We start from the raw sequence: 144,179 nt of genomic DNA, 5'->3' as shown, positions 1-144,179 counted from the left end.
TAAATTTGCTTTTTGTTAGTCAATTAACAAAATAGTTGAATTGCTCTGTTACCTTCTCATCGTGTTCCTGTATATTTCAGGATCTCACTAAGAAGCAGGTGATTGGTGGCGGCCATGAAAAGGTGGGCTTGTATTACTTCACTCTTCCACCATTGGCTGCCCTATCATCCACTACATCCAAGGCCCAACTTTGGCACAACCGGCTTGGTCATCCGTCTATGTCTTCACTTCATTCTTTGCTTTTGTCTTTATAAGTACTTTCTACTTTCAGTTGTGAGGTTTTTCAATTAAGTAAACACATTAGGAGTACATATTCTCCTCGTCTTACAACTACAAGTGTTGCTCCTTTTGAGTTAATACATTATGATGTATGGGGACCTTTAAGTGTCTCAAATATTTCTCAAGTTAAATATTTTGTCACTTTTGTTCATGATTTTGCCCGAGTGACTTGGTTATATTTATTTAAAGAACATTCTAAAATTCTTCATTTGTTTAAAAATTTTCATACTATGGTATTGACACAATTTGGGAAAAAAATTCAAATCCTTAGGTCTAATAATGCTAAGGAATATTTGTCTAATGAATGCAAATCATTTTGTGAGGGTAATGGGCTTATCCATCAAACATCATGTGCCTATACCCCTCAACAAAATGGTGCTGCTAAAATGAAGAATCATCACCTTCTTGAAGTTGCTCGAGGCCTCCTCTACTCCATGAATGTACCCTATTTTTATTGGCCTCATGCTATACTTACGACATGCTTTCTTATTAATAGGTTACCTTCATCGACTCTTCATAATAAAACTCCTTACTCTGTTTTATTTCATGGTGAAGATCTATTTTCTCTTCCTCTTAAAGTGTTTGGATGTACATGTTTTGTTCATGTTACTTTCCCACAAAAAATTAAACTTGATCCTCGGTCTATGAGGTATATTTTTTTGGGGTACTCTCGCACCCAGAAAGGTTATGTCTGTTACAATCCTACCCTTTAGGGGATGCTTGTTTCTTGAGATGTGACTTTCTTTGAGGACACCTTCTTCTACTCATCCCATGATGCTCCTCTAGGATGGATATTTCCTTCTAACACTCTGTGTCTACTTGTGCCTTTCAATGTTGATATTAATCCACCCCCTGACACACCGGCCGTACCTTCACTTGTGGAATTGTCGGATCCATTAGAGGTAAGTCCTTCTCCTCCTATGTAAATTTGATACTAGGTCTATTGCTTTAAGAAAGAAACTTCGTTTCCATATTACTTCATATTCTATCTCAAATTTTATGTCTCACCATCACTTGTCTTCCGAGTGTTTTCATTTCCTTGCTTTTCTTTCTTCTACTTCCATTCTATAGTCCTATCAGGAGGCCCTGAAGCATCTAAGATGGATGGTGGCTATGGATGAAGAAATGCATGCCTTATATGAAAATCAAACTTGGTCCTTAGCATCACTCCCGAAAGGTAAAAGACCGATTGGTTGTAGATGGGTGTTTTCGGTGAAACATAACCCGGATGGATCGGTTGATCATCTTAAAGCTTGACTCATTGATAAAGGTTATACTCAGTGCTATGGTATAGATTATGAGGAGAGGTCTTCTCTCCTGTTGCCAAATTGAATTCGGTACCTATCATCTTATCTATTGTTGCTAGCGCATCATGGCCCGTATATCAAATGGATGTAAAAAATGCCTTTTTAAATAGTGCTATATGTGAGAAAATTTATATGGTTCAACCACCTGGTTATGTGGTTGATGGAGAGTCGGTATGCTGGTTAAAAAAATCTTTATATGCGCTTAAACAGCCCCCTCAGGCTTGGTTTGATAAATTTAGTCAAACACTTCTACGGTTTGGTTTTCATCGGTGCTCGGTCAATCATTCAGTATACTTTAAAGATACTGTCAAAGGAAAAATATTATTAGTTGTATATGTTGATGATATTATCTTAACCAGTGATGATGCTTAGAGCATACAAGAAGTGAAGAATATGATATATCAGGAATTCAAGACTAAAGATCAGGGTATGCTTAAATATTTTTTGGGCATAGAAGTTCTTCAATCCAAGCATGGGATAATACTGTCTTAGCGGAAATATATCTTGGATATCCTTGAAGAAACAAGAATGAAGGGTTGTCAACCAGTTGACACACCTATGGATAAAAATATAAAATTGTGTGGCACGACTGGAGAAGATATTGATATTGGCAAATATCAAAGACTCGTGGGAAAACCGATCTATCTCACGAAAATTAGGCCAGACATATCATATGTTATCAGTGTGGTGAGTCAGTTCATGTACAAACCATAAATTACCCATTGGCAGGCCTTAGAGAGAATATTATGATACCTAAAAGGAGCTTCGGAAAGAGGATTTTTGTATAAAAAACATGGGCACTTCAACATAGAAGGCTTCTCATATGCAGATTGGGCTGGATCACCTGATGATAGGAAATCTACATCAGGATATTGTACTCTTATTGGAGGGAACTTGGTTATATGGAAAAGTAAGACGCAAAATGTGGTTGCAAGATCTAGCGCTGAAGCAAAATACAGAGCTATGGCACATACAATTAGTGAACTCTTCTAGATTAGGACCCTTCTTACTGAATTAGGATTTTATAAAGGAGGTTCCATGGGTCTACATTATGATAACCAAACAGTCATTCATATTACTTCAAATCCAGTCTTCCATGAAAGAACTAAACATATTGAGGTGGATTGTCACTTTATACGGGAGAAGTTTCAAGCAGGAATAATCTCCCTCAAACATGTTTCATCTCAAGAGCAAGTAGCTGATATTCTCACTAAACCAATTACATCTAAAATCCTATCTTTTGTATGTGGTAAGCTGGGTATTTATGATGTCGTTTCTCCTCTAACTTGAGGGGGAGTGTTGGAAGATGGGCTCAAGCCCACAAGCTCAAGAAAAGAAGCCCACACGTCAAAGGAGTGGCATATGTGCAAAATATGAAACTTTCCATAAAGATGGCATAGAGGTGTAAATATGTGTTCCTTTTATGTCTTTTTTTTTATCAAGCTGTAGCCCTAAGGGCATTGTAAAATTATAAATAAAGGTATTGGCTAAGAGGTAGAGTATTGGAGCCCTCTCCTCTTCTTCCCCAAATTCGTCTAGCCTTCCTCTTTCTTATTTGATGCAAACCCTTATTCCCTTAATCCAAACTCTCTCCTTCTACGTTCTTCTTCTTCTCTTCTCCTGTCTCTCTTCTTATTCTTCTTCCTTGTTGATCTAAAGTTCTTCTGATGGGATCCTAAATTCTGCACCGCTCATTGATATCCTTTTTGTTCCTACATTCCCTTTCGATCTTTTATTAGTTAGCCAACTCACCACACATTTTAATTGCTCTATCACCTTCTCACCCACTTCATATGTGTTTCAAGATCTCATAACGAAGCAGGTGATTGGTGGAGGCTATGAACAAGGGGGGCTCTACTACCTGGATGTGCCAAAAATAAATATTATTTCCACCAGTAAAAATGAGACAAGGTTATGGCACAACCGGTTGGGACGTCCATCGGCACAATCTCTTCATCATATTTTTCCTACTCTTAAAGCAAGGTTGGAGTTTCGGTATGAAGTCAATCAAATGAGTAAACATCAGAGGTCTACATACTCGCCTCGTCCCGAAGTTAAAAGTATTTATCCTTTTTCATTGATTCATACTGACGTATGGGCACCCTTGAGCATCTCATATATTTCTCAAGTCAAATATTTTATCACATTTATTGATGACTTAACTCCAACCACTTGGTTATTTATGTTTAAAGAGCATTCTGAAATACCATTGATTTTTAAATACTTTCATGCTATGATACTCACTCGGTTAGGTAAAAAAATTAAAATACTCCGGTCTGATAATGCCAAATAATACATCTCCAAAGACCTTGACTCTTTTTGTCAAAAAAAATGGCATTATTCATCAAACATCATGTGCCTACACCCCTCAACAAAATGGTGTAGCCGAATGGAAGAACCGTCATATTCTTGAGGTAGCTTGCGGTTTACTTTATGCCATAAAAGTTTCATACTTTTATTGGCCGCATGCAATCTTTACCACATGTTTTCTTATAAACCAGTTACCATCTTCCATTCTTGGTAATAAATTCCTTCACTTTCTATTATTACCAAATGATGATTCTTTTTCACTACGCTTAAAAGTCTTTGGGTGTCAATGTTTTGTCCATATTTTCTCCCCAAAACATAGTAAACTTGATCCCAAATCTATCAAGTGTATCTTTTTATGATACTCGCGCACACAAAAGGGTTATGTTGGCTATAATCCCACTCCTCATGTTTACTTGTATCTAGGGATGTCACATTTTTTAAGACTCTCCATACTATTTTGACAATGCTCCTCCATGTTTATCTTCAGTACCAGGTTCTCCTCGACCGGTTGTGCCCCGTGCTACAGAAACTACTCAGCCCCTAGAAACACTAGCTGACACCACACCTGCTAAGTTTACAGATCCTATCGAGGTAAGGCCATCTTCTCTAGTTTTTTTTCGCCCACAGTATGATACTCGTCCAACTATCATAAGAAAAGAACCCAGATCATGCACCTTCCCCTCTACTTCTCATCCCATATCAAATTTTGTGTCTCATCATCGTTTGTCCCCTATATGTTATCAATTTCTCTCTGCTATTTCCTCCATATATGTACCACAGTCCTAGCAGGAGGCTCTCAAACATCCAAGGTGGAAGGCAGCAATGGATGAAGAAATACAGGTACTTTATGAAAATTAGACATGGGCTCTAGTCTCACGCCCATCAGATAAGAAACCCGTCAGTTGCAAATGGGTGTTTACTATGAAACACAATCCGGATGGGTCAGTGGCTCAGTTGAAGGCTTACTTCATTGCTAAAGGCTATACACAATGCTATGGAATTGATTATGAGGAAACCTTCTCTCCAGTGGCAAAAATGAACTCTGTACGTGTGTTATTATGTTTAGCAGCTAATTCTTCTTGGTAGGTATATCAACTTGATGTAAAAAATGCCTTTCTGAATGGGGATATCAAAGAAGAAATTTATATGCAGCAACCACTTGAGTATGTGGTTGAGGGGGAGTCCGTATGTCGACTAAAAAAATCTCTTTATGGTCTGAAATAGTCTCCTCGTGCATGGTTTGAAAATTTTAGCCAAGCACTCATACGGGCTGGATTTCATAGAAGCTCTAGAGATCACTCTGTCTATATTAAAAACACACCTATGGGCAAGGTGATTCTGGCGATATATATTGATGATATTATTATAACCGGTAGTGATCTCGAGGGCATTCAGAAAACAAAAGAAAAGTTATGTGCTGAATTCAAGACAAAGGATCTTGGACTACTCAAATATTTTCTGGGTATTGAAGTATTACAATCCAGACAAGGAATTGTACTATCTTAAAGGAAGTACGTCCTTGACCTACTGGAGGTGACATGAATGATGGCATGAAAACCAACAGAAACTCCTATGGACTCAAATACAAAATTATGTGTAGGTATTGGAAAAGAGGTAGATGTCGGGAAATATCAAAGATTAGTGGGAAAACTTATTTACCTTTGCGTAACAAGGCCATATATTTCATACGCAGTCAGTGTGGTAAGTCAATATATGCACAACCTACAACTCAGTCATTGGCAAGCGCAAGAAAGGATATTGCGATATTTGAAAAGAGCTCCTAGAAGATGGCTTCTCTGTAAAAATCATGGGCGCTTCAACATCGAAGGATTCTCAGATGCGAACTGGGCCGGATCCTCAGTTGACAGAAAGTTTACTTCAGGATATTGTATAATGTTTGGAGGGAACTTGGTTACATGGAGAAGCAAGAAACAAAAAGTAGTTGCACGGTCTAGTGCAAAAGCAGAATACAGAGTCATGACACACACAATCAGTGAACTCCTATGGATCAGATCTCTTCTTACTGAACTGGGATTCTACAAGGAAGCTCCTATGGATCTATATTGCAATAATCAAGTAGCCATACATAACACATCAAATTCAGTCTTTCATGAGAGGACAAAACACATTGAAGTAGAATGCCACTTCATATGAGAAAAATTCCAAACCGGCATATTATCTCTCAAGTATATATTTACACAGAGCCAAGTTGTAGACATTCTCAACAAACCAGTCACTCATAAAGTCTTGTCCACCATCTGCAACAAGCTAGACATTTACGATGTTTTCTCACCCCCAGCTTGAGGGGGAATGTTACAATGTGGGAGCCACCATGGTTGCACAAGTTGGTGGGACCCACCATGAGGACGTGAGAAGCCAAGATGAGTCATCAAACAAGCTGGCAAGGGTTGGATGACGAGCTTGAATGAATTGGAAGAATTGAAGATCTAGTGGGACCCACAAAGATACCTCGAGCTGGTATCTTTGTCACATGAGCTGGAAGATCTAATGGGATCCATAAGAATATAGAACGAGCTGGCATCCTCAGCTTAGCCACACGTGAAGGATTAGAATTTGGGTAAGTCAGAATTTAAGTAAGTTAGAATTTGAGTAAGTTATAAATTGAGTTGAATTGTCTTTGGTAAAGTGTACATAAATTCTATCACTCCACTATAAATAGAGGAGCTTGTATTCATAATAAAATCATCAAAGCAAAGAGTTTTCTCCTCTCTCTCTCTCTCCTTCTTGGTTTTTTTCTTCCCTCTCTCACCTTGCTCTTAGGATCCCCACGTCAAAGGAATGCTCTAAGAAGATATGATCAAAGTCACTCATAGAAGGCTCCTTCTGAAGCAAGATTGAAGCTCATGAGCCAAGTTTTTTGTTTCTGATATTATTGATTTATGACACTGTTTTCGGATATTAGAAGATGATTTAGAGATGTGTTTATGAATGTCTTCATATTATAAGATTAAGGAAAAATATGCATCTTGAATTAGAAGAAGTTACTAAAGTAGTTTTGTCTGTTTGGAAATTTTTTTGACCGAGACCAATTTATATTGAGATTTTTTTTTATAATTCTGCGGGAACAAGATTCCCTGATAAAGAAGATTGGTATTGAGCCTATCATGAGTGATTACTCATTGAAATTTTAAGAATATGATTTCTTAACCTTTGTGCTATGCCTCTCCATTAACCGAGTTGGTTAAAAGACCTCTACTTGGTTTCTTTTTTATTAGTAGTTGACTGGAGAATTTTTAAGTGAATTGCTTATTATTGCTGAAGAAACCATGAGTCACAAGAATGATCTACTCAGAATTACTACAGTACCCTTGCGAGGGGTATCTAATTTCATGAGTTGCTCCAGATCGGTTCGTCGGTTTCTTCTATCAAAAGACCTTCTTGGTCACCTCACCAACCATGGACCACCTATTGATGAAGAAAATATTTTTTTTATAATAAGTGGCTCGAAAATGATACTTTGGTGATTAGTTGGTTAATTAATATCATGGATGAACTTGTCTCCAACAATGTTATTCACCTTGATACTGCTAAGCATATTTGGGAGACATGTGCTAAGCTATATTCTAGTCCTAATAATCTACATAGGCCATATGATCTTCTCCAAAAGATGTTGAATACTAAACAAGGAGAGAATATCTATGAATACTTGGCCCACTTTAGAGGCCTTCTTCAAGAGTAGAAATTAGTTATGCCAGTACCACAGATGTCTCGGTACAAGACAAGCAGAAAGAAGCACTAGTCACTACTATTTGTCTTGCAAATATTAAACCATAACTCAAAATTTCTAAGAGTCAACTTCTTAGCTCTTCTGCAGTTGCCACCTTTGATGATGTATGCGCCACACTTCTCCGTCTTCTTCCTCTAATACTTGGCTTGGGTTCATCTTCCAACAAATAAGAACTCCTTGGTTGCTTGCCTTGGATTCATTATTTGTTGACTGTTATCGACATGGGTTCATAAGTTGGAGATTTGATTTAGTGAGGAAAATAAAGCACATGATGACCCCAACTTCTACATTTTATCTTCCTCATTATATTTTTATCAGTTATAAATAGAGCTTAAGGGAGAGGGTATGGACACAAGTCCATAACCTTATTCTTCCTTCTTTTTTTCTTCCAACGTGTGTTCTTCTTCTTTTTCCATGATGTAATCTATGGAGTTTTGAAAATCAATACATGCCAAAATCTAAGCATCTCACCAAGGTTTGATTTGAAGATAGCATTTGTATCAGATGCCCCCCATGTATTCAAGATAACAAGAGTGTGTTAGGGTTACCTAGCGACCTCCATAAAGATGATTCCCTTGGACAAGTTTGGATGGGTTCACAAATTAATGCCTCAATTCAATCAATTTACTGGACCACCGATAAAAAAAATGACAACATGATTCCCGGAAGGTTGGTTAAGGATAGAAATTTATTACCCCTGACTCATGGGGAGGGTAGAATTAAGTGTAAACAAATTATAGTACGTGTTGTACTAGATCTAATATTTATTAATTCTTCTAAATCGAGGACCTTGGGCATTTTTGTATGCAGGAAAGTAATGGGAAAATCCACTTTTTTCCTAGAAAAAGTGGCTTTAAAACATTAGTCAACTTGGAAAGTTGGTGATGGGGAGGAGCTCACGAAGAATGTGAATCATCTTGTTTTTTAACAAAACAATAGAATGTGAAATTCCACCATTGGTTAGCTTCATGGGTTTGCATTGTGCTCCTTCATCATCCTTCAAATTCTCCTACTTCCTTCTTCTTCCATACTATTATTCCTCCTACCATTTTTTTTATTATTTAAAATTTTTAAATAGGTTGATTAAAATTTTTATGACTATTATAATCATACTAAATAATTGTGATTTTAATTCAAAAAAAATAAATTCATGCTATTTAATTCAAAATTTGTTTTTATCAAAATAAAATTAATCTAAGTATTATAAAAACTATTATATATCTAATTTTTATATTATTTTTATTTGAAAATTACACTTTTATTATTTTAAATTTTTTATAAATTACTTGAATCATATTTATATACTTGAAAATAATATTCTATATTTTATTAATTTAATTCATAATAAAAATTAAAAATTTTGTTTAAGAACCATATTATCGCTTTAAATAATTTGAAGTCATCGATTAATTAATTATTTTTATTAAATTTAATTAATTTAATTATATAGCATAAATGTGAATTCAATTCTAAACTATCCTTAAGATTCAAATTTATGTTATCAAATTAAAAAAAAAAATCTTATAACTAGATTAAGTCAATACCAGACTTATTTCAACTAATTAAAATATTTAAAATTTATAATGACTTATAATAGCATGAATACCCTCTCTTCTTAATTATTTGATAAAAAAAAATCTATTTTATTAATGAATTCATCTACACTTGTAATACTATTACACTTACATAAAAATCTACATTCTATTGTACTTTCTATAGGCCACACTAACATAAAAAAAAAAAAAATTCTGTAGGGAAAATAGATCACCCAAGAATTCACTTTCATTTTCTCTTCCTTGATTAATCTACTTTCTAAGCGCACTAATACACCCTTCCCCCCTAAAATCTAATACACCCAATCATGATGGTGGCTTTAGTTAATGATATGAACATAACTTGTTGTTGAAGGAGGGAAGATGGAAATATTGTATGGATCACTTAAAGAGTAGAAGAAAATGAAATTCATTGTAAAGTGATAAAAATGGTTTTTTATTTTTTGTGTTTATAATAAGTTTATCAGAAATTGATAATGAAAAAACTTTTTATTTCTAACTCTTTAAGGTTGAAATGGAGGATGATATCAGTGTCACCTCATCTCACTTAAACATTCTCTAGTGTAGATAGAGTTTTACTCTCATTTTATATATAAACAAAAGATTCACTCTCTTGAGAATACAACCCAAAATTTCCATGTTCATCAATGTGTTTACACAAAAAAAAAAATACTCTATAGGAACTTTCTCTCTCTCTCAACATTCTGTGCAGAAACAGGGCTTACCTGGAACCAAGATACTTAACTAGGCTGACCACTCGTGAAATCATTCAAAATTGTTACAAGATCGACAGCAACCTAAGAAGCACAGAATTTTCAGACAACATGGTAGATGGAACTGCCAGTGAACATCCATTACCAGTGAGTCTAAGTCCTGAAAATAGAATTAGACGGCCAAATGAATGAAAACAATTGGTAATCTACAATGGCCAGTCCCTACACTTCTTTTTCTACTCACTAACAAGACAGCATAGATAGCAATAAGGTTTGAACAGTCACAGATCAACCCCGATCAAAGTTTAGTAATGATCCAAATAAATTGGAGACACAAAAGAAGATATTCTAATGACATAAATTACATGGAATATCCAAAAAAACCACATACAGGATTAAGTGTCCACATGTCACCGACACACTGAAACGGATACTTACATCTCTACTACACGACCTTTTTCCTACCTTACCTTCTAAAAACATGTCACTATCCGCCTATTAAAAACCTGAAACAAGCAGGAAAACAGCAAAAGAAATGAGAATTCACAGATGGGAAAATGGAATTAGCATAAAAATTAAAATGAATGCTTAGTGAAGAAGGATAGAAAACACATAGATCATAAACATAAGCAGAGAAGAACATGTACCTATATGTACAGATCGGTCACAGAGGGCTAATGTTCTGGTTTATTTAGTTGTTATATATACTTAATTACTTTTTGCCCTTACTTTTAAGTGATTGATGGGCTTCTCAGTCTTTTTTTTCTTTTTTAACAATGTAATAAACTTGTTAGGGATCGAGCAGAAATTTACAACTCTAGATTGTCCTTTCTGTTTCTCTCACATTCTCTCTTTTTTCTTATTCTTTCTTTCTTCTTGTAATCTCTGTCTTTTATGAGTTTCCAAACCCCCCTCAAACTTACTTTTTGTTATCATTGCTTATGAAGCATAAAGATTAGGTCTTTCGTTTTGCCACTCCTCTAAGAATGATCAATCAATCATTGTCTCAATGATTGATCGTACATTTTAAAATCACTTCATTGTGTTCTGTCTGATCAATCGTTGTCACCATGATCAATCATAAATTTTAACATTAAACGGAGGTAGTAAATGAACACATGAACAAAAGAGATAAGATATGCAATAGTTAATGAATGATCAAGTTAAATGAGCACAAGGATCAATTTTGGGCCATATGCTATTCACAATGCTTGTTATGTTACAAACAAGATGCCACCTAGTGTCTTTGACCATGAAACACCTTTCCTAGTTCTATTTCTCATAAGAATCTGTTAAATTGGGTCTAAGGCCTTATCCCAAAATGACTACCCACTTAGGAAACTTTTTTTCCAACTAATAAACGCAAGATCTTTATACTCACTAATGTATTTGGGACTATCCTTAAGAGACCCCCCCCCCCCCCCCCCCCCCCCATGTAGGCACGTGGATAAGTTGGGTGGAGGCCCTCACGTGGTGGCACGTAGATAATTTGGGTGGATGCCCACTTATGAAAACCTTGCTCTGATACCATGTTAAATTGGGTCAAAGGCCCTATCCTAAAATGAATGGTCATCTTAAGAAACATCTTCTACCAACTAATAAACTCAAGATCATTAATCTCACTAATCCATGTAGGACTATTCCTTAACAGAATCCATTCTAGTTGCCTCTACATTTATTTGGATATGCCTCTTTTGTTCATTGTTCGTCTCTCAGAGGTAAAAAACTTGATCCCAGGCACTTAAAGGTATTCTCTTTGTGACACACCACGAATTTAAAAAGTTACATCCGCTACAATTCCAAACACAAAAAGTCATGTACTTCAGTTCATATAAAAAAAAAAAATTGTTTTGAAGATACTCCATTCAATAATTCCAATGAATCTCATTCACTTTCCAGATCATCTAAAATCTTGCCTAAGCCTATGGTGACTGTTAATCAAATGATTATGTCTCCTGCATTGGTGTATGTTCAGCGACACAAGCATCAAAATCAGCAATTGCCTACTCTAGAAACAAAGACACCAATGCTCAACCAACTGTCCCCCCCCACCATGAGTGACTTCTGATGACCCTGAAGAGGTGAGTCCATTCACATCCTTGAATCCTATTGTTTATGATACAATTATATGTCAATTGCTTTATAAACAATCCATCCATGATACAAAACAAAAAGCTAGCATTTCACACCGTATGTCCAATTTTGAGTCTACTCGCTATCCATCACAAGTTTATAACTTTTTCCTGTTTGTGAAGTCTTTGGTATCTATTTCACCGACAAACCAAGAGGCTCCACATCATTCAATCGGGAGAGAGCAACCATGTAAAAATAGATGAAAGTTACATATCAAAACCTTTTTTTTTTGCTGGTGGCAAATCTCAATTCAGCCAAGGTCCTTATCACTATTGTGTCAATTATGAGTGGTTCTTCCATCAATTGGATATTAAGAATGTAATTAGAGTTTTTTTTTTTTTTTTTGCGTGCGCATGTTCCATGGAGAATTTGGCTCAAGCGAAACAATCGGAGATTCAACTCCAAAGCTAGCACCCTGGACAACACGGCTTCTCGTGCCGTTGGCCTCATCTCGAGCTGGCTTCATACAAGGAAGGATTTCGCTACTCTATCAAGGGTTTCCCTTCGGGAAAATTGGAATTTGATCGCTCATATGTCGGGCCCCTGCAGAACTTCGAGTATGGCCATCTGGGATCCTCCCCCTTGCGACTGCATTAAGCTGAATTTTGATGGTAGTGCTATTGGATGTCCTGGGCCGGCTGGAGCAGGCGGTGTGTTCAGAGGTCACAATGGAGACCCTATTCTTTCTATACTAGTCCGGTGGGCATAACCGATTCTAATACTACTGAAGTTAGTGTTCTGCTGTTCGGCCTCCAAATCTTCAGGGACCGTCTCCATGACAAGTTAATCATTGAAGGCGACTTGAAGACTATTATTAGTTGGTGTTCCAAAGACAACTCCCTCCCTTAGCGCCACTGGCCCATCACAGATAGTATTGCTGACATTGTATCTTCTACTCATTGTAATTGGAACCTCATTCCTAGATCAGCCAACTCTTTGGCTGATAAATTGGCAAAATTCGGAACTTCCTAGCAATCTCTCATTGTTTGGGAAGGCTTCCCTCCTTTGTAAATTGCTCTTTTGAGTTTTTGTCTTAATAAAAATCAGTATCATTTAAAAAAAAAGAACGTAATTAGAGCTTTCAAGAAAATATAGAGTAGAAGAGACCAAGAGGCTTTTAGAACAGAAACAGTAGGTCGAGCTCAATTCTAATAAAACCTTAATTACTCACTTATATAATCACAGAGTTACCTCTCAGCTTCCTAGTTTGATGAATCTCTAATACAATAATAAATTATACTCCTGCAAGGAGTCTTATTCTCTGTTATACCTAAACACGACAAAGAGATACTCTTTGTTAAAGTTCGGTCAAACTCCATTCCAAAATGACTAGCAGAAGTTAGAAGGTCATTTCCTAACTACCATATGACTTTTCTTAATATTTACCTAAGTAGGACTATGCTCACTAACACTCTCCTTTACATCTAAACTTACACAAATAGATAACAGGCTTGATATGTAGACAACACAAACGGGTACAAACTAAATAGGGGCAGATCTAGCTTGAATACCATGTTAAAGTTAGGTCAAAGGACTATCCCAAATGACTAGTCAAATTTAACTGGTTTCCGAAGTAATAACCATATGTGTTTTCTTAACACTTACTTATGTGGGACTCTTCCCACTAACAATTTTATTCCCCCCTAAAGTTTCACGTGCAGATCATAGATACCAGCTTGCAACTGTCAAATGCCCAACTTGTTGTAGACAAATGATAACTGATACAGAAGTTTAGGCAAATAAACTTTCAAGCAGACACTAAAGAGACATGTTGTATACATATATTTGGCTTCTATAGTACACCTTGTTTGACAAAAAAAAAAAAAAATTCTTCACAAAGATTCTTATTGTGTATGGCTACTTGAGCTTTACAATTGCTACATAAATTCTTGGACCAAACTTTATCAACACCAGCACCTTTATACTGTAACTCCCCCCTCAATCTGGGAAACACATGACATGGAGTTCCAACTTGAACCAATAAATATAAGGGAACCATAATACAGAGCCTCAAATTGTTGTTAAAAAAACAAAACACAAGTTTCATTTCCCAAGAAATGAAAAGGCCCTCTTTTCATCCTTTAATTTTGTTCTTTTCGTTAGATGGAATTGCAGGATGATGGTAATCTATGGGACCTCACAAATTGACTGGAGTTGCTCTTCCTACTTTGAATGAAATTCTTACAGAGAAACAAATTGGACTCTTACAAGGAGTCTTCTTCCTTGATATCCTCAGCACTATAATGAGATGCTCCTTTTATTTTATGAGTATAGTCGAGCAAAAGTCTTTCTTAACGAAGGTTTAGAAGAAGAGGTGTATTAAAAACAACCACCTAGATTAGTAGTTGAGGGCAAGAAAGTACGTTACATAAACTCAACATGGTGATGATTCTTTTTTGGTTCAAAAGGAGTGTTGTGGATCACTCAGCATTTATGAAAAAGAACAATGATTCAGTACTAACAACTAATGGATATATATCTGTGGATGAGATTTATTCACTCTAGAAATAGTAGTTGGGTTACATCAATATTTCCAAACAAAGTATATGGGAGCTTTCTAAAAATTTTTTGGGAACTGAAGCGATGCAATATCAATTTGGTATACTTTTATTCCAATATAAGTATGTGTTACAAAGTCCACAATGACCACGTGAGGTGGCATGATGAGTCATCACACAAGCTAGAATCCTTATCACATGAATTGGAAGATTTGGCAATCTTTCTTGATTAATGTAATTGATTTATTTTCCCTTGATTGATGTAGATTTGAATAATCATGATTGATGTAATTAGGGATATTAAGGATCCTAACGTATCTCTTAAGTTTCCCCAAATATGTAATCGAAATAGTATAAATAGGGGTCTTGGTTCAAGGGTTCAATCAAGCTCTCCACTTCTTAACTCGTGGAAGAATCTCTCTCTAGCCTAAACTCTTTCTCTCTCTTTTCTCTTCTTTCCTCCCTACCCGAGCTCTCCCTCTCTCTTTGCTCTTTTTCTTCTCCCTCTCTCATCTTGCTCGAGGTTTCAATCAAGGGGTCCTAAATTCAACATGGTATTAAAGCTTCAAATTTAGGACTCCATGTTAAATTTAGGATCCCCAGGTCGAAAGAATGCTCTAAGAAGTTATGATCAAAGCTACTCATAGAAGGCTCTTTGTGAAGCAAGATTGCAGTTTGTGATATAAGTTTTTCATTCATGTTATTATTAATTCATGCTCTTGGTTTTCTGATTTTTAGAAGATGGTTCAGAGTTGATTTTATTATTGTCTTCATCTTATGAAATTATTGAGATTTATGCATCTCGGAATAGAAGAAGTTTACCAAGGCAGTTTTGTCGGTTTGCAAGTTATTGGCTGAAAAATCGTTTTATGTTGAGATTTTCTACATAAAAAGTTATAATTTTGTGGGAACAAGATTTCCTTGATGAAGAAAAATATTCTTGAGCCTATTATGAGTGGTTTTTTATCCATTGGATTTCAAAAATCTAATTACTTAGCTTCTATGCTAAGTTTCTCCATTAACCGAATTGTTTGAAGAACTCTACTCGGTTTTGTGATTTTTTGGAGAATTTTTTTAGAGCCACGAGTTGGCTGATTGTTCTTGGAAAATCAAGAATATAATATTGTGCTTTACATAAAAGGAATCAAGCACAAAATAAGTAAGCAAGTGGTCCTTGTAAAGTCTAGTTGACGCCAATCCATTTGAAGAAAGAATGTTGTTTTTGAAGATCTCGCAATATCTTCTTGATTAGGCCTGATTTGTTTGATTTTCAATCTGTTAAGGAATAGTCCCACATGGATTAGTGAGAACAAATATGTTAAGTTTATTAGTTGGGAAAAAGGTTTCCTAAGGTGACTAGTCATTTTGGGATCAGCTTTGGACCCAATTTAACATTGTATCAGAGCAAGTACTCGTATGTGGGCCTCTACCCAAATTATCCACGTGCCTACACGTGAGGGGGAGTGTTAAGGAATAGTCTCACATGGATTAGTGAGATCAAAGATCTTGAGTTTATTCGTTGGAAAAGAGGTTTCTTAAGTTGGTTAGTCATTTTGGGATGGGCCTTGGACCCAACTTCACACAATCAATCATATATTGCCTGATTTATGAGGAATTGAATCTAGACTGGTTTATCCCAAGCTGGAGTCAAATATATTTTTGGAATGATCTTGGAAAGATCTAATTCGAAATTTCTACCTTACTTGATCTCATGATTATTATTGATTTTTGCTATTCTCTACAAGGAAGACTAGAGAACTAATTATAGAAACTTTTGGCCAGCAAGTTAACTGGCCTAAGAGGGTTCCCTCCTTGCCTAAAGACTTGATAAGCTCGGGTTCTCCTCCCATCTACCCAAGCTAGCCTTGGCTGCACATGAATCTCCAAGCCACATACTTAGGCTACTTCAAATTTGAGTACATTATTACCCTTGAATTGCCTCTTATGGCTGAAGAATACATGGGTAGCAAGAATGATATTCTCAAGATTACTACCATACCCTTGCGAGGGATATCAAATTTCTTGAGTTGGTCCACATCGGTTTGACGGTTCCTTGTAACAAGGGACCTACTTAGCTCTCGGGTGTGCGGGGCCAGCTGGTTTTGGCGGAGTAATTCACGATGATCAAGCGAATCTTCTCTTCACTTATGCGGGTCCAATTGGAGTATCTGACTCTACTTGTGCGGAATTGCATGGTTTGTTCAACGGACTGAAGCTCTTCAAACAAAAAAAGGAGGGTGCTCTCTTGGTTGAAGGGGATTCTCAAGTCATTATAAACTGGTGCTCCAAGCCATCAAAACCTCCTTGGCGTCATTGGGAGATTTTTGATGAAATTTGTAATTTAACTTCTGGTTTACAATGCTTTTGGAAACATGTTCCAAGATCTGCTAATCACTTAGCCGATGCTCAAGCGAAAAAAGGCGTTACCCTCCAACATCTTGTTGTGGAGGAAATGTCTTTTTAGCTTCTACGTATGTAATTTTTCTTTTTAAATACATTCACACATCCTCTCAAAAAAAAGGGACCTACTTAGCCACCTCACCAAACTTGGGCCACCCATTGATGAAGAAAATGTTGCTTATGCTAAGCGGTTAAAAAATGACACTTTGGTAATTAGTTGGTTCATCAGCAACATGGAAGAAGATGTCTCCAACAATGTTATTCATCTCGACTCCACCAAACAAATTTGGGAGACATGTGCTATGTTGTACTCTAGCTCCGACAACTTACACAAACCATATGATATTCTCCAAAGAATGTTCAACACTAAACAAGGAGAAAATATTCATGAATATTTGGCTCGGTTTAGAGGCCTTCTTCAAGAATGGAAGCTAGTTCAGCCTACCTCTGCCGATGTCTCTGTCCAAGACAAGCAGAAGGAAGCCTTAGCCACTGCCATTTGCCTAGCAAACCTTAAGCCATATCTCAAAGTTGCTAAAAGTCAACTCCTTAGCGCCTCTGCTATTCCCACCTTTGATGATGTATGTGCCACATTACTCTGCATTCTAGACTCTTCTTTTCCTTCTCCTACTGAAGTGTCATCTGCTATGTACTCTAGGCATAGGGGAACATCAACCGATCGCGGCCAAGGCTGTGGAAGAAATTATAGAGGAGGACAAGGAAGAGGTGGAAGGAATGGTGTTTTGTCAGAACATACGACAGGGAATGCACCCATTGTGGAACATATGGCCACACTATAGATCAATGTTTTCAAATCCATGGCATACCGGACTGGGTTAAGGCTAATCAAGCCTCAGGAACTGATACAAAGGAGGACCAGTCTACCCCACCAACAAAAAAGAAAATTGTTACCATTGCTGAGTATGACTTATTTTAGAAAATGAAAACTCAGATGGTCTCTCCACCAAGTTCCTCCTCAACTGCTGCTGCCACCATTGCTTCAGGTATGCTCTCTGCCACTTCCTCTTCTTCATCCTGGATAATTGACTCAGGGGTCTCCGAGCATCTCACAGGTAACAAAAATCTACTCCACTCAATTTCTCCTCGTCTCTCGAATAAATTTGTTACCATAGTTGACGGCTCCCACACTAAAGTTCTCCAGAAATGATCCACTTTTGTTACACCATCACTTCCACTCACATATATTCTTTTTGTTCCTACCTTTCCCTTGAATCTTTTATCTGTTAGTCAACTAACACAATATTTCAATTGCTCAATTACCTTCCCACCCACTTCATGTGTGTTTGAAGATCTTACAATGAAGCAGGTGATTGGTGGAGTCCGTGAATAAGGGGGTCTCTACTACCTGGACGTGCCTCAAATAAATGTCATCTCAACCAAGGAAACTGAGACAAGTATATGGCACAATCGGTTGGAAAATCCATCCGCACAATTTCTTCATCTTCTTTTTCCTACCTTTAAGGATATGTCACATTTAAATTGTGAACTGTGTCAACTAAGCAAACATCAGAGGACCACATACTCACCTTGTCCAGAACTTAAAAAGTGTTGCTCCTTTTTCGTAGATCCACACAGATGTATGGGGACCCTTGAACATCTCAAACATTTCCCGAGTCAAGTACTTATTACATTTATTGATGATTTTACTCGTACCACATGGCTATTTCTTTTTAATGAGCAATCTGCAATACCATCCATATTTAAATCCTTTCAAGCTATGGTTGTCACTCAATTTGGTCAGAAAATCAAAGTACTTAGGTTTGATAATGCCAAAGAATATACTTCCAGAGATCTTGACTATTTTTGTCAAGAGAATGGCATTATCCATCAAACATCTTGTGCTTACACCCCCCAACAGAATGGAGCAGCAAAACGGAAGAACCATCACCTTCTTGAGGTAGCTCGCAGCTTATTTTATACCATGAAAGTCCTATACTTTTATTGGCCGCATGTCATCTTTTTTGCATGTTTTCTTATAAATAGGCTACCCTCTTCTATTCTCGGTCATAAATCCCCATATTCCTTATTGTTTCCACATGATGATCCTTTTTCGCTTCTCTTGAAAGTCTTCGGTTGTACATGCTTTGTTCATATTACCTCCCCACAATATAGTAAACTTGATTCAAAATCTGTCAAGTGTATCTTCTTAGGATACTCTCGCACACAGAAGGGTTATATTTGCTACAATCCCACTCTCCAAAGGTTACTTGTGTCCAGGGATGTAGCTTTTTTTTAAGACTCTTCATACTACTCTGATAATGCTCCTCTAGGTCTCTCTTTTGTACCAACCTCTCCTCGACCAGTTGTGCCCCCATGCTACGGGAATTGTTCAATACCCTGAAGCGTTGGCTGACACCAGACCTGGAGTTTGCGGATCCCATCGAGGTAGTCCATCTTCTTCTGTTCCTTTTGGACCACAATATGATACTTGACCCATTGCCTTAAGAAAAGAACCCAAAACTTGCACTAGGCCTTCTACTTCTCACCCCATATCCAATTTTGTGTCTCACCATCGTTTATCCTCTTCATGTTCTTAATTTCTTATGTCTATATCCTCCATCTCAGTCCCACAGTCCTATCAAGAGGCTCTGAAACATCCAGGATGGAAGGCAACAATGGACAAAGAAATGCAAGCACTCTATGAGAATCAGACATGTGCTCTAGTTCCTCTTCCATCAGAAAAAAACAAAAACATGTCAGTTGTAAGTAGATCTTTACAGTTAAACACAATCAAGATGGGTCAATTGCTCGCTTTAGGCGCGCCTCATTGTCAAAGGCTATACGCAATGTTATGGGATCGAGTATGAGGAAACATTCTCTCCGATGGCCAAAATGAACTCGGTATATATTTTATAATCTCTTGCTACTAATTTCTCTTGGCCAGTCTATCAGCTTGATGTGAAGAATATTTTCTCAATGGGGATATAAAGGAAGAAATTTATATGCAACAAACATCGGGATTTGTGGTTGAGGGGGAGTCAGTATGTCGATTAAAGAAATACCTTTATGGTCTGAAACAGTCTCCTCGTGCATGGTTTGATAAATTTAGCCCAAGTACTCATATGGGCCGGATTTCACAGATGTTTTGTAGATCAATCCGTGTTTCTTAAAGACACCTAAAGGCAAAGTAATTTTGGCTGTCTATGTTGATGATATTGTCTTAACTGATAGTGATCCTGAGGGCATTCAGGAACCAAGGAAAAGATATGTGAAGAATTCAAGACAAAAGATCTTAGACTACTTAAATACTTTCTGGGTATTGAAATACTACAGTCCAAACATGGGATTATACTATCTCAAAGGAAGTATGTCCTTAATCTACTGGAGAAGACAAGAATGATGGGGTGTAGACCAGTAGAAATCCCTATGGATTCCAATACAAAATTATCTGTAGGCACTGGAGAAGATGTGGATATCAGAAAATATCAAAGATTTGTGGGGAAACTCATTTATCTTTGTGTAACAAGGCCGGATATATCATATGTAGTAAGTGCAGTGAGTCAATACATGCACAAACCACAACTTTTTGGCAAACACTAGAATAATATTGCGATATTTGAAAGGAGCTCCAGGAAGAGGACTTCTCTATAAGAACCATGATACTTCAACATAGAAGGCTTCTCAGATGCAGACTGGGCCGGATCCCCGGATGATAGAAAATCTACTTCGGGATATTGTACAATGGTTGGAGGGAACTTAGTTACATAGAGAAGCAAGAAGCAGAATGTAGTTTCAAGGTCTAATGCAGAAGCAGAATACAGGGCCATGACACACAGTTAGTGAGCTTCTATGGATCAGATCCCTTCTCACTGAACTGGGATTCTATAAAAAAAAAAACTATGGATCTACATTGCAATAATTAGGCGGCAATACATATCACCTCAAATCAAGTCTTCCATGAGAGAACAAAGCACATTGAGAGAGACTGCCATTTCATATGAGAGAAATTTCAAGCCGGCATATTATCTCTCAAACATATCTTCTCACAAGGGTAAGTTGCAGACATTCTCACGAAACCAGTCACTCATAAGATCTTGTCCACCATCTGCAACAAGTTGGGCATTTACGATATTTTCTCACCCCCAACTTGAGGGGGAGTGTTACAAGGTGGGACACACCATGTCCACACAAGGTGGCATGATGAGTAACTACGTGAGGTGGCATGATGAGTCATCACATGAACTGGAATCCTTATCTCATGAGTTGGAAGATTTGGCAATCTTCCTTGATTAATGTAATTGATTTATCTTCCCTTGATTGATGTAGATTTGGATAATCATGATTGATGTAATTAAGGATATTAGGGATCCTAACTTATCTCTTAAGTTTCCCCAAATATGTAATCGAAATAGTATAAATAGGGATCTTGTTTGAAGGATTCAATAAAACTCTCCACTTCTCAACTCGTGGAAGAATCTCTCTCTAGCCTAAACTTTTTCTCTCTCTTTTCGCTTCTCTCCTCTCTACCCGAGCTCTCTCTCTCTCTCTTTGCTCTTTTTCTTCTCCCTCTCTCATCTTGCTCGAGGTTTCAATCATGGGGTCCTAAATTCAACAGTAAGTATTTGACTATTGCAAGAAACAGCAGCGTTGGTACGTCACCTAGCCAATACACCTATTTTTTATCGAGAGTTTCTCCCATCAATATTTTGATGAAAAAAAAAAACTTAATCGAGCTAATAATTTTAAATTTAGCATTCCAGAGGTTTTTCCTTCAAAAGACAAAAATCAAAGGCTTTGCAAAAGACTCGGCATACACATCTCAAGACCCCAAGATCCATCAATGTGTCAAGTCATCTTGAAGAAACACCCACAAGTGAAGAAATGAAGAATAAAAGTTTAGAGTCCAAAGTGTCTAGAAAATCTCAAGAATTCTATCCATGTAAGAGAGCAGCACCAAATCATCAAAATTGAGGTACAAATGAACTTTTTGAAGCTATAGGGCATATTACATTCAAAGCATTTTTACCGATGCATATCCAACTTTTAAACATGTTACAATCACTTAGGATAAATTTTTATCATGCTTTGAAGCTTAGATTAGAAATCTGACTTTAGTGCACTGGCTGCAAACATAAAGCATGATCCATCGATCAGGATGATTGATCGAGATATTCAATAGATCATTTCGGATATCGTCCAATAGAGAAGAAATCAGATATTCAAATTTTAGGCAGTTTACATATCTTTTGTATTCCAGATTTCTAGATACTTAAAAATGGATAGGATTTGGATGGTGCTATATCCAGTCCAAATGTGGTCCATTTACACTACTAGTTTTACCCTTATAGACAAAAATAAAAAATAAAATAAGGATTATCAAGATTATAAGCCCCAATCAATGGTTTTCATTGAATCAAGGGCATAGGACTGTCATGAAAGATAAGCTGGACACTTAAATCATAACTCTTAACCATGTGGGACCATGTTAGATGGTGGATCCTACTATTTGAAATGGAAGACACATGGACATATATGCAAAGGTAATGCGTCACATTATAAAGGAAAAAACGCATGACTTAACATGTGGAAGCATATTAACCACACAAGTCTAATCAATCAATGGCTTGTCACGTGGCACATTATCCATGGATTAGAAATAGTAAAAGATGAGACAAATCAACTGGAGGAGAAATAAGAATTTGGTTTAACCACCCAACCTTGGCCTATAAATAGAGGTCATTCTCCAGGAAAGGTGGGAAGGAGACAAGCTTTGCAAAAGTCGTTGGAACTCCGAATCGCCAAAAAACACCAAAAACTCTACCAAAATTCTCTCAAAGCTTGCAACAAGCAAAGATTTTTGTTGCAACTCTGTCAAAGTTCCATTACGAAACATGCAATCAGCAACCATAATGTTGCTACTCTACCATAGCTCCTTGGATCATCAAACATTTACGAGAACATAAGTTCCCTCATCACATGTCACGTGGGGCTAGCAACAAGTTCTAACTACTTGCCAATCAAGGAGACTCAAATCCAGCCATTCATTCTGTTAAGGAATAGTTCCACATAGATTAGTGAGTACAAAGATCTTGAGTCTATTAGTTGGAAAAAAGATTTCTGAAGGTGGCTAGTCATTTTGGGATAGGCCTTGACCCAATTTAACATGGTATCACAGCAGGTACTCATATGTGGGCCTACACCTAAATTATCCACTTGTAAAGCCACAAAAGAGCGCCTACACATGAGGGAAAGTGTTAGGGAATAATCCCACATAGATTAATGAGTACAAAGATCTTGAGTTTATTAGTTGGAAAAAAGGTTTCCTAAGGTGGCTAGTCATTTTGGGATGGGCCTTGACCAAACTTAACACATTCAATTGCAGAACTAGCAAAGAAAATTCACAAAGATCGAATCAGATGACCAAATTCAGACATAGAACCCTACACACTTCATATTAGTAAATTCTTTATTGTTACGATCACACCCCTTTTCGTGGACCGGTTTACACATCCACAACCCTCATTTAAGTTATCAAGTGAGGGCCTTTTAGTCATTTTTGTAACGTTAACATATTATAAAGACTAAGGATTGCACAGCTAACTGTACGCTCGTAATAGCTCTGTTCTATCTCAGAGTTATTTCCTTCTTTCCTTTTCTCTCATCTGTTGCTCCCTTTTAGTTCAACGATTCCATCTAAACACATTCTGTGCATTAGGGAAATGGGACCGAAGAATTCTAATAACTAAATTGTTAGCACAGCTGCTGGGCATGGTCTAAAATTTAAATTGCCTGAAGCTCTCAAACCAAGTTGGCATGTTTCTACATAAATCATGCATTTGATAAATATACACAGAGAGTAAAGCAACGGAAGGCTACGTGACACAGGAATGGGCAATGATGGATTACGTAAAATTCATTTAGCAGAAAAAACAGGCCCAATGGTGTGATTCCCTTTCATCTGAACTATTTTCTTTAGTTTCTCAAATTCTTATAAGAATTAAAAAAGACTTACAATATCCAAGTTGGAGAAATGAAAACATATATTTAAAAATAGAGAAACCGCAGGCAGGGACCTGGCAGTGTTCTTAAAGCATATTATGTACGCAGAGCAGGAAGGAAATCTACAACAAGGACGGTTTTTAGGGGAAAACAAGAAGGGCACAGGGAAGTGATGGATCAAGGTCTAATTTCATGGGAACCTAACCCCAGTGTCAGGTAGCAGAAGCACAAAAAAAGCCAGTATGGATAAATTGCTCTCCAAGCTTGTTAGTCATTCCCAATAACAGGCTCAATCAGATATATTTGTGCCAAACTTGGCAGTTAGTATATCTCTTGAATTTTTCCTTTTCTTTAATGAAATATTTTGATTGGTCCAAACAGCACTTGACAAGAACTTGTTTGTAAAGCAGCTTTAATTACAAAATTTTCAAATATGTAGCAATTTAAAATCTCAATCAATGCAAACAGTATTTATAGTCCACTCACTGAAGAGTGAGTGAGACAATCTAATGTCCTTGCAATGGGTCAAGAACCTCGTAGCACCCTTCCATGAAGGACTACACCTACCCAGAAGCTAATTTACTGAAATGAATATCAAATTACACATTTTTCTTCCCTAGAAACCCTTTGTACAGCAGATATTTCAGTCTAAGGTCTTGGACACAATTAAATGTAATTTAAATAGAGCACATTCATGATCAACAACTTGGTTATGGTAAATACATAAACAGTTTAATTATCAGGTAATTCTAAACCACAAACCCACAAGCATCAAAGCACAAGGATCTAAAATAACATAAATCCTGTACAGAGACATCCACAGGGCATTTAAACTAACAGATGGCACAAGAAGATCAACTAGAAATCAGAATTGTAAAGAAACTAACCTCAAGAAATGATGCATTTTGCAGCATTTGAAGTGATAAAAGTCCTCACGCATGCCTTTGCCAAAATAAGCAGTTGACATGTTGTCCATCCAACTGCCTTTTCAAAATGAGGCAAGACAAAATTATGTAACATAAACCATTGCAGAAGAAAATCCTTTTCATCTTAAATTATCTTCTGCAATAGACTAGCCATTATAACAGATGCAACACCACAAATGAGAGACAGAAGAAAAGCAATAGATTTGAAAAGTGAAGTTTTGGAACAGATGCCACAAATTGTACAGTTCCAGAATAGTTCCTCTCATCCCCAGTACCCACTGGAGGAGGTCTATTGAGGTCACCCATGCTTTTACAAGTTCCTGCTGGCGCCCCTGCCTGCATCAATCATGAGTTACAACAGAAGTTGAGTTAGAAACTATGCAGTCAAAGAGACAAATATCCACACAATGTCGACCCACCTGGCATGCAGTGACAGTGTTACATCCACACAATGTTTGGCCATTCATTCTGTCTATAGCCCCAAAGGCACCCACACCTTCACTCCTCTGCAAAACATCAAACAGTCAAGGAATTTGATTTGTTTTTTATGTCACTGCAGCAAGAGAGAATAGTTTAATACCATGTAAAAGTTCACAGCCAGAAAGTTAGGCATTCTATTTCCAGCTGTTTTGAAACAGGTCTCTACCATTGCAGCTAAGCTAGCAGAATTTTCTTTGCAAGCTTCACTTTCAGTTGGCAACGTGGGGAAGTAATTTTGTAAAAACAAAGCCGAATTTTTTGATTGGAGTGATTGAGATTCTTTTCTGTTAGGGCATGATCCTTGAACAACTCCAGGGTCTCCCGCTGCCAAAAACATTTAAGAGTAACCAACAATCAGTTCCTGTTATTTATTACATGTAAAAACTATTCAACATAACCTATAGTCGAAGCACTCCATGGCTACAATGAACTTACGTTCATTTTCAACCATATATCTCCACTGGTATGCAATTCCTTCGTCGGCTTCTTTTGATGCAACTGAAGTGAAAACCAGAAGTCGCTGATTTTTTTCTATCATATCTGTGACAGTGGGCCAGTCTCTGCCATTTGTTGGCATTTGAGAGACTGGAAACCAGTATGTCATGAGGCCGGCATTCGTGAACAGATTAGTTAAGCCTTTGGTAGTGTGGACATAGTCTTCAATGATTATAGTTATGATTTCTGATGGGTTTTCTGTCAAAAATACCTCAATTTCCTTTAAAGTATTAATGGCAGGTTCCTATCAACAGATGCAACAACTCACAGTAAGCATTTCGGATCTCATCATGAACAGTGCGCTCACAAATGGAAATGGGAATCAAAGAATAGGAGATAAATGCAGTAATTTCGTGTTGCGGGAATCTTAATTAGTCATCACTTAAATGTAATGCTCATGGTGAAATCGCCACTCACAAAAGCTGTTATGTTATAACACTGCCCCTTAAACGAATGACACAACCAGATGTCGTCTTCGAAGTCATACATATCCAGCATCAACCCCCTCACACCGTTCTAAGAAAACCATTAAAACGATCAGGAACAGAAAAGGAACGGAGGGATAAAAACGCAATTTAGTTCAACTACAAATTTAACAACGCACCCTCAACTGATTTGTAACAGAATCTTCCTGATTGTAAAACGTGATCCTGGGGACCCCTGTAAGAGATGGCGCATCCACAATTGAGAACGAATTGTGCGTCACCAGCCATGAGTATTTGTTAAAGGGGAGTCCGTTTACCTGCACACAATATGCCCACACTGAATTCTACAGCATAAGAAAAAAAAAATCAAAAGTAAAAGATTTCCTAAAATAAAGATCTTAAACTGAGGACTTAAAGAAGATGGAACATACTAATGATGTGGGTTGAATCGCCTGGCCTCGAATGCAAGTGGGTTGACTCTTCCCGGCTGAGGGGCAGTTCCCGCAGTACAGACCCGCGCTACAGTCGATAGCAGACGAGCAGGTCTCCAGAAACAACAAAATATATCTTTTAAGTTTTTTTCTTTTTTTTCCCTCACATGCTAAACATATGATGAACTCCAAGTAACAACGTCAAATTGAAAGAGAATAGAAGAAGTCACCTGGCAATTCCCACTGGAGAGTAAGGCCGAAATTAGAGAAAGTAAAAGACACCCATGTGTAGGAATGATCCATTGTCTCTGTTTTACACAGAGACGCAGCCTAGACATGGGTAAGAATTGTGTTCTCAACGAGATAAGGGAGAAAGAGCGAACTAGAGAGGACGAAGCAGGTTCTGTTGGTCAGAGTGGAACAAATGCGGTTAGTCAGCAGGCAAGTGAGCGAAGCCTAGACATGGGTAAGAATTGTGTTCTCAACAAGATAAGGGAGAAAGAACGAACTAGAGAGAACGAAGCAGGTTCTGTTGGTCAGAGTGGAACAAATGCGGTTAGTCAGCAGGCAGGTGAGGAGAGCTGAACTGCAACTTTACTTTTGCTTTTTGCTCTTTCCTTCGATTTTTTTTCCCCTTCTTTTTTTTCTCTCCAACCTCCACTGTCCCGTTTCCAGAAGACTGCCAATCCTGGGATTAGATTCAAATTCTAGACACAGACAAGCATTATGCATTTCTTAAACAGGTGGCTCAAGCATATCCGTAGTCTCTGCCATGAGATTACCCAATTGATGTTATTCCAGCTTATCGCTAAAAAGAGTCCTAGGCAGAAGCACAAAATCAGAATGGTCACGCCATTCGCAGCTGGGATGATGAGATTGGGACTAATTTTAACATTCTTTTGAGCTTCTCAATTTTCTGAAACTTTGCTTTGTCCCCATTTGTTTTTGCAAATTCATTCGTGTTTATTAAAATTCAATTCCGCCAGGGGACTCTTTTAGGGAAGCGGTTCCTCCGTGGTGATGGTGATGGTGATGGTGATGGTCAAGAAGATAGTTTGGCACCATTAGGCTACCCTTTACAGAAAGCCTTTTTGCTCCATATTTATTTTAATTTGAAAAGTTGTTGGGAGTTACTAGGTCACCAAACGAAGAGATATCTTTCGGTGAAATATGAACGTTCTTTCCGGTTTAGATCAGTTGAAATGACATGAAATAAGCCTATTGTCATGTAAGAAAAAGTATGCTAGCAAATTACACTATAGAACATGAAAAAACACTATACAAATGAATTCAACATTGCTAAACATGAGAGAACATCTACTCAGTGGATCTGATTCTAGTGGAGCCAAGATTCTATTTGGCGAAGCTAAATGGATTGGCATAGCTAAATTGAATCAAGTAGAGCAAACTTACCATTTAAAACTTGGGTATTTTTATTAAAACGAGTATTTTTAATTAAAACTTGGGTATGCTGAAAAACTTATCATCGCTAAAAATGAATATAGTGGAGCCTAAGTTTCTATTTGCAAAGGCCAATGGTATCTAGAGGAGTTAAATTGAATCAAGTAGAGCTAAAATGAGTCTAGTGGATACCCAAGTTTTGAAAAGAAAAAAAGCTCAGGTTCTATCAAGATTTGGATATCATTCTGAACTTGGGTAGTTTTATTAACAAGTTGGGTATCCATTAGGAACTTGGTATTTTTATTAAGAACTTGGGTACCCTTTTAGAAGTTGGGTATTTTTAATTTATACTAATTTTTCTTGTTTTAATGTTAAAAAAAGTATAAATATAAAATAAATTTATAATTTATAATAAATTAATCAACTTCGATGAAATTTGAATTTTGCCAACAATAACATGTAATTCTCGACAAAATTTGAATTACATTGCTATAATTACCATACAATTCATAAAAAGTATTTTATTTGAATGTTATTATGTTTGGAAAAAATTAATTTTGCCATCTGTAACCTATAATTCTCGATGAAATTTGAATTTGTTTGAAGATTGACCACGAAGGTCAATCTACGACCAACTCAACATAAGGCGTTAATTAGGCTCTACAACTTAATACAAGATATTGGCTTAACTACTCCCTCTTAATCTTTACCTCTCTCTAATGTTTTATTTTTTCGTCGATTTTCATTAAGCCTTCTGTCTGTTATTTAAATTACCAAAGAGACTTGATTATTTTGTAACATTTATTTCTACTTATTGGTGGTGGTTTAAGGCTCTATTATCTAGTGAATGAGGTAATTTCAACAGTTACGTTTTTAGATGAGCAAGAAATTGAATGGTACAACACCCTAGGTCATTCACCCTTGTCAATGTTATAGACTCTCATTACTTCTTTACATTTTGTCACACATTTTTCTTGTGACTTTTGAGAATTAAGTTAACATTATAGAAGTGTGTTTCCTTCTCATTGTGATAAGGCATGTTTTGTCATTTTTTTTAATTCATTTCAATTTATGGGAACCAATATAAATTTCTAATATTACTAAGTCTCATTACTTCATTATAGTTATGGATGATTATAGTAGGGTTACTTGGTTGTTGTTACTGAAAGACCATTTTGAGGTACTTGATATTTTCATATCATTTTAAGCCATGGTTTTAACTCAATTTCATAAAAAGTGTTGGAAGACACCTCGAAGTGGCATCAATGTAAATATTTTCTCCTTTTCTAAGCTTGTAGCCCTAAGAGCATTGTCGTCATTGTAAACTACCTTCTACAACTAAAAATAAAGACTGAAGGCATGGGGTAGATCATTAAGTCTCCCCTCTCCTCTCTCAAATTCATCCTTAGAATTGTTTCCTCTCCCAAGTTCTCTGTCGTTCCATCTCTCTAGCCAAGTTCCCTCTTATTTCTCTCTTCTCCTTTCTTTTCTTGCTTTTCTCCCTCTCCTCTTTCACTACCTTGGTCAAGGACTTTGCCATGGGATCCTAAATTCAACATGGTATCAGACCAATGGATTTAGGATACCCATGTCAAGATGAAAATCCGAAAGGCTTTATTGATCAAGCTTCACGTAGAGTTCTTCTTATTGATGAAGCAATTTGTTATGATCCTGGATTAAGTGTTTGGCTTTCCGCTACCTACCAGGTCAGTCTTTTGGGTAGTATTGGCTAGGTGCTTAACATTTAGTATCAGAGCCACTACTTACGTTGTGAGTTCGAATCTAGGAGGGGGCAACCTAGTGGTGTCGCTAGAATGGGCCACCGTGGACATCAACACATAACGAAGGAGCTTGTTGAGCATTGACTCGTAAGATCTTGAGGGCAAGAAGCTCATTCTCGAAGGGGTGAGTGATGTTATGATTCTGGGTTAAGTGTTTGGCTTTCCACTACCTACCAGGCCAGTCTTTTGGATAGTATTGTGTTATGAACTCCATAGCATCACGAGTTATCCACAGGCATAGGAATTAAATTATGTCAATTTACTTTTAATGTAATTTCATTTGGTTTGGTTTACTTTGGTTTGGTTTAGATGTAATGTGGCGTGAACCACTTGACCTATGGGTCACTTTTTTAATTCCGTCCTCAACCATATTTAGGGGGACGTCAAGGGAAGGAGAAAGCAAGTTTTGAGAAAATTAGAGTAAACAAGTCACATTCTCCCTCAAAGGTCTAGGTCGGATTCTCCCTCTGAGGTCCAGGTCAAGCTTCCTTCAAAGCTCCATCATTCTATTTGATTTCCATCATTCCACGTTCCAGAAACAAGAATCCTCTTCTAGCGTGAGAACAACTATGGAGGGAAGAGGGGAAAGAAGGGTGACTCGATCCATGGCTCGGGAAGAACCTAACATCTTGGGATCAGACAGGTCTACCCTTGGGGATTCCTCTTCCCATGAGGATTTGAGGCAATTAGTTGAAGATAATCAGCAGAGGACAAACCTTCAGGCTCAATCCTTGGAAGAAGTGCATCAGACAACCTCTGACCTACGTGAGGCCATAAAATCCATGGATGATGCCATCCAAGCTCTCCTCCGGCGACAAGACGACAATGGTACACGAGCACAACCACCGGCAGCCTACTCTCCACCGGCCAACCACCATCAATTCCGTCCACCACCTCCCCCACAACCACCAATGTGTCATCACAATCCCCATCTGGGGCCTGTCGCTCAGGGACCAAATACCGTTCCCAGGTATTTAAAACTTGACTTTCCTACGTATGATGGGTCTAAGGACCCCTTGATTTGGTTAGCCAAGTGTGATCAGTTCTTTTATCATAAAAAAACACCTGCGGATGAGAAATTTTATTTGGCCGCCTATCACATGCTCGATGAAGTGCTTCTATGGTACCACCAATTCCGAAATGACCAATTGGTTCAGGATTGGCAACCTTTAGGCAGTCTTGCATGATGAGATTTGGTCCTCCAGCTAGTAGCAATCCATTGGGCGAATTAATCAATTACAAACAAACTGGATCACTAGAGGTATACCAAAAGACCATCCAGGAAAGGTTAGCCCGAGCAAACCAGTTTGTCAGTCACACCCAGTATGTTCATATTTTTACTGCGGGTTTGACAAAAGCTTTGAGACTGGAAGTTGAATTACATGGTCCTACAGATTTGGACCACGCGATGAATTTAGCCAGGTCAATTGAGCACAAGAAGAGTGTTCTAAAGGAGTCACTGGTCAGAAAACCATCTTGGCCAGGAAGGCCCAATGCCACTACGCCAACCCCTTATTATGGACCTCCACGTTCTGGAGCCAGTGCAGCCCCACGACCAAACAACTCTAACTCTAACTTGGCTCCACCTGCTCCTTACTTCAAAAACCTGAACAGACAAGAAATGGATCAGAGAAAGGCCAAGGGCCTTAGTTTTAACTTTGATGAACAATATGTATGTGGGAGGATGGTGATGACATACTACCAGAGGAGGAGTTTGTGGAGATAGACCAAGAGGGTCCAGAGATTTCCCTTCATGTCATGACTGGTCTACGTAGTTCTAGTACCATGCAGATTAAAGCCCAGTTACATCATCTATAGTTACTGGCTTTAGTTGACTCGGGTAGTACACATAATTTCATCAGTCAGCGGCAGAACAACTTGGGTTAGTAGTCGAGCAACAGACTGGCCTTTCTGTATCAGTAGCCAATGGGGATAAAATTACTAGTGTGGGCATATCTCCAACCACACACTTTGATATTGAGGGACACACATTTATTGCAGATTTTCTGGTGATTCCACTTTCAGGATTCGATTTGGTACTGGGAATTAAATGGCTACAACTGTTGGGGCCAATACTATGAGATTTTCAAGCTCTGACCATGTACTTTACAGAGAACCACCGTCAGATTATATTGCTTGGCACCCAAGCACCAATGCCCTCACACTACAGGTTGTTCAGGTCCATACCACAACCAACTGTAAGTTATCTCAATTACTTATAAACTTTGAGGATATCTTTCAGGACCCTACTGCTTTACCGCCAATTAGGCATTGTGATCACCGTATCCGTTTGAAAACGGGCACTGAGCCTGCAGTGGTGCGTCCTTATCGTTACCCCCACTTACAGAAGGATGAGATTGAAAGGCAGTGCCAGAAGATGCTAGCCCAGGGTATTATCCAGCCCAGCAGGTCTCCTTTTTTCTCACTGGTATTACTGGTCCGCAAGCATGATAAGTCATGGAGGTTTTGTGTGGATTACAGGCAACTCAATGCGCATACCATTAAAGATAAAGCTCCCATCCCAGTGGTGGATGAGTTGCTAGATGAGCTACATGGAGCTACTATTTTTACCAAACTCGATTTGAAATCTGGCTATCATCAAATCTGAGTTCACCCATTAGATGTGGAGAAAACAACGTTTTGTACGCATCACAGCCATTTTGAGTTCCTTGTAATGCCATTTGGTCTCTCAAATGCACCTTCCACCTTCCAGGCCCTCATGAATGAGGTATTTTCCTCTCTCTTGAGGAAATACGTTTTGGTATTTTTTGACAATATTTTGGTCTATAGCAACAGTTGGGAAGAGCATCTTTAGCTCCTTCACCAGGTATTTTCTCTTATCCGTCACATCATTTGGTTTTAAATCAGTCCAAATGATCTATGGGAACTTCAGAAGTGGCATACTTGGGCCACGTTATTTCAGTAGTTGGGTTGAAAGTAGACCAGAGTAAGATACAAGTCGTCACAGATTGACCTCCTCCTACATCCATTATAGCCTTAAAGGGATTTTTGGTCCTAGCTGGGTATTACAGAAAATTTATTCGCAGCTATGGCCAAATTGCAGCTCCGCTCAACAACCTACTGAAGAAAAATGCCTTTACTTGGTCAGAGACAGCGGCTCATTCCTTTCAGCAGTTGAAAGAGGCCTTATCATCCGCCCCAGTTTTGCAGCTACCCGAATTTGATGAGTCATTTATTGTGGAATGTGAAGCTTTGGGGGGTGGTATTGGTGCAGTGTTACACCAACAGGGACACCCGATTACTTATTTTAGCCGCCAACTTGGCCAACACCACCAATGTTGGTAGCTTATGAGAGGGAATTGATCGGATTAGCAAAAGCTATACAGCATTGGCGGCCTTATCTCTGGGAACGCCCATTTCTGATTTGTACTGATCATTACAGCCTCAAGTATTTGTTTGAGCAGCGCCTCACTACCTCACTGCAACAACATTGGTTAAGTAAACTTATGGGGTTTGACTTTACTGTAGAATATAAACCTGGGAGTTTGAATGTAGGGATTGATGCTTTATCTCGTCGGGACATTTTAGAGCCGCAATTACATGCCATAAATCAGCCCAGAGCTCTCTTGTTGGATTCTATACGGGAAGAGGCACAACAATACCCAAAAATTATAGCTTTATATCATGAGATCCAGCAGGGGACAGCAACAACCCATTGGAAGGTTAAGGACAATCTGGTCCTCTACAAAAATAGAATCTTTCTACACCATACGTCCCCACTGATTCATAGCATTTTAGCCTCCTTCCATGACAGTACACATGAGGGCCGAAAAAAAACATATTTCTGGATTAGTCGGGAATTTTATTGGAGGGGCATGAAGCGCAGTATAGCCGATTATGTGGCGGCTTGTCAGATTTGTCAACGGAATAAAGCTGAATCATTAAGTCCAACTGGGTTGCTCCAACCACTTCAGCTGCCGTCAGAGGTCTAGTATGATATTTCTATGGACTTCATAGATGGACTTCCCTCTTCGTCAGGCAAATCCGTTATCTTTGTAGTGGTTGATCGTTTCCCTCTGGTGCATCCTTACACTGCAGCTCAGGTCTCTCATCTCTTTATGGATAATATTGTCCGCTTACATGGGATGCCTAATTCCATTACCAGTGACAGGGATGCCATCTTTACCAATACATTCTGGAAAGAACTATTCAAGCTGTAGGACACAACGTTAGCATTCTCTTCAGCCTACCATCCGTAGACTGATGGTCAGACAGAGGTCGTCAACAAAACAATTGAAATGTATCTTCGTTGTTTCATGGGGGACTCACCTAAAAGGTGGGTTAAGTGGCTCGCCTGGGCTGAATTCTGTTACAACACCTCCTACCATAGCGCACTTGGCACAACCTAATTCAAGGTAGTATATGGTAGAGACCCGCCCAACCTTTTATCATATGAATCGGGTGCCTCTAAGGTCACCACTTTGGACCAAGCATTAGCCAAAAGAGACACATTCATCACTGAGGTACGCACTCATCTCTAGGAGGCTCAGCATTCTATGAAAATATATTACGACAAGAAGCACCGAAAAGTCTTCTTTTCTCTAGGAGATTATGTATGGCTGCGTCTCCAACACTATAGGCAGCTATCGCTGACAGCCTCCAAACGCCACAAGCTCTCTCCGAAGTATTATGGTCCCTTTCAGGTTATGGACCACATTGGTACAGTTGCCTACTGCTTGCAGCTTCTGCCAGAGGCTAGGATTCACAATGTGTTTCATGTCTCCCAACTGAAGGCCTTCCAAGGTGATTCTCCCTTGTTGTACACACCTCTGTCCCTACTACATGAGGGACGTGTCCTTTCTACTCCAGCACAAGTATTACAGGCTCCCCGCATTCAGGGTGATTGGGAGATCCTAGTGCAATGGATTGATGTTGATCCCAGTGACACGACATGGGAGCCATTAGCTGCGTTCTGCACCCTCTACCCCTACTTCGAGCTTGAGTACAAGCTCTTTCTCTAGGAGGGGGTGATGTTATGGACTCCATTGCATCACGAGTTATCCACAGGCATAGGAATTAAATTATGTCAATTTACGTTTAATGTAATTTCATTTGGTTTGGTTTAGTTGTAACGTGGCGTGACCCACTTGACCTATGGGTCACTTGTATAATTCCGTCCTCAACCCTAATTAGGGGGACGTCAAGGAAAGGAGAAATCAAGTAATGAGAAAATTAGAGTAAACAGGTCAGATTCTCCCTCAGAGGTCTAGGTCGGATTCTCCCTCTGAGGTCTAGGTCGAGCTTCCTTCAAAGCTCCATCATTCTACTTGATTTCCATCATTCCACATTCCAGAAACAAGAATCCTCTTCCAGCGTCAAGAACAACCATGGAGGGAAGAGAGAAAAGAAGGGTGACTCGATCCATGGCTCGGGAAGAACCTAACATATTGACTAGGTGTTTAACACAGTTTTCTCTTGAAGCTACTCTAAGAGAGTTTTTTCTTATGAGATTATTGTTGATAGTTCTTTATCTCTATAAGATAGTTTATGGATGATTTTCTTGTCTAATCTGAATGAGAAGGTAGTGATTATATTCTTGGTTTTTAAAGTGGCTTGTCCATGGTGATTATGCTCGATTTTTATTCCCCATGCAAAATCGATTGTGTTATTACTCTCTTGCATATTCTGCTGATGTTTGTGGCTGGAATTTTTATATGAATCAAGGTTCACTATATATGTTATTGGTATCAAAGTCTATTATGAGTTAAGCTTGCTGTTCTACCATTTTTAAGTTATTATATCGGTTAATTTGCTGCTCCTCTTGACTCTTCCCAAAGAACTTGCCAAAAGATTGTTTGAGAGGGTGCCGAGAAGGATTTTTTTATAAGGTTGCTGGTCTTTGAAATGGTTTTTTGGTATTTCATTGGGTGTCTTATCCTCTTTGGTATCATACCTAAAAGGCTTGAGGGAAAAATAAAAAAAAGGGGGGCAAAGAAGGCATGCGCATAATTAGAGAAGGGAAGTTTACTTCTTTTGGTATCATACCTAAAAGGTTTGAGGGAAAAAGAAAAAAAAGGGGGGCAAAAAAGGCATGATTCTATCATCCAAACCTTGCGCATAATTAGAGAAGGGAAGTTTACTTCTTAAAGCCATCCAAAAATTGTTTGTTTTAAGAAAAGAAAGTGTCACTATTTTGGTTGATTTGGAGCTTTTGTTTATTAAAATATTCAATGGTATTTGTTCCTTAATCAATTTAAGGAAAGAAGAAGAAGAAATTGTGCTATTTTGTAAGGTGGCGCATTTGATAAAGAAGGCAAGTTTCCCTCTTTGAAAGATTTGATTTGATTTCAAATTTGGATTCTGATTTGATTCAAGTTTAATTCCAGATTTTATTTTATTTGAAATAATCTCCTAATTGATGAAGATTTAATCCTTTTAATCGGTGTGATCAACATGTGATTAGTCTCTCATTCTTGTTTTAGTGCTTGTTTAAAACAGGATAGTAACTTACCTATTCTCTCTCGGTTGAAGACCCTTCTCCAATCCGATTTTGAGTTCATGTATGATAAAAGTATGAGATCTATCATCTATGATACATCACTTGGACAAGTTGAGATATTTGATGCATACTATTTGAGTTCAAGTTGCTCCTCTCTTGTCAAATTGATTCATATATTTGCATCAGTTTGCTTCGCAACCTACTTGTTGGATTTCAATATTGCACATAAGAAGTTGTTTACTTATTGATTATAATGGCTGAAGACTATATGAGAAGAATAGTGATCTTTTTAAAATTACCACCATTCCCATGAGAGAGTTACCTAATTATCTGAGTTGGGCCTAATCAGTTAAGAAGTTTCTCATTACTCGAGACCTCTTAGGTCAATTAACCATACCAACTCCACCCATTGATGAAGAAGACAGTTCTCATGTGAAATGGCTCAAGAATGACACCTTAGTCATTAGTTGGCTTATTAATAGCATGGAGGAGTATGTGGCCAACAATGTTGTTCACCTTGAAACTGCAAAATAAATTTGAGACACTTGTGTTAAGTTGTACTCTAGTAAAAAAAACTTACAGAAGTTGTATGATGTGTTCCAAATCATGCTCAATAAAAAGCAAGGGGACAACATGACTCCATTTAGAGGAATGATTCAAGAGTGGAAGATTGATTAGCTCTACTCTACTGACATCTTTATTCAAGAAAAGCAATGGGAAGCCTTAGCAGCTGATATTTTCTGTCAGACATCAAGCCATATCTTGAAGTGGTTAAAACTCAAACTTCTCAACTTCTCTGCACTTCCATCATTTGATGACATCAGTGCAACATTACTTCGTATGCTAGATCCTTCCTCCACCTCTCATACTGAAGTATCATCTTCTATGTACTCAGGAATAGGGCCACATCTTCTACCATTCGAGGATGCAATGCAAATTATAGAGAAGGTTGAGCAAGAGCTAATCAAATTGCCTCTGGTTCTTCACAGTTAGAAAACTAGGTCTGGACTCATTGTGGTGAATTGAACCATCTCGTAGATACCTATTGCAAGCTTCATGCAAACCAAAGTGGGTCACTACCAATCCAACCTCTTTTAAAATGAGAAAAATGCAAATTGATCAGAGTCACAAAGAGGCAAGAAGACTATCACCGATGATGATTATGAACACTTCCAGAAGATGAAAACTCCGATGACATGCCCTCCATCTTTTCCTATATCTTAAACTATTTTTGTGACCACCACAGTCTCATATATGATTTCTGCCACTTCCTCCTCTTTATCCTGGATCATCGACTTAGGGGCCTCCGAGCATCTTACAGGTAAAAGAGTCTTTTACATTCCATATCTCCATGTCTACCAAACAAGTTTGTTACCATAGCTGATGGATCCCACACCAAAGTTCTTAGAAAAGGATCCACCTTAATCACACCATTACTTCCGCTTACTGATGTCTTATTTGTCCTCAATTTCCCTTAAATTTATTATCTATTAGCCAGTTAACAAAACAGTTTAAATTGTTCCATCACCTTTTCACCTTTTTTTAGTGTTTTTCAAGATCTAACAACAAAGTAGGTGATTTTTGGAGGTTTTAAACAAGAAGGCCTATATTACTTAAACTTGCTTCCAGTCACTGCAGTTTCCACTTCTTAGCCAAAGGCAAGATTATGGCACAACCAGTTTGGTCATCCATCAACAACATCACTTCAAAACTTATTTCCATCTTTGAAAACTTTATCAAATTTAAATTATGAAGTATGTCAATTAAGCAAACACCAAAAGACAACATATTCTCCTTGAACTAAACTTAAAGGTGTTGCTCCCATTTCATTAATTCATTTAGATGTATGGGGACCCTTAAGTGTCTCAAACATATCTCAAGTTAATTACTTTGTCACTTTTGTTAATGACTTCACTTGAGTCACATGACTATTTCTGTTCAAAGAATGGTTTGAATTTTTTTCCATATTTAAGTCTTTTCTTGCCATGGTGTCTACTCAGTTTGGAAAAAAAATATAAGTGTTTCGGCCAGATAATGCGCAAGAGTACCTATCTCATGAATTTTAATCCTTTTGTCGGGATAATGGCATTATGCATCAAACATAATGTGCCTACACCCCTTAACAAAATGGCTTAGCCGAATGGAAAAATCAACATCTCCTCGAGGTAGCCCGAGGCAGCCCGAGGCCTAGTCTACTCTATGAAGGTGCCCTACTTTTATTGGCCTCATGCCATTCTTACATCATGCTTCCTTATTAATAGGCTGCCATCTTCAGTACTTAGCCATAAATTCCCATACTCATTGTTATTTCCAGCTGAAGACCCGTTCTTCCTTCCTTTGAAGGTATTTGGTTGCATAAGTTTTGTTCATGTTTCATCCCCTCAAATGCGTAAGCTTGAGTCTAAGTCTCGTAAGTGTATTTTTTTGCGTTATACTCATACCCAACAAGGTTGTGTTTGTTATAATCCATCTCTTCGGAAGTTAATTATTTCTAGGGATCTCACCTTTTTAAGAACACATCTTTTTATTCTTCAAAAGATGCTCCTTAGGGTCTTTCATCGGTTCAGATTGCTCTAAAGCCTATTGTTCCACTTGATGCGGATCTACTATCGACCCCTAAAGCCTCAACCGACACGACACATGTGGAGTTTGAGAATCCCTTTGAGGTAAGCTCATCTTCCCCTATTGTATTTGGCCCACAATTTGATACTCGACCCATAGCTCTACAGAATGAGCCTCTGACTTGCACTAGGCCCTCCACTTCTCATCCTATATCTAATTTTGTTTCTTACCATTGGTTATCCTCTTCATGTTGTCAGTTTCTTGCATCTATTTCTTCCATCTCTATTCCACAGTCATATCAAGAGGCTCTACAACATCCCGGATGGAAGACAACCATGGAAGAAGAAATGCATGCCTTATATGATAATTAGACTTGGGCCCTTAGTTCCTCTTCCTTCTGACAAGAAACACGTGGGCTATAATGGGTTTTCACTATCAAGCACAATCTTGATGGTTCTGTTGCTCACTTCAATGCCCGATTCATTGCCAAAGGGTACACTCAGGGTTATGGAGTAAATTATGAGTAAACATTCTTCCCAGTGGCTAAATTAAATTCGATACACATCTTATTATCTCTAGCCACTAATTCCTCTTGGCCGGTATATCAATTGGATGTAAAATATTTCTTCTTGAATGGGGACATTAAAGAAGAGATATATATGCATCAACCACCTAGTTTTGTTGTTGATGGCGAGTCAGTTTGCAAATTGAGGAAGTCTTTATATGGGCTTAAATAGTCTCCTTGGACATGGTTTGAAAAATTTAGCCAAGCAATGTTACGGTTTGGATTAAGAAGGTTCTCAATAGATCATTTTGTCTTTGCCAAGAATACCTTAAATGGAAAAGTATTACTAGTAGTTTATGTGGATGATATTGTCATAACTGGCAGTGATGCAGACAACATAAAAGAAGTCAAAGAGAAGATATGCAAAGAATTTAAAATGAATGATCTTGAACTTCTAAAATATTTTTTGGGTATTGAGGCAATCCAGTCAAAACATGGAATTATATTATCTCAAAGAAAGTGTGTTTTAGATCTACTAGTGGACACAAGGATGACGGGGTGTCGACCAGCAGACATCCCTATGGATGACAACACCTTATGTGTAAGGTCTGGAGAAGATGTTGATATAGGTAAATATCAGAGGCTTGTGGAAAAGCCCGTTTACCTCACAATGACTAGACTAGATATATCATATGCAGTAAGTGTGGTGACTCAGTATATGCACAAAACACTTACCCATTGGAAAACCTTTGAGAATACTAAGATATTTATGTCGAATTTATAGAAAGAGAAATACTTCATTGACTTCATTAACTTATTATAATCAGAGTACATGAACCTTTATTTATAATAGAGGAAGGTAGTAGAGTCCAATTACAATAAAACTACCTTTGTCCCAATTACACCCAAACTCTAACACTTAAAGATAAGTCCTAGCATAATTAAATAACTAAATATAGATAAAAGACAAACATAACTCAAGCTAGAACTCTTCTAGGAGTGACCATAAGATAAAGATGCCTTTGTGACTTATTCTAGATCTTCCAACTTATGTGATAAGGATTCTAGCTTATGGTAATCATGGTGGGTCCTACTTCTTATGTACTTGGGCTCATCTTATAATACTCTTAGATATGTGAGCCCTCCTTGGTCGTGTGGAGGGGTGGATTCGAACCGAGCGGCTCGAGTTCGGCTCGATTTGATTTGGTATCTCTTGAGCTCGAGATCCAAAATTGGCTCATTTGAGTTAACGAGCCGAGCTTGACTGAATCAAAGTTCCGCTCGAAAGCACGCGAGCCGACTCATTCATGGGCGATTCGCGGGATCGTGGGGGGAGGGACGTCCGCTACTCTGGCCACCTCTGTCGTCGTCGGCCGCTACATCCCCTTCGATTTCTTCGCCTCCTCTGTTTCCATTACCGCCACCTCCATCATTGCCGACGACAAGTGCTCGCCGGCGCCACGCCTTCGCTCCCAGTCATCTTGGCAAAAAACAGAGAATAGTTAGAGTTTCCTAAATTGGGAGAAATATTTCTCCCTCCGAAGTCGATTTCACACGTGCGAAATAATAAACAAAGAAAAAAAAACTCTTTGTCCCTTCCTTATAGCTCTTGAAGAAATTGAAAAGATATTTGAGTAGAAATACGTTTCTAGAGACTATTAGTGGTTTTTTCAATAAATGTTGAAAAGACATTTTTAGTAGAAATATAGGGACCATTACTGCCTCATATTTTTTTATAATATTTTTCTAATTATAAATTCTTGTTAAAAAATCATATAATGTTCTAAGTAAGATTTTCTTGCCAAGATGGGCTAGAAATTCGTATAGAAAAATTTTGAATAAGTATTTGACAGTTGATGATATAATACTTTTAGCATGAGGCAATTTTCATAGAAATTTTGTGTTCGGCATTTTATTTGATTACATTTTTTTCGATAAGTATAGTAATATATTAGATTAATTATTAATTTTTATTTATTTCCTTAGAAGAGGCAATAATAAGAGGTCCATTTAACTTTCCTAACAAAAATTAAATTTTTTTTTTATTTTCTAGTAAGTCTCTAATAGTAATAGGACTTTATTTAAAGGATTTATAATTTTTATTTGGGTGATTGTAAATTGATAGTGATATTTCATTTAATTTTGTTGTGTTTGATTATTGTATGGGGTTTATTCATAATGTTATGCAGTGTATAGAGTGTTTAGACTATTTTATGGAGTGTATGGAGTGTATAAACAATTTCCTGGAGTGTTTATGGAATGTATAGACAATTTATGGAGTGTTTATGCAGGTATTATCTATATAGATTATGCCTAATTTTAAGTAGAGGTCAAGCCGAATTTTACATAGGTATTATATACTTAGATTATGCTCAATTTTAAGTAGAGGTCATGTCCAATCTTATACAAGTATTATATATATAGGTTATGCCCAATTTTATGTAGAGGTCATGCCCAATATTATGTAAAATGTATGCATAACTTTATATACAATTTATTTTATATATATTTTTGAAAAGTTTTAAATGTATGTTGAAGCTCGAGATCAGCTCGAAGCTCGACTCGAACTCGGTTAAAAATTTTGGGCTCGAGCTCGATAACAATTTTAGGCTTGAGACGAGGTTCGGCTCGAAGCTCGGCTCGAAATATTTAAATCAAGATCGGCTCGAACATAGGCAGGTTCGGGCTCGGCTCAACTCGATGCCACCCCTAGTCGTGTGGGCTTGGGCCTATCTTCCAACACTCCCCCTCATGCTGAAGGTAAGAGAATAACATGAACTCCCAGCTTGCAGCAAATGATGTATAAAATCTTTTTGTATAAAATGGCACATCTTCCAATATGCCTTCATCTTCCAACACTCCCCTTCACGTTGTTGCGTTCTTTCATGGGGCCCTACTGGCATAATATAAGTGAGATTAAAAATCAATCCTAGCCGATAAGACATTGCTCCCTACTCCAGTCCTAATGATGTAGGGCACACTTCGTCTTCTGTAGGTGTGTATCTATCAGCATTGCTCTTAAGTGTCCACCACCATGTCCCTCCACAGGATAACAAATCTCAAGTGGAAGGAGTAATAAAATTCATTATAGGGGGGGGGGGGGGGAGGGTATTTATGATGGTGTCCCAATTCGAACACCAACTCTCATGGTATCTCAACCATGATATTTTTTAGAGTTAAATGTATCATGGTGTCCCAATCCGGGCACCGACTCTCATGGTATCTCAATCGTGATATTTTTTAGAGTCAAATAAATTATGGTATGAGAAAAGGTACTGAGGCCACATTTTCTTTAATAATAATGTCTCATCCAAAGAAACATAATAGTAACAACTATAATGTAACACGACCAACTTCCAACACATATAACACAAACCAAAATAATAAACCTTGTAGAAGGACCTATGAAATAACCATAATCCGATATAAATATTTTTTTTAGAGGCATAAGTTTCATCTTTTGTGCTCCCCATTTCTTGAATATTTAGGCCACATAAACTTATCCACAACATATGAAATAAAATATTTTTTTTTCTTGTACTTCTTCTACTTCTACCCTTCTTGTTGGGAGGTAATGGCAGTGATCCAAGCTTGAACCAAATATCATGAAGGGGGGGGGAGTTATTTATAATGGTGTCCAAATTTGGACACCGACTCTCATGGTATCCCAACCGTGATATTATTGAGAGTTAAATGTATCATGGTGTCCCAATCCAGGCACCGACTCTCATGGTATCCCAATCGTGATATTTTTGAGAGTCAAATAAATTATGGAATGAGCAAAGGTGTTGAGGCCACATTTTCTTCAATAATAATGTCTCATCCAAAGAAACATAATAGCAACAACTATAATCTAATACGACCATCTTCCAACACATATAACACAAACCAAAATAATAAACCTTGTAGAAGGACCCATGAAATAACCATAATCCGATATAAATACTTTTTTTAGAGGCATAAGCTTCATCTTTTGTGCTCCCCATTTCTTGAATATTTAGGCCACATAAACTTATCCACAACATATGAAATAAAATATTTTTTTCTTGTACTTCTTCTACTTCTACCCCTCATGCTGGGAGGTAATGGCAGTGATCCCAGCTTGAACCAAATATCATAGATGCAGAAATAAGCCCAAATAACATAGATGTATTAATAAGTCCATAAACCAGGGGGAAGTGAGATATTTTCCTGATATAGCAACTCAAATAGTGACACAAAATAAAGGGCATAAATTCAGATTTTTCAATATAACAGAATATCAGCATGACCTTTAATTCTTCCAATGCGAATATATCTTTAAATATAGATCAGATTTACATGAAATTTTCTCCTTCTAAAACTAGACTTAAATACCTTTCATCCAAGTATAACTTCCCTTCAAAAAATATAATTATCAGAATATAAATAATATGTTATATTTTAGTCTTTGTCATTTGACCGAACTAAGTATTGTTTCTCCTTTTTTTTCAGCATGACCATTGAATATTCCAAGATCAATATCTCCTTATAAAAATTCATACCGAGAATTGGTTGGATAGGTAATAAAATATACATACATATCTTTATTTTGATCAATATTTCTCCTTAAAAAGTCACTTTCTTGATAGCATAAATTACCTTGGAAGCTTAAGCTTTCTACTGCTGCTCGAACCTCTTCTTCAATCTGACCTTCTCTCATTCAAATATTGATATCTCTCTGTATATAACTCCAATTTGAAAAAAATAGTTTTTCCTTGGAAAGTAGACTCAAATATCTTTCCATCCATATATAATTTGAAATATCAAAATCTCATTATAGAGGTGAAAAACGGAAAGCAAACTACGGTGTAGGGACTTAAAAAAAATAACTACGAACCTAAATTTAGGGTTTAAGGTTTAGAGAAAAGGATCTCATTATCTCTGTGGGTTGACCAAGTCAACTCATAGAACCTGTTCTGATACCATGTTGAATTTATGGAAAGAGAAATACTTCATTGACATCAATAACTTATTGTAAACAAAATACATGAACCTCTATTTATAATAGAGGAAGGTAGTAGAGTCCAATTACAATAAAACTACCTTTGTCCCAATTACACTCAAACTCTAACACTTAAAGATAAGTCCTATCATAATTAAATAACTAAATATAGATAAAATACAGAACATAACTCAAACTAGAACTCTTCTTGGACATGACCATAAGATAAATATGCCTTTGTGAGTTCTTCTTGATCTTCCAACTTATGTGATAAGGATGTCAGCTTGTGGTAATCATGGTGGGTCCTACTTCTTATGTGTTTGGGCCTATCTTCCAACAATTTAAAAGGAGCTCCTGGGAAAGGGCTTATCTATATGAATCACGGCCACTTAACGTAGGAATTTTTTAGATGCAGATTGGGCTGGATCACCTTATGACAGGAAGTCCACTTCATGGTACTATACCTTAGTTGGAGGTTACATAGAGAAGCAAAAGACAGAATGTTGTTGTGAGGTCTAGTGTAGAAGCAGAGTACAAAGCTATGGCCAACACACTTAGTGAGTTTCTGTGAATTATATCCCTTCTTACTCTATTGGGATTCTATAAAGAAGCTTCTATGGAATTATATTGCAACAACCAGGTGGTTATTCATATCACCTCAAATCATGTCTTCAACAAGAGGACAAAACACATAGAGGTAGACTTCCACTTTATACGCGAGAAATTTTTGGTTGGTATCTTATCTCTCAAACATGTTCCATCACAAGGGCATGCATTAGACATTCTTATGAAACCAATCACATCCAAGATTTTAACATCCATATGAGGCAAGCTAAATATCTATAATCTTTTATCTCCCCCAGGTTGAGGAGGAGTGTTAGAAGACACCTCAAAGTGGCATCAATGTAAATACCTTTCCCTCGTCAAGGAAGTGGCAAAGGAGGTAATTTAAAGGTCTTCTCATAAGGATAAGAAGATGTATGTCTACTTATTATTGAGATATTTATATCGAGCTAGTCCTTGTATAAGATCTGTGCGGTTGCTTTCCTAATAGGTTCAAGCCTTTTAGCGCATTGATTTCAACATGGTATCAGAACAAGGTTCTCATTTGTGAGCATCCACCCACATTATCCATGTGCCACCACGTGAGGGCCTCTACCCAAATTATCCATGTGCCTACACGTGAGGAGAAGTGTTAAAAGGATAGTCCCACATATATTAGTGAGTATAAAGATCTTGCATTTATTAGCTGGGAGAAAAGGTTTCCTAAGTGGCTAGTCATTTTAGGATAAGGCCTTCGACCCAAATTTAACATGGTATCAGAGCAGGTTGGTCCCGAGTTCGAATCCGGCTCCCACCGCATTTCCATGGTTTTCCCCGTGCGCTTTCTACTGGCCCCGAATTTCCACGGGTTTCCCCGTGCGGGGGAGTGTTGAGATATTTATATCGGGTCAATCCTTGTATAAAATCCGTGTGGTTTCAACACTTATGTATTTTCCTTTTCAAAGCTTGTAGCCCTAAAGGTATTGTAATCATTATAAACTACCTTCCACAACTATAAATAGATGCTAAAGGCATGGGGTACATAATTAAGTCTTCCCTCTCCTCTCTCAAATTCGTCCTAAGAATTGTCTCCTCTCCCAAGTTCTCTCTCTCCATCTCTCTATCCAAGTTATGCCTTCTTTCTTTGTTCTCCTTTATTCTCTTCGTTTTCTTCCTCTGCTCAATCACTACCTTGGTTGAGGACCTTGACATGGGATCCTAAATTCAACAAAAATATTCAAATATTTTGGTTAGATAATGCAAAAGAATATTTTTCTCACTCATTTCAATCATTTTGTAGAATGGATGACATTATCCACCACATTTCATGTGCTTATACACCTTAGAAAAATAGTGTAGCCAAACATAAAAATTGACACTTACTAGAAGTTGCATGAGCTCTCATACTATCATTGCATGTTCCTCAATATTATTGGTCTCCTGTAGTACTCAAGACATGTTTTCTCATTAATCAAATGCCTATCTTGTTTTACATAATGCATCTCCTTTTTCCAAAAAAAAAAAAATCTGACCTAAATCCTTTCCCTCTCCCTCCTAAAGTATTTGGGTGTGTCAGTTTTGTTTATGACTTCAGCTTAAGTAGAAATAAAATTGATCCTAAAGCAGCAAATGTAAGTTCCTTGTTTAATTAAAATGCCAAAACTAGGTATATAATGCCTTTCGATGTTGAACCTTTATCTCTAGAGATGTTACACTCTTTGTGGACAAACCATTCAATTCTAGAGATGGTTCTTCTCCAAAGGGTTTACTCCTATTGAATGGTTGCCTTGACCTCTTATGCCATTGGACCCGTATTTTCTACAACCTCATGTAGACTCTCTAGAGCTTTCCTTTCCATTAGTTGATAGTCACCTAAGCCATCTTGTTGAAGAGTGGATATGAAAGTCTTATACAACTCTCACAACAAGAAGTCTTAGAATCTTACAGGAATCTCATTGGAGGAAGTCTCATTGAAGAGTCTTAATTAAAGTGATTTAGTTATGTTTAATTCTAAGGCCAACACATAAACCCAAGATATATCAAAGGAAGGAGAGAAGCGAGGAGCTTTAGCTCTTGCGAGAGAGGAAAGAACAAACCACAAGAGAGAAAGAAGAGGAAAAGAGAGAGAGAGGTGTAAGGACGAATTTGAGCCAAGAGGAAGAAACTTGAATGCTATACCCCATGCCTTGAGGTTGTTATTATAGTTGTGGGTTTATAATATCTAAAATGTCCTTAGGGCTACATGCTTCAAAAGTAAAATGACATAAGAGGACATACACCAACTTGCATATTTACAATTTTATTCCATCTCTATGGAACTTCTCCTTATTTACTAGCCATGCCACCTCTACACACGTGAGTGTCTTTTAACACTCCCCCTTAAGCTGGTGTTTGTAAGTTTGATTGATTTGTTTTGATTCATCTTCTTATTGTTCACATCTTTCTAGTAGTCTTCAACTTGTCTCCCCCTTAGATATTCTAGTTACTTAAAACTTGATTACCACAACATGTAAGAATTCTTCATTGTTGGTGGCCTCTTTCTTTTACTTCTTCTTCTACTTCTCTCCCTTAAACTGGGGATCTCTTTGTTCTTTACTAAAAGACCTAGCAAGGACAAAATAATGGTGAGATAAGAAAAATTACTCTTAGCTGTATAAAAAAGCTCCATACATCAGCCAAAACGTTCTATCTTAAACACACTTGGCTCAATTTTAAAGGCGGAAAAACAGCCCAACTTTAGGGCACAACAAAGATATTACTCATATTTTAAGGGTAGCTTCAAACACAAATCTTCTCTTAGGTGAAGAATAAAAGAATTGTCTCAAGCAGGATGTTGGGCACACATGCATAAATTACTTTGATTAATTAAGGGTGCGAATAAAAAGATAGTAACTCTCATACTTCTAAATGAAGTAGGCGTACAATGCAGCTCTTCATACTTCCAAGTTAAAGGGAGACACTTTTAGATCAATAGTTGGATAAAAAGTGACAAGGCTTTACTCAAGAGGGAGGCTAAAAATTAATTCCTCTATGAACATTATGATTAAGGAAACTTAAAAAAAAAACACCAAGAAAGTTTCGAGATGGAATTTAATAATGAGAAACATTCTAAAAATAGACTTCTCATATAAAGCAATTACTTGCAAAGAAAATGTTCAAGATATAATTTTTGGAATAAGGGATATTTTAGACACTCATATTTTGAATTTAGAATGAGGAAACAGGACTTTCTAATTCAAAAAATTTAGACTTTGTAAAAAAAGGAAATTGAACTCATATGGGGGAAGACTTCTCATAAGGAAATTAAAGTGATGTGAGATAAAAGAAAGAAAACTTTTAACGAAGGAAAGATACTCAAGTTGATAAATTCTTGAATAAATTTTAAAAACAAATATAAAACTTAACCAACATTAGAACCTCAAAATGTGAACCAAAAAAATATGCTTATTCAGATTTTTGCATCCAATTGGATACCAACATGAATTTTGATTCTTCTAATGTGGATAAGTAAGATTAGATTCTGAAATGGTTTATTAGAATATAAAGTAGACTCACATAGTTTATTTTGAGAAATAATTTTTAATATAAATTCTCAATCGTGTTGGTACAAGCCATTCAGAAAAGCTAGGGTCTTCTGCTCCTACATGAAACTTTTTTGTGGCTTGACCTTTGCTACTTCAAATTTCAATTTCTATTTCTAGAATAAAAAATTCCAACAATTTTCTTGAGTTGAAAATTAGACTCAAAGGTCTTCCAAAAGTAGATAATTTCCTATATAAAACGTATGATAAGAGAGTGCAAAATCCAATGAAATACACGAATTAGGAAAGAAGACTAAGGAGAAACGAGAAACTCCACTTTTTTCTTTTGCTTTTTTTCTTCTTCTTCTTCTTCCTTGCTTTCTTCTCCATGTTTTGCCCTTTTTCCACATCAAATATTTCCCCTCTTTGGTACCATACTAATTTCTTAGACCAACACATAAACCGAAGATATCTCAAGGGAAGGAGAGAAGAGATGAACTCTAGCTCTTGGGAGATATGAGAGGAAACCAATGGAAAGAAATAAGAGGAAAAGAGGGAGAGGTGTAAGAATGAATTTGAGCAAAGATGAAGATGCTTGAATGCTCTACCCATGCCTTGAGGCTGTATTGAGAGTTTTGGGAAGGTATTTACAATGATTAAAATGCCCCTAGGGCTACATGCTTCAAAAGGAAAAAGACAAAAGAGGACATACACCAACTTGCATAATTACAATTCTATGTCATATGAATGGAGGTTCTCCTTATTTACTTTCCATCTCAAAGGGTCAATGAAGTTTTTTTCTTTTGTAGAAATTCAACGTGATATCAGAGAGTTTTGGTCATAATTACAAATTTCTCTGCTAATCATAGAGTTTTGGTAAGAATTGATCACTCCATGATGTGCACAATCAAGGTATGCAAAAAAAATTTGCTTTGATGTTTTTTTGAAGTTTTGTATTTTTGTTACTTGGTTGTGTATCTTACGGATCATCAACTCTAAAAATTGGGGTCACCCCCCAAAAAAGTTGTAGTTGGTCAAAATTAGAAAGTTCTATTGTTATTGTCTCCCCTAGTTTTTCAAATAAAAGGTCACATTCTAGATTCCTTTGAAAGTATGAGTGTTGCATTAGTCGTCTCCTTGTGGTTAAGTTGTTTTCCTTTAGTATTTCTTCAGTTGATCATCTTGTGTTTTTATTACTTTGCAACAATGACTAGCCCACTACCTAAAATTTATAAGAGTGAGCCCAACATCCACCTTGAATCAAGTATTTTATTCTTCATCCAAGAGGTGATTTGTGTTTGAGCTACCCTTAAAAAGTGAGTAGTCTCTTTGTATGCCCTAAAGTTGGGTCGTTTTTGCTTTTTAAATTTGAACGAAGTGTGTTTTAGACTATGGCCATTTTGATTGGTGCATAGAGTTTTGTCGTATGGCTAGGAGTGATTTTCTTGTCCCGTAAAGTGTTTTGTCCAAGCTGAGTCTCTATGTCCTTTTTTATCCCCAACTTGAGGAGGAGAAATCGCAGAAGTACTACAAAAAAGAGGTATGTTATTCCACATGTTGTAGTAATTTTTACGTTACCAAAATATTCAGGAAATGGGGAGAATAAAAGATGAAGAATTTTGTATTTATGAATTGTTTTTCAGGAAAAGAAGATTGAAAACCAAGAATTGTTTTTCCTTGTAAGCTGAAGTTGTAAACTCTAGCTTGAGGGGGAGTGTTGAAGATCAAATATGAAGAGTATTACAAGACTCTCATAACAAGTCTCAAAGCCAAAATTAATATGGTGGAGTCTTATAGGAGTCTCATAGGAGGAATTTCTCTGAAGAGTCTCAGTTAAAGGTATTTTAATTATGTTAATCCTCTATTTATGTTTAGTTGTTCAATTGTTCTAAGATGTATCATTTGGTGTAATTGAGAGAAGCGTAGTTTAATTGTTATTGGATTCTACTTATTTCCTCTATTATAAATAGAGGTTCATTGTACTCAAATTACAACAAGTCAGTGATTATTTTCTGTTTTCCAGAAAGTCTACACATCTATTGATTCCGAGCTTAATTCTCGTTCTCTTCCTATTCCTCTTGGAAATGGTATACAAACGAAATGGAATTTGACTACTCCGTATACCACTCAAGTATTCCATATCCATTTCATCTGATTATTTTTTAAAGCATTAATGTTCCATTTATTTACCCGGTTAACAACCGGGTAAATAGATAAATTAGTAAATAAATGAAAAATGGTAAAAATGTATAAAAATGTATAAAATTCTTAAAAAATAGAAAAATATAACAATATATTTATAACGTAGGAATATATAAGTCATACAATAACATACATAACAAGGTCTCCTACATAGGTATATAAAGAGACTATGATAATACCCTTACATAATCAGTAAATAGGTAAACGGGTATAGATTAGGTATTATTTGTTTGCATTCCGTTTAATAAATGATAAAATGGTAAAACGAGTAAAATTACCCGATTACATATAAGGGTAAGAATTTTTGTTCCATTTAATAAACCACGGGGCAAATTGAATATTTAGATAAAATTGACAGCCCTACACAATATGACACTCGACCTATAGCCATCTAGAAAGAGCCTCAATCATTTGTTCCTTCTAGGTCTTCTACTTATCATCCTCTTTCTAAATTTATTCTACTAATCGATTGTCTTCTAGTTGTTGTTCCTTTTTTGTAGTTGTCTTTTGTTTCTCTTCCCAAGGATTATTAGGAAGCCCTACAACTTCCAGGTTGGACAACAACCAAGGAGGAGAATATAGTGGCAATGTATTAAAACTACATATGAGACTTAACCCCATTACCGAATGGAAAATAAGTTTGTGGGTTCTAGATAGGTTTTTATTGTGAAACATAATGTTGATGGAAATATTGCTCATCTTAAGGTTAGGTTGGTTGCCAAAGGACAAACTCAATCTTATGGAATTGACTATAAAAAAATTATTTCACTTGTTATTAGGCTTAATTTAGTACATGTTTTGTTTTCTATTGATACGCATTTCACTTGGCCACTTTATCAATTGCATGTTTATTATTTCTCAATGGAAAGATTCATGAAAAAGTGTATATCTTTCAACCACCTGGTTTTATAGTTGAAGGGGAGGAAGTTTGTAGGCTTTGAAAGTCTATTTATGGCTTAAAGAAATTCCCATGAGTGCGGTTTCAAAATTTTAGCAAAGTGGTCATGGATTTTTTTAAGAGGTGTGAGGTTCAGCCAGAAGCCTGCTCAAGAAGGGGGTAAAATGAGATTCTAAATAAAAAATTAAAGCACATGGAGTGCCAAAATTTAGTATGAGACAAGTAATAAAAAACACACACCACAAGTAGACAATGATTTTTGTTCTTGATATTCCCCTAACGGTAGCCATCGCCAAGAACCCTTGTTCAACAAAATTCTACTAATATGCTCTAATAGTTGAAAAGTACAAAAGAGATGTCAGGTTCTTTTCAAGCCAAGTGTAATCTCCAATTACACCAATTTGATATCTCCCCAAGAGATTCAATACAAACTAGATTCCAGATCTATTGGGTACTCCCTTTCTAGATTCTAGCCTCTAGAATGCCAATTCTTCTAACTTTAAGGTACTAGAGAACCTCTATACAAGAAAGTCTAAAACATAAAAGAACAAAAACAAACTTAAAACTTTCTAAAATATAAAAATAAATATGAAATATAGTAAGTAAAATGAAATATAGAATGAAAGATGAAATATAGAAAATAAAATGAAATATATAAATTAACATGAAATATAGAAAGAAAGATTAAATATAGAAAGTAAAAAGAAAAATAGAAAGAAAGATGAAATATAGAATGAAAGATAAAATATAGAAAGTAAAATGAAATATAGAAAGAAAGATGTAATATAGAAAGTAAAAAGAAAAATAGAAAGAAAGATGAAATATAGAATGAAAGATAAAATATAGAAAGTAAAATGAAATATAGAAAGAAAGATGTAATATAGAAAGTAAAATGAAATATAGTCAGAAAGATGAAATATAGAAAGTAAAATAAAATATAGAAAGAAAGATGAAATACAGAATGTTAAAGGAAAAATAGATAGAAAGATGTTGGAGCTCCTTTCAGAGATCATAGTATCATTTCAAGTTCTTTCCAATGACTAAGTTGTAGCTTGTGCATGTATTGACTTACCACACTTATTGCACAGGATATATCCGGCCTTGTTACACACAGGTAAATAAGTCTTCCTACTAGTCTTTCATATTTCCCAATATCTACATCTTCTTTAGGGCCTCCATATAATTTTGTATTTGAATCCATAGGAGTGTCTGTTGGTTTGCATCCCATCATTCCTGTCTACTCTAGTAGATCATGTCTGGATTTAAGTACTCCAAAATCCTTCGTCTTGAATTCAGCACATATTTTTTCCTTTGTTTTCTGGATGTTCTCAGAACCACTACCAGTTAACATGATATCATCAACATATACAACCAAACTTACTTTACCTCTCGGTGTGTTTTTAATAAATATTGAGTGATATCCAGAGCATCTGTAAAAGCCGGCCCGTATGAGGGCTAGACTAAATTTCTCGAACCATGCCCGAGGGGACTGTTTTAGACCATACAAAGATTTTTTTAGTCGACATACTGACTCTCCCTCAACCACATACCCAGGTGGTTGTTGAATATAAATTTGTTCTTTAACATCCCCATTTAGAAATGATTTTTTTCACATCAAGTTGATATATCAGCCATGATGAATTGGCCGCCAGAGATAATAATATACGTACCGAATTCATTTTTGCCACAGGAGAGAAGGTTTCTTCATAATCAATTCCATAACACTGAGTATAACCTTTGGCAACCAGTCGAGCCTTCAGTCATGCTATTGACCCATTCGGATTATGTTTGACAGTATAAACCCACTTGCAACCAACAAGTTTTTTATCTATTGGAAGAGGAACCAATGACTATGTCTAATTGTCATTAAGTGACTTCATTTCTTCATCCAGTGGTGCCTTCCACCCCTGATGTTGTAGAGCCTCCTAATAGGACTATGGAACAGATATGGAGGAAATAGAAGAAAGAAACTGACAACATAAAGGTGAGAGGCAATGATGAGACACAAAATTTGAAATGGGATGAGAAGTAGAAGGTCTAGTGCATGATCTAGGTTCTTTCCTTACAGCAATAGGACGAGTATCATATTGAAAGCCAAAAATAACTGGGGATAAAGGACTTACCTGTGTAGGATCTGTTACTCTACAGGTGTGGTATCGGCCACTTGCTCTAGGGGTTGAATAATCTCTGTATCACGGGGCACAACCAGTCAAGGGGAACCTGGTACTGAGGATAGACCAGGAGGAGCACTGTCAGAATAAAATAAGAAGTCTTCAAACAATAAACATTGAAGAGTGGGACTATAACAAACATAAGCCTTTTGTGTGTGAGAGTATCCCAAGAAGATACACTTGATAGATTTAGGATCAAGTTTGTTGTGTCTAGAAAATGAATTATGAACAAAGCATTGACATCCGAAGACTTTATGGATTTTTCTTTTCTAGTTGGCTCGGACCTTGTTTGTACATGTGGTTCCACATACATAGTAGTGGTCAATTTTTTGGGTAACGTTATTGCTTTCTTTGTTTTTTATTGCAGATCAGTAGGCTTGTGCAAGAATTGCAAGCAGTCAGGACATTATGCAAGAGACTGCCCTAATGTGGTTGTCTGTAACAACTGTGGCCTTCCTGAGTAAAGCCTCTCTCATCTGCAAATACATTTGCATGTCTATTTTCTATCTGGCTCGTGTGTACAGTTTAGATGCAAAGATTTGGTGACCCCTGAGGATATTAAGGCTCCTTTACAGCTTCTTAACCTTGTGAGGTGTCTTGAGGGTTTGCTTGCATTGGAGACGTCTCTTGATTGAATATATATTGTGCCAGTAGCTGAATGTCTTCAGGCATGTCTAAGTTAGTGAGTGATGTTGTACAGACCTAGAAACCAATTGGTCATTTTTAAAAACGCTTCCTTACTGGTCCAACTAACGTGTGTATTACTCAGTATTATGCTTTGGTCCTTGTCATGCAATTACCTCATAATATCCTTTTTGGAGTTCGTTACTCTCACATCCATGTAGCAAATTTTAGATTACTAATAAGGCTCCGGTAATTTGGACTTGGCTGCATAAGCTAACAATGAAGTTCCATTTCTTGCATCTTCAAGAATCAGCTTCCTTGGTGGTAGTTGCTTTTTGGTTTCTCTTTCTGATGCCTTATTCTCATCTTTCAGGAGAGGGGACTCCCTTATGATGAGGGGTTGGTTGGATACCCCTCTTTGGCAAGCAAATCAACTAAGCAATTGACTGACCGTAAAACATGAGACCATAAGATTATATTGTCTGAAAGAACAAGGACCTCAAAAAATATATGTCACGATCTCCAAGGAGGTAGAGTATTCCTGCTACACTAGTTGATGACAACAAGAGAGTCACCTTCAACTACCAAACAACCACAAAACCTGTCTTTAAAGATGCCCAATCCTCTCACTAAATCTAAAGTTCAGCCAATGTGGAATCAACAGCCCGAGGGGTCCCAAGTTGGAGAGCAAGATTTCACCATTGGATGAGTGAAAGATGCCCCCAAAACCAGTCGGCCCTAGATTCCTCAGCAAGCTTCCATCAAAATTCAGCTCGATACAATCGGCAAGAGGGGGCTGAGATGAGCAACCTTGGAAGTGCCTCTAGTTAGTTCAAGCCAAAGGATCCATAGGATATGAGCAACAACATCAAAAAGCAAGAAACAGTACTCATGAGCACAAGGCGAATCTGGCTTGGAAACTCTCAGTTCCAAGAAAAATCAAATTTTTCGTGTGGTCAGCCATCAGAGAACAAATTCTTATTTCAGACAACCTTCATAGAAGAGGCTTCACTACCCTCGATATTTCTTATCCCCTTTGCGGTGAGTGCGAAGACACAGTCCAGCATGTCCTCTTACACTGTGGATTTTCGTGGCAAGTTTGGATGAAGATCTTTCAGAAAATCAGACTCCAACTGGGGCTACATCAAGACCTCTTTGGCACCTTTGAGATGGTTCGAGGGATTCTCCTTCCTCGGCTGGGCAAGTTAATTCTTTCGGCCTATCTTGCGCATGTTCCATGGTGTATTTGGCTCGAGCGGAATAACCGGAGATTTAACTCCAAAACTAGCACCCCAGACAACACGGCTTTTCATGTTGTTGGCCTCATCTCGAGCTGGCTTCATACAAAAAAGGATTTTGCCACTCTATCGGGGGTTTCCTTCGGGAAAATTGGAATTTGATCGCTCATATGTCTGGCCCCAACAGAGCTTCGAGTATGGCTATCTAGTATCTTCCCCCTTGCGACTGCATAAAACTGAATTTTGATGGTAGTGCTATTGGATGTCCTGGACTAGCAGGAGCAGGTGGTGTGTTCAGAGGTCACAATGGAAACCTTATTCTTTCTTATGCTGGACCGGTAGGCATTATCGATTCTAATACTATTGAAGTTAGTGCTCTGTTGTTAGGCCTCCAAATCTTCAAGGATAGTCTCTATGGCAAGTAAATCATTGAAGGCAACTCGAAGACGGTAATTAGTTGGTGTTCCGAGGACAACCTCTCCCCTTGGTGCCACTGGCCAATCACTAATAGTATTATTGACATTGTATCTTTTACACATTGTAATTGGAATCTCATTCCTAGATTAGCCAACTCTTTTGCTGATAAATTAGCAAAATTTGGAACTTCCCAACAATCTCTCATTGTATGGGAAGGATTCTCTCCTTTGTTATATGCTCTTTTGAGCTTTTGTATTAATAAAAATCAGCATCATTTCAAATTAAAAAAAAGGATATGAGCAACAGCCTTCCAAGCTTAGGTAGGGGAGTCCCTAAAACTTGTTCAATCATGGCAGAGAAGGAGTTTGAAGCTCAAAAAGTGAAGCCAAAGAGTCTGAGGAAGTAGTTCAGGGTTTCTCAAGCAAAGGGGCAAGAGGTCAATAGATTCCTCATGGTTTCCACACGTGGCATTTGAGATCAGACACATTACAACCTCTGTGATACCGGTTGTTTAGAGCAAGGATCTTAACTCTAAGAGCACTCCAGACGAAGAACTTGGCTTTTTGAGGGGCAAAGACTCCAAGCAAAAGGAGCAACACCCCCCAAATGAACCTGGTTACTGGAGAGGAGCCTAAAGCAAGAGGCAATTCTCCTTCAGGTTCAATAGCCCAAATAATGCAATCGCTAGTGCAGCATTTACTAAAGAGATTTCCCAATCTAAGAAGAAGCTCAGAGGTAGGTCTAAGATAAAATTTCCAACAAATTGAGCTTCTACCCCTCGTGGAGATCATATCCACCACCTTAATTTCAGGCCTCCTCGCAAGCTGATAGAGGTTCGAGCATTGGGTCTGAATAGCCTCCTCCCCCAACCAGCGATCATACCAAAGCTTGTCGTGCTTCCGTAGTCAATCTGAATTTGGAAAACATGCCTGATTTTGGGGAAGAGTCGAGCTAATATGCGCCATCGAGGGTAGAGTCCGAATGAGAGACCATCATCACACCACCATTCATTATTGTCAAGTCTGGCCTTAGCAACCATAAAGCGCCTCCAAATTGCCTCTCTATTTGCATTAAACTTCCAACACCATTTGCCCAAGAGGCCTGATTCATCAATCTTATTGATTAATACCCAGGCCTCCATGCTTCTTGTGTTGGCACACTTTACTCCCCTTGACGAGGTAGTGTTTAAAAGTGCCTTCTGATCCACACCAAAGGAAGGATCGCATGGCTTTTTCAATCGTCTAGGCAACACTTGCTGGGCAAGTAAGACGGAATGCCGCAGATGTATGAATTGATGAGGGTAAGCCTACTGGTCCTTGATAGTAATCTTCCTTTCCATGTTGAAAGGTGGGAGGTGGTCCATTCAAGAAAGGGGCTCCAAAGATTTTTGTCCATCTACAAGGGAGCATTGGAAGGCCCACTTAAGAAGCAGGAAGCAAGCCAGCAGTGCAACCCAGAGTTTCCACAAGGAGCAGGTGTTTGGCTTGCTAATGTTGGCTCCTTGAATGGTTGACTTCTCTCAATTGACTTACTCGCCAAAGGTGAGCTCAAAGATTGCAAGGATTGCCTTAAAAATTTAAAGTTTGTTTAATGGTTCTTTTGATGAAGAAAATGGTGTCATCTAGCAGCTGGCTATCCGATATGAAGCTCAGTCAACCGATCTCTTGGGCAAGATGCAAGAGGCTGGAGAGTGTCTTACCACTGAGGTTAAAAGAAGGGGGAGTATAGGATCTCCTTGTCAGATTCATCAAGTCCCTTTCAGGTATCTATAGGTGCTACCATTTATGAGTAGAGAGAACGTTACAGAGGAAACACAACTTCGGATTCATTTTCTCTGTCACTAACCAAATCTCATGAGAGCTATAATATCATCAAGGTTGTGCCAGAAAACTCTATCATAGACCTTTTCAAAATTGAGCTTGACAATGAGTCTTGGGTGTGAGCACTTTTTAAAAGAATCAATAATCTCTTGGACAGTCATGCTGATTCAAAAATGCTTTGGCCCTTGATTAAAGCAGTCTTTTCTAGGATGGATAAGGGATTGAAGCACAATTTTTAGCCTCACTGCCAAGATTCTTGAAATGATCTTATATGGTTTTGCAATCAAGTATTGGTTTGAAGTCTTTTGGAGTATTTGCATTAACTTTCTTTGGCATCAAAGTGATGAAAGAAGCTCCCAAGTTTTGGAATGTAATACCTTTTTGTAGAAGTGATTTGTCATATCAATGATATCATTTTTTAGAAAAATCCATCCCATTCAGAAGCATCCACTGTTAAATCCATCAGTTCCAGGGTTTTATCCGTGGGTATAGAGAGGATGATGGCTTCAATCTCCTCCACTGAGAATGGTCGTTCTAAGGTTTCTGCAGCATCTGGGAGATTTGCCTAAGAGGGAGCCAATGCAGATGTGGTCTACTTAAGTTTTCTCCTGTAAGTCTGCAAATAACTCAAAAGTTGTTATAATGGCCGATTGTTCAGGGTTCAATTTCCCATTGATGAGGAAGGAATTGATCTGATTGATCCGAAGTCAAGATGAGGCAACCACATTAAAGAAGCAAGTATCGCTATCACCTTCTGAGAGCCACTTATATCCAGCATGTTGCGTCCAAAATACACGATCTTGGTGAATAATGTTTTGAAGTTCAGAAGAAGCAATAGATTATGGATCAGAGAACAGGAGTCCTTTCTGCTGCTGAGTGCAATGTGTGAGGCCTTGCACCAGGATTTCAGCTTGAATTTGAGTTGCTTGAGTTTTAGGGAGAGGGTGCCTCCTCTGGGGCCAGGAATGTCAAGTTGCTTTCACCAATCTTCTACTTCTTTACTGAAGGATCACATTCAAAACAAAAGTTTTACAAAAGGTAGGCTTCCTACCCAATTGTCACTAGTGTCAAGAAGGATCAGCTAGTGGTTGGAAACACGTTTACCCAGGATTTCTCTAGTGACCTCCAGGAAGTATTCCAGCCATTCAGTTGTAGCTAGGAAACAGTCTAGCCAAGAAAGGATGGGAGGTCGCTGATTATTAGTCTAGGTAAAGTTTTTACCAGAAGTCAAAATTTCTTCCAACTCATGGCCTCCAATGGACTCACAGAAGGCACGCATTGAGGAGGAGATCTGAGTGGCTGGAGGCAATTTTTCATTCCGGAAGTGAATATTGTTGAGGTCCCCAACGATCAGCTAGGTGAGGGGCCAATGGGATAATAAGAGGGAAGAGAGTTCTCCTAGAATTGGGATCTTTATCGGTATCGCATTGGGCCATAAACTCTATCTAGACACAAGGAGGCTCTCTCTTCCTTGTCAAAGAGATTGAGGTCAATAGTGCAATCCTCAAGAAAGGAGTCAATGGCATCAAAGTGGGCATCATCCCACATAATCAAGACTTCACCAGCTGCACTGATGGCATCAAGAGGAATCCATTTGGGATGAGGTTGTACCTAAGATTCAATCATGTTTTGAGTCTTTCCTGTGTTGTAGAGTTTCATGTATAGAAGCAAGCTTTCTAGCCCCTCCCACTCCTCTAATATCCCAGAAAATACAAATCATTCTGTCTTCTTGCTCTTCTCAACTCCCTTAGCATCCTTGCTTGGTCCCATAGTCGCAACTTTCTTCATGTGAGCTATCATGCATTCAGCAACCTCCATCATTCGCCTCCAAGTGTCCTCATTGTATTTGTCTTTTTGGTCCTAGATGGAGTCATCAAGGGATCTGTGCACCTGTCTGTTGGCTACTTAGGGTCTTCCCTGTGCCTTTTTGGGCCTACCTCATTATTTTTTGGTTGCTTCTGCTGCTTCCCCCAAATTTTCTGCCTCAGTTTCTCCGCCATCAAGGTCAAACAGGCAGAAGTAGCTAGCATTTTCTTTTCGAAGGATTTGCGTCTCATTGGGTCTGTGGATGAGCTGTAGCTTTGAGGATTGTTTGGGTTCATAGTCAGTTGGGGATAGTTAAAATCCTTTAGTGGCTTGGGTCTTTCCAGTATCAATGTTTGAGTGAGGGGTTCTGGTCCCGATGTTGTGGAATGGTTGGGGAATAGAGGGGAGGTAGTGGCTCACAGAAGGGGAGGGGAGATTCCAGCAAGGACAAAGGACTCCTATGTTCGGGTTGCTCTTTTTCTCACTGAAGGTTTTACTTGAAGAGGGTTTAGATGTGGCAGTGTAGGTTGGAAGCCAGGTGTGATGTGGGGATGAGGAGGATCAGATAAGAGAATCTGAGTGCAAGGGTTAGATGTAAGGTCAACAGGTGGTGCTGATAATTGATGTGGGTCGTGGGGTCTATGTCTGGAGGAGTCAGGGCTGGCAAGACAAACTGGTTTTCTACTGCTGTGTTGTAGCAGGATTTGAACTTGGGAGGTCAGAGATGGAGTTGTGTGGTTGGGTTTCATGGACAGGATTTCAGTTAGAGTGGGGGAGACAGGATTAGTGGGTGTCAAGCATCTCTGACTGTCATTATCTGGCTTGTATGGTTTCTGGAGATAGGGATTTGAATTAAAAAAAGTGGGCGTCATTCAGCAGGTGTAGCAGCATCGTTGAGGTGGGGCTGAAGAGTGGCTGTGTCAACCAGGACGAGTTGAGTGAGCTTGCGTCCGGTTGACTCACCTGAACTTACTGTCATCTTCTTTTTCGCCAATGCTTTCCTTTTCTGCTATTAGCCATCTAACCGTCATGCTTGAGCTTGAGGATGATGGCAACAGTTAAGGCTCCTGCAATAAGGTTGATGTATGTCATGTTCAAAGATCTGGACTGCTGTGTGGAGACAAAATCTTGCAAAATCAAGTCTTTGCATAGAGTTGGTTTCTGGATTAATCTCCATCACCATTCCAAAGTTTTGATCAATAACTGCAGAGGGTGTCTTCATGCCAGGAGTTCAGGTGGTAGATCAGGGATTTTAATCTATTGGGAGAAAGGTCCAGATGGTGCTATGTTACACCAGGCCTCAATGGATAAGATGGGAGCAATTGGTGGTGGCTGTTTGGTGGAGAGGATACAGTTGTCGTTTTCCAGGGAAGCAAGCTTCATCAGCCAATTGGTGGTGGCTGTTTGGTGGAGAGGATACAGTTGTCGTTTTCCAGGGAAGCAAGCTTCATCAGCCAAAGTTTGGTTGAAGGAAAGAAATGTCAGGTGGATAGTTGATCCCCCCAAAAAAGATAGCCATTTAGCAAGTTCACTGCTAAAGCTCTGCCGCCAATTGGCATTTGGCATTTGGCATTTGACGATCACACAATATGTCAGGTGCATCTGTCTTGTTGATAAGATGTGTACATTGGGAAGAGGTTTCGTGTTAGGTGTCCAGGTGTTCGTAATATGAGGAGAGGGGGGGTGGGTGGGTGGGTGGTTGGTTGTGGATGTAAATGGGGCAAGCATTGAAGGTGGGCTCATCTTGACGGCTTTGGTGTCTTCGGGGGAGTGTTGTTACTCTGGTTCTTTGAAGTAGGAAAAGTGGCAGTAAGCATTAACAAATAAGCCCCACTAATTTATGAAATATTGAATAACGTTTTTGGCTGCCTGGGGTCTGATATGGGGGTGTCATCTATGACAAAAATATAAAATTTTTTTTTCTTTTGCTGAGCCAATCGGAGTATCTGATTCAACTATTGCTGAGCTTTCTGGGCTGTATAATAGATTAAAAATTTCAACCAATGGCTGGTGGGCCCTCTTTGTATTGAAGGAGATTCAAGAGTCGTTATCAACTGGTGTGACAAGTCCTCTAAACCTCCTTGGCAACATTGAGATTTGTTTTATGATATCTGTAATTTATTTTCTCAATTGCAATGTACTCGGAAATACATTCCTAGATCAGCTAATTATCTAGTGGATACTCAAGGTAAATTAGCGTTTCCCTCCAACACCTTTGTTAAGGAATAGTCTCACATAGACTAGTGAGTACAAAGATCTTGAGTTTATTAGTTGGGAAAGAGGTTTCCGAAATTGACTAGTCATTTTGGTATAGGGCCTTGGACACAATTTAACATGGTATTAGAGTTGGGTTTTCATATGTGGGCCTACACCTAAAAACTATCTACTTGTAGAGTTATAAAAGAGGGCCTACACCTCAACTGCCTACTCTTAAATTATCCACTTGTAGAGCCACAAAAGATAGTCTGCACGTGAGGGGGAGTGTTAAGGAATAGTCCCATATGGACTACTGAGTACAAAGATCTTGAGTTTATTAGTTGGGAAAGAGGTTTCCTAAATTTACTAGTCATTTTGGGATAAGGCCTTGGACCCAATTTAACAACCTTTTTTTGTGGAGGAAAGTCCTTTTTAGCCAAGTATTATACTCTTCACTCTTTTAATGACATTTACACCTTTTACTCAAAAAAAAAAAAAAATAGGCCCACCAGAAGTCATTACTAGTGGCTGGTATGTAGATCCTCACCAAGATTTGCTTGTGGCAGAAGTGGATGATCTTGCACTTCAGATTGTGGCCTCGGTAGAAGTCAGTGAGGTTGATTTGGGTATCATGTATCCAGTGATCTTGACTACATGGGAATGAGTTGTCGAGTTTGATGGTTCACTTCAGTTGTCGGATGAAATTAGACGGAAGAAATAAGGAAGCAGATGAACGACTTCTTCGTGCCTGTTCTAGTAGAAATCTTGAATATGGCTTCTCCTTGGCATCTGTAGTTGTCAATCCTGAGAAGAAGGAGAAGAATGATTTAAAATTCACCACACTTTAGGGTGCCATGCTTTCATTAATTTATAGGAGTGATATCCCAATTACAGGAATTTACAATTGATTACAAGATATTGGATTTGTACACACAAGGAATGATTGAACTTAATTAGCTCATGTGATGGAAGGTCCTAAACAGGGCAATGATCCTTAATTGATTGAGAATCAATTTTATGATCCTTAATTGATTGAGGATCAATCTCTTAAGGCAGTATCTTCAACAGCCCCCCGCAAGTTAAGCGTCGGATTAGGACAGACGTGTAGGTTGAACCGAAAAAACTGAAATAGAGGGCGAGAGACGCTCTTGGTGAAGATATCCACAATTTGTAAGTGAGATGGCACATATTGAGTGTGAATCTTTCTAGCAACAACAAGTTCTCGCAGAAAGTGAATGTCTAGCTCAACATGTTTGGCCCGCTTGTGAACAACAGGGTTGGAGCTCAAGAAAAGAGCGTTTTTGTTATTGTATAAGAGAAGTGGCCGCTTGGGAATGGATACTTGGAGATCCCGAAGAAGATGAGTGAGCCAGATAAGTTCAGTGGTCGTGGCTGCAAGGGCACGATATTCAAATTCACAGTTGGAACGATAAATTGTAGGTTGCTTCTTGGCACTCCAGGAGACTAAGTTGTCCCCAAGGTAAATAGAGTAACCCGAGGTGGAGCGGCGAGTGTCAGGACAGTCGGCCAAGTCAGCATCAGAATAAGCAATTAAGGAGCCAGGAGAAGTAGACTGGCGAAAGGATAGACCATAATGAAGAGTACCTTTGACATACCGAAGAATACGCTTAACAGCAAGGAAGTGGTTATCAGTGGGAGAGTGTAGAAATTGACTGACCGAGTTGACTGCATGAGTAATGTCGGGACGCGTGATGGTCAAATATTGAAGAGCACCAATAAGAGATCAGTAAAGAGTGGGATCCGAAAATAACTGACCAACAAAGGATAGATGTTGAGAAACCACCAAAGGAGTATGCACAGGTTTGCTGTCAAGTAATTGAGCTCGGGCAAGAATGTCGCGCACATATTTCAGCTGACTAAGAAAGAGCCCATCAACGATGGGTGTGGCTTCAAGACCAAGGAAGTAGCTGAGAGAACCCCAAGTCCTTTGTAGCGAACTCAGAATGAAGCTTGCTGGCAAAGCTATCAAGCACAGAGGGGTTGTTGCCCGTAATAATAATATCATCGACATATAGGAGAAAATAAAGGATGTCAGAGTGCCGATGGAAGACAAAGAGCGAAGGATCAGCCCGACTGCAGTGGAAACCAAGATATGTAAGGAAAGAGCCGAATCGTTGGAACAAGCTCGAGGGGCTTGTTTGATACCATAGAGAGCTTTCTGAAGCTTGTAAACATAATCAGGAAAGCGAGGATCAATATACCCAGGCGACTACTCCATATAGACACGCTCATTGAGATGACCATTGAGGAATGCATTCTTGACATCCAATTGACGGAGAGACCAGCGATGAGTAATAGCAAGAGAGAGTACAACCTGAATAGTGGTAGCTTTGATGACAGGACTGAAGGTGTCAGTGTAGTTGAGACCTGGGACTTGTGTAAACCCCTTCGCAACAAGACGAGCTTTGAACCGCTCAATAGAACCATCAGGCAAATATTTGGTCCGAAAGACCCATTTAGAACCCACAATATTGGTATGAGCCGGTCGAAGTACCAAAATCTAAGTACGATTATTTTAAAGAGCTTGAATTTCTTCATCCATAGCGGCAAGCCAGGCAGGATTCTTGGCAGCAGATTTGAACCTTTTAGGCTCAGCAGATGCGAGAAGGGTAGAAAGTAGCCCAGAGGAGCCAGAATACTCCAAATCAGCCGAGTGATGAGGTTTGAAAATACCGGCTTTGGCGTGTGTGACCATAGGATGAAAACCCACCGGAATAGCAGCAACAGGAGCGGTGGAAGCAACATGTGGCAGAGTAGGTTCTGTAGAAGTAGAAGGGGCCTACAAAGACTCATCCACGGGATTAGTGCAAATAACACAAGGACGGGAGTCAGATTGAGTAATATGTTGGGAATGAGGCGCCGGAAGGGATGGGGACATGACAGTAGAAGAGAAACTGGGTTCCAGAAAGTTGGAGAAATTGAGAGAGGATAAAGGTTGAGCCTGGGAAGAGGCTTGGGACGGGAAATAAGTCTCATCAAATTGAGTATGACGAGTGATATAAAGTCTAGATGTGACAGGATTAAGACATCGAAACCCTTTGTATGATGAACTATAGCCCATAAAGATGCAAGGAATACTACGCGGCGAGAATTTATTGGGCATATAATCACGTAAACATGGGTAGACACGACAACTAAAGGGATGGAAATTGTCATAATTTGGATAATACCATAAATAAGTTCAAAGGGGGACTTACCTCCGAGAAGCGGTGTGGGCAATCGGTTGATGATGTAGGCAGCAGTGCTAAAAGCGTCAACCCAGTAACGAGGAGAAATGTGGGAATGGAAGAGTAGGGTCAAACCAGTTTCAGTCAAATGACGGTGTTTTCGTTTTGCGCGACCATTTTGGGCAGGAGTGTAAGGACAAGATAATTGATGATGAATTCCCGAAGAGCTGAGATGGTGTTTAAAACGAGTGCTACTAAATTCTGCACCACCATCGCTTTGAAAATTTTTGATACGAGCAAAATGTTGATTTTCAACAAATTTGTGAAATTGAAGAAAAATATCATAGAAATCAGACTTCAATTTCAATGGGTAAAGCCAAGTAAAACGAGAATAGTCATCAATAAATAAAACATAATAAAGAAAACCCAAATTCGATGGTACTGGTGAAGGGCCCCATATATCGCAATGAATTAAATCTAACAATTTAGACGACTTTTTGGCTTTGCTAAGATAAGGCAAACGATGACTTTTGGAAAGTTGACATGTAGCACATAAATGCGGAGAGGGCAATAATGAAGTAAGATGAAGATGTCCTTCTTTATTTAATAAGGAGATAACAGAATGATGCACATGACCTAATCAAGCATGCCATAAATCATAGGAGGCATGAAGAGATTCATTTTTCAGAATAGAAATAAATGCGGAATTTCCACGCTCTAGCACATATAGGCCTCCATCACGCTGACCGGTTGCCACAACCTTTCCCGTTTGGCGATTTTGAACAGTGAAAAAATTATTAGTAAATGTAACGGAGAAACGAAAATCATTCGTTAATTTACTAATAGACAAAATATTTTTAGTAAGATGAGGAACAACCAAAATGTCTAATAATTGAAGATCTGGGGAAGGAGAAAGGTAACTAATATGGGTAATAGGTAGAGATGCGCCATTCCCTACAATTACACAATCCTTACCCATGTAGATTACCGATTGATCCAACGAGGAGTGGGCTGGAGTCATGTGGGTCGTGGCCCCCGTATTCACGAACCAGTCCGAATTTTGATTTTCGGACAAAGAACAGGTTTGATTAAATGAATCGACGAGTTGCACCGAAGGGTATTCCTCCCGTGAATACCGTTGCCGACATCGATCGGCATAGTGCCCGTCCTGGCGGTAGATTTGGCACCGCGGGGGACGGCGACCGTTGCTGGTGGTGGGACGGCCTGAGCCGTGACCGGAATCACCGTGCGGGTTGTGACCGTGGCCGGAGATGGGGGTTCCTCTGTTTTCGGTACTGAAATGGTTATCGTGGCTGCTGTGGCTGTTTTCGCGACCCCGTCGATGGCGAGAAGAGCCACCGGAGCGCTGATAAGGGACGCGGTTGGCAGTGAAGGCCGCGGTGGAGGGAGCCGTGGGCTTGAGAGATTTATGAAAAATCTCAAAGCTTTCCGCATGGGATGCGATGTCGGAAAAACAGGGTAAGGGGGTTTGGGCCATTTAGGCGGAGGAAAATCCAGAGAATTCCGGGCCAAGACCCCGGAGGAACCAGTGAGCCTTGTCGGTGTCATCAATGGGACGACCGATGACGTGAAGTTGGTCGCACAAGACCTTGAACGCGCGGGCGTAGACCGTCACCGAGCGAGCTCCTCTTTTCATCAATTGAAGGTCGTCTTTGAGAAGAATTTCACGGGCTTTAGACCTGTGACTGAAGGAATTCTCCAAAGCAAGCCATACTTCACAAAAAGTGGAGAGACCGACGGCTTCAGCTAGAGCTTCTTCGGACAGATAAGAAAGAAGAAGACTGAGAAGACGCTGGTCAGTAGCTTTCTATGATGAGTGCTTGAGGTTTGGTGTCTGAGACGTAGGAGGGTCAAAAAGAGGTGGTGGCACAAAAGTACCATCCACATGACCCAACAGACCTTGACTGTTGAGAAGCGGAAGGAACTGACTCTTCCATAGAAGATAATTGGAAGATGAAAGTTTGATGGTGACCATGTGAAGCATGGTGTTGAAAGAGAGAAGATCAGAAGAAAATTCAGAGGCCATAGTGGATCACGGAATTTTTAATCCAGAAGAGCTCTGATACCATGAGAAGAATGAGAAGAATGATTTAAAATTCACCACACTTTGGGGTGTCATGCTTTCATTAATTTATAGAAGTGATATCCCAATTACAGGGATTTACAATTGATTACAAGATATTGGATTTGCCACCAAGATTTGCTTGTGGCGGAAGTGGATGATCTTGCAGTTCAGATTGTGGCCTCGGTAGAAGTCAGTGAGGCTGATCTGGGTATCATGTATCCAGTGATCTTGACTACATGGGAATGAGTTGTCGAGTTTGATGGTTCACTTCAGTTGTCGGATGAAATCAGACGGAAGAAATGAGGAGGCAGATGAACGACTTCTTCGTGCCTGTTCTAGTAGAAATCTTGAATATGGCTTCTCCTTGGCATCTGTAGTTGTCAATCCTAAAAGTAAGTTTCCCGATACCTGGAAGATCTTGATCCGTTGGTCTTGCTATTGTCACTGTGAATCCTCCTCACCTTTCTGTTTTGCATGACTTGTCATCCTCCCACTTTGCGTTGGTCCTTTGGTACCTCATCACCTGCATCAGCTCTAGGAAGTCTCCACTGCATCTCCTCTCTACGCTCCAGACGTCTAGGTCTCTCACTCTCTCTGGATCTTCTCTCATTTGTTCGCTCTCCCGCTCACTCATGTCGCTCTCCATCTCAAATTTGATAGTCCCCTTTTTGTTTTTGTTTTTCTGATGCCTGGACATTGTTTTCTATTGACATTAAGTCTATATGGCTTATATTTCTTGTAAGCCTGCAGGGTTCAATTGGCACTATTAGAGATATAGAAGAACGGTACTGTCCAAGAATTACAGGTCAATTATAACTCTCAGCCTCTGTAGAAAGTTGTTTTGCATTAAATTTATAATTTGGTAGAACTTTGTATATCAGTATGTTTCCTATTCTTTGTCACTTCCTAAGATAAAGTCCTACATTTAGAAAGTGAAAGTGTACTAGCTTCAGGAGTCCTATTTATTTTCTGTCTCTGAGTGTTTCAAATCCTTGTAGTCTTAGCTCAAAAAAATATCCTATTTACATTTTTCAAGCTTCTCCTAGTAAGAAGTCCATTTAAGGTCTTTTGGCCATATAATAAGCAGTGGGACAGCTCTTCTTTTCTGTTCACCTGCTCCCTCACTCTATCTTGTGTTTCCATTCCTTGATAGGCTCAGAAGCAATCAAAATATTCTTGAAATCTTATGATATCATGGCTTTATTCCTTTGCTTCTTCTTGGTACAACTGAAGTTGGCCTTGTTGGAAAGTTGTGTTCATTGCATGTATACACACACCTTGTTATCATCATCGTAGTTGTCCCAGTGATGTCAGCTTGGGGAATCCTTCGATCTGGTCCATCATTTGCTACCACCCTTTAGAGATTTGCTCTGTCAATAGTTTTTGTCCTTTGTACTTTACATGATTTTCTTTTTTTCTCTTTAATAAAGCCACTAATTTTGTTTATATTCTGCATGATTTACTTTCGTCTCTTTAATAAAGTCACCTCTTATCTCCAAAGAAAAAAAGGTTGCAGGAATATCACAGATCATGAACCCTCTTTTGTCCACGCATATTATGTTTTACTAGTTCTCACAACCTCATAAATATCAAGTAATCCTCTCCCCTCCCCTCTCTACAGAAAAAAGTAATCCTCTTTGGGAAAAAACAAGTAATTACAATGTCTGTTGAGTTTGTTAGCCCCCATAACTTCCATTTTTTCACTTCTTTTCTGTTTTTTTTTTTTTGAATGATCTTCTCTTCATAAACTTCTACTTTTTACTTCTTTCTTGTTTTGAGTGATCTTCTCCTTCTTTTAACTAACTTAAGAGCCTCTGAATCTGTGTTTGACTAGGCACATTGCATCAGAGTGTACCACTAAGTCGCTATGTTGGAATTGTAGAGAGCCTGGGCACATGGCCAGCAGTTGCCCTAGTGAAGGGATCTGCCATTCTTGCGGCAAGGCAGGGCATCGTGCACGAGATTGCAATGCTCCAGAGCTGCCGCCTGGAGATATAAGGCTCTGCAACAACTGCTACAAGCAAGGGCACATTGCTGCTCACTGCACAAACGATAAAGCCTGTAATAACTGCAGGAAGACTGGCCACGTGGCTCGTGACTGCCAGAATGATCCTGTGTGCAACCTGTGCAACATATCAGGACATCTTGCAAGAGAATGTCCCTAGGCTGAACTCCTTACAGAAAGGGCTGGTGGTGGCCGCCATGGAGGTTATCACGATTTGATCTGCCGGACTTGCAATCAGGTTAGTCACATTAGTCGAGACTGTATGGCATCCATGGTGATCTGCCACAATTGTGGAGGCCGAGGACACCTTGCATATGAATGTCCATCCGGGAGATTCATGGATCGCCTGCCCCGGAGGTACTGAAGACATGAATTGTGTTTCCCTTGCGAAGTGGGGATCATTTTCGTGTTTGATTGTCGAGTTCTTATTGACTTGATAGGCTCTGCAGATAGCTTGTTTGTCAGGATGACTATTTTGTTTTTCCAAGCCCCAATCAGCCTTGGCATCTAATATGAAAGGTAATTGAATTGGGTAGTCAATTGGTTTTGATCATCAATTGATAGACATCATTTTAAAACAATGAAAATATTAAAAAAAAAAAAAAAAAAAAAAGTTGTAGGAGGGGGTGAGCCTCCCATTCCCTCACCTTTCTACAAAAAAACATATAGACAAAAAGAAGAAACTAAAAAAAAGTTGGGAGGGGGTTAAGCCTCCCATCCCCTCGACTCTCTATTTACATATAGACGAAAATGAGAAAATTTCATCCCTTCCCCTTTATTTTGTAGGTTGGGGAGGGGGTCTCCACCTGCTTTGCACAAAGGCTTGTTCCCCACTACAAAGAATTTTGGGAGCTCCCTCCCTTCTCCAGTGTTGTATAGAACTTTTTATATGGCTTTTGGGGGGCAGGAGGGAACGATTCTCCTCTATGCCTCACTTTTTGAGATGACTTGATTGTGTCAATTGGGTAACCAGTAAAACTAAATTGGTCATTTAGGTGTTGACTAGTTCCTAGGTTTGGAGCTTATTAAACCCAATAGATGAACCAGGTTTGGTCGAACTTGGTTCAATTAATCGCATTGATCCATGTATAATAAGATAGGGGCCTACACATGATTTCTTTTCTCCTCTCTTTGCAAGAGGGAGGCTTTCGCCACCCTGCAAGCTTGGGGGTGGGGTGTTCCTTGAGGAAGAAATCACGAGTGAAACCCATTGCAAACCGTACACCGAGGGTAAAAGCATTAATATTTTTAAGGGGATTGAGAATAATTTAGATTGGGTGTTAGAAAGACAATTGAAGGGTAGTGTTGTCATTTTATATTTGTTGTAATCCTAGAGTAGGTAGTTTATTGTCTACATGTTTACTTCTATTTGTAGTTCAAGTTTGGTATAATTTGAGTATGTATATTGGGAGATATAAGGGGCTAATTAAGTTTGAGGGTATAGTTGTAATTATTATTGAACTTAAGTTATTAAAAAAGATGTGGTTCAAGTACAACCCCCAAGGAGACTTCTATCAAGACTCTCATCTCTCATCTCTCTCTCTCTCTTCTTCTTTCCCTTACTTCTTCTCTCAATATTCTTCAATCATACTTTTTCACGGTATCAGTGTAATAGATCTTGGTTGTAATCTTCATCAGTGCTTGCAACTTCTTGCCAAGTGGATCCCTCAAGGTTTGTGTTTCACTAGTTGATAGAAATAGGATTGATTGTCGTCTTCTTAGTCCAGAACACAAGAAATTTTTCGAGTCAAAGTATTAGGTTAATAATTATTTTCTCCTTTAATATGTTCAACTATAAAAAAAATTGAAAAAACCATTGTTGCCATCGGAACAATCTTCCTTGATAAAGTGAATCTTCAAGCTTCATTAAACCAACAAAGTTTTTGCAATCGATACATACTAAAAATTCCTTAGGAGCAAGATATTTGAGGAATTTTTAATACCATTTTTTACAGCTAAAATCTCTTTTTCATAAGAATGATTATTTAATTCAATTGCTTTAAACGTTCCAGCAGTATATTTGCATTTCTTAATCGTTTTCTATACATTTTAATACAGTTGGCTAAGTGTGATCTAAAGTATCTGTTTCTAAAATGAGAAAGCATTTGGATTTGGTAATGTTAATATTGGAAATTTTGTTAACATTTGTTTGATCCGAATTATTCTTTTATTGTCTTCAGGAGTCTATTCCCATTTAACAGTCTTTTTTAACTTATGTTGAAAAGATTTTCAAATTTATACAAGATTTCCGATAAATTGTTCAGCATATGTGAGACAACCTAAGAACCTTTGAAGTCATCTTATATCTTCAATTTGATTTGGAAATGAAGAAGTTTTTTCAAGAATATGATTTTGGAGAATTATTTCTCCTGAGGAAATGTTTAATCCTAAAAAATCTATCTTATTACAAAACATTTCAATTTTCTTTTTATTGAGGACAATTCCTGCAATTTTTAAAGCTTCTAAGACTTGTATTAACTGTTTTGTATGTTATTCTCTTGTTTCAGAAAAAGCTAATATGTCGTCAACATACACTATACAGAATCTAAAGAATGATTTTAAAATATCATCCATTCTTCTTTGGAAAATATTAGGAGCTTGTTATAAGCCAAAGGGCATAATAAGCTATTCATAATGCCCGAAAGAACAACTGAAAGCAGTTAGAGGAATGACACGTTCGGTAAGACGAATTTGCCAAAATCCTTATTTGCAATCAAATTTGGAAAAAAAAAATTCTTTGAATAAATGCAATTATTCTTTCCTTGTTAGGGAGATAATAGCCATCCATTTTTATGGCTTCATTTACTTCTTTTTTTATAGTTAATGATCATCCTAGCTTTTCTGCTTTTTATTTATGCATGATTTATGATGAAAAGTGCGTGAGAGGTATGCGGAGAATAACTTGCTCGTATAAGGCCTTGTGTGAGCAAATCGTTTATTTGTTGGGAGAATTTCTCAACATCTAAAGAAGTACAAACCATGGGTTTTACTCGAATGAGCTTATCAAGATCAATAAGATCAAGATCAGCGAATGGTTTTTGTTTTGTCCACCATTCCACAGGTTTATCGGTGTCTTTATTCTTCTAGGTTTGTGACTCGTGAAACCTAACATTATGATTTTCTTTTCTTTTTACCTATAAGTCCTCCCTTGTTGCACGCCTTAGACAAATCTGCATTCCAATATTTATTGTTGTAAACAAAAGGTGGCCTCTGTGTCAATTAAACATCAAGAATATTTTTCTTTATCACAATCTATACAAAAAGGTTTACATAAAGCAACCTCTGTGGTATGTTGCTTAGAGAGAACGGGAAGGTATATAAAATAAAAAAGACCATTGATGGTTTTCAATGAAGTCTAATGAAGTGGTTTGACAAATTCAACAAAATAGTAAGAGCACTTAGACTCTCCTAAGTCATTGTATTCATTCATTGTTTATTTATTTAAGGAGAGTTGAGGATATAGTATTATTGGTGTTTGTGCAAGACAAATAACTTTTTGAGAGAGACATAAAAGGAGTAAAGGAGGTAAAAGACTAATTGAAGAGGAATCTCCGTATCAAACGATACATACAACTAAAATACTTCCTTGGGATCAAGGTAGCTAGAAGTAGGACAAGAGTGGTGCCATCTAAAAGTATTGATGGATATATTACAAGAATATAGTTTATTAGGTAGAAAACCAATAGAAATGCCTACAAAGACAAATGTAGATGTTTATGATGACAAGACACACTATAAAGGCTATTAAGAGTGGTCAACCAAATCATAGAAAACCTAGGCAACATAGAATCCTAAGGTACTTGAAATTATGAGAATGAGTTTAATCTCACAAAAAATTGAAATGGTACAATATTTCTAATCTTATTATGCAAGATCCAAATTGGATAGAAAATCAAGTATTAAAGTCATTAAGTGCGAAAACCAATCATCACTCTTATAGAGAACAAGGTCAAACACATTGAAATAGATTAGCATGGGTAAGTTGTTACCCCTTGGAAGTCTATAGATTAGCTTTGAACCATATTCGCCAAAACTCTTAACAAGTGTAAATTTGTAAAATTTTGTAACAAACTGGAGTTGTTTATATACTGAGGATTGTTAGAATACATTGTTAGACGTTTACCTCATTTTAGGGGAGCACCTGATTGGTTCGAGTATCAACTGTTATAGTTATGTTTCTGGTCTATTTTAGGGAGTTCCTTTGGGCTTTAAGATTTGGGTTTCTCATTGCCTCATGTAATGGGGGCATAATAATCTTTTTATTACAATTTCACTTAAGAGATGATAAGCAGGGTTAGGGGTCGATTCACTTAGGAGATGATGAGCAGACTGCCATATGTTCACTGCAGTTCTCTCTCTCCTCTTAGCTTCTTCTACTTCTCAATTATTTAATTTACAAAAATACCTGAAGGTCTGCAACCCCAAATTGGAGTATATTCGTGCCTCTTTGGTGGGAGAAAATGTTTTTAAGAAAACCTACCTCCTATAGAATTTGACACGCTCAAATGCTGATGCCAACTTAGAGAAGCAAAAAAATGACAAATTTACAAAGTGAAAGCTAAAGATGGTTACAAGACATCTCTACATAACAACCATGGAACCCCCCTCCATGAGCATATCTTCTCCCACTAATTCAACATGGTGGCCAGTAGAACCCGCATTAACGTTCAAAATGTAAAGACAGTATGCAACTTCTCTATATACTAAAACAATCACCTGCGACGCCCAGGGTTGGCATGCTGTTGGTGATGCATGTGGGCCTTACTGTCGCTCCGAATCCTATCAGCATACATTGGCAATCGAACAATTTCCCCAATCTCCTTCAGCAAGTCTTCCTCCGTAATGTTATCCTTGATGCTTCGCATTACCTGTTCACGATCGAGGAACTTCCACATTAGCAACGAATGGTTCCCATACACACCCAAGACAATGGAAGAGAGAGAGAGAGAGAGAGAGAGAGAGACCTTCCTGTATGTATTGAACTCATTGGGGGTTGTTTTGTCTGATCTATGGCGCATAAACACCCAGGACTGCTCATCCATATCCCAAGAGCACTCAATGATCTTGCCCGAGTATTCAGAGACGTCTGATACATCTGCACATTTACAGCAATATTTTGAAGAACAACACCCAAGTTAGATAGTAATGCTAATAATGGCAAAGAATCTAAAGATGCAGGGGTCTCTAAAACAGATAAATAAAGTCGATTTACTCAGGAAACATGAGTTCTCTGACTGCCAACATGTTAACCAACTCAAGACATTCAACACCTCCCATGAGAACAAAAACAGGTTTGTAAAAAACAACATGGAGAACAAAATGACAGTAGAACTAACCTATTAAGCAAGTAGGAAATCCAATGTTGAAAACAAAGAGAATAGTAGTAACAGTAACGAGAATAACAATAATACGAATGGCAGTAATATAATAGTTGAACTTAGTGATAGCACTAAAGATATTCACCTCTAAATACTACACGATTGCCTTCCATTAGCTTCTTCTTCCCTCTTTCAAAGAGGATGAGCTGATGTCGGTCATCATCTCCCACCTGTTAAGTGGATCAATCTAGCCTCTTGAGTTTAAAGATCAACAAAGTAAAGTCAATGTTGAAATAGACAATGTGACCCTTGTAAAAAAAATTTAAAAATAAAGAAACTGTGATCTAAAAGCTAGGACATCAAATAGTGTAAACAGGAACTACGACAGAGTCAACAACAATACCTCAAACAAGAAATCAACAGAGTTCATCTCTGGATATTTCCACTTCAGAAGGCCTTCATGAGTACGAGGCACATATGGATCATCCCAACCCTACCCAAAGCAGTCAAATCATAGTCAAATATATAATGTCAAGTAATTGCTGCTACTAGTTCTTTACTTGTTCCTACAAGGATGAACTTTAGTAGAAAAACTTTGCCAATAAACAGTTCAGGGGTAGGCTCAAAATTTTATATAGGAGTTGAGCTTAAATTTTTTTTCCTAGCAGTCTCTAAATATACTGTAAGTGTGCACTAAGGAGGGTAGTAATAACCAAATGTGCAGTAGCAGTATGTGAAGGTCGATGCTGTCCTTCTCATGGGGGATATCAACTGTCGTTCCTTTTGATGAGCATAGTTAATTGTGTTATCAGAAATAACTTGAACATTGAAGTGCCCACCAACACACACCCAAAAAAAAAAAAAAAGTGACCATTACGCCAAATGCCCATTCAACATAACTGCTCTCAACATTACAGTACCATTACGATTTCATAAGTTCTTCCATAAAGAAGTAGAGATAGAAGCGTATAATTTCTGGAGTTTGTTTCTTCTCAAGTAGACAAGACTATTGTAGCCATCTCATCACCTTGAGAAAAGTCTACTAACATGAAAAAGGATGTGTTGTTTTCGTAATAAAACCTGATGCTGCATCAAATTTGCTCCAGAATTTAATCAACCATGATCGAATCATGTGAAAACAGTGACCTAGGTATCAGATAAGGGCATCCCATATCTTCTTTCATGTTTAACATTGGGGCAGAAGGGCCCACAAGTCTGTTCCAGCTGGTAAGGGATCCCAACTAGATTAACCCCATCTTCTCTAATGGCAGACTGGATACCGCCATCATCCAGTTTGCTGATGACACCATCATCTTTGGCAATGGTTCTCTAGAACAAGCACTGCGTATCAAGGATTCATTGCACATTTTCAAGCTTGTCTGGTTAAAAGATAAAACAGGCAGAAATCCACTTTACTTGCATTCACTTTGCTTCACAGTTGGATGCAAAGCCGGAGCTTTAACTAGCACACATCTGGGTCTGCTTTTTTTCTCTGGTCAGATAGACAAGGTCCTATGGAACCCAATTGTTGAAAAGCTTTAGACACACCTTTCCTCTTCGAAAGGAAAACTTATCTTGACTCATTCATGCTTGTGCGGCATTCCCACCTACTACCTTTCTTTTCTGCACTGCCCTACTAGAGTTGCAACCATTATTGAGCACCACTTGGTCAATTGATAAGACATTTGTATATCTTTGATCACTTGCGCACTCACTGCAGATATTCTTAGTGTCTTTGGAACAACTTCTTCACTCTATTTCAGCTCCAATTGTGTTTCCCAGCAACCTCTGCTGATCTCATTATGTTTTTTACGGGGATCCTTTTACCAACATACAGGAAGATAATGATTCAAGGTTGCACTATCCTCATTCCTTGGCAAATCTGGATTGAGAGAAATCAGAGATGTTTCCAGCAATCTCCCTCCCCTTGGGTGTTGCTAGCTAAGATGATCCTCTCCCACGTCATTTGCTGGTTGTCTTTGTTGGATCTTTTTGATGAGTTTTCTGGAGCTATGCCAAGGAATAACTAGGCTTAGGTGGCCTTGCTCTGGCCTTGCTCTCGCCTTCTAAGGTTATTAAAATGGTTGCAAATGTAATCAAGCTAAACTTTGATGGCTCCTCATTGAGTAATCCTGGGCCATCTGGTATTGGTGGTCTTTAGAGATTCCTTGGGGTCAACCCTGGCCTCCTTTTGGGATCCTATTGGCCTGGCTGTTTCCACTACAGCAGAGTGGTATGCTCTCAAGCAGGGGGTCAGAATCTTGCACAGCAGATTTAAAGGTAATCTTCAGGTTGAGGATGACTCAAAAAGTGTAATTAGCTTGAGTGATGGCAAGAAAGGCCCTTCCTGGAGGCATTGGCCTAGTTTTTTTATGAAATCAACGATGTATCTCATAACTATGTTTATAAGTGGAGTCATATTCCTAGATCAGCTAATACCTTAGCTTATTTGCTTACCAAGAGAAGGTCTCAATCCAATTTCTCATTATAAGGGATCCCCCTCTTTGATATATCTCTTGTCTATTGCCCTCTAGGGCTTTTTTAGTGCAAATGTACCTTCTTTCAAAGAAAAATAAAACCCGACCCAGTCACTGACTAGGAGAGATGCCGGGTTTGTCCAACAAGGTCTAACTGCAAATTTGAACCAGTGATGATGTAATTATAAATAACAAATGAAAAAAATGTTATTAACTTACAAAGGTGTGAGTATGTGTGTCTGAAGCCCTGCCACTGCCCTCTTCTACGACAGAGGAGGAAAGGACCACCCCACCCCACCACCCCTCTCTTCTACATGATGGAGGGGAGTGCGGGGTCCATTCCCCCATCGACCAAAGAAAGGTCAGAGAGCCTCTGCATTTTTATATGATGAGGGAGGGCAAATGATCCCTCCCCTGTCATAGGGCATTGTCGTGCTCTCCTCTTTTGCATCTTCAAGGGGGAGGCCCTTATCCTTCCTGTCGTTGACGGTGGAGTCTCCTCCTTGGCACTGCCAAATGGGATGGGGTGGCACTTATCCCTCCCCTATGCACCTCCCACCTTCCCCGTGTTTGAGTGATGCAGCTAACCAGGTAGGGTCAGCTGGTTCACCAAGTCGATCATTTTTAGACTCATTTCCAGGTTTGTAAGACTCATTACCCAGACAAGGGACCAGGTTCAACTGGTCAATCTGGTCCGAGCTTTATAAAAGTGGGGCAAACAATAAACAAAGATACAAAAAAAGGTCACAGGGTACCTATTCCTCTACTGAATGATTTTTTCATCCTCTTCCAAAAAAAGAGACAAAAGGAAAAGAAATATCCAATAGTAAGATGCTGGCAGGATGTTCCTTCCTTGCAGGAGAATCTGCTGCACTATTTTCACATCTAGAGAGACACTAACATTTCACGATTATCATAAGACATCAAAGTCTCTCAGGGAGAATTTTTCCCCTAGCCACAATAGATGACCACCATCAATCAATCTTCAACAGTAAGTGAGGAGAAGAATCTATTATGAAAGAGCAGAGACCATGTAAAAGGGCTCTCAATTCAGCCACTACAGACTCACATTGTTCAAAGCGCGTAGAGAAAACAAGTTCCTATCCAAATGCCTAATAAATATCCCTCCCCCTCCTCTTTTCCTCTTCTTTAGGGAGTGGGATTGGCTCTTGAGGGCCATCACATTTAAGTAACCAGTATGGAGAGGAAACAAGGCTACCAGATTCTCAATACAGTGACAGAAATTTAACATTTGCTCTCCACTTTCTCCTAATAACCAAGTGTGGGAGTTGGAGGATTCCTGGTATTTACTTTTTGTTAAATTTTTGGAAAAGAAAAATACCTCATTGACTACATTAACTTATTATAATCAAAGTACATGAACCTCTATTTATAATAGAGGAAGGTAGTAGAGTCCAATTACAATAAAACTACATTTGTCCCAATTACACCCAAACTCTAACACTTAAAGATAAGTCTGAGCATAATTAAATAACTCAATATAGATAAAAGACAAACATAACTCAAACTAGAACTCTTCTAGGACGTCTCCATAAGATAAAGATGTCTTTGTGAATCCTTCTTGATCTTCCAACTTATGTGATAAGGATGCCAGCTCGTGGTAATCATGGTGGGTCCTACATCTTATGTACTTAGGCCCATCTTGTGAGGCTTCCTTAGTCGTGTGGCTCATCTTATCATACTCTTAGATATGTGGGTCTTCCTTGGTCGTGTGGGCTTGGGCGTATCTTCCAACACTCCCCCTCAAGTTGGGGGTGAGAGAACAACATGAACTCCCAGCTTGCAACAAATGATGTATAAAATCTTTTTTGTAAAAAATGGCACGTCTTCCAATATGCCTTCATCTTCCAACACTCCCCATCACGCTGTTGCGTCCTTCCATGAGGCTCTGCTGGCATGATATAAGTGAGAGTAAAAATCACTCCTAGCCAGTAAGACATTGTTCCATACTCTAGTCCTAATGTAGGATGTAGGGCACACTCCGTCTTCTGTAGGTAGTGTGTCTATCGGCATTGTTCTAAAGTGTCCACCACCGTGTCCCTCCACAGGACAACGACTCTCAAGTGGTAGGAGTAATACAAGCCACAACATGGGGGTAGTGGGTTTATTTATAATAGTGTCCCAATCCGGACACCAACTCTCATAGTATCTCAACCGTGAAATTTTTGAGAGTTAAATTTATCATGGTGTCCCAATGCGGGCACCAACTCCATTGGTGTCCCAACCGTGATATTTGTTAGAGTCAAATAAATTATGGTATGAGAAAAGGTATTGAGGCCACCTCTTCTTCAATAATAATGTCTCATCCAAAGAGACATAATAACAGCAGGTGTATGTAACACGACCATCTTCCAACATATATACCACGAACCAAAATAATAAACCTTGTAGAAGGACCCATGAAATAATCATAATCCAATATAAATATATTTTCTTAGATGCATAAGCTCCATCTTTTCTACTCCCCCTTTCTTGAATATTTTAGTGACATAAACTTATCCACAACATATGGAATAAAATACCTTTTTCTTGTACTTTTTCTACTTCTCCCCCTCAAGCTGGGAGGTAACGGCAGTGATCTCATCTTGAACCAAATATCATAGAAACAACAATAAACCCAAATAACATAGAGGTAGTAATAAGCCCTTAAACCAGAGAGAATTGAGATATTTTCCTGATATAGCAACTCAAACAGTGACGCAAAACAAAGGGCATAAATTCGGATTTTTCAATACAACAGAATACCAGCATGACCTTTGATTCTTCCAATGCGAATATATCTTTAAATATAAATCAGATTGACATGAAATTTTCTCTTTCTCAAACTAGAACTCTTCTAGGACGTGACCATAAGATAAAGATGTTTTTGTGAGTCCTTCTTGATCTTCCAACTTATGTGATAAGGATGCCAGCTCATGGTAATCATGGTGGGTCCTACTTCTTATGTGTTTGGGCCTATTTTGTGGGCCTTCCTTGGTCATGTGGCCCATCTTATCATTTTCTTAGATATGTGGGTCTTCCTTGGTCATGTGGGCTTGAGCCTATCTTCCAACACTTTTGACCAAAACAAGACGCACTAAAAAAATTTCTTCAATGATTCCTCCCACAAATATCTTTTTGTCTTCAAAATTTATTCTAGTATGCTCTCTTCCAAGATTCCATGCAATGGCAGCAATAGTAAGATACCAAAAGGTTCTCCAGTCTACCCGCATGGGGCAAATTAAGAGTCCTAAAAGTTAAGAAGGGCAGATATATGGAAGTCCAAACTTGAGTAAAAGCAGACTAAATCTATCATGCAAAAGTGCAACAAAGAAGGAGATGCCCACAGATTCCGGTTGATCGACACAAATTTTGTAAATTTGGCCCTCAATTATATCTCTCTTCTTGCACAATTGATCTATAGTGAGTATTTCATTTCTAAAGCACACCAGGTAAAATGGTTCTGGGGTCTCAAGTGTTCCAAAGAACTTCTGTATTTGAAACAATACCATGATTATAGTCACATAGATAGTTAACTGTATTGGGAGGCCACCTTGAAAGAGCTCTAGGGTTCATGCTTCTAGGATAGGATGTCCGATCCCCACCCACAGATGTATGTGGTATCCAGGATGGATAGAAGATTATGCGCCTCAGAGGCCTCTAAAGCTGATAGCCTCCTCAGGTTCATTTCAACAGAAAATGTCATCATGTTTAATGTAAAATTTTTCAGAAAAAATTATTGATCTCCAGCTACACGACAAGTTAATGGGAAGACCTCACCAATTGAATTTCCCAACCCACACATCATGCAAAACAGAGGTAATCTTCACTTCTCACATGGATTAAAAATCCATTATTTTAGTGAAGGCAAAGTTTAGCAACTGACTTCCATAGGCTAGACACATGGCCTGGGGGGATGTGGCAATGGAATCCAGACATTACAATCCTACCTACATTTCTTTTGAACAATTTTTTCCACAAGAAATTATTTTTCATTTTCTAAGTTCTACAACCATTTTGATAGGGTGCTCCAAGTTGACGTTTTTGACTTGTTCGATTCCAAATCCTCCCAATTTTTTAGACCTGCAGACATCTTTCCAACATACTAGAAGAAATTAGAAATCATTTGGGGAGGAACTGAAGAACTGATACAAGGGAGCAAGAATGGCATTTTTCTACTTGAAAGAAGACAAGCAAGTTGATCACCTTACTATCTTTAGGTATCTTGAATAACATAACTCTATCACTCCCAAATCTTAAATCCTTTCTATAGTACAGTTATTGCAATTCTACATAAGCCAAACCTAGTGGAAGTTCTAACTTGCTCGATCTCATCAAACCTCTAAATAGGAAGCACAATTATCTACATCAATTTCTTTGCTACAGGCGTACATCAGAAATTCATGATGCATTCCCTAGTAGTATGCTACAAAATGGAGATATTTCCAGTGATGACCCAGAAAATACTACAATACAAGCTATAAGTGGGTGTCTCACTTATTCATTGACTGAATAAGAGCTCAATAGGATAACGAAATACATGATTTTTAGTTGACTCGGAAATGGGTAACATTGTCCTGACATTCTCCAAACATCAAGAATGTATGATGTTTTAGTAGTATGCTAAGCAATGAATATATTTTCAGTTATGAACCCAAAAATACTATAAACCAGCTATTTGTAGCCATACTCATTTATTTGTTGTGTGAAGATGAGTTTCGTAGGATGAGAATACTTGCATTTTAAGTGCTACCGAAATGGTTAACACAATCCTGAACATTTTACTGAAGAACACTCTACCTACTCCATAAATTGGTACTCTTAAACATTTTAATATTTGTTACAAATAAGTCCAGATTTATACCAAAATAACCAAGTAAGTTTTGTCAAGTTAGACGTGGACAACATAAACAAGCACAAAGTGAGCCCAACAAGGTAGACGTGCTACTAGAATTGATAAACTAAAGTCGGGTCAAGGTTCATCCCAAAATGACTAGCCAAGTTAGGAAGACATTTCCCAACTAATAAACATAGGGTTTTTCTTAACACTTCTCTATGGAGGACTATTCCCACTAAGAATATCCAAATATGGCAGCTGACTTGAATGGATCTAACCTGGACTTCGAAGCCTGGCCCAATATGATGAATCATTCACGTAGTCAGCCCAGTTCAAAATAAAATAGCTGACCCTGCTGGTTGAATCAGTTTGCTCATACCAAATCAACCTACCAGGTTCTTGCCTAGGTGAGGTTTCAAAACATTAGTGTTCTATTTTTGGCTTCATTTTAAGAAAAATATTTCTCATTACTAAAATGGAAAACTCCAAAAAGACAAACTAATCTATGATAAGCTTCTGTAACTAATGAATTGCAATATTACACTGAATACCATTTGTAAAGCATGGTGAAGTGATATGGCAATATTTTAAAGATGTGACTTGAAAAGTGTAACACATTAGCACACTGAGCTCGCACCAGGATCCATGGGTAATAGAATGGTAAAAGACAGTTTTAATTAGATACCACATGCATTCAAGTTTTTTATTTGTGCACATATCCACCAAAAGAAAAAGAAAAATCGTAATGGAAAGTGAGGTTTGGAAAGAGAATATTTTTGCTCCAAAAAGACCGGTATTTTCAACTTAGCTTAAAAGATTTCTAAGATTTCTAAGAGGGAAAATCTACACCAGGCTGGAAACCCCATGCTTAATGGTGGTTTCCACTTCAAGACTGCTTCTACAAAAACATGCCTATGGCAAATAATGGTCTTTCATAAAAGGAACTAACTAGTTAAAGCAAATTAATCATTGACTATAGAGGAACCAGATCTGGACAAATGACTTCACCATTAGTGCAAGCAATTTGGCATGGAAATGTGTTCATCAAAAGTCACATAACATGTTACTAAAACAAAGAATTAATGAGACAATCACATTACAAAATCCCCATACCTGAAAAATCAGACCATCTGCTGCATGTGAAAGCCTTGGAATAAATTCCTTCAGGAGCCTGGTTACAGTGGACAACAACCAAAAATCCTTCCTTCTAACCTGTTCAAGCCTAAGGTTGTAAAAAATGCTTATCTTGGAAAAGTAATTTCTTTGTGGTTGAATTTTATTTTACAAGCCAATGAGAAGTTTGTTACTTGAAATGAAACGAGTGGGCGATTCATAAGGTGATACTACATACACGAAAAGGCTCCAAGTCATATCGGTAATAGGGATTTTTACTTAGGTGAATACTTGATCGTTCTTGATTGCGAGGCTCAATCACTTCTTTCTCCAACATTTTCCATCTCTCATAGAATGGCCGCTGCATCAAAAGACAAACATCAAATAAATGGCTTAATTAAGCTATATTTACAGAATTAAGCTTTAACTACATTATTAATGAAAAATTTATCTTCTAGCCATGGAAATAAGCAATAGCAAGTACCCTTGCACAAGGCCAAAGACAATTGGATAGAAAGCTCAGAAGTTGATAATTCAACAACAGAATGCAACTAAATGTGCTTTCAGCAGAAAATGTAGTGACAAGGATGTATCTTTTGCAATCTGAGTGTTGAGTGGGAAAAAAGTCCCACATTCAGAAATGGGAAAAAAAATTAATGAATTATAAGATTGAACAATAGGCCTCCTGAGTGACCAGTTATTTTAGGATGGAACCGGGCTCAACCCAACAGTGGATCAGAGAAAGATGTGTGCGTAGAAGCCCAACTTGTATGTTCCCTATGTTATCTCTGTGTTGTGGGCTCCATAAGGTAGGAGTCTTTTGTTTGTGGGCTACATGAAGTAAAAAGTTTGTGTCGACATCTCAGATTCATTATGTGTAAATCTAGATGTGAAGGGGGGTGTTGAATGGGAAAAAATGTCTCACAGTAATAAGATTGACCAATAGGTCTCTCAGGTGGCTAGTTATTCTGGGATGGAAGCAGGCTCAACTCGATAATGGTATCAAAGCATAATGTGTGCATGGGTAGAGGCCCACTATGTATCCTCCCTAGGATATCTGTGTAGTGAGCTCCATGAGGTAGTAGTCTGGGCCTTGTTGAGTTAAAAGAATGTCCAACATTGAGCAATGAGAATAAAAGTTTATGTGTTATAAGATTGAGCAATAGACCTCCTAAGTGGCTAATTATTTTGGGATGCAGTCGGGCTCAACTCAACACAAAGCAAAACTTTTAAGTCATGCCTACTAGGAAATCCCTTTATTATCTAAAAACGTGTTCCAAAAGAAATCTAATCACAACCTTAAGGGGTTTCTCCAAGTTTCACCAAGGCATTCTTTTAACAACTAATTACCATAGGAGTACGTATGAGCTTCACATTTCATTTTCTTCCTCTTCATTTTTCTTTTTCAGTTAAAGTGTAAATGATATTTTATTAAATTAAGTGGATCATGAATTTGAGGAACATGGGACAAATTTCCTCAAACCCAAAGAGTTAAAGATATCCTCTATAAAACACAGTTTTGAACCTTCCACCCAAGCTAAAACATCTGAAATACAATCAATATTTTAACTAAATATGATTGTTTTTCTTTTAATGGCATAATACAAGCATATAGCTTTCAAGTTCCATGCAGTTTTTGTCAAGGGAACTTAAACACCACTAGGTCAAGTTTAACCTAACAATTGGATAATGAAATATCATAACACCCAATATTTCTCAAAAAAAAAAAAAAAAAAAATCATAACACCCTATAAGAACTCATGCAAAAAGCCTACGTGGGTAATGACAACTAGGGCTTAATGAACCAGATTCAGTCTGAATATTGTACTTCTACATCCAGTCAGTTTACAAATATCCAAATATCCTGAATCTGAATATCCAAGTCTCCAAATTCGGATTTTTGAGTCCAACATAATATCCAGATCTGGAAACCGTTTTTTTTTTTTTTTTTTTTTTTTTGAAATGATGCGTATAAACTATTAAAAGAAGAGGGTAGTACAAAACAAACCTCGGGAAGAGGGCCTTCCTCTACAAGCTTGAAGTGGCCCGATGGTGTGTGTGTGTGTGTGTGTGCAGGTGGGCGGGGGTGCAAATGGCCTTTGAACGGGGTGCAAGAGGATTGAGACAGCCCAGCAACCAGCTGCCAATTTCCTCTAAAGTTTGAATTGCTGAAGTTTCTGAATTCTTTTCGGTTTAGAAGCCAAATAGTTATTTGGCCCGTAATGTTATCAATCAGAATTTCAGTGGGGGAAGATTTGAATTTTCTCCTATTTCTTTCTTTCCATAGTCCCCATAGGATATGCCCAATGCAGCACGAGAGAATCATCTTTCCTAGCTTTGGGAGGCTAGTGTCAATGAGTGAGAGAATAGTGGATGACAAATTTGATGCAACGCAGTACTGGAGCCCGATTTTGTTTGAAAGGGTGGTCCTAATAGAATGGGCATAATGGCAGGATCTGGAAACCTCTACCAAAATGAAATAAAAAATTGGGAAAATGACTAAACAATGCACCACAATTTCTTCAATTCTTGAACCAGACAAGCCAATCAAATCATCTTGGTCTTAGTCTCAAAAAAAGGTGCCTCAACTTTAAGCTGAAAGTGGAGTGTGGTGAAAAAAGATCTCCACTGGAACATGCACAAAAACTACAGACCCATTTTAGCAATTGAACACAACAATAGAATTGTCAAATCGTCTCTGTACACAACTACAGAATCTGCATTTCACAAGTTTCCATATTTGAGCAGATGGGATACACCAATCCACATTGATGCAACCAGCGGCGATTCATTGCACCTGTCAAGCACCAGAAGCTGGAATGGGACTTTCAACTAGTGCTGGTGAAGAGCATCAATGTCAGCCACACAAGTACAGCCTCATTTGTAATGGGGTCGTCTGGGTCATCTAGCAGAGTAAAGAGGACCTGCCAATGAAACCCATTTTTTGCATGAACTAACTTGGCAGAAATCAGCCTACTTTAGCCCTCAACTTCTCTAATGGTAAACTTAAAAAAGAAAGGAACAAAATTGACTTCTTTGGAAATAATGGAGCTGACCGTCAAAGTTTTTGACCTCGTTCACTGAGATTGGAGATGATTTTTGGACACCTGCTAGGGTTTTTGTTCAATCTCCTGAATGGAGAAAGAAGAGAGAAAGACAAAAAGATTGTATTGTTCGACAACGAAGAATTTCAGGAGCTTCAAAAGAGGTAAATGGCAAAAAGAGGAGTGAAAATGAAATGGTCAGGGAGAAATTTTCAAGGGCCTTTACGCCAGGTTCTAAATTCAGACCTCCATTCTGATTCCAAATCTGGATTCATTATTATTATTATTTTATTTTATTTGAAATATGCTGAAGGTTTTAATTAAAGGAAGCCACAAAAGACCCCAAAAGAATACACAAAAAGGGAGAAAAATTACAATTAATCAGCTTGACCAGATCAATTAGCTAGATAGGGCGTCGTGGCCTTGTTTGGTATAATGGTTGCCCAAACTATTGTCTTCCCTTGGTACATGGGACCAAGTGATACTTAGGTTCAAGGACAAGTCCTCAATCTATGAAAATTCATGATCAAATCTCCAGCTAAAATGCTGGTCTCCTTGGGCCCATGCAATGACTGACGCAAGAGTCCCCCTCAATGATGACAGCGGGATACAGGCTGCTTATAGATCTTCAAACTGTGAAGCAATATGTAGACTTCAGCAATATTTGAATCAGATATCCCCGTCAGACCAATGTTGTCACGAATCACTCCACCATACCCAAAGGGCCCGACACTAACAAGCAAACTTCCATCATAGTCTAATTCTAGGCATCCAGGTGGTGGGAGGGACCATTCTGCAGTGTCATTTGGTTGGGGGCTGTCAAGGGAGATCACCATGGACCAATTCACATGGATGATTGCAGCAAAAATTCTATCAAGCTCCTTGGAAAGCGTACACCACTGAAGAATGGCATGTACTTATCTTTCAATCACCCTACCAACAGATCCGGACTTGGCCATGAAAGTACGTTCCTTTCTAACCAAATGAACCAGGGCACTCCAGCAAGGGTCAGTTTCCAAAAGAATTTTGCCCACCCAAGGTAAGAAGAGGAGGGTAGGAGCTATTGAGAAAGTCGGAGATGGAGTTTGGGAGGCAAAGGGAGAGCCAAAATTTTCTTAGATATGAATTCTGTACATCCTGAGCAAAGGAGCAAAGGAAAAGATGGTCAATGTCTTCCAAATCAGAGTTGCAGAATTTGCAGGCAGGATTTGGAATGTACATACTTCTTTTCTGGAGCAGGTCGCAAGTAAGAATGTGTCACTTTAGAAGACACCAGATGAAAAATCTGGAGCAGCAGCAATCTTCCAGGCATTTACATCTTCTTATTACTATTCATAAAGGTGTACATTTATCCACTCGTCATTCATTGTCCAATTATGTCTTTTGATTAGTTATCTACCCGGTACAAACAGTTTGTTTTGTCCTTGTCTTCCTGTACCATTCCTTCTTCACCATAGGATGCTCTATGGTTTCCTCAGTGGAAGCATATTGTGCATATTAAGAAGGTATTGAGTGACTAGAGATACATGGAGTTTATGTGATGCCCCTTTACGTGGTACTATTGTAGGATATTGTTGGGTATACAGTGTTAAATACAGAGCGGATTGTTCAATTCAAAATTTAAAGCTCCATTGGTTACTAACAGTATACTCATACATACAATATTGATGTTTTTGAGATGTTCTTACTTGTAACCAGATTGACCTCTGCCCGTTGTGTCTATTGCTAGCCCCTATTTCAATTAGACGTTGAAAATGCCTTCTTGTATGGTGATTTTAGAAGAAGTATACATTGAGTGACCTCCTAGGTATGTTACTTAGGGGGAGATAGGAAAGGAACAACCTAAAGAAAGCAATTTATGGACTTAAACAGAGTCGTAAGGCATGGTTTGTGTAATTCAGTCAAGCAGTGATATCCTTTAGGTTATCTCAAGCCATAGTGATCATTCTCTGTTTGTTATGAAACGGTCATTTGGCATTACAGTTCTACTGTTGTATTTTGATGATATCGTTCTATTAAGTAGTGATACAAAAGGTATTGAGGATGTAAAGAAGTATTGTACTAAACATTTAGACCAAAGATTTAGGTTCCTTGAAATACTTCCTTGGGATAGAGGTTGCTAGAAGAAAAGCAGGAATTATGCTAACAGACAGGAAGTAAGTTATGGATATGTTGGAGTATGGTCTATTGGGTGCAAAGCTTACAGAAACACCTATGGAAGGTAACAATGGTCGTTATGGTGAAAACAGTGATGAGCTCAAGGATAAAACAATATTTCAAAGATTAGTTGGAAAACTGATCAATGTCGTTGTCACTCGCCTTGATATATATCTTTTATATTAGTGTGGTAAGTCAATTCATGGAACGTCCACACAAGGCACATTTAGAAGCTTCTTAGAGAATACTGAGGTATTTAAAGGGGTAACCTGGAAAGGAGTGATCCTTTAAACCTCACAATCATTTGAAGATAGAAGTTTTTTTAGATGCCAACTATACTAACTCGAAACTTGATAGAAAATCCACTACTGGCTATTGTGTGTTTTAAGTGAGATTTACAGAGCTGGAAAAGCAAAAAGCAGAATATGGTGGCTCGCTCTCCTTCTGAAGTTGCGTCTAGAGCTACTACTTATACTGCCAGTAAGTTGAAGTGGGGAGAGATCGATATTTCTAGAGTTGATGAAGAAACATGGGGTCGTATCTCTGAGTTGGCTCGAAGAATGGGTGTAGTTTACAGTGATAACATCTCAAGTGGCAAGACCACATCAAGAGTTTGCAGAGAAGTGAAAAAATGATTACTCTTTCTTGGAATATTCTGGGATTGGATCTTCTAGAATGCACGTTACTGTTCGGAATCTTCTTTCCAGAAGTAACCCATCTATTGTAATCCTCCAAGAATCTAAATGTCAAAATCCTTCTAATTCCATTATGCATGACCTTTGGGGTTGTAATAATTTGGAATGGCTTGCTATCAATGCTATTGGGTTTTCTGGTGGCCTCTTTCTTCTTTGGAACTCCTCTGCAGTTGAAGTCTTAGAGCACATGACTAGTCTTTCTCTATTGGAATTAAGTTGCGTGATAAATGCACTAGATTCACTTGGGGGCTTGCTGGCATTTATAGCCCTACCAAATACCGGGATCGTCGCTCTTTTTGGGATGAGCTTTCTGGCCTTCTGCCCCTCTGGCCCATTCCTTGGGTCCTTGCCAAGGATTTCAATGCAACCCGTGTTTTCAAAGAGAAGTCTCCTCTTACCTCCCAGACTACCTCAACCATGAGGCAATTTGTTGCCTTTATCAGCGGTTTTGAGCTGGAAGAAATCAGCCTCTCTGGCAAGACGTTTACATGGTCCAATGGTCAAAGACCTCCCATCCTGTCCAAGCTTGATCGGTTCCTTGCCACTGGTGCCTAGCTCAGACTCTACGACAACACCTACGGATCGGTTTTGAGCCGTGCTGGCTCTAACCACTGGCATGTTCAGATTGATACTAAACTTGATAAATGGGGATCTGCCCTTTTCAGGTTTGATAATTCTTGGCTGTTGGATAAGCACTTCGCCGACAATGTCGCCTCATGGTGGGAAACCTTTGGGGACCCTAACTAGGATGGCTGGTCTCTCCTCTGCAAGTTAAAGCGTCTCAAAGTGAAGCTCAAATCATGGTCCTCGGAGCATCGCCTTACTGTCACCTCTCAGAAATCCTCTCCAATCTCAAATTATTGCCCTTGATATGATTGAGGATCAAAGATGTCTTACTCATGCTGAGTTTTCTACCCGCATCTCTCTTCAATGCAATTTTAAATCTATTCTACACTCTGAAAGTGTTCGATGGAAGCAAAAGGCCCATTTCAAGTGGTTGGCCGAGGGTGATGCTAACACAAAGTTCTTCCATTCTATCGCCTTGACCCGCAGGAGGACTGACAGGGTCACCTCCTTGTCTATTGACAACGAGGTTACCTTGGATAGAACCTCCATTACTGATGTTTTTCTCAATTTCTTTGCAGATCTTTACAGGGAGGAGTGTATCGCCACCGGCCCAGACTTTCCAGCCTTCGCTTCTCCGTGATTTCCCCATTACTGGCGAGTTTTATTGAGCTTCCTTTCTTTGACTTGGAGGTTGAGGATGCGATCCTGGGACTCCCCCAGGATAGGGCCCTGGGGCCTGACGGATTCAACGGGGAATTCTACAAGGCTGGTTGGCCCTCTTTGAGCTCGGATATCATTTCCATGGTCCAAAGTTTCTATGATCATGGAATCACTTTTAAGAGCATGGGTACTTCTCTTATTGCTCTGATCCCCAAGAACGCTAGTGTGGAACGCCCTGAGGGACTACCGGCTGATCAATATTGTTTCGAGTCCTTACAAGATCATCGCCCACATCTTGGCTCGTTGTCTCAAGGTTGCTCTTCCTACCATCATCCACAGGGGCCAGAGCACTTTTATTAGATACCGTGACATACTCAACTCAGTTATGGCCACACATGAAATTGTGGATCATGTTGCCAAGATGGCTCGACTGCGGTTTGTTCTCAAGTTGGACCTAGAGAAAGCTTTCGACCGAGTTAGTTGGTCCCTTTTGGACGACATTATGCAGCGTATGGGGTTTGGAGACAAATGGAGGCTTTGGATCCGCAGTTGTATCTCTTCAGCCTCTTACTCCTTGCTCCTCAATGGCACAGTCGGTGGCTTCCTCCAAGGCACTCGAGGCATCCGTTAGGGAGACCCCCTCTCCCCGCTCTTCTTCAACATCATTGCTGAGTACTTATCCTCAATTTTCTACTCTGCACGCAGCATTGGTTGGGTAGAGACCGTCTCTGATCAGAGTTGCTTTGACATCCCCATACTCTAGTTTGTGGATGACACCATATGCTTGGGCGTTGGCACACTTCATCAGGTCTGTAACATTAAGGCCCTCCTCGGCCTTTTTGAGATCACTTCTAATCAGAATGTAAATTGGAGAAAGTCGACCATTAGGGATATCACATTGATCCCCCCTTGCTTCAGACTACGGCTGAGACTTTGGGATGTCCGATTGCGATTGTGATTGCTCCCATGTACTATCTCGGCCTTCCTCTTACTAACAGCAGACCCCGGATGGGACTATGGGCTCTGGTGATCGAGTGGCTTGAGCAACGCCTCTCCACTTGGTAGGATGCTCTTCAAGGCAGGTAGATTGATCCTCTTAAACTCATGCCTTACGGGTATTCCTAACTACTTCCTCTCTTTCCTAGCTAGCCCCGCCTCTATTAGCTGGCACATCGACATGATCAAGAGATGTTTTCTATGGCATGGCATTGGAAATGAGTTTCACTATCACGTTGTCAGTTGGGATAAAGTATGTAGGCCAAAATCTTTGGGTGGGCTCGGGATCAGACGCACCAAGGAAATGGGGCATGCTCTATTGCTTAAGTGGTTTTGGAAGCTCAACTCTTCCTCAGGGGCTTCGTGAAAGCCAATGGTTACCTTCAAGCTTCGGCGTCTTGGAGATAGATGGATCATAAACGACAACTGCCGTCATCTCTCCCCATCTGGAAGGCTATGTTTCATTTGTTCTCCACTTTCCGCACTTCCATTCGATTCTTTGTTGGGGATGGCTCCAGTCAACATTTCTAGATGGATTGGTGGTCGGGCGATGGCTCTCTTGCCTCATCTTACCCACCACTACTTCAGCTCACCACCAGCTGCGACTTATCTGTCTCTAACGCTTGGCATAATGGCTCATGGAATCTTTGTCTTAGACGCAGCCTTACTGATGAGGAAGTCATTTCTGTTTGTGGCCTGATTGAGTCTTGGTAGTGTTACGGTTCGCCCTCAGACGACTGACCGGATGATTTGGCTCCCTGATGACAGTGGGCGATTCTCGGTCTCCTCAGCCTATCGTCGTCTTATGGGTTAGACCCAGCCACCGGATGACAGTGGCTCCCTTATCGTGGAAGGAGACTCCAAAGTCGTCATTGGATGGTGCTCCACCTCATCCTTCCCCCCATGGATCATTGGCAGATTTTTCTAGATATTTTGGACATTGTACCCACCATTTCTTGTACTTGGTGTCATGTACTTAGATCAGTCAATTCGGCAGCTGATTTGTGTGCTAAATTAGGCACCCCCTCAGCACCCCCCCCCCTACCCCTCTTCAATCTATTATTGTTAGGGGAGGCTTCCCTTCGTGTATATTCTCTTTCTTTGAAATAAAATTATCAACATTTCAAAAAAAAGAGTTGAATCAGCAGGTAGTCGAACCTATGACTATGTATTGTGGTGATCAGGCAACTATTTTTATAGCAGGTTACCCAGTGTTTCATGAGAGGAGCAAACATAGTGAAGTTGACTACCACTTTATTCGAGATGCAATAATACAGAAAGAAGTCGTTACTCCTTATATTCAATCTTGTAGTCAAGTTGGTAATGTCCTCACTAAAAACCTTGAATGGACATGAATTTGGGACATTTTGTGACAAGCTTGAGCTTTTAGACATATATGTTCCAGTTTGAGGGTGCATGTTAACTATAGTGTAAGAGGTACTTTGGTCATTTTACATGGCCAGTATATTTCAATAAGGGTATTATCATGTTCAGAATGTTTGGATGTGTCTAAGGTCCTTTTTTTTTTGTTGTTTAGAGAGGGAGATGGGTAGTTATAAAGAGTTAGGTGTTAGAAGGGTAAAATTGTTGTGGAAAAACTAGTACAAGGGCGTATTTGTCATTTCACCTTACCCTCACTTTTATATTTTGATGTAATCTTGTTCCCTATGTTGAATTATGTCTATAGTCCAAGTTTCATGGACATAGGACATGCAGAGTGGGAGATATACGAAGATTAGGGTTTCGCTTAACTAAGGGGCATTCTTATCAATTTATGATAGCCACTTAAATAAATAGATTGGGGGTCGTGCATGATCCCCAATGCTTTCTCCTCCAACTTCTCTTTTTCTCCCATTCTCTCTCCATCTCTTTCTCTCCTTACTTTTTTCATGGTATCAGAGCAGTAGATCACTTTTGGGAAGGTTTTTTGTCCACCTTTACCATCTATTGAAGCAGATGATTACATAAAAGAAGGATCTCCTCAGATTTTTCAGCTATTGGTTGGTAAAAATCAAAATTTTTCTTCTTTTTCCTCTTACCATAACCCTACTGGTTCTACTATTCCTAAGACAGTTTTTTATGATATAAACTCCCAAAAAGGGTTTTTATGCTCATCTTGGGATGTGCACCAACTCCCTCTCATGCCTACGCTTGTGTCATCTCTAGCATATGATGACATCAGCCCTAATTAATGATTATTTGAGTTATTTTATCTGAAATTTGAAGCCTATTGTTATCATGTGTGAAGTTTGAAATGCACACATCATAGTAACAGCCCTAACCCTAATTCTGTGTCGTGGGGCCCACTTAGGCTGATCATATAAAAAACTTTTGGAAGGTGCAATTAATCAGATTTATGTTTTTATACAAGCATTATGGCTGATTCTAGTGAGGTATATATGTCATTTAAAGAAGTTTCAGGATCTGATGGGAAGGACATTACATCTGAAAAATCGAATGGTGACAAATATCTCAATTGGGCTAAATCAGTTAGGATGTATTTAGAAGGCAGAAAAGAGCTGAAATTTATTAGAGAAGATCCCCCCATTCCCACTGATAATGATTAGGAAGCAGAAGACAACCAAGTTATCAACTTGGATTGTCAACAGTATAGATTCCTTCTCTGTGGAACCAGGTTATGAATTTTGAACTGCCAAAGCTATGTGGGTATCTCTAGAAGCTTTATATACTCAGGGGAGCAATCTTTCAAATGAGTTAGGTACAGATTTCTTTGGGCTCAATTAGGATGTATTTAAAAGGCAGAAAAAAGTTGAAATTTATTAGGGATGATACTTCCCACTGATGATGATTGGGAAGTAGAAGACAAATTATGATTTGGATTGTCAATGGTATAGATTCCTTCGCTACGGAACCAGGTTATGAATTTTGAAGTTGTCAAAGCTATGTAGGTATCCCTAGAAGTTTTATATGCTCAGGAGAGCAATCTTTCAAGGGTGTATGAATTATGTACTAATTTCTTAGGGTTGAAAAGAGGCAATAGGACAGTAACAAAGTACTACAGATCTTTTCTGGGTATCTGGCAAGAGATTAATGTTTACCATCCATTTACTACGAATGAATGAGAACTCAGAAAAAAACAAAATCAGTTGTTAGTAGCAAAGTTCCTTGATGGTTTGGATGCTGAATTTTATGGAATCAAGGCTCTCAAGTCCTCATCTCTGATGAGATACTTAACCTATCTACTACCTTTAATAGGGTAATTAGAGCTGAAAAGATAAATGTACCAAAGGTAGGAAAAGATGCTAAGATAGGTGAAGCCATGGCTTTTGATACATCAGCTGCTACATCTAATTCCATTGATTCGTCCAAGGGACACACAAAGACTGGCAGAGGTAGGGACAACTCAAGAGAGGAAGAGGCAATGGGGATGGCAAATCTGAAAGAGTGTTCATTGTGTACGCACTAATCATTATTCTAACAAATGTAGGATAAAGTTTGGAAAGCCTGCATGGGCAAATTCTACTATACATGATGGTAATGCACATGCACCTGATGTTACAACACCTGTCACACCTGGAGCCACAGATGAAATGCAACAACTAATTCAGCAACAACAGCAGATTGATCAGCGTATGGCTCAGTCCTCCATTACTTCCCCCTTTGCATCATTGGTTCAAACTTCTCCTCCGACAGGTATGTCTGCATTCACTATATGTTATTCTCCATCTTGGGTCTTTGATTCAAGGACTACTAAACACATGTCAGGTATGCCTTCATTATTTTCTAACTTAAAGGAGTCCTTGCTTATAAAACATGTCAATCTTACTGATGAGTTAATTTCACCAATACAATGAGTGGGAAACGTTACTCCTGCTTCTTTCCTATCACGTCAGTCTGCCTTACTTGTTCCCAAATTTTCTTTAAATTTACTTTCCATCAATCAATTTGCAAAGTCTATGAACTGTTCTTCAACCTTTTATTTTACTCACTGTGTCTTTCAGGATCTCATGACTAGGAAAACAATTGGTTCTGCTCATGCAAGAGGACTGTAATATTTGGAGAACCACATACCAAATAATACATTACATGTACTACACACAGCCGATTTACCTCAATAGTGGCATCACTGACTAGGTCATAAGTCATTGCGAAGCTGATTCAAGTAATTCTAGAATTTCCTTGCAACATTTCTTTTCAGTGCAAATCATGACAACTGGGCAAGCATCACCGGAGTTCCTTTCCAGTTTCTACGAAGTTGATTCTAGCAGTTCCACAAGTTCCTTGCAACATTTCTTTTCAATGCGAATCATGACAACTAGGCAAGCATCACCGGAGTTCCTTTCCACTTTCATCTCATCAGACAAGTAATTCTTTGAGCTTGCCCATTCAGATGTTTGAAGTCTTTGTCTTGTGACTAATCAGTTTGGTTATAGGTATTTTGTTTCATTTATTGATGTTTTTTATGTATTCCAACTTTTTTATAATAAAATAAAGAATCAGTTTGTAGCCTCAATCAATGTCTTGCATACCGACAATGGTCTTGAGTTTATAAATTGGAAGTTTAACTTTTTTGTCAATCTCAAGGGATTATACATCAGACGTCTTTTGTGTTCACTCCACAGTAAAAAGGAGTTGCCAAGCGTAAAAATTGTTTCTTACTTGAGGAAGCTCAAACTATGATGATTCATATGAATGTTCCAAAATCATATTGGGGTGATGTATAATTACTGCATGTTTTTTGATAAACAGAATGCCCTCTTTAGTCCCTTGATCTTGAAGTAAGTGAACTACACATTCCTATTGCTCTTCGGAAGAGTGCCAAGAAAGGTACTCACCATCCTCCATCTCATTTTCTCTCTTTTGATTCATTATCAAACAATTATCATAAGTTTGTCTTGTCCATCTCCACTTGCACTATGCCTTCTTTAGTGCAAGATGCTCTTTTGTCTCCTCATTGGAAGAAAGCCAAGGATGTTGAGATGGAAGCATTAATTGATAGAGGTACTTGGGAGTTATACGACTTACCTGCAAGGGCTGCAATGGTTAGTTGTAGATGGGTGTATACAATAAAATACCATACAAATGGATTCGTCGAAATATATAAGGTACGTTTCATTGCTAAAGGATTCACTCAGACTTTCAGGGTAGATGTATTTGAGACTTTTTCTCCGATTGCCCGCTTATCCTCTATTCATATACCGATCTTTGTTGTAGTAAATATAGGCTAGTCTCTGTCCCAACTAGATATCAAGAATGTTTTCTTGTATGATGAGCTTGAAGAAGAGGTATACATGGAGCAACCTTTGGGGTATGTTACTCAGGGGAAGATGCATAAAGTATGGAGTCTCAAGAAAGCCCTTTATGACTTAAAACAGAGTCCTCGGGCATGGTTTGAAAATTTTAGTCGTGGTTATATCCATGGGATATTTCCGAAGCCACTGTGTTTATTCCTTGTTTATAATGAAGAGATCATCTAGGATTATTGTCTAACTAGTATATATATGATTTTATCTTATCAGGGTGTGATAGTTCAGGCATTGAAGAAGTCAAATCAAATTTAGCGAATCATTTTCAAACTAAGGATCTAGGTCAACTAAAATATTTTTTGGGTATTGAAGTTGCAAGAAGCAAAGAGAGAAAGTATATAACTGACATACTCAAAGTGTATGGCCTTTTGGGAGCTAAACCAATTGACACACATATGGATGTAGGACAATGTATGTCAGAATTTAAAGATAAAACAATGTATCGGACATTAGTAGGCAAGCTCATATATGTTACACTTTTTTTTTTTTTTATGAAGATGTAATTTTATTAAAAAAGGAAGAGAAAAACAAAACTACAAAAGCGGAGGGCGCAAATCCTTAACAACGAGAGATTGCAGGAAAGCTCCCTCCTTGGCAAGCACATCTGCTGCCGAATTAGCAGATCTCGGAATGTGAGACCAAATACAAGAAAAGGAAGAAACAATATCCAAGATCTCCTGGAATACATCCCAATGCCTCCATGGGGGAAAAGAATTGCGCTGGCACCAACCAATCACCACCTTGGAATCTCCTTCGATGTGAATGGGCCCACTACATTTGACTTTGAACACCCGCAATCCATTAAGAAGGCCATGTAATTCCGCTGACATTGAGTCGGATATGCCTAAAGGACCAGCATAGGAAAAGCATTGATTCTCAGTTGAGTCTGAAATGACACTGCCAAATCCCGCTATCCCGGGATTTCCAAGAGAAGATCCATCAAAGTTTAGTTTTAGGTAGCCAGTTTACGGAGGGGTCCATTCCTGCATAGCTGGGATTTTAGCTCCGATGTGCATCCTCGCCAAATTGCTCCAGTTGTGTCGAATGTCAGTGCCTTTGAAAGAGGAGAAGGGTTTTTTTGTGAATAACCAGGTTGATATCTGCCCTATCACTCTATCAATAATTCTATCCGCAGATTCGCTTTTAGCATCAAACTGCCTTCTATTCCGTTCATTCCAAAGCCCCCAAGGAATGAAGCTAGCACAAGCTGAGATAATCAATTTACCAAGGCCAGGAAGGGAATATCCCAAGATCGACTTGCAAAAGCTAATCAGGTCGACAGCAATACAAAATTGAATCTCCAATTTGCTTAAAATAGAGGTCCACACAGTCCATGAGAACTGGCACTAAAGAAGAGTATGACTGGTAGATTCATCTTCATTGTGGCAGAAAGGGCAAAGTGGGTCTATAGATGGGTGACCTCTTCTTCTGAGCACATCAGCCATGAGAATTTTACTTTGACAGGCACTCCACATGAAAAATTTTACCTTAGGGGGCACATAGGTTCCAGACGAAGTTGATATCATGCTCCCTTTGCGTCGGATCCCAACCGTTGATGTATCCATATGCTGAAGCAACTGAGAATTTCCCACTTTTGTCAGGCCACCAAATGAGCTTGTCTTCGTTGGAAGGCCAAATTCTGACATGATTCAAAGAATCTAAGAGGCTGCTGGCTTCCATGGCCTCCATGTCAGTTAAACCCTTAGGGGGTGTAGGTTCACATTCCCTCCCTCAAAAGCATCCGCAACTGTAATTTCCTTGTGAGTGGAGAGAAGGAAAAGAGTGCTGAAAGAGTTCCATAAAGGTGCCTGACCTGTCCACCAGTCATCCCAGAATTTAAGAGATCTTCCATTACCCACAAAAAATCTACAGGCTGATGAGAAGTTTTGAAGAAGCAAAAAAATAGATCTTCCATTACCCATATATGTTACACTTACTAGACCAGATATCTCATTTGCAGTCGGTTCACAGAACATCTACATAAGATTCACCTAGAGGTTGCACAAAGAATCATAAGATACCTGAAAAGAGCACTAGGGAAAGATCTTCTCTTTAGACCCAATGACCACTTGAGGATTGAAGCTTTTTCTAATGCTGATTATGCAAATTCCAAGCTTGACAGAAAATCAACCACCGGGTATTGTGTATTTCTGGGAGAAAACTTAATCAGTTGGAAGAGTAAGAAACAAAATGTTATTGCTCGATCTAGTGCAGAAGCATAATATAGAGCAATGGCCCACATTGTAAGTGAATTAATATGGGTGAGATCTGTTACCTAGGAGTTAGGTTTCTATCAGAGGAATTTATGACCATGTACTGTGATAACCAGGTAGCAATCTTCATTGATCTGGTGTTTCATGACAGAACAAAGTACAAAGAGGTAGAATGTCATTTCATTCGTAATATGGTGCTAAAGGAGGTGACAACCCCATCTACATTGTACAACAAATATTTCTGAAGGCTAGGTATAATGTAATTTGCCTATCAAAAAGAGTAAATTTACAAGAGACATTTTGTTCCAATTTGTTGTACTTTTACTTATTGTTCTCTCATTTCCCTTTCAATCACACAAGCTTAGCAAACATAATCGCTACACAAATAGGTAAATACAAACAAGAATTTGGGAGAATCATATTATTTGGTGCCAAATTTTGGGAAACGTTCTTGAAAATTTAAGATCATTTTTTATCACATCTAGAAGATTGCTAGTTGTATTTCTATGTATTGGTGTCAAGTTTTTGGATCAGCCAATGGTTAGCTGATAATTTTGCTAAAGCAGGTGCCTCTCTCAACAGCTCATTCCCTTCCCCCTCTCCCTATGTTTTTTCGTTCTCAAGAAAATCTTATCAGCATCCAAAAAAATAGAAACAAGAAGATCGTGGTGATAAGGAAGAAGATTGTGAATGAATAAGTGCAAGGAAAGATAGTAGCAAACATACATGAGCAACTAAGAAGGATGCCAATTCTCACCTCTACAACAGATTGCGTATTAAGTGCAATTAGATCATAAATCAAGTATCTTCTCTCCAACTTCTGAGTATTAGGTAGGGTGTCAATTACCATCTCACCATCAAGAAGTGTTAAGTGATGAGTCCTCTCACTGATACCCCCCTGACAGAAATACATCTGAAGAATCAGCATTCAATGGGATAAAGACTGAACAATGTTTTGGCTAAGATTCCCACCTCTGGATTTTTTACTGGAAAGCGCATTTGAACCCTTCGAAAACAAAAACCTCTATCAATCAAGTAACAACCATGACAAGTGATAAGCATCATGTAACGCGTGCCATCAGCTTTCCATGTAGCATAATAGTAACGCTGCCTCAGTAGCTGCAAATTGTCCCTGCAGTATACATGGTTAATGATCAAATGGAAGAAGAAAAGAACAAATGGAAACAAAATTTTGAGTATGGAAAAGGAAATTGAACAGCAGATTCAGCAAAAAATATCAATTTTTAAATGAGAAAAAACCAATTTGATAGATGCAAATTTGCTAACTGAAAATAAATAAATCCCAGATCCTAAATTCCAACTTCTTTAGGGCACGTATACTCCTTAAGATCATCAAATGCATAACAATGCTCCTACTTATCTGACTCATTGTATTTCTAGAGGCAATAATCCTACAGAAGTTAATGTCAGGAAAAATCCTATAGTCATTAGCTGGGAAAAGGCCCCCCTAACTTCAACTAGTCATTTTATGATGGCAACTTTAACCATATTCATCTACTTATCTTGTGTCGGCAGCTTCAACATGTCTACCATCCTCTTCTACTCCACTAGTTTCTTGTCATGTGATCTCTAGGGTGAGGATGCTGTCTTAGCCCCTTCCTCTGTATCTACCATTCATCTAAGTAAAGTGCTCCACTGTTGCATAAAAGGAAAAAAGAAAAAGGCCCATCCAGAAACATAAATGATGTTTCTTGCTTCAACTCATTTTTTTTTTAAGATAAATTTTATTAAGAAGAGAGAATGCAACTGCCTCCCCAACAGGAAGGGGTGAAGGCAAGAACAAACAAAATAAAGATTACAACGTTACATGACCACAAGCACTAAACAAAATAGGCAAACAGTACAGCATTTTTTTTTTCTTTTTTTGAAACGATGATAATGTTATTACAAAGAAGCAAACAGTACAACTGAAAACAAAATCAACAATGATCAATCAATTCCGGCAGAAGGGATCCCACTCTCAGGAGACTACCAGCCAAGTGTGAAGCCAAGCGATAGATAAGTGATGCACCAGGTCAAAAACTTCCCTCTTTAGAGGCAGCAGCCTCCATGGTTGACTTCCCTCTTTTGGAAAGAATGATTGCTCTCTAGCAGTACAGATGCCATTTAGTAGAGCATGAGTATCAGCAGTAAGAGAGTCAGCAATGTCAAGTGGACAGTGGTTACAAGAATTTAATGAACAAGTCCATGTGTCTGGAAATAGCTTTTATGTAAACCTTATTCTTTGTGCAACAAGCGAAATATTTAATAATAAAATACCAACAAAAATATGGACCTAACTCTAACTTAGCATCACGGATCTGCTTACTCAACCTTTACACTTATATTTTATATCTTTCCTCTTCTTCCATTCACTTCCTCTATCTGTCTACACTAATCCCACTACCTCCTGGCACCATGGCTACCTCTTCCATCCTCGTGGTGATGACTAGTTGGTAACCTCTATCCCTCCCTTGTAGAAGACAACACAGTAACCCTTCTCCTCTTCTTCCTTTTTAACCTGGCTTGCCGTAGCAAACTTTCTTTTCAAAAAAAAATTAGTGACAAAACAAAACTAAAACACCTACACTATGCCAACAGCTTTTTTATTTGGAGATCTTACTCAGTAAGTGTAGAATGCGGTGGGAGTAAAAGGCCTTCCCAGCATGCTGGATTCTGCACTTTCAAGGATCTTCCCTAGCAAATCTTATCTTACATTCTACCCTTAGGTATGCAAGCTGCTAAAGTGCAGAATCAAATGTCCCATTGCATGCACTCAAGCTTTTCTTAAGTCATCTAATCCACCAGTGGCACAGGTACTCAGCAGTATAGTTCTAGCAGCCAAACAATTCTGCACTCTCACTTCGGTGACGAACATTTTGAGGAGATAAAAAGTCATTTGGCCATTATTTTTCACCCAAAAAAAGTCATTTAACCTTAGCACACTCCAAGGAAGCCAATCACTAGACTAACTCCTTAGCTAGAAGTGAAGTTTTATTAGGAAAGATACTTGTATGCAATAACCCAATTTTCCACCTTGCTCATCCGTGTTATGAGTGTTTCGACTACATGCTGCCCTTGTAATGTGCACACAAATCAAACTTAATGTGCACACCTAGGTCTCGCACTTCATGCATCAGCCCCAAAGTCGACATAGAAGTGGCACCATACTACACTATTGCAATAATAGGCTTCACATTATACTTGTCAGTTTCACACTATGGCAAAAGTTTCATAGTAGTAGCAGCACACTGCAATAGAAGTTTTCATGCTGTAGTTGTATGTTTCACCTTGCAATAGCAAGTTTCACACTGCAACAGCATCACGCAATGGTTTCAAGTAGCAGGTTTTGCATTACAGTAGAGTGTCATACTAACTTGTAAAGTTCATGCTGCAGTTAAGGGTTTTGCACACTCTGCAGTAGTACCACACTAGAATAGCAGGGTTCTCACTGCAGTCACAGATCTCACACTGCAATCATGGATGTAACACTAAGGTAGCAACACTCAGCAATAGCAAGTTTCACATTACAGTTACACATATTTCTCCCTGATTCGTGTCACCAAATTTTACCTGCAAAGAGCATTGCATATGGTCTGAAACAATTTTCAGTTCCCTGTTAATGCCCTCCTACTTAAGTGGATTTGGAACCTTAATGCCAACCATAGAAATTTGTGAAGAAATATGGTGTGCCACTATTTTCAGATTCCTGGGCATTGGTGGAGAGAGGGAGGCACTCCTCGCCGTCTTTCCCCTGTTTGGAAATCCGTTTATAAACTGCTCCCAACCTTCAAGGCCGCAACCTCTTTCTACCCAGGAAATGGGAAGACTTTTATTCTGGACCGACGAGTGGTGCGATCCCCGCCCCCTCTCTGAGGAATACTCGGGGTTGTATAGAATTGCTATGGACCTTTCATGCTCGGTAGCCGAATCTTGAAGTAATTTTTCTTGGAGTCTTCTCTTCCGCCGGAGCTTGAATGATGATGAAGTACGGTCTCTTGCGTCATCGGTATGGTTTCCAATTGGCTCCACACCAGGAAGGAATTTGCTCCTCAGGCCAGTGTCTCCTTTTGATGGAATTGGTGTATTCTGGCTCACATGGCGAGCCCTCAGAGGACTCTGATCATGACTGAGTGGGAGCCTCCCCCCAGTAATTGCATTAAGTTGAACTACGACATTAGTGCTTCGGGATGCCCAGATCCGGATGGCACAAGGGGGGGAGTTGTTTTCGTGAATCAATGTGGAGAGACCATCTTCTCCTATGCTGGGTATGGGCATTGCAGATTCTACCACTGCGGAAGTGTATGCTCTTCATCTGGGGTTGAAGATTTTCAAAGACAGGTTTCAAGGGAAGTTGTTAATTGAGGGAGACTCTAAAGTGGTCATAAGCTGGTGCTCTAATTCAGCCTCTCCCCCCGTGGCGGCATTGGCCAATTACTTCATCTATTGAAGATATTGTATCTTCTATTTCTTGTACTTGGAATCATATTCCTAGGTTAGACAATTTTGAAGCTGATAGGCTAGCTAAATTTGGAACCTCCCAGCAATCTATCATTGTTTGTTATGGTTCCCCCTCCTTGTTATCTTGCTTTTTTTAGCCTTTTAATATAACTCAACATTTTTTAAATTAAATTTTGATACTATAAGATTTTACAGGTTACTACAAAATCACTAAAATTACCAAGCAATTTTATAATTTCCTTTATTTTCTATTAATTTTATTTATACTTCATGATTTTACTGAAATACATGTGATTAAGGGAGAAAATAGAAGAGGAAAAAGAGTTCTGGAAGATGGGCAGCTTTGCTGCCTTGGTTTCTGAGCCAAAAAGGCCCTTCCAGCTTCTTTATAATCAGGGTTTAAGTGAAAATTACAAAAGGACAAAAATGCCCCTCAATACTCAAAATTACATATCTCCTAAAATACATGTCTAAATTGAATGAAAATTTAACTAGAGATAAAATAAGACATTCTCTATCTAATAGCCATACTATAAGAGAAAAATGTAATGTGAAAATTATATGCAATGACCAAAATACCCCTGAACTTGTATTTTAATACTCCCCCTCAAGCTGGAGAGTAGATAGCAAACAATCCCAGCTTGTCACTAACTGATACATATTCACGTCTCCCCAAAGGCTTGGTAAATATATCTCCCAATTGGTCTGAAGACTTTACATAAGGAGTTACCACCTTTCACTGCATAACTGCATCTCTAATGAAGTGGCAATCAACCTCTATATGTTTCGTTCTCTCATGGAATACAGGGTTGCTGGCAATAAAAATGGTTGCCTTGTTATCACAATTCATAACCATAGGGTCAGATAACGTCAAACCAAACTCAAGAAGCACAAACTTAATCCACATAAGTTCACTAACTGTATGAGTCATTGCTCGATACTCGGCCTCTACACTGGACCTGTCCACAACTGTCTATTTCTTACTTTTCCAGCTTACCAGCTTGCCTCCAACAAAACAACAGTAGCCTGATGTAGAACGTCTATCCATCTTGCACCCAGCATAATCAGCATCAAAATACCCAAGTACATCAATTTTACCGTTCTTAGTATACATAAGACCTTTTCTAGGTGCACACTTCAAGTACTTCAAAATCCTCTGAGCAGCTTCTAAATGGACTTTTTGAGGATTTTCCATGAACTAGCTCACAACTCCCACAACAAATGAGATATCCGGCCTAGTAACTGTAGCATAGATCAGTTTACCTACTAACCGTCGGTATTGAGTTTTATTCTTGAGTGTAGGACCATGGATGTCATGTAGATTATGATTAACTTCCATGGGGGTGTCTATGGATTTAGCACCTAATAAACCATACTCTTGTAACAGATCCAATATATATTTTCTCTGAGAAAAAACAATATCTCGCTTGCTACGAGCGACTTCAATGCCAAGGAAGTACTTGAGAGAGCCCAAATCCTTTGTCTGTAAATGTGTGGCCGGATATAGTTTAACTTCTATAATACCATCAAGATCATCACCAAATAACAAATGTCATCTACATAGACAACCAAAACTACCATACCAGTCTTCCTTTTAAGTAGGAACATAGAATGGTAATGGCTCCTATAGAACCCAAATTGTAGTACCACATCACTAAACTTTTCAAACCAGGCCTGTGGACTCTATTTAAGTCCATAATTAGTCTTCTGCAGCTTACACACCTTTCTCGTCTCCCTCTGAGCATTTCTAGTGTTGTTTATCACTAGTTTCCTTCTATCACTTTTATGGTATTTCAAGATAGGGGTAGGTGTCTTGGTGCCATTGGTTGGGACTACCCATTATGTTGGCCAAGTTAATTCTCTCGGATCGAGTTCTTTGACCGTTAAGTTTTCTGAATATCCAATATTTTTGGATAATTCTGTTATTTTCTTTAAATCTTTTACTGGAACCTTTCCAGCATTGATTCCTCTAGCTACTACGCATACTAGTATGCGCATAATTCTTCTTCCTGGTTGAATACTATTTTTCGACCAATTATCTGTGTAGATTTTTAATGACAACGTATCCTGGATATGTTTGTCATCTAGATCTATTTGAAGGTTGGGCCAGGTAGTAAATGATATAGGGCCTAAACCTAAGTTTGCTCTTACTCCTCCTAGTAGAGTTTTTCAAAATTGTTTCTCACCGAATTATCAACTATGGCTGTGATAAAGGGTAAATTTTGATTAATTCGTATTAGGGGATCTAAACCTATACGAACTAGTCCATATTGGACATATTTGAATCTCTTTAGCTTTGCTAAGTCAGATTCTGAAAAGAGTCTGTAACAGATAGGGGTGGCTTCGAACCGAGCCGGCTCGCGAGCGGCTCGGTGTGATTCGGTATCCCTGGATCTCAAGCCGAGTTCAAGATCCGGGATTGGCTCGTTTAAATTAACAAGTCGAGCTCGACTGAATCCATTGTTCGGCTCGACGGCTCGTGAGCCGGATCGTTAACGAGCTGAGTCGGGATCAAGAGCGGGAGCGAGAGCGAGGGGAGGGGGAATTCTTCCTCCCCTCGTCACCGTCGAGCCCCTCCCATCGGCTATTGTTGCCGCCTCTATCGCCGTCGACAGCTGCTTGTCGGCCGCCTCTGTGGCCGTCCATTCAATTTCTTTCTACCCTCGCCTTCGCCTCTGTTTCTGTCGCCGCCGCTTCCATCACCGTTGCTTCCGTCGCCACTGCCTCCCTCGTAGCCGTCATCCTCGACAACAGGTACCTAAGTTCAAGGGAGAAATAATTTTGTGTTTGACATTTTATTTGATTAAAAATTTATCGATAAGTATAGTAATATATTATATTAATTATTAATTTTTATTTATTCCCCTAGAAGAGGCAATAAGAGGTCTATTTAATTTTCCTAAGAAAAGTTTAAAATATTTCTTGTAATTTTCTAATAAGTCACTAATAGTAATAGGATTTTATTTAAAGGTTTTTTTGGAAATATGTATCATAGGAAAAATATTTCTAGTTTTTCATAGAATATAAATTTTCAACCAGTGGCACTAAGGAACCATAGTAAATTTATGGCCATATTCAAAAATTACAAAACAAGCTAGACAACATTTGGAGTAAAAAAAATTAATATTGGTGCGTTTTAATCCATTATTGAAATCCAATCCTGAACCTCCCCTATAATTCATTTTTTAAAATGTATGCATAATTTTATATATAATTTATTTGAATATATTTTATATAGAGTATTAAATGTAGGTTAAACTCGGAACTCGGCTAGAGATCAAGCTCAAACTCGATTAAAATTATTAGGCTCGAGTTCGATTACAATTTTAGGTTCGAGGCTAGAGTCGGCTCGAGTTCGAAATATTTAAATCAAGCTCAACTTGAACAATGTTCGAACTCCTGGATTCGATGCCACCCTTATGCCCAATTTTTAGTAGAGGTCATTCCCAATTTTATGTAAAATGTATGCATAATTTTATATACAATTTATCTGACATGCATTTTTTGAAAAGTTTTAAATGTATGTTGGAGCACGAACTCGAGACATGTATTTTTGAAAAGTTTTAAATGAATGTTGAAGCTCGAGCTCGGCTCGAACTCAGTTAAAATTATTAGGCTCGAACTCAATAACAATTTTAGGCTCGAGTTGAGCCGTTCGAAATATTTAAATCAAGCTCGGCTCAGCTCGATGCCACCCCTAGACTAACAGAAGGTACCTGAATCAGTATCTTGTATTTCTACAAACAGTTCCTTTTGAAAGACAAAGGATTTCTTTTGGAATTCAATCCAATCTTTATTGTAGACTTTAGTTATCCTAGGGATATTGATTTCCACTTTTGTCCATCCTGCATAAGATTAGGATGTTCTTCGTATTCTCTGCTAGTTTCATGATGTACATGAATAATATTGGGGAGAGACGTACATTCAATTCTTATTGGTTCATTCATTGTAGGAATTTTAGTTGAGACAGTCTCTTCTAATTTTTGGAACAATATTTGTAAGAGTCGTTCCAATTGGTATACTGTGATCATTGGGGAAGTATGTTTGATAACTAATTCCCTAATTTCATCTATATCTGTGAGATTGCAGATTTCGGTCAAAATGTGTGACTTATCTACATTCTGGAGATTTTTAACTTCGGCTATTTTGAGAATAACCGCTTGTAGTTCTTTTTTACTAGGTTTTGTTTTTAAAACCTTCGCTTTTACCTCTCTGATAGGTTCTAATATCGAAGAGTTTTCAAATTGTTTTTCTACATAAATTTGTAGATCATTTAGAATATTTACCATGGGTTGGATAAATGTTTCTTTTAATTCTTCAAGATGATTTATGAGTTCTTTTTGAAGAATTTCAACAATTTGTTTTATATCGCTTTCTATACCCAGACATAGGAAAGCAACATATTCAGTAGAGTAGTTTTCACAACAACTTTTCATAAAGAAGCTATGATGAATATCTCCTAATAAAGAAGCTTCTCCCAGTGGAACTGGGAAGGATGAATCGATTAAAGAAGAGACATCTTTCCCGATTTTGGGTATCCAGGTCAGGTTGAGATTGTGTGTGTGTTTATGTAGTCATTCTTGGTGACTCAAATAGGAATGTCCAAGGATGTAGTCAAGTTGGAGGTTTTCAGCAAGCCAGGTGGCGATTTCAGGGGTCTCAATCATAGTACCTTCAATAGTGGCAATATGGAATAGGGAACTTCCCTCAATCAAGAGGTCGGTAAGCAGAGAAATGGTGAGCTCGTTGTGGTCAGGTTCAATATCAAAGTGGTTTTAGAAGTTGGAAGGTAACTCAGAGGAGAGGTTTTCCAAATTGTTCAACAAATGGCAAAGAGGGAAAATGCACTACATCGATCTGTATAGTCTGCTTTTTTGGAATTGGCAGTGGGGTAACGTTGTGGAGCTTATCAGTGAAGACTTGCCATCCAAACCTCACGCTGATGTGAGCCATGATCATCCCTTCTCTACATTGGGTGATTTTGCATTCATTGGTAACATTGTACTAGAAGGTAGAAAAGTATAAGAAGAGTCTCTCAGTCCAACGCTTTTTGAGCTTTTTGGTGCAATCTCTCAATAATTATCACAATAGTATCCCTTCCCTTTAAACTTACAAATCCCCATGAATGAGTAAAAATATCACCTGAATCAGCCATTTTGATCCCTGAAAAGTCTCAAAAATAGCACACAAGTCAATGTGCACAGGTGTTGTGGGCCCCACCTTGAAAGGAAAAATTAGGCTTTCGAGAAATTGGAAGACCCAACTCACTCTAACACACAATTCTTGTTGTTGTAGGTGATCCTCTAGTAAAAATCACAAATTTCACCCTATTCCGGACTGACATCACCTAACCCTATGATGATACAGGCAGTCCAGCCCAGTAACAGGCTGTTCGACAAAGAAAAAAGAGAGAATTCAAATAAAGAACTCTCTTTTAATGTATAATTCCAGGATTAAGAACTAAGTACACAAATCAGGGCTGATGCAGGCAAACCAAGAGATGACAAAGGCCAGAGGACACAGTGCTGGGCTGGCACAGTCCAAAAAAGTGATCTTTATCACTCAGCAATCAGTCATAGGCCAGCACGAATTTCAGAACCACTCAGCAGACATTAGAAGCCATCAACCCTAGGGTTATGGCAGGATAGGAAAGAAAAAATTCATATTTTTAAGAACCAGCCAAGGTAGATTTTGGGAAATCCACTTTCTTAAAGTCGCAGGCTTTGAAGAAAGGTGTGGAGAGAGCTAGAAGACTTTAACCAGGACCTACTGCTCTGATGCCATGAAAAATAATGGACTGTAAGGTTTTGGAGAAGGAGAGAGAGAGAAAAGGAGAAAAAAATCAGAGTTCTGGATGTCTCTGTGTGGAGGTGACCCCAGGGCTTTGATAGAGTCCTGAAAGATATTACAAAAATAACCCTAGTCACTTAAAAGCACTTAAGCCCTTATATCTCCTAACATACTTGATCAAATTACATAAAAATTGAACTAGAGATAAAAATAAACACATAGAATAAGATAGTGTAGCTGTTGGACCTTGTAGGAAGTGTAAAATGATGAAATTGCCCTTTAGAAGATTTTCTAACAGTTCTGCTTTTTTTTTCTTTTGAAAAGGTGATGATTGTATTGCAAACAAAAAGGGAACAAAAATTACATCAAGGGAGACCTCCCCTTAAAACAAGAGATTGCAGGGAGGAACCCAATTTTGCACAAGAGTCAGCAATAGATGGTTCTGGTTTCTTTGACATCTAGGATATTGTTGTAGCTGAATCTTCTTCTATTTCCATGGGTAAGGATAAATTCCTGTATAACACTTTTAAGGAGGGCCCTCATTTCAGCCTCCACCACCTTATATACCATAGCAGCCCTGAGAAGTCAACGACAGAACTATTTGCAATCTCAAAAAACACCGCATACACCTACAGGTCCAGAATTGCCAAAAGAACTGTCAGCAAAGTTAGTTTTGACTACCATAAGCAGTCCAACCAAGGGGTGAGGAGCGTGTTATAGCTTCTTAAATTGATTATGGTCTTCCAATGCTAACGGGTTAGAGAGCTAGGAAGAGGGAGCATCTTCTTTAGCGTACTTTCCCAAAGGAGAATGAAGCACTGGGTGGCTTCAATTTCATTTCTTAATTAAGGCCCTTAACATTGCTGTTATGAAACCACAATGAACGGAATGGAACAAAGTACAAGACAATTATTTCAAGCAAAGTCAAAGACAACACCATGGCCCCACCGGTTGGCCCAGTGGGAGCCCTTGTAACAACCTTCCAAAGTAAGATTATGGCAACAGACCCTGGGAGGAGTCTCCACTCAGACATGATCATTACACTAGCATAAAATAAGGAAACAGCAGATCACCAATTGCGTAAGGTAACAGCTACAGGCAAGTGATTATGCTTGGGGAAGTTGCTGCCCAGCAAGCATATGATAGATTATCTTCTTCAACACCAAGCCTATTGAGCTGGCACTTACAAAAAAAAAAAGGTTTTGAGCTTCTTTCTTTCTATATTTTCTAGCTAGAATGAGTACTGTGATTTTGGCCCACCAATTGCTCAAGGAGATTGTGAGGAGAAGAGGAAGCACAAATTAATGCCAAGTTTGTAAAAGGTTCCACAAATTTCCACCCCAGCCTCCCCAGAACCTAAAAAGTGAAGCTAGCAGAGGAGGAGATGAGATATAATCTCATGCAAGCCCTGCCACTAGCAAGTTTTGTTGTCAATAGTTTCCCTCTTTTGATGAGCTAGTTAGGAAGGCTCACTAAACATCAAAGAAATTGAATTTTCTTGCAATGCGCTAAGATGCTCCATGGGAGTACCACTGCAAGGCAAGTTATCAGATCAAGACCAAGCAGTACATTGTCCTAGGAGGAGAACAAATGAGACCCAAGGAACTTTTTCACCACATTTATATCACCATCGTTCATTTCTCTAACATAAATGTAATAAAAAAAAGCAAACTGCAAATTTCAGAAGCTTTAGTATCCGTACTACCACAACTCAATTTCTTTTTTTCTTTTTTTTTTTTGTGGGGGGGGATTGTTCACTGTACACACAAACAGAACCAATACACCTGGTGAGACTTGAACTCAAAAGCTCAAAGTAGATCCCTGCCCATGTGGCCATTATGTCAGTCTTGCATCTTTAAATTCATTGATCTCTAGCTAAAAAGTTATTTTCTACTTAGTTTAGTTCCTAGGAATAAGAAGTGAGTTGATAGAGTGTGCTCCATTACAAATTAATGACTTAAAAGTCTCGAAATTAATTGATAGTGTGTGCTCCATAACAAATTAATGACTTAAAAGTCTCGACAATACCTGGTGAGACTTGGACTCAAAAGCTCATAGTAGATCTCCGACCATGTGGCCATTGTGTCAGTCTTGCATCTTTCAAGTCATTGATCTCTAGATAGAAAGTTCTTTTCTACTTAACTTAGTTCCTAGGAATTAGAAGTTAGTTGATAAGAGTGTGCTCAGTTACAAATCAGTATCTAAATTAGGTTTTTTATCTTCAGAAAGTCAAAGTCTTATTCACTCTAGAAATCCTATTTATTCTATGTTCATGAGTGCTATTAGACTCCTTTCTGTAATGAAACTGTTTCTTGAAAATGGATTTGCTATTTAGAAAATTTGCTGGTTGGTCGTGGGAAGACCAGTTAAAATATTCCCCATTTCTACCTTTCTTTTACTTTTCCTTCTTCTGAACTGTTAGTTCATCAAAACCACTGCTAACACAAGACAATTATTAAATGCAGGCAATGAGGTAATACCTGTTAAGAGAAACCGGATGTGATCCAGGAAACTGTGAGTGTCCTTTAAGCTGGACCATTAAGAGAAATAAATAAAGAATAAGACAAGAAATAAGCTGACAGCAACTGATGTGAACAATTCAATTTAGAAATAACACCAGAGTCTCAACTAGGGTAAAACTATAATGAAATATAACTGCAGGTCACTCATAAAAAATACGTATGTGTGTGTGTGTGTGTTTTTTGTTTTTTTTTGCGAGGGGGAGGGGATATATATAAAGCTATTTCGAGTACATTATTTTTCTTTTGTTATTATGATAGACCTCATTCGTTATGATCTTTTTTTTAGTCTTTGTTTTCTCCTAGGTGGCACCACTATGTTTTCTTGTATTTTTTCTTCATGTTTAGCAGGAATTTGAAGATAAATACAGAAGAAGGTCCAAATAAAATGGTCGGAACCATTCTAAAAGTAAATAAGGTTCTCAAGATCATCATACCCCTGCAGGCAATTTGAGTGAATGATAGCAAAACTGTCGTAAATCATCTTGCTGGTCATAAGGTATTGCATCTCCAAGAATATCATCATTAGTCAGAACTTCATTTTCCAATGGCTCCTCCTGCTAACACAACAAATTTCCAAAATTTGTAATCCAAGAAGAAACCGCACATTTATAAACGAGGTGTTGTCTTTGTGCTTTAAGATAATTTGTTTTAACAACAGTAAAGATAGTCCAGGCAAATCCCTACTTGCAATGGAGCAGCATGACCACCGTCATCATCATCATCCTGCACCGCTTCTCCATTTAGATCAAGATGAGAAGACCTTTTCCACTCAGGAGTTGGAGGGCAAACAACAGTTTCAGGCTTCCTTTCATGATAACATCTGTACAATGCGTCAATATAATCCTGTTTATAGATCCCTGGGGGGCGAGCGGCAGCAAACAGTTGGAGTGCCTAACAGGTCGATAGCCCATAAAAATGTAAGACAGTTAAGTAATGAATCAGCCAACCTAAATGCTCAAAATTAGAGGGAGAGATAGAGAATATACCTCAGTTACAGAAGTTGGCTGTGAACGCATGAGAAAATGAATAATCATGAATCCAGTTCTGTTATGCCCATGAGTACAATGAACAAGGATATACTTCTTCAAGTGCTTCTGGCGGAAGTAAAATTGAGAGACCTGAAATCAAAATGTTATTTAAAAGCTGAATTTATACACAAGTGCAAGGAAGATCATTTTCTGTAAAATATTTGCTCCTTGGAAAATTAATACAGACAGTTCTAAGCTCACAAAAATCACAGTCAGTTCTCTGAAACATATAGATCACTAGAAAGACTAAAAAACTCAAGAAGAATCAAGTAGCTTAATGAAATATCAGGTTGGTTGCTTCTGTGCTTTTATGAAAACAGTGATAATATGCTAGATATTTTATTAAGCTGTTTCAAAAAAAAAAAAAAAGCTTAATGAAATATCGAGCATCTTATCACTGTTTTCATAAAATCACAGTAGCAAACAACCAGAATATGGCTATAAAAGAAAAAAGAAAAAAAATCTTTTAGGATAACTAAAACAGAAAATAGAAAATGTTAGAAAACATTAGATTACCCAAGAGGTACAACATAATTTGAATTATGTGCAGGCATTTCAGAACTCTGATCGCTTAATAGGACAAATAACAAAAGGGATAAATAGATCAACATGTTCCCAACAAAAACAAAATCATAAGCAAATAACCTCATGAACAAATTGGTTGACAGACTCATTGTCAGGAACTGCATCACGGCCTTTACATGCAATCTGGTACAAAAGAACAAATGTAAGTTTCAAAAGGACATATTTTTTTCTTAAAAATTAAAAAAAGCACATCCATTAATGAAGAACTATGAAACCATTATCACCTCACCTTAACATGCTTAATACCTTGTTTCTTCCAATCTGATGCTGGGTAGTATCGAGTAGTATTTGTCAAATCAATCACCATACCAAGCTGAAAAGAGTCATATAGTAAGCTAAAGCTCATAATGCCATGGGCATGAAACACTTGCTTAACTGGAACAATTTAGAATCATCCGAAGCATAAATAGCATTGCATAATTAACCAGCAACACTGCAAATGACAGAGAAAACTGAACAGAGCAGTGGCTATTTCCCACTGTACAACATGTCCTCGTCCATGCTGGAGTACGTAAGGACTTGTTGCACAATCTCAAAAAGTTCAAGAATGAGACGGAGCTGAATCTTTTTCTTTTATTCCTTTTCAGATGGTGGCTGGCCCGTTAGCAAGCCATCAGCCAAGGAATTGATGTACTAGGGACACAAACTTATTATTTTCTTTCAATATTAGGGACACAAAAACTTCCAACACAAAGATAAATGAGAAAATAAAAAGGATAGAAAAATTATCAGTTGCATTTAACAAAAGAAAAAACTTCTACGACCCAATGTATACACTTACATCCCTTCCAAGTACCCTCTGCCGATGAATCACTTGTTTCAAAGAGTACCTCTTCCCAGGCTCAACAAAGTCATTAAAGAATTCGCCTAGAGGAACTTTGGAAGGGATTATATGACCAATGTTCTGTCCGAACTTTGGGCAATCCAACCAACCTGTAGTATGAAGAACAAATAATTATTAAAAGATGAGGACTGATGTCAACAGCTATGAAAGAATAATTTTGTAAAGAGTAACAAAAGATAGATAATTAACACAACAGAAAACAGAGACCTGAAATATACCAGTCTGCAAACAAATATCCAACTCTGACAGTAAAAATTTATGAAAACAAAAGATAAAAGCTCAGAATAGATTAACAAGAATTACATTCCACTCTGCTTGTCATGTCACATGAATTTACTCCTGGTCCAGAAGTTTGACATCATATAAAAATTATTTTCCTCAAAAGAGAACAAAGAAAAAGGATAAATATGATCGAGAGATGGTTGGGATAAAGCTGAACGAAAGAAGTAGACTCCCGAAGTATGACCTTCACAGCGTATGAAGGTTCAGTTTCACCTACGTCCTCTTACAAGTACTAATAAAAACAGAACTTCCCGTCCTATATAGTAAACATATGACCTAAACTTTTTCCTTGTTCTTCGTCTTCTTTTTTCTTTTTGTTAGAACTTAAAGACATGTTACTAAACACAGAAAAGGCCAAAAGAGAAATGACACTAAACACAGAAAAGGACAATAGAGATATGTTACTAAACACAGAAAAGGATGACAGTAGGACCAATAATCTACAAACAGATGAAGAAAATAAAGATACTAAAAGAAGTATCTTTCACTCATATATCATTTGGTGAGTTGGAAGGATATTTGCATGCCCCGTAATAAATAATGATACTAAAAGAAGTATCTTTCACTCATATATCATTTGGTGAGTTGGAAGGATATTTGCATGCCCCGTATTAGGGGCGGATTAGGCATCCGACCTACGAAGTAAATGAACAAAGCCCTTTTGCTCAAATGGATTTGGAACTTCAACATCAAGCATAGCAGCCTATGGAAAGATATGGTCAGGTTTTACCTTCAATTTTCGGGTGCCTGGTGGAGAAAGGGTGGCGTCACTCGCCTCCGATCCCCGATATGGAAATCAATTCAAAAACTCCTCCTAGTATTCAGAGATGCTACTTTCTTTCACACAGGCAATGGAAGGACCCTCCTCTTCTGGTCGGATGAATGGTGCGGCCCCCGCCTCCTCTCTGAGGACTTCCTGGGGGTCTCTAGGGTGGCCAGGGACCTCTCTTGCTCAGTGGCTGATTCTTGGAGGGAACATTCGTGGAGTGTCCCATTTTGTCAGGGACTAAATGATGAGGCAACTTCGGCTTTTTGCTCTCTCCTCTCCAGACTCAGCAACACTACTATCCGTTAGCCTGCAGTTAATAAACAAACTAGGAGATGTAGGAGATTCTAATTCGAAGTATGGAACCACAAATGATAGGAGGGCATTAAGATACAAAGAATAGGAAACTATTTTATCCACATTTTCCAAAAAAGGAAGATTTTATTTAACACATTTGCATAAAATGGAGATACACTCGAATTGGGTGCAACACCACAACTAGGAGTTCAGGATTAACTCCCTAAACTTTCAGGATTCCATGGTTAATGACTTCAAAGTAGGGTAGAGAAAGAAGGAAGAAGTAAGGAGAAGAGAAGAAGAAGAGAGAAAGAGAAAGAGAGAAGAGGGACGGTTGAGTGTGAGAGAGGGAGCGCTCGTTGGTGAAAGAGAGGAGAGGACTAGGGTAGTGAGTTTGCTGCCCTAATCCTCCCCGTTAAGCTTTATTTATAGATGTCAAAATACAATAATTACAACCATACCTTTCACCCTAATAGGTGTGAATAAAAGACAAATAATCATAGACTTATTACATCAATGACACACAAGCGTGATCATATCTTCTAACACTCCCCCTCAAACTAGTGGTAAGAGGACATCATATATTCCTAGCTTGGTGCATACTCTGCGTATGTTGTGGACGGGTGGAAGGCACTAATTTTTTGTAATCTTACCCTCATCTCAATAAAATAACATTGTCTGTAACGGATCTGGTACTTATTTGCATGCTAAAATATTTGGCATATAGGACATATACCTTGGACAAATTACTCTCCTGAGACAAGATAGATTCCAAGGTTAACCAAATCTCTCTAAAGGTATCACAACTCATCACTTGATCACTAAATCCGGTCCCTATTTTGTTAACCAACCAAGTCATCTGTCTTCAACTTCCCAGTCTTCTGTCACTGGACTAGGGGAATCTTCCTTAAGGTGTACTGGAGTCAGACACCGAAACCTCTCCCCCCTCTGGAGAACTTTTTTCCATCTCCTCAACCTCTTTGAGAAGGAAATTCGCTTCTTTGTCAGGAACGGTCACAGTCTCAAGTTATAGTATAAATATTTATTCTCAGTGACACCACCAAAAAATGGTTTCTGCTAATCTTGAACAATGGAAAAGATAATTGGAGACCTGTTGTATCTTACTTTGATAACTTTCCCACTGAGTGGACGCCTTACTTTGCAAAAATGCATCATGTAGGATTTCAACAACTACTCTAGAGGAAACTCTGAACCTGATGGGAGCAGATCCAAGTCTTGAAGAGATGCATTCTGCCCATTTTGTCATAGCGAGTCCACAAAGGTAAGTTGACAGCCTTCATTTTTCTTTGACAAACAAAGAAGCTGATAGCCCTACTTCTAGGCTTGAAAGTCTATATCCACCACTCTTTGGACCTTTTCATCATGGAAAGGGATTCCACTACCATCATCATATGGACCGCAAGAAAAACCTGCCTGCTTGACCATTTCCGCCATTTTTTACAGCAGGATAAATGGATAATGAACATCAACTCCTTAAAAAGTTCCGCTAATTCAGCAACAGATGTGCTTGCTAGGCAAGGAGCTAACCTACAATCGCTGGTTGTAAGGGATTTGCTCCCCAAAATTTTGAATTTTTTTGTTTTTCTCTCTCGTTTTATTAATACATCTTTTTCAAAAAAAAAAAAAAAACCCCTTAAAAAGTGGTTTTCTCCATTTCCTCAACGAAGTTGAAGATATCTCCATGCAGCTTACAATGCTGACTCTAGGGCTGGTGCCTTCCAACAACACCTTGTTCAGCACAGTGTTTTGCCTTTAGATTAGCTATCTTTTTTCCTTTCCTGTTGTTTCTGATTCTCTTTTTGTGCATAGTGTGTCAGACTTATAGTTAGGTTTCATGTTGTCCTCCATGTATCAATTTTTCTCTTCCCTTAATAAATACTATTTTTCATAGTGTTCCATAAAAGAGAGAGAGAGACAGCGAACCCAGTCCTTTGCATATTCAAGGGAGAAGGTAAGATACCAAAAAGTGCAAGATATACTTTGTAGTCTACATCGCCCAACCAGTTTGCAAAAAACCAGAATCACAAAATTTGTGTGAACTAATTGTAAAGCTCACCCCATCAAAGCTGTGTAAATTCCTGGTCCAACATACAAAAAAAAACCTAGAATATAGGTATCCTAAGCACAAATCTTGAAGGCTTAACAACTAAGATAAAGATTTGAACTTTACCAGGTGGCAGCTTGCTTTTGTCATAAAATTTATTATTTTGAGTCATTGTATCAATCTTAGGTGATTGCAGTGTCCACCTTGGCCCATCGTCTGGGTGTTCTCTTTTTAATTTCCGACGCCTTTCTTCACGCTCCTAAACAAATATCTAAAATCAGTAATCCACAAGAAACTTCAGTAACCTAACAAGTGAACTAGTCACTTATGCCTGCAAAATTATTCTATCAGAAAAAAAGGAAAATAAGAATAGTAATAAGTAAAAAATCTTTGCTTCAAATATTTACACTTCAGATATGCCAGGCAAATCACAATCAGAAGAACAAGAAATATGACTAGGAATAATGACTCATTAAAAAAGTACTGGCTTCCTTCTATTTTTTTTTTTTTTTTTTTTTTTTATTTTGCATAAGGATAGATAATCTATTTAAAAATAGGGATATGCAGGAAGCTGAAAACAAGTTAGGCAGATATATAAAAACAGAGCATCCTAGAAAACCCTCACAAGGATAGGGTCCATCCATCGCAGCAAGTCTTCCATCTTCTGAGGCCAAGAAACTAGTTTCTTGGAGTCTCCTTCAATTATAAATGAAGGACAAGACAATCAATATACAGTATGAAGAGAAAACAAGAAAAAAAAATACACATTGTGCTTTCTTGACATAGAAACATAATCAAGGACTTCTTTATTTAGCAGCCCTCGCTTTGCAGAAAAAGGCACATCATAATCCATGTTGACAGCACATTCATTAGTATCACCTTTAAAAGCTCCAAATGCAAAATATTATTGGTGAAGCCAATACTGTTGCCAATTCATATAAAGATGAATTTTTGCTTCCCTGACTTATCTACATGCCCACATAAATTTTTAAAGAGCAGATTCCTCGATGGCAATTACAAATTCCAGAGGCACAAAAAGAGCCTACAATCATATCTTATATGAGTGAAAAATACACTCTTCACTTTTTAAAACTTTTTTAACAGAATTTGTCTTTGCAAGTAAAGGAAAAGCCAAAACAAACACAGAAACGATCTCATGTTCAGAAGGACTCTTCGCTTTTTAAAACTTTTTTAACAGAATTTGTCTTTGCAAGTAAAGGAAAAGCCAAAACAAACACAGAAACGATCTCATGTTCAGAAGGGCAGTATAGAATGGGATACTAAAACGTTGGGTATTTCGCTCCAATACCTTGTTGTGGAGGAAGGCCCGCCTAGCTAGGTTTGTTTGTACTCTTCTTCCGTTTTAATAGTTTATACATCCTTATTTCAAAAAAAAATGGGATACTCAAACACAATCAAAGGTAAATTCAACAACCAGCTAAAATAACAACCATATAGAGAAGCATAAGAATCAAAGACTCTTATTTGAGAAGAGAAGTACAGAAGGAACCCACGAAGCAAAGGGGTAGGGGATAAGAAAGACTTAAAGTACGCCAGGTTCTAAAACAAGACACATACAAAAGACATCTTTGAAAAATGAGTCCATAATCAGACTTTGGGTTTGCAGACCTTAGCCAAGAAAATATCAGGAGGAAGGATATGAGTTTAGCCATGGATGTCTGAATTAAAATATTGCAACCCGCAAGAAGAAAAGTATGATCAAACACCATATGCCAACTGCACTAGGGTAGCAGTGTTAGGGTAAGACACCAATTGGCATTTTTTTCACATTAGTTACCTTAATTTTGCCTGTATTGGATGTCAGAAAAAAGTTAAATAGACAAAAGAAAGAAGTAAGAAGGAAAAATAATAATAATTAATACCACATAAAATACAAAATCGATTAGTCCCTGAATCATTTTTTTCAAGTAGCCCTCAATTCTTCTTTTTTCATTAAAAACTTGCTTGAAGAAGATAGGCAGGCAGTTTTTGAGATTATTACTTGTTTATCTGTTTTAAAGATCACTGAAGAAATAATTAGGAGACAGACTACATTGAAAGTCAAGCAAGAAGAATATTGAAAGAACACTTACTGCAGTGAATTAAACACTCAGTGAAGTGACTACAATACCCTCATCTAATGGAATTATATGGCTAGAATATCAAGTCATACATTCTTGTGAGAATGCCTGCCACATCAAACATATGGTGACTCATTTCAGGCAGATGCCAGAAGCACTCACCTTAAAGAGACAATTTTTTTTTAAAACCAAGAGACAATAGTTACTTTCAGCCACATGGGTATAAGAACATTGTGATGAAAACACCTGTAGTTCATTAATAGCCCCTAGTTTATCAAAGTATCTACAGCTTTTACAGACCGTTAGTTTCACCATACTAAAAGAAAATGTATTTTCCACTTAACTGAGAAAATCATCTCTCAAGATAACCCCAACCAATGCAAAGTAGCCAAATTACCCATACCATCACTCAAAAAGTGTTGAGCAACTTCCTCCACACTAAAATGTGTCATAATGTCCCCATACATAATAACCCTCTATATGTGATGCTTCTAAGTGAAATTTCACATGAATTTGTATGACAAAAGCCATTCAATAAGAATATGTGAAACGATCTCACATTACACTCTTGTTTGTTCTTCATATGTTAGTGGATCAACAGCAGGTTGCACAGATCACTGACTGAATTGTCAAATAATGTCAGCAATGACATTAGGTGAAAGACAGCTCCTTTCAAGCTTGACAGATCAACCACTCTCTGTCATGCCCCAAGGGAGCAGCCCAGGCCCAGTGGCTCACTGCCCCCCCAGGCTTTTGTTCTAGCACTACAGCCTATATCTGCAGACATAATTTAGCTTACAATTTTGTACTCTGTTCAAAAGAGTGACTCAACTTCAAACTGAAGGCTCCCTTTTTACAATATATGATCCAAGGAGCACCTTCCTCAAGATCAACTACAGGTCCACATCAAGATGGTAGACATGGTTCAGTTATCACAAAACAATAATGTAAAAAAGCAACGCTGTACCAAATTCAACCCTCTAGTTGATCATTTGGGGATACATTGCGCATATCAATTTAATGAGGGTACTGAGAGTAGTAATGGTCCAAATCATGCTTTTGATATAACATAATCATTACCACCCTATTCACCTTTTTACATCCTTCATAAAATTAAAAAAAAAACGTATTCACTAATGAATAATTTAAAATGGACCCTTTTAACAAGCACTACCAAAAGAAAAATTCCCTAAGGAGGACATGAGAAATACTTCACAACATATATAAATCTGCATTACTAAAAAAGAAAAAGCTCAAACCCAGGTTAGCTGCACTGCACCCTACAAAATAAGCATGTATTCCAAACCAAATGGCACATTATGATATAAGTAAAGGAGGTACTCTGCGAAATGTTTCAACTGCTGTCTCTACATGCTCTTCCTCTGCAATTTCCTCTTCAACATGTTCTCCAAAAATCTCCTCTTCATCATCTTCCGGCAGAGGTGAGGCATTTAAATCCATGGAGATCATTCAACATCCACCAGCCACATTGGACACACAACCCCCAGCTGAGTTAGACGAACTTACATTTAACTTCTGTACTCACATATACACCAGAAAGAGAATAAATTAGCAGATATACATTATACAAACTAGACATAAATAGAAGCCATGAATATTAGTATCATCGAGTATGAAGGTCATACAAACATAACATATAAGAGAGAGCCACCAAGACACAGCAAGTTTAAATAAAACATCATGAGCAAACCAGTAAAAATTAACCAATGAAAACTGAGGCCTTTGTCACTTGATAGTAACAAAGAAAATTCAATTTGCGTGGACCATATAAGAGCCTAGCCTTCATATGTATGTATTTGACTGAATATAATCCTACTCATAAAGTCATATGAACCCTCCAAAAGAGGTTCCCTCAAAAAAAAAAAAACAAATTGGAGCTAAAATAGTTATCCCAAAGAATTACATATCCAGAAGAGCATCAGACCATCTTGTCTACTTTGCATCATTTTTTTCTCCAGCCTAATCTGGTTTATGCTACCTATTTGCTGTTTTCATAAATTTTTAAGTTGCTTCTACTTCTTTTAGATCAATTTGAGCTTCAGTTAGCTGGATTTTCACTTTTCTTATCTTTTCACTTAAGTTGATTTACTTCAGACCTAATTAACTGATTTTAGCATCTAATTGCCAGTGACTTACTCAGGTCAATATCTATTTCTTTCATGAGGTAGATAGATAATGAATACTCACTGTGACAATTATTTGAGTTCCCATAAAGATTTTTTTTCGAAAAGCATTCTAACAAAGATGTCAGTTGGAGGACTTTTTTAACAGTAATTGGTTACTTCCTAGTAACAAATAATTCATCTAGGCCCCTCCTGCTATATGAAGGGTAAACTTTTTCTTTTTAATGTTTATTACACACACATCTCCCCCTTACCCCCACTGAGAGTTGACCTTAAGAGCTCACACTTGAAAGCCCCCTGTTGGAATTGGCTGCCTGTCTTTAATATTCCAAAAATCCATTTTCTCTTCTATTTTCTCCCCAAATCACCTATTTTACATGGTATCAGAGCAGGTACTCATATGTGGTCCTATACCAAAAAACTATCTACTTGTAGAGCCACAAAAAAGGGGCTACACCTAAAACTATCCACTTGTAGAGTCACAAAGGAGAGCCTACACCTAAACTGCCTACTCTTAAATTATCCTCTTTTAAAGCCACAAAAGATGGTTTACACGTGAGGGAGAGTGTTAAAGAATAGTCCCACATGGATTAGTGAGTACAAATATCTTGAGTTTATTAGTTGGGAAAGAGGTTTCCTAAGTTGACTAGTCATTTTGGGATAAGGCCTTGGACCCAACTTAACATCTATGTGGGACTATTCCTTAACACCCCCAATGTGACAGAGACCCAAGCCACAAGGATAAAAACTATAGTAGTAACAAATTTGCCAGAATTTAATCAATAGCACTGCTTATACATCTTAGAGAAAAAGTGGGACTTTGTATTTCACAAAAGAACTGGCAATGCTGATGAACTTTGCTATAATTCTGTACTCTAAGCATGCTTTCTATCCAATGAAAGGCCTGGCAGAAAATTTAATTTCTCCCTAATAATCTATATGAAAATAGTTTGACCATTATAGTGTCTTATTTAGAGAAAATAAAAAGTTTGTACATTGTAGTGTCTTATTTATAGAATGTAGTACCTGACATGGAACTAGTGCTTCCGGCCTAATGTTAAGGAATTATGCAACCTACAAAAGTGGGCGGGCCCATGATTTCTAAATTATTTCATTATTTACTCTACTCCAAAAATGAAAACCTAGCGGGGAAAGGCACAACTTACTTTGGTAAGCAGAGATATGTGGACCCTTCAGTATCCTTGAAGTGGAAATTTGTTGACCTCACACCTTACTTTACTGGTGAATGTATCCTCAATGAATATGTAGACCTCAAGGATGCTTAACTAAATATCAACTCGCCTTTACCATGTGAATTGTAATCTGTAACTCAGAAACAGAAATATTGGTACAAGCACAAATAACAAATCCAAACGACAAAAGAACATAATTCAGTAGAAATGGGGAAGACACTCCGTTCTACTCCAATAAGTAGGAGCTGGGTGCATGCCTGAAAAAGCCTAGAGACAAGACTTCTAAACAAGACAGCCAATAAACAACAAAAAAAAAAAAATTGCTAAATTAGAGAGTACTCCCCAAGACTCCTAATTCAGTAGCTTCAGGCCACGCTTCATCTCAACCCTTAAGTGAGACCTCTCATAACAAAAGAGAAAGGTAAAACTCCTAATCCGCGGGTATGAAACGAATACTCGTACCCCAGTATGCAACTTGCGTCATGATGCCAACAGCGGCTTTTGAAGTATAAAATTGATAGCAATTTTCATAGTCATCATCATATCCCTATATATGGGACGGATTACGCGGGAAAGATGAGCTTTCTCGGAAACGAGCAGGAAGTAAAAGCTACAAGCGAACTGAATCACCAGGAAAAATAAAATAAAAATGAGGTCCGAACAGAGAGGGATACGGGAAAACGATGGTAGAGAATGGAAATAGCGAAAAAACATCATGGTTAAACTTACCCTCACCAACGTGCTATTCCCGTTTCGCTGCTGTTTCTCTTCCCCTCTCGATCGTCCCCAGATTTTCAGACACGAAGAATCGGGCTGGCATAGTCCTAGGCCCGTCCTGTGTGTTAGGTTATTAAGTAGTCGACTTTAGGCTGTATAGGCCTCTCTCGTCGTCTCAGCCTCCACGAATCAGACCTTTTTTGGATTCTGAGACCTTAAGTAGTTTTATTATTTATTTAACTGTAATTATATGGCAATAAAATTTAAACATAGAATATTAAAACATTTTTAACCAGTAATGTAACATATGATCTAAAATTACTAGGCGTAAGGGATCGTACCATCTCAGATCTATAACATGAGTCACATATTTGATGTGGTATTAAATTAAATTTTAGGGTTTTAGCACATTTGAGATTTTGGTCAAAGAAAAATAAGAGAAAGAGGAGAAGAATAGGGTTAAGAAAGGGACGTGAGAGGGAAATAAAGAGGTAAGGAAGCTCCCCCTTAGGGCATACTTCCTCCCTTAGATTAATAATCACAATCATAACCTTAGGCTGAACTTAATAGGAAGAACTGAAAAATAAGAGTGAAAAGACAAAAAATACCTAACTTGAAATATGAATGCAAAAGTAAGGGGGGTTTAGTGCCAGGTGGAGGAAAAGTGAATAATTATTTAGTGTAAGTGAAATAGAAAGCGAATCACTTTTTTTTTTTTTGTATGCTAGATGTATAATGCACTAAAAACACTTTTTTGTATTAGTGCCCAAAATGAAAAATATAGTGTAAATAAAAGATCGAGTTAAATTTTATAATATACTTAAACGAATAATAAACCTTAACAAACATAGTTACTTTTATTATAAGTAATTTCATATAAAATTAAAATATATTAATATAATCATTAATTAAATAAGATATTTCATTACTAAATTAAGATTGATTACAATTTAGGTTAAATTAACATAATAATTATGTGTTAAAATTAATTGGTGCACTAATTAATTATAAAAAATAAAATACTTAAACAAAAATGTATACTTTTATAATGTGTAGAGACTTGATCAAATTCTTATTGTAACAATATTTTAATTATCACTTTTAAATCACTAATCTAATATAGTAATAATAGTAAAGAATATAATAAATAAATAATATTAAATAATTTTCACAAAATTAAAATTCATTAGTTTAATTAATCATGAAAATAGAATAAATAAACAAAAATACTTGAACAAATGCTTACTTTAACAGTATTTTAATTATCTCTCTTACAACACTAATTTAATATAGTAAAACAATTTAATTAATATAATAAATAATTATTAATAACCTAAGACATATTTTAATATAGTATAAATTAATAATATAATTATGTATAAATAAAATTATTATTTTAATTAACTATAAAAATAAATTTTAAATACATAAACAAATATGTTTATTTTTATAATTTATAATTAAAATTTTACATTACCTATATTATTTTATATAAATAAATAAATAGGATACTTTATTATAGAAAGACTTTGGTAGAAGATAATGTGGGTTAATACTTTTAAAGCCATGATAAAATAATTTATTTGAAAAAAATGTTTGATAATAAACCGAATTACTTATAAAAGTCCAAAATTCGCAATATAAAAGCAAAGTTTAGATAACAACATGATCGTGCCTTTAATATAAAAAACATCAAGTTAGTACATGTGAAAGATAACATATATGTTCAAAATCAGTAAGATATAATAATTGATAATCATGCCACATGTGAATCGCTATGGCATCTCGGTAATATGATGCTCTTGTGGATTATAATGCACTCTCCCTCCAAATATGTTTTAGTTGGATGTCATCATCCACAAGACTATCACTATTCATCGCTATTTTGATCATCATTTACACCTAGAAATTAATCCTTGTAAATGAATGGAACGAAGCGGCCAGTTCTCCCCTTTCTCGGTAGGGAACAATGCGGCCCGACATCTAGAAGGCTCAACTGTCTCATCACCATTTGCAAACTCAAGCGCATGATGATGGGATTGTGGATCTGGTTTTACCTTGCAGAGGATAAGTCATTCAACAACTTGACGGCCGACGATCCATATCCCCAGCCACCATGACGAAGTCCCATGCTACCATTTCAAATGTAATTTCATGGAGTGTTTATGGCAGAGAGGCACGGGAAATGGCAGAGAAAAGCATGGGAATCGTAGAGACGGAAGGGAAGACGACGCGACTCTCTTACAGTTCCGAGACCGAGACTCCCGAAAATTTTCCAAATCCGAGCCGGCTCCGTCGAGTAGATCCTGGCTTCGGGAGCCGATTCCGGATCTCGAGCTCGACTCAAGAGCGCGAGATTCCGAGCCAAACTCGAGCCACTCATGAGCCGGCTCGGTTCGAAGGCTTCAACGTGAAGTGCAACGAGACCTTGTCATCAGTGATTAAAAAAATAAAAAGGTCCAGTCGACCCACCTGGATGCCATGCTTGGGTTTTGGGGAGTCGGGAGTCTCGGGACCAAGAAGAGAGTAGGTCAAAGTCTGTTTGGCACTCCTCCATGATTTTGCTCCACTGGCCATCAAGAAAATGTAGCTTGATGTTGATTTCCGGGAATCAATACAGCCAACAAAGTCAGAATCTGAGTAACCAATGACTTCTAAATTGTCCGTCCGCCTATACATCAACTTGTAGTCTTTGGTTCCTTGAAGGTACCTCACTACTTTCTTTTCAACTCTCCAGTGGTCTAACCCGGGATTACTTTGATATCGCCCCAATATTCCAACAGCAAATGCAATATCAGGTTTTGTGCAGACTCGAACATACATTAGGCTTCTGACAGCAGAAACATATGGAATGTCTTTCATTTGTTCCCTTTTAAGGTCATTCTTCGGGCATTGGTTCAAATTGAACCTATCACCCTTCACAATGGGAGCTTCACTTGCTGAACAACTCTTCATCTGAAATCTCTCTAACACTGTATTAATACAGGTTTCTTGAGACAAACCTAAGATACCTCGAAATCTGTCTCTATGAATCTTAATGCCTATGACATAAGATGCCTCACCCATATCCTTCATATCAAAATTGTTAGAGAGAAATTATTTCACCTCATGTAGAAAACCCTTATCATTGATTGCTAGCAAAATGTCATCCACACATAAAACAAGAAAACAGATTTTACTCCCACTAACCTCTGGTATATACATTGATCCATAATGTTTTCTACAAACCCGAATGAAGAAATTACATTATGGAATTTCAAATACCATTGGCGGGATGCTTGTTTTAATCCATATATTGACTTTTTTAGCTTGCAAACCAATTGGTCACCATCACTAGAGGAGAATCCTTTAGGTTGTTTCATGTAAACCTCATCTTCTAGATCTCCATTGATAAATGTCGTTTTCACAACCATTTGTTGCAACTCTAAGTCAAAATGGGTTACTAATGCCAAAATTATGTGCAAGGAATCTTTCTTAGATACAGGAGAAAAAGTTTCTTTGTAATTGATTCCTTCTTTCTGAGTGAATCCCTTAGCAACGAGTCTTGCCTTGTATCGCTCAATGTTGCCTAATGAGTCTTTCTTTGTTTTAAAGACCCATTTACATCCAATGGCTTTAAATCCACTAGGCAACTCAACAATATCACAAACTCCATTACTCTTCATAGAATTCATCTCTTCCTTCATGGCATTGTACCATAATTCTGATTCTTTGCAACTTATGGCTTCTGAAAAATACATGTGATCGTTTGCGGTTCCAATGTCAGATTCTTGCAGATACACAATATAATCATTAGGAATTGATGATCTCCTGAGTCTAGTAGATCTTCTTAATGTAGAACCATCATTTTCCTGAGAAGTAAGTGGTTCAACTAGTTGTTCAAAAGTATTTGGCAACTCTTGAAGTACCTAATCTACCGGAATGTTGTCAGCATTTTGTGGAACTTCAATGATTGGTTGTTCAACACCAATTTGTACTTGAGTGGTGTTGTGAACAATAACCAATCTATCACTTGAGGTGGAAGGTTGAGATTCTGAATAATCCTTCTCAAAAACTATGTTTCGAGTTGGATTCCTCCCACTGATCAAATCATTTTCAAAAAATTTTGCATTTCTTGATTCCACAATCCTTGTGTTGTGAGATGGACAGTAAAATTTGTAACCTTTAAACCTTTCAGCTTATCCAATGAAATACCCACTAATGGTCCTTGGGTCCAACTTCTTCTCTTGTGGATTATAAATTCTCACTTCAGACGGGCATCCCCAAATGCGCATATGTCACAAACTCGGTTTCCAACCTTTCCATAATTCAAATGGCGTTTTTGGAACAGCCTTGGTTGAAACTTGGTTTAATATATACACTGCCGTTTTAAGTGCTTCAGGCCACAAGGATCTAGGAAGATTGGAGTTGCTAAGCATACTCCGCACCATGCCTAATAATGTTCGGTTTCTTCTTTCTGCTACACCATTTTGGTCCGAAGAACCAGGTATGGTATATTGGGCAACAATCCCATGTTCTTGAAGAAACTTTGCAAATGGCCCAGGTGCTTGTCCATTCTCTGTGTATCTACCATAGTATTCTCCACCTCTATCTGATCTCACGATCTTAATTTGCTTACTGCATTGTGTCTCTACTTCAGCCTTAAAGATCCTAAAGGCATATAGAGATACATGTATCGTGATGAATCATCTATAAAAGAGTTGAAGTATTTTTGACCATGTGAGTCCATGTCAGGACTACATATATCAATATGTATGATCTCTAATATGGTTGAACTCCTATTGGCACCTTTCTTTGACTTGTTAGTCTGTTTCCCTTAATGTAGTCTACACAAGTCTCAAAATCAGTAAAATCTAGAGTATTAAGTACCCCTTCATTCACTAATATTTTAATTCTATCCATGGAGATATGACCTAATCTTCGGTGCCCTAATGTAGAGGAATCCTCATTAATAACACTTCTTTTATTACCAGTGTGAACATGCATTGAACCGTAAGTGGCATTATTTTGTAAATTAATGCTATAAAGACCATCAGACAATGTACCATTCCCAACACAATCAGACTTGTAATATAAATTGAAAGATGAGTCTGAAAAGTTAAAACAATATCCACAAGGTACAAGCCTTGAAACTGAAATCAAGTTTCTGGAGAAACTTGGAACATAAAAGGTCTCTTCTAATTTTAAAACAAAGCCACTACTTAAAGTTAAATAGCAAGTTCTTATAGCTTCCACATGTGAGCTCATCGGATCTCCTGAGAATATGTGATGCTCACTTCCCATTGGTTTCCTTAGGTTTGGCAAACCCTGCAAGGAATTCAAGATGTGGATTGTTGATCCAGAATCAATCTACCAAGTGTAATTATTGACATTAACCATATTAGATTTATAACAAACAAAGGAGGTTGGAATATCTTTGTCCTTTTCATGTGTTTTCCAGCATGATACTTTCTCCTTGTTCCATCACCAGTCTCCCTTCCTCTTGAACACACATGGTCAAAAGTTCATTAACTGACCATTTATCTTTATGTGTGTTGTACGAGATTTTCAAGGGTCCATATTGGTGCGGAAGGGAATTCAAAATGTAATGCACCACGAAAGATTCAGACATATCAACCTCTAGATTTTTTAATTGAGCCGCAATATCCCTCATTTGCATGATGTGCCCAGGCACACGTCTCATACAAGTGTGCTTTAGGGATGAGAACTTCATGATTAGGGTATTTGCTAACGCCTTATCTGAAGTGACAAATTGAGCATCAATAGCTTTTAGCAAGTCTTTGACATTTTCATATTGCTCAACAGAACCACGAATACCAGCAGTAATTTTAGTCTTAATGAACATTACACTGAGGCGATTAGATCGCTCCCATCGTTCATAAAGTGTAATTTCTGTTGTAGTGCTGGTATCAGTAATTACTGGTGGTTCATCTTTCCTAATAGCATAATCTATGTCCATCCACCCTAAATGAAGATGTATTCTCTCTTTCCAGACCTTATAGTTATCTCCCTTAAGATCAGGGATATTACAACGAATATCAGAGAAATGTGTAGGTTGTACAACTGCATAAAATTACAAATTACATGTTGATGTTAAAACTGAGGCCTGAATAAAATATCATGCTTTACCAATGTAATCATGCTTAAAAATCAAATCAATTGACATAAAAACATTGCTTGTGGGCTAAATATTTTTTAATTCAAGCAGATTCAATATTCTTTATGAGTAAACTTGATGACAAAACTATCAAATTATTTATGAATTCATAATTCTCGTGGGTAAATTATGAATAATTTGATATTTTATCCTAATTAATATACTCAAATATAATAAAAATTTCTGTATGATAAAATTTATTATATTAAGTATAATTAATTACAATTAATTTCTACTTTTTATTTATGATAAAACTATCAAACCATTTATGAATTCATAATCCTTGTGGGTAAATTATGAATAACTTGATATTTTATCCTAACTAATAAACTCAAATATAATAAAAATTCCTGTGGGATAAAATTTATTATATAAAGTAAAATTAGTTACAATTAATGTCTAATATTTTTTATGTGATCCTAATCATAATATATAATTTTTATTAAGTTAAAGATGCTGTGGCTACTCTCTAATTAATTAAAATTATATGGATCACTAGATATTAAATCTCATAAATGTATGAGAATAGCATGAATTGCATAATTATAACTTACATTAACATGTTATCATTATGCACAAAATATTCTCATAAGATATGCATAATTAAAAACTATAATATTATGCATAACTTTAACTTCATGCATTTACATATATGCCAAAAAATGCATAAAAACGGTAACAGGAAATAAATCTACAATTTCCTATATACATAACAGCTGATGGCCAGTGGCCTAATGGTCACTGGCGCACATGAATATGCTATCGCGGGTTCGAATCCCGCTGGCGCAAAATCAATAAAAGTACCGAGTCGGCTCGGTCCAGGAACGCCGAACCAACTCAACTCGTCCGAGTCGACTCGACTGTTTTTTTTCCACCAAGTCAACCCGATCTCAGTTGTGGTTGTAGAGTTAGAACGACGAGTCGCAGAAGACTCGTCCCGAGCCAACTCGATGGTATTTACCAAAAAACCATATGATTTTAATCAAATGTTTCTACGCGCTAGAGGTCGTCTTCAACCTCCAGCCACGTGCAGAAGGAAGGTTCACTGGTGTTCTTTCAAGTCGTCGACGTCTGCAAACCTGTTGGAATGGTCATCAACGTCGGTGCTGCGGCTTCGACGCTCTAAGGCGTCACGAGAGAGCTGCCGACAGTCCCGCACTGAGAGCGGACAGAGATTGTCGGCACCAGATGTTTTTTATACAATGTCGACGCCGGAAAACCGTGCGGAATGGGCGCTGGCACCGGCTTCATGCTTGACGCTGGTTGTCGCCGATGCCAGAGCCCCGACTCCCGCAAACGGGTGAGTGCATAATTTGTTTTTAAAAAACAGAAACAAAGACTTCTCGGAATCAAAATGCTGGATCAGAGGTCTGCTCTGATACCAACTGTAAGCCTTAAATATGAATTTCTAATAACAACATGAAATTCATCATATAAATTAAACGGAAGCTAAATGACATACATCCTTCCATACGCTTCAAATTCCGTTCTCTGTTCGGCACTTCCGAGCTCTGATACCAACTGTAAGCTTTAAATATGAATTTCTAATAACAATATGAAATTCAACATATAAATTAACCGGAAGCTAAATCATACCTCCTTCCATACGCTTCAAATTCCGTTATGCTGTTCGGCGCTTCCGATCTCTGAGCACTCACGGCGATGACACAACTGAAGGGGCTTGAGTGACGAGACAGGGGACCGAAAACCATATTAATTGAAGTCAAACCTCCCATCAAGGTTATTCATGGCTTCGTGTTACCGAGGGAGTTGCAACTGCCAGAAGTTTGAGACCACGTGAATGAGAAAACCGTTTCTCATAAAAACGGTTAACATCTATGCCCGAACTTCGTACCTTTAGAAGGACAGCCTTCGCGTCACTACTGTCATCGAAACTAACGACTTCGACATCCAGGAAGTTGGTGGTAGCACGGAAGGACCTTGTTCTTGAAACTTGGAGAGAGTCTTGGCGACAGGAGACGAGAGTTATACAAAATGAATTCGATGTAAGCCTTCTTTCTTTTTCTTTGTTTCTTCTCTTATTTTAGTGTTTCTAGTTTTTGTGTTTTGTATTTTCTGGGCGGGAATTATACAGAATAAATTGGATGTAAGATATGTTCAATCTTCCCTTACTTGCCTTACAATGTTGCTAAAAATAGAAGAAAACTATACATAAAATTTTTCCATTTCTTTCCTTCTATTCAAGTGTGACAAAAACTTTCCCATGATTTTTTTTCCAGCAAACGTTCAATGGATTATGGTTACTCACCAACGCTGCAGAGAGATAAAGAATAGTTGATCAATCTGAATCCAAAAAAAGGTGAAAATGACACACTCTTCGCTTGTCTTCCTTTCCTTGCAACCCATTTGAAATTTTTAACTCTTTGGCTGAAGACTTTTAGATTTTATTGATATTTGATGCCACAAAGTGAAAAGATATGAAGAGAAATAGGATTTTCCATGGGGATAGCTCATTTCTTTTCATTCTGTAGCATCAAATATCAATAAAATCTAAAAGAATCTTCAACCAACAAATTAAAATTTTCAAATGGGTTGCAAGAAAAGTGTGCCATTTTCACCTTTCTCTAGATTTAGAATGATCAACTATTCAACATCTTTTTGCAGCGTCAGTAAGTAACCATAATCCAGGGAACGTTTGCTAGAAAAAAAATCATAGGAAAGTTTTCGTCACACTTGAACAGAAGAAAAGAAAGGGAAATAATTTATGTATGGTTTTCTTCTATATCAGACGTTATTGTAAGGCATATATGGAAAGATTGAACATTTCCTACATCCAATTTCTTCTGTTAAAAGAAAAATATATGAAATGTTAATTTTGTAATTGTTGACACTAATAACTTTTGTTATCATTGAAATATGGATGTGATTCAACTCTAGGTCAATAGTTGTGACAATGGCAGAGGAGCACAACTCATATATGGTCGGTGACTAGGAGACATCAGGCAAGGAAGTTTGGTGCAAATCTGACAGTAGAACAAAGTGTCGAAGGCCCCAAAGGAAAGGAGGAGGATTCTTGCTGTCAATTGTAGAATTCAACACATAATTGATGGGTGATGATGCTCTGGGGATGTTGGGGTAGGAAGGGTGACAATAAGAAAACACTAATTGTTGGTTTTTCTACTATAGCAATGCTTCTATAGCTGGTGTTAAGACGATTGGTGACACCTGATCAATAATTATTATGAAAATATTATTCTTCATTCCTACATTCTATATGGTATTAGAGTTTCCGATCGATTAATCAGAACCAGTCTGCCGTTGCTGGAAATATTTATCGGAAGTAGTTTCAATAGCTGCAACCCACTGCCATCATCCATATCTGGTATTTTCTCTTCCCGTTCTCCGTGCAATCTTGCTAGAGGTATTTTGAAAATAAAATAAAATCCTGAGTCTTCACTATTGTGCCCGACGCAGTGCTAAACCCCCCCCCCTCCCCCGTGCTACCATTTCCTTCACTGTATTGCCCATCGCCATCGAGCCGCACCTCAATCGTCATTGTCACAGCGGCCTGCTATTCGTTGCAAGCAACTTCCGCGCAAAGAATCGCTCATCTCTCCCGTCGCTGTCGCCCGACATCCTTGTCGTCGACGCCCTGTTGCCAACGTTGCCCCCGCTCTTCCTTCTCTCTTCTCTTGTCACCGATTTACCGCAGAAATAGGTCGACCCCGTTGCCGCCTGTTGTTCGCTGTCGCCGTCGTGCGTCCCTCCCGCCACAGCCCCGACTACCCCTAGCCTGCCAGTGCTGCTTGTTCAAGTGTGACGAAAACTTTCCCGTAATATTTTTTTTCAGCAAAGATTCCATGGATTATGGTTACTCAACGACGATGTAGAGAGATAAAGAATAGCTGATCAATTTGAATCCAAAAAAGGTGAAAATGGCACACTCTTCGCTTGTCTGACTTTCCTTGCAACCCATTTGAAATTTTTAACTTGTTGACTGAAGACTTTTAGATTTTATTAATATTTGATGCCACAGAGCGAAAAGATATGAAGAGAAATAGGATTTTCCATGGGGATAACTCATTTCTTTTCGCTCTGTGGCATCAAATATCAATAAAATCTAAAAGAGTCTTCAGCCAACAACTTAAAATTTTGAAATGGGTTGCAAGAAAAGTGTGCCATTTTCACCTTTTTTTGGATTTAGATTGATCAACTACTCTGCATCTTTTTGCAGTGTTGGCAAGTAACCATAATCCAGGGAACGTTTGCTAGAAAAAAAATCATGGGAAAGTTTTTGTCACACTTGAACAGAAGAAAAGAAAGGGAAAGAAAATGTATGCTTTTCTTCTATTTCAAACGTCATTTTAAGTCATATATGGGAAGATTGAACATTTCCTACATCCAATTTTGTCTGTTAAAAGAAAAATATATGAAATGTTAATTTTGTCATTGTTGACACTATTAACTTTTGTTATCATTGAAATACGGATGAGATTCAACTCTAGGTCAATAGTTGTGACAATGGCAGAGGAGCACAACTCATATATGGTCGGCGACTAGGAGACATCAGGCAAGAGGTTTGGCATAAATTTGACAGTAGAATAAAGTGGCGAAGGTCCCAAAGGAAAGGAGGAGAATTCTTGCTGAAAATGGTGGAATTCAACACATAACTGATGGGTGATGATGCTCTGGGGTGGTTGGGGTAGGAAGGGTGACAATATGAAAACCCTAATCGTTGGTTTTTCTACTATAGCAATGCTTTTATAACTGGTGTCAAGATGATTGGCGACACCTGATCAATAATAATTACGACAATATTATTCTTCATTCCTATATTATATATGATATTAGAGCTTCCGAGTAATCAGAACCAGTTTGTCGTCGCTGGAAATATTTATCGGAAATAGTTTTAGTAGCTACTGCCCACTGCCGTCACCCATATCTGGTATTTTCTCTTCCCATTCTCCGTACAATCTTGCCGGAAGTATTTAAAAAAAAAAAAATATAAAATCCTGAGCCTTCTCTACTAAGCCCGACGTAGAGCCAAACCCCCCTCCCCCTGCCGTTTCCTTCGCTCTACTACCCGTCGCCATCGAGTTGCACCTCCATCGTCACCGTCATTGTTTCCCTATGGCTTGCTGCCCATCGCAATCAACTACCATGCAAAGAATAGATCATCTCTCCCGTCACTGTCACCCGACGTCCTCATTGCCGACCCCTCGTTGCCATCGTCGTCGATCTTTTCTGCTACCACTATCACTGCCGCCGCTGCTAACGTCCTCTCTGCCGAAAACCATGCTTGTCGATGTCGCAACACAAAACCCCCCACGCTTCCTTCGATCTCCTCTTGTCACGGTTCAGTCGTGCCGGTGCCATCACCACCATTCCATCTCGCTGCCACCATCATCGTCGACGCTCTCCTCGCTGTGGTAGCTGTTAGCCCTTCTGGCCCCAATGCTGACCTCCCCCAGCCTGTTGGCGCCGCATAGAACCCCTCGCTCTTCCTTCTCTCTTTTCTCGTGGCCGATTTACTGTCAAAATCGGTCGACCCCACTGCAGCTTGCTGCTCGGCGTCGCCGTTGCCGTCCCTCCGGCCACTTCACCAACTGCCTCAGCCTGGCGGTGCTGCCTGTTCAAGTGTGACGAAAACTTTCCCATGATTTTTTTTTCAGCAAACATTCCATGGATTATGGTTACTCGCTGACGCTACAGAGAGATAAAGAATAGCTGATCAATTTGAATCCAAAAAAAGGTGAAAACGGCGGCACACTCTTCACTTGTCTTACTTTCCTTGCAACCCATTTGAAATTTTTAACTTGTTGGCTGATGATTTTTAGATTTTATTGATATTTGATGCCACAGAGCGAAAAGATATGAAGAGAAATAGGATTTTCCATGGGGATAACTCATTTCTTTTCGTTCTGTGGCATCAAATATCAATAAAATCTAAAATAGTTTTCAGCCAACAAATTAAAATTTTGAAATGGGTTGCAAGAAAAGTATGCCGTTTTCACCTTTTTCTGGATTCAGATTGATCAGCTATTCTGCATCTTTTTATAGCGTCGACAAGTAACCATAATCCAGGGAACGTTTGCTAGAAAAAAATCATGGGAAAGTTTTTGTCACATTTGAACAGAAGAAAAGAAAGGGAAAGAAATATGTATGGTTTTCTTCTATTTCAGACGTCATTGTAAGGCATATATGGGAAGATTAAACATTTCCTACATCCAATTTCTTCTATTAAAATAAAAATATATGAAATGTTAATTTTGTAATTGTTGACACTATTAACTTTTGTTATCATTGAAATATGGATGAGATTCAACTCTCGATCAATAGTTGTGATAATGGCAGAGGAGCACAACTCATTTATGGTCAGCGACTAGGAGACATCAAGCAAGGAGGTTTGGCGCAAATCTGACAGTAGAACAAAGTGTCGAAGGTCCCAAAGGAAAGGAGGAGGGTTCTTGCTGAAAATGGTGGAATTCAACACATAACCGATGGGTGATGATGATGCTCTGGGGTGGTTTGGGTAGGAAGGGTGACAATAAGAAAACCCTAATCGTTGGTTTTTCTACTGTAGCTATTCTTTTATAGCTCTTGTCAAGACGATTGGTGACATAGATCAATAATAATTACGATAATATTATTCTTCATTCCTATATTCTATATCGTATCAGAGCTTTCGATCGATTAATCAGAACCAAGCTGCCATCGCTGGAAATCTTTATCGGAAGTATTTTTCGTAGCTACAACCCATTGCCACCGCCCATATCTGGTATTTTCTCTTCAGTTTTTTCCGTGCAATCTTGCCAGAGGTATTTTGAAAAAAATAAAAAATCCTGAGCCTTCACTCTTGTGCCCGGCGCAGCGCCAAACCTATCCTCCCCCCTGCCGTTTCCTTCGCTCTATCGCCATCGAGCCCCACTTCCATCGTCATTGTCACTGTTGCCCTACTACCTGCTGCCCGTTGCAAGCAACTTCCGTGCAAAGAATAGCTCATCTCTCTAGCCGTTGTGTCCCGACGTCCTCGTTGCCAAAACCCTATTGCCAGCATTGTCCATCGTTTCCGCTAAGGCTACCACTATCGTTGCCGCCGTCGCCACCGTCTGCTCTGCCGAAAACCACACTCGTCGGTGCCGCAACACAAAACCCCCGCGCTTCCTTCTGTCTCCTCTTGTCACGGTTCAGTCTTGCCGGTGCCATCACCACCATTCCGCCTCGCTGCCGCCATCACCGTTGATGCTCTCCTTGTCATTGTAGGCATTCGCCCCTCCGGCCACAGCGCCGACCGCCCCCAACTAGTTGGCGCCACACAGAGCCCCCAACTCTTCCTTCTCTCTTCTCTCGTCGCCGATTTACCGTCAAAATCGGTCGACCCTGCTGCTCTTCGTCGCCATCGTGCGCCCCTTCGGCCTCAGGGCCAACTGCCCCCAGCCTGTTCAAGTGTGACGAAAACTTTCCCATGATTGTTTTTTTATGCAAACATTCCATGGATTATGGTTACTCGCCGACGTTGCAGAGTGATAAAGAATAGCTGATCAATCTGAATCCAAAAAAAGGTGAAAATGGTACACTCTTCGCTTGTCTTACTTTCGTTGCAACCCATTTGAAAATTTTAACTTGTTGGCTGAAGACTTTAGATTTTATTGATATTTGATGCCACAAAGCGAAAAGATATGAAGAGAAATAGGATTTTCCATGGGGATAGCTCATTTCTTTTCGTTTTGTGGCATCTAATATCAATAAATCTAAAAGAGTCTTCAGCCAACAAATTAAAATTTTGAAATGGGTTGCAAGAAAAGTGTGCCATTTTCACCTTTTTCTGGATTCAGATTGATCAACTATTCAACATCTTTTTTCACCGTCGGCAAGTAAACATAATCCATGGAACGTTTGCTAGAAAAAAATCATGGGAAAGTTTTCGTCACACTTGAACAGAAGAAAGGAAAGGGAAGGAGTTTATGTATGGTTTTCTTCTATTTCAGACTTCATTGTAAAGCATATATGGGAAGATTGAACATTTCTTACATCCAATTTCTTCTGTTAAAAGAAAAATATTTGAAATGTTAATTTTGTAATTGTTGACACTATTAACTTTTGTGATCATTGAAATATGGATGAGATTCAACTCTTGGTCAATAGTTGTGACAATGGCAGAGGAGCACAACTCATATATGGTCGGCGACTAGGAGACATCAGGCAAGGATGTTTGGAGCAAATCTCACAGTAGAACAAAGTGTTGAAGGTCCCAAAGGAAAGGAGGAGGATTCTTGCAGAAAATGGTGGAATTCAACACATAACTGATGGGTGATGATACTTTGGGGTGGTTGGGGTAGGAAGGGTGACAACAAGAAAACCCTAATCGTTGGTTTTTCTACTGTAGCAATGCTTTAATAACTGGTATCAATACGATTGGCGACACCTGATCAATAATAATTACGACAATATTATTCTTCATTCCTATATTCTATATGGTATCAAAGCTTCCGATTGATTAATCAGAACCAGACTATTGTCACTGTAAATCTTTGTAATAATATGAATTTGATTTAGTACAATATGTGCTTTCACCGACTCAAGAACATCGGCCTTGACCCCATTAAGACTGACATAAGAAGAAGGGCAAGAGCAATTGAAATGTTAAAATAGAGGTGCTTAGTTTTTGTGCTTCATTTTGAGTCATTTCGTTTCTTCATCTAGGAGCCATCAAAATCTGATTTTGGATTGCTATGAGCAAGATCCCAAAAAGATTTAGTACTCAAAGAGGTGGCCTCTGCTTCTAGAATTGCTTTCATATAAGACAAAGCATCCATGAAGAGTAACTCTTGCCATTGATCCTTTAGATCCTGAAGCAATGAATAAATGACTTGAGTAAAGTTTCAAGAACATGCAATAAAGGTAGTAACAAAATTGTAAACTAGAAACAGGAAACTAAAGCTCAGTAAGATTCGCATCATCAACCTTGAAAGAAACTAATATGAAAAGTTCAAATTTACAATAAATAACTAACGAGAGAAATTGAGACATTAATGAGAAATATTATACAATTATTAAAAAATATTTCAGCAAATTATGAGTTGCATATAAATAAACTCGCAGTATCCAATGAGAAATTTCTTAAGAAACTCGAAGTATCCAGTGAGAAATTTCTTCTAATCCTTGTTTTTAAAGGATGGCATCTTCTCCTCTTTATCAGGGTTCCTCATCTCTTTGATACCTTTTGCTTCTCAAGTGAGATGTCTTGGATTTCAAGATATGCCAAATACTGATATTAGAGGTGTCAATTTTACCAAAAAATTGGTCTACCACCCCTTCATTTTTATACAAAAACAGAAGAAAAATCCTTTACAGAGTAAGGATGGGTACTTTTACATCTTTACCACTTACCATTTATTAAACATAATGGATACAAGTAATGCTTATTTTGTTACCAAATACCCCATTACCCATTTAAGTTTTAAGGGCAATTTTTAATTTATTCTATAAGTATATTAATGTCAAAAGAACCGTAAGTTAATGCCCCTCCTCAAATTGCCACCCAATTTTCCTCCACGTAGACAAACAAATATGCTAATGTAAGACAAGTTGTAACTTTATGACTGTACTCGTTTTTTTCAAGTGATCTATTTTTTGTAACTTTTTATTTTGTAATGGCAGAGGACAATATGTAAGTCAATGGCTGTATTAATTTTTTGAAAGACCCAGATGTCCTTCAACATCTGATTCAACAAAATGTTCTTGTTAAGTTTTTATAGATTTTTATCAAATTTTATAATTTATCCATTTACCGTTTGATAAACAAGTAAGTAATGAAGAGTTATTTATGTAACCAGATAGAACCAAAACAAATTGGGTAATAGAATACCCTTACTTTACTTTTTACTTTACACACCAGGACATCAGTTATCTCCTTGGAACTTGGTTGTGTTGGTAACAGACTTTGGGCTGTCCGGTTGGGTATAGGTTGTGGAACCATGCTCTTCATTGCAAAATCTCTAGATTGAGAAAGAGCAAAAGATACACCTTTACTAATATGTGAGAGAAACAAACCTGAATGGACTCTGATGACAGTAGATAGTCACAAATGCAGATACCAAGTTGCCAAGGAACAAGAATTCTTCTAGGAAATAAGAGATTGCATGGCTTTCTGTTTCCAAAGTAGTCAAATTATACAACCAAATAACAAAATAGCAGATTGGGCACAACACATTGATCCTAGCATAAAAGTAAATAACAATCTTTTTTCTTTGGTGCGTTACTTGCTCTCACCCCTAACAAAGTGAAAATTACTCTTAATCTCACAGGATTTGTATCTCAATAATCACTATGCTCACTTTCATGATATTTTTGCCAAAGAAGGACAATAATACCATTTTTTATTTTTATAAATTAATTTAACATTTATTTACAAAAATACGTGGGAGGAAGCTTCTCCTCTCCTTTCGCCCAAACTCAGGAGGAAGGAAAAGGGAGTGGCAGAGTCCCTCTACTCTGAGGGTCAGAAGGAGAGGGTCAACATGGGGGTGTCAGAGGGAAGAAGGGGAGGTGTACCGTATCCTCTGATAGACAGAAAGAAAGGGTTGACACTCTCTCTAAAGTAAAGGAGGACAAGCAGGTATCCCTCATATCAAGGATGTATCAGTCTTAGTTTGATGGTTGTTCTTGGGAAAATCTAGGGCCAATAAATTTTGAAGGAGTGATTAGAAGGAACGATGGAGCTGTTGCTCTTATCCTTCTAAGGACCTTTTGGGTCATACAGATCCTATTTTGCCAGAGATAATGCTGCTCTGCATGCATAAGACTATTGATCATTTCTCAAGTCCCTTAGAGAGAAGGTGACCCCAACGCTTTCATTAGCTGGTGCATAGATCCTCCCTAGAGACACTGGAATATTTATCATGAAATTTGTAATCTTTGAAGAAAGTGCTTATAAAATGGTCTCAAGTAAATATATCTACAAATGATATTGCAGATTGTTTACCTAAGGCAGTCAACCAACAATTACTGTCTTGGTCGATCCTCTTCTAGCTGTAATCTTACACTTTTGTTTTGGAAATTACCATTTTAAAAATAATAATAATAATAAAGGAGAGCAGGACTTCCCCTTTTCCCACCTGGCAGTGGGCTTTTCACCCCAACACCTTGTGGGGAGACAGTGAGAGCCCTGCCCTTCCCCTTCCTATGAGAGGAGGGGTGCCACCCCACCCTTTCATTCCTGACATCATAGAGGAGTAGAGAAGGTGGGCCCCTCTTCCACCACTTTTCTACCCCCCAACCTCAATGCTGGAACAAGGTTGTTTTAAAGTTTTGCTACATGTTCAAGGAAAGAAAGTAGCAATTATGATGTTAACATAAAAAAAATTCAATTGAAGATCCATTAAAATCAGCCCCAAATCTCTTCTTTGTAATTTTTTTTTAAATTAGAGCACCACAATTTCTTTGGTTGCTCATTGTTGACAATCTCTCAATTAAAAGGTCCATCAGTCCCACCGAGTGAAACCATACTTCAACCTGAACAAGGTGAGCTTATTGATGAAAAGTCCATATGCTGGGCAATTAGAACAATGTCAAGTTTGCCTTAATTCATGCAAGGTGAGCTTGTGAACAAGCTTCTTAGGAGAAGCAACACTTCCAAATTTTCTTCCTTCGTAAACTTTCAACCTTGAATTCTCCTCTTCAGGTACATCACATAGTATATCTAATGTACTCAAGCTGTTAATTATATCAACCTGACACAGAGAGAAAGAGAGAGAGAGAGAGAAAGTGGTTTTGTTGAATAAGAATCTCCAGGAAAGGTGGAATCACGAATGTTTTATCGCTAGTTCTTTGGCATGTTAAAAAATTTTCTCTTGTTGGGGACGAGACAGTTGGCTGTATGAGATGTGCACTATATGAGTTTGTCAATAACTAGATGCAATTCCCTTGTAATGTGCTCGTTCGAGCTCTCTTTTAATAAAATTCAACATCATTTCAAAAAACTAATAATAATTAGATGCATTCGCTCTTTTTATTGTAGTGATTAGATGGCTAATAGAATGAGTGGTTGTTTATTCTCATCCCAGCTTTAATCTTATGTTGATACTTTTTGCAGTTAATGTGCAGTCATTGTCATGGTCTCAAGCTAACTTCAAGGTTTAAACGGGCATTATTGAAGCCACATGAGAGAATCATGGCCCTGGATTTTCCTCATGGAGGGCAACTTTCCCATGGATATCAGGTAATCAGGCTTCCTGACAAAACTTTTTTGGTAGGAAGTTTAGAGAGTTATGCATATTTTCGGGAGGCGAGTATGATACTTTGACAACAATTGCTCTTGGATGGCCTACTTGATTGTGTTATATTGGCCTTTTTAGTTGTTTCATGGTGCATGTCTTTAAATAAACTAGAATGACTGCAAAAGAGTTCATATGAAGCTCTGCTTGCATTTCCCAGCATCGGATATGATTTTTTTTTAATGAGTTAGCAAATCTTTTATCGATAAAATATGTTATTTCATGAATGGAAAAGGGATGCTTTATAAGTTTGTGCTCAAAGATGAATGCAGTTTGCAAATATGTTTATCACCCAAAGGAAAAATATGAAAAGTTTCAGGACCATCTTATACTTCATTTAAACAACTGTCAAGGAGGATAACTATTCAAATAACAATTCCAAGAGAGTTGTCTAACACAATTTGACCAAGAAATGTACAAGACACGACTTGAGAATGGATATGTTTGAATCAACATTGAATAACTTACATATATGTGAATTTCTCTTGACAAAAATCCTCAGCATGCCCATCATCATTCTATGGAGCACTTTTGAAAACTTCTGGAACACCGATAGCAGTTTGCCTCAATGGTCCCTGTTTTAGGTGTGTGACAGTAAATAGCACGTTACAGTTCTTGTTTCAATGAAATAAGATGTTTATCTTCAAGATGGTCCAAGTGGCTAAATAGAAATCTGTAGATTTATCTTTTTCAAGATGCTTACGTGGAATTTTACTCCAGATATTTTTAATTACTGTAATAACTTATTGCATTAATATGAGGCCTCAGTGACCTGTTGCAAAATATTTTATTTGTTGAGTAGATTTCATAACACCTGGCTTTGTATGCAGACTGATACATATATACAGTCTCTTTGGAATTTGCATTGATGAGAAATTCTATTGAAGAATTAAGTGGAAGTGAGACACCTTTGCTCAACATTATGATACAAAGAATAAAGATTTTCAAGCCAAAGAAAAGTAATCGACAAACCTTCACTGCTGAAATCGAAAGAAATAAACTCTCCTCGAGTCGACGATGAATCCTTGACAGAGCTAACAAACCCCCCTATAACCGTAATCAGTGAGCACACTTATAATAGAGATGAAAACGGAAACTCCTCTGTCGAAATCGATGTATAACTCACCGGAAATAGTTGCCGATAACCACTAATATTCGAGAGACCAGTACTCTCCCTGAGCCACGCTCTGAAGGCAAAATGACGCGCCTCTTCCTCTCCCTCGGCTGGCTCTCTAAATTCCCTCGCGAAACCACTTAAATTATCAAATTCCCAAAATACCCCTGGCCACATTAAGCACCCTCTAATTATCCTTCCAAGTGCTGTTTACTCCTTCTAGAGTTGGTAACACTAATTTGGGGTCTATCACATTATCAAGGTCAACAATCTGAGATAAGAGAGAGGCCTTTTCAGCATTGGCAGTAGAGTGGCATTTTGAGGACCACAATCTCAATTTAGTCTTTAAGAGTTTGAGTTTATGAGGAAAAATTCACCTAGTAGAACTAGGAAAGCTAAATTCTGGCCACCATTTAGCGAGTAGGCATTCAAACTCCTCCATGAGCCATGAGTTCTTAGAGCTGAATGGCGCTGGTCCCCACTGCCCAAACATAGTATTCAGTAGTATCGGCCAATGATCAGTGTGTGCATGGTTTAGAACTCTCCTAGTCACATTCTTCTATAGCCTGAACCAATCACCATTAGCTAGGAAAGGTCCAGCTTGGAGAGGATAGCCTGTTGTTGACCATTAGACCAAGTTAAAGACTTCCCTGATGCTAAGAGTATTTACTTGCCATAAAAAAATACTCTCACAGAATTCCCTAGACTCTTTTAATTCATCATCCAATTTGTTTTAGATGTTGATTTCAGATTTTGTTGTTGTTTCTTCTCATTCTTTACTTATTAATTTTGCAGAACATGTTAGAGACTGGTCTTATTATTGGTGGATGGAAAAAGTATGAATGAGGTCAAATATTCGTTTGGAGCTAGCTTAGACGAGCCATTAGTGCTCTCTAGCTCAATGCTCACGGCTAGCCCAAGCCCCCTGGACTCCAGTGGAGGTGGTCAGTCAGGTATACTTTGTTGTAGCCAGGTGGTTAGTTCATTTGAAGGATTATTTGCATTTGGTATAATCAGGGGCAGGAACTGAAGGGGTGTGGCTGCTTCCTTCTCTTTGACGTACAAGGTGACCGACGTGAGTAAGTGGGATGAAAACTGAGTAGTGGGTTCATCAGTGGAGAGGGGAAAGTGCTATGGATTTTAACTTTTGTCACAAACCTGTTCCAACCAGCCTGTCTAATGTACTTTGGGGGATATAGAAGGAGCCACCTGGTCACTTCTAGCATTTTTCCAAGATACATTAGGTGAGTTTTCATTCTTGGCTATTCACCATAAAACCACAGTTGAAATCCCTTGTGCAAAGAATCTTCATCTCATCTATTTCTTTCAAACTCTCTTCAAGGCTCCTGTAAGAGTCGTTTAACTTCTCTAGTGGAACATGGGCAAACAAACAGTACTTAGGTGCTTGCAGCAGTTTCATAGCAATACATAGTAGCAGCTTCCTCCATCACATAAGAGGAGGCAGGTAGCAAAAGTCAGCAGGATTTTGGCAATGAGCTTGGGGAGCA

At 38.3% G+C, this 144,179-nt stretch overlaps 2 protein-coding genes and 1 pseudogene across 4 annotated transcripts; 1 reads left to right on the top strand and 2 right to left on the bottom strand.

Annotated features, from left to right (window-relative positions):
- Positions 1 to 9,928: 9,928 nt before the first annotated feature.
- On the bottom strand, positions 9,929 to 27,545 carry LOC137944038 (PI-PLC X domain-containing protein At5g67130-like). 2 transcript variants are annotated; one of them, XM_068789531.1, is made up of 10 exons: positions 27,168 to 27,545; positions 26,889 to 27,061; positions 26,659 to 26,772; positions 26,407 to 26,544; positions 26,220 to 26,318; positions 25,743 to 26,046; positions 25,408 to 25,631; positions 25,247 to 25,333; positions 24,789 to 25,163; positions 9,929 to 10,416 (listed from the first exon to the last, which is right to left on the bottom strand). In XM_068789531.1, the coding sequence occupies exons 2-9, from the start codon at positions 26,994 to 26,996 to the stop codon at positions 24,981 to 24,983; spliced, it is 1,257 nt and encodes a 418-aa protein (XP_068645632.1). In that variant the 5' UTR covers positions 26,997 to 27,061; positions 27,168 to 27,545; the 3' UTR covers positions 9,929 to 10,416; positions 24,789 to 24,980. The 2 variants fall into 2 exon arrangements, with proteins under 2 accessions (XP_068645632.1, XP_068645631.1); XM_068789530.1 differs by having other exon boundaries at positions 26,889 to 27,545.
- Positions 27,546 to 30,445: 2,900 nt separating this feature from the next.
- LOC137943599 (uncharacterized) lies at positions 30,446 to 69,409 on the top strand (annotated as a pseudogene).
- Positions 69,410 to 73,568: 4,159 nt separating this feature from the next.
- Positions 73,569 to 123,297, bottom strand: LOC137944524 (uncharacterized). Of its 2 annotated transcripts, none has more exons than XM_068790210.1 (19): positions 123,177 to 123,297; positions 122,421 to 122,577; positions 120,452 to 120,646; positions 117,156 to 117,288; positions 113,557 to 113,708; positions 113,005 to 113,088; positions 112,836 to 112,898; positions 112,149 to 112,280; positions 111,847 to 112,053; positions 111,597 to 111,719; positions 111,121 to 111,170; positions 99,362 to 99,521; positions 99,147 to 99,287; positions 83,029 to 83,151; positions 82,791 to 82,889; positions 74,767 to 74,856; positions 74,509 to 74,593; positions 74,010 to 74,140; positions 73,569 to 73,913 (listed from the first exon to the last, which is right to left on the bottom strand). In XM_068790210.1, exons 3-19 carry the CDS (start codon positions 120,578 to 120,580, stop codon positions 73,758 to 73,760), a joined length of 2,058 nt encoding a protein of 685 aa, XP_068646311.1. In that variant the 5' UTR covers positions 120,581 to 120,646; positions 122,421 to 122,577; positions 123,177 to 123,297; the 3' UTR covers positions 73,569 to 73,757. The 2 variants fall into 2 exon arrangements, with proteins under 2 accessions (XP_068646311.1, XP_068646312.1); XM_068790211.1 differs by having other exon boundaries at positions 111,597 to 111,716.
- Positions 123,298 to 144,179: the final 20,882 nt, after the last annotated feature.

The sequence above is a fragment of the Aristolochia californica genome, unplaced genomic scaffold (assembly GCF_029961685.1).
Source record: "Aristolochia californica isolate CCGP_79_NKW_82.1479 unplaced genomic scaffold, dmAriCali1.0.hap1 SCAF_11, whole genome shotgun sequence".
Taxonomy (NCBI): Eukaryota; Viridiplantae; Streptophyta; class Magnoliopsida; order Piperales; family Aristolochiaceae; genus Aristolochia; species Aristolochia californica.
The sequence above is the reverse complement of the archived record's forward strand: the minus strand, read 5'-3'. Positions and strand labels throughout refer to the sequence as shown.

Excerpts from the sequence above, each read along its gene's own strand:
- LOC137944038 (XM_068789530.1), bottom strand. The coding sequence starts at position 26,996 with ATGTCTAGGCTGCGTCTCTGTGTAAAACAGAGACAATGGATCATTCCT. Across the intron at positions 26,773-26,888 it reads TCTCCAGTGGGAATTGCCAG|ACCTGCTCGTCTGCTATCGA; the intron begins GTGACTTCTTCT and ends TTGTTTCTGGAG. Across the intron at positions 25,334-25,407 it reads TGGCTGTGAACTTTTACATG|AGGAGTGAAGGTGTGGGTGC; the intron begins GTATTAAACTAT and ends GATGTTTTGCAG.
- LOC137944524 (XM_068790210.1), bottom strand. The coding sequence starts at position 120,580 with ATGATCTCCATGGATTTAAATGCCTCACCTCTGCCGGAAGATGATGAA. Across the intron at positions 117,289-120,451 it reads CAGTTGAAACATTTCGCAGA|GAGCGTGAAGAAAGGCGTCG; the intron begins GTACCTCCTTTA and ends ATATTTGTTTAG. Across the intron at positions 113,709-117,155 it reads CAAAAGCAAGCTGCCACCTG|GTTGGTTGGATTGCCCAAAG; the intron begins GTAAAGTTCAAA and ends TTCATACTACAG.